The following is a 144179-nucleotide window of genomic DNA, read 5'->3' on the forward strand; positions in this document are numbered from 1 at the left end:
CATCTTAACACAAAATGAGCAAGGAATTAACAACAATGAAATCCATATTAAGACCAACCTACTGTATGTAACAACATAAAGAACAAAACAAATAGGTCTAACAATAATAGCCTACTCAACTAGGATACACACATTCACTATCTGAGTTACAGTGATAGCAAATGCAGGGTCTGCTCACTCTAACTAAGCAGAGATGGTGTGCCCACTGGTTGCACATACAACACTTCTCCCTTACCTCCCCTGAACGGGTGCTGGAGAACGTTTCCATACAAACCAAACACAAACTATCCTCTTCATCTGATGAAGATTCCTCCTCCTGTCTCTTTCTCTTCTGTTTCTTCTTCCCCAGTTGGGGTGGAGTGCACTGGGGTGCAATAGCCTTGGCAACTGGTCTAGTTTGGTATGCACTGGGTCGTTTTGATTTTGTTGCCCTTTTTCTGTTTTGCATGCTAGCTGCCTTTCCTGCTCAATTCTCTCCTTCTCTGGGGTGTCAGTGAGGATACAGCTTGACATTTTCGTTTGTTATTGGGTTCCTTTCCTGGCTGTGACAACCAACCCCCCAAAAAATGTGACGACCAACCCCAACTGGAATTTATTGCTAGCATCAAGGCCAACAACCATCTGACAACTAATTAGCTTGCTAAAAACAATCTAAACTATAGCTTACCCTTCACACTTTTTTAGGGTAACAAGTGTTTTGTTATAAACCCATTGTGTGAAAGCCTAGAAGAAAAATACTGAGGAGCTAAATATTTTCAATTTGACATGAAAAACACTAACAGTCCTCTCACCTCAAATGCAGCAGTCTAACTCCAAGGAAGACTATGTAGGTGACCTCTGATCCCAGTTGTGGATATTTACATACCAAAATTTAACAGACAGCACCTTCTGGTTCCGAGATATAACGATTGTGACAACCGTGTAACAAATTACCCCGTTCTCCCCTAAGTACTGTACCAGTTGAGATATCAGGTGCCCCTGGTAACACCTAAGTAGTGCCACCTAAATTCTGTTAATCTGCAAATAAGGTTATTGTGTACCCAGCAAACCAGACCCTATGATTGGCTTATTTAACCGTATTACCTTTTAGCCTCACATAAGTAAAATGACTTCACATGTATTTAACAAAGTGGTAAAAAAAGGAACTTTTCTCGGAAGTGATTATCCTATATGCAGAGTGTATTTGAAAGCTATCTTAAAAAATGCTTTTTTACCCCTATATTCTTTAATTCCTTAAATAGACATCAGAGGGTCTCTTCTTTATAGCAATGGCAGCTTCATTGAACACATAGTGGTAAAAATGAACCTTACATTATTCACAAAACGACCACCCGAGTGCACTGTCCACAATGACTTCTCTCAATCTATCCCAGGAGGACTAGGATTGATGCCTAATATCATCAAATTCACATGTGTTTGGCTATGGTTTGAAAAAACAACCATGTTACGGGTTTTAATGCTTTCAAATTGGGCCATTTATTCCATACAAGTTTGAGTGTGTGAAGTTTAGCTCTGTGTACACACACACACACACACACACACACACACACACACACACACACCATCATTTCTTAATACACACAGATGCATCACACACTGGCATCCCTTCCAACACACCCACACCATTTAGGTTGAAAAAAAATGTCATTGCACTGTGGGGGGCAACAATATGGCAGGACAGACAACCAGGAAAATTGCCTGTAATTCAATCCTATGCCAAATATAGGGAAATGGCTCTAAATGTTGATGCTTTATGTCGAGGATGAAAGCATAACATCACAGAAATAAATAGTTTATGCTGTAAAAACAGCAGGACCAAATTGGTTAAAAAAAGGACGTTTTGAATGGAAGTCAATGGGGGACAAAAACGTCCTTAGCAACATGAGTGTAACAAAAAAGTGTCCTGCCTTTATTATAGATGGTACAAAGTTGCTGAGAAGAAATTCACAAAATATTTAAAAAATGTAAATATCATTAACCGTTCTATCATTGTTGTATCACTTATGTATTATACTTCTTCAATGTTTTTGGTTCCTTTGTTGTTTTTCTGAGGATATCTCACTGTATCAGCAGTGGGAGTCCTAAGAAGACACTCAATGTGGGTTAGGTACTGTATCTACATCTTTTCATCTTCGTATACTGCAGACCAAATTATATTTCGAGATGTCTTAGAGTATCCAACACTTTAAAATTAAGAGGGTTGCCACTCAAAGTCACTGCTGGCATATTACATTAATATTATAGATAGAAAATAACTCCCTCAAAACCAAACAATAAAGCAAATAGCAAGGGATGAAATACAGTACAGGTCCCTACAGCATGTCACTGGTTAAGAAATTTAATCATTATTTGTATAGAAGTCTAAATACACTGTGCAAAGACAACTAGGTAACTGCACATTTACTTTTGAAAGTGATATTTTGTTCACATTAGTGGAGGCAGCAAACCAAACCGCAAGTAACATCCATGCAACATATCATGCACTCAATCATCCATCTACCAGAGTTGATGCAATGTCTTTGCTTTGGTGCTGTCCATGCACTTTATTGTACAGTTAGAGTAGGATGTCTGTGTGCATGCACCTTTAATGCTTCTGATGACACTATAGCTAGTTTTACAGCTATTTACTTTGAATGATTTACACAACATTTTATACAGCATATTTATAATACATTTTCTATCAAGGTTGTTCTGTTTAAGTTTAGATATCGCGCCATTATGGACAAGCAGGCCAATATAGTCTAAATTGAAAATCAAAAAATGCATGATTAGACTATTATCATAGGTAAAAGAGAGGGGAGGCCTCTCTAACCCTAACCCTGTATGTGCCTTAACGTGGGTCTGCTGCTACATCTTCTGGTGAGATCATTGGCCACCAGTTTAGAAATCCCAAAGTTGGGGCGCTCTGGTGGCGTAGTGGATAGAGCGCGTACCATATTGGCTCCGGCCTTCGTTGCAGTTGTCGCGGGTTCGGGTCCGACCCCGTGGACCTTTACTGCAGAACATCCCCCCTCTCTATCGGTCTCCCCATTTCAACTCTGTACTGTCAAATAAAGCTTGAAAATGCAAAAAAATAAATCCCAAAGTTGTAAATGATATGTCCCCCGGCAGAACTCAGTAAAATCCAGCAAACATTATACAATAAAAAAAAATAACAATATGTCAAAGTTTATTCATCGTTAAACCATTCAATGAAAAGTCCCCCTTTATTGTGTTGATTTTGGAACTTGATTGTCAAGGTGGAGAGTACTGAATGTCTTTCATTTTATTCCAATTATTATTTTATTTTTGTTGCTGTTGCCTAATACAGTTTTTAGTCACATGTAGTCTAAAGAATGCTTCAATCACCCTGACTATTGTTTTGTAATGTGGTACATGCAATAGCCTGAAGATACATGAGTCACCATCCTGCTGAGGTGATAAACAAGATGGAACCTGAGGAAGAGTCATCGAGAGGGTAAGATTAGAGAAGCCTACACACTGTCAAGTACTTGCAAATAAGGTTTCATGTGGAACAATCTATTTTTCATCCTCTGTAGCAAGTAATTGCCAGCACCCATAAAAGCAAGACATTTATGACATTGGCCAAATCTTTGCTCATAACTGATGTATTGTGCTTACATGTATCAAACAAAATGTACATATCGTTAGCAGGCCCGGATGTGAAAGATTACACTAGGCATACCGCATTTTTTCGGGCCCCCTCCAAACGGATAGGCCTAGGGGGTCTTTTGGTTAGCGTAATAGCATAATAGCCTAAGTCATATTTTAAGGGTTATAGAGTAGGGTAAAGTAAATGTAGAGTAGAGTAGATGTAGAATAGAGTAGATGTAGAGTAAATGTAGAGTAGAGTCAATATGATTTAGGCAATTATGCTATGAGTTATGTCAAAAATTACAAAAGGGAAAAGTTGGCATGCTACAATGGTTTTGGTGACTTAAGCTTCTTAGCAATCACAGGCCAAAAACAAAAAAAAAAAAAATTCTGAAATTCAAGTGTGTTTGTAGCAAAAATACAATCATTAGCAGCCACTGTCTGTTACTGTCATTTTCTTTAAAAGCACAGATGCTTCAGCCTAATCCAGGGCTATTACCTAATGAGATAATATAGCCAGTTCAGCTGACTTTGCCCTATAGAGACAAAGAAACATGGGTTAAAGTCGATTACAGGATTACTGTATAGGTTCAGATAAGCAGCTTCGTTAAGCCCATATGGTTCCACAGGAATGAATCATGCCTTAATGTACAGTAATTATCTCTGCATATGTATATGCTAAATTATTTTTCCCTCACAGATAATATTCCATTCTCTCAAAAACCAGGGGCATCTGAGCTTAACCGCCCATCCGTCAATTCTCTGTTCTCAACGTCAATATTATGTACTGTATACATTTGCATTTGTTCCAGCTGTGGAGTGTTGTGGGCGAAACAACAATGTGTTAACTGACAAGAACAAGAGAACACGGGCATCATCCCAGTACAAATCCATCCGATCAACAGAGTAGGTTTTTTGTTACAAGTATATTACTTTTAATTATTTACTTAATTAATTTCTTTTAAACAGGTGACATCATGTTCAGCAACTGGCATTTAAAGGGTTAAAATATTTTAAAATAAATATGAATATGGTGTGTATGGTGAGAACTGAAGTTGAAAAATAAATGTTTTAAATACAGTCATGTTATTTTTATAGTCATATCAATCCTTAATGTCCATAAAATGCCCTTAGGAGCCTATTAAGGAGTAGGATGCACCAAAAAGTATTCACATTGCCTGTGCAACTTCCACACATCTTGCAGACCAGTTGCGCTTAATGGCAGTCTGATGTTTATACTAAGGTTGCGTTCCGAATCGCATACTTTCTACTAACATCGACGAAGTGACGTAACATCGACGAAGCCTCCATATGAAAACAAACGGGGATGCGACGGATATAAAAGCAAGAGGCAAGATCAAGGCGCAATGTTATGATGAAATAAGAGAGTAAAGTATGTCCCAATAGTATGCCTACTGCATCCTAACTAGATTATTTTTATCGTCGGATGTAGTATGTAGAATAGAAAAAAGAAAGAGTATGCGATTCGGAATGCAACCCAAGTGTACAGGTGTAAAATCTTTATGATACGATTTGTCATTTTGCGCCTTTTCATCGTGCTTTCTGGCAGGGCGTTGAGTCCCAAGAAATTAGCGATGATAATGATTCAAATAAATAATCTTTTTGAGCAATTCAGCTGCTGAACCCTATGCAGATTTAATAGATAGTTGCTCAAAAATACATTTCTACAAAAAAATATGTGTGAATATCCTGGCATTCTTTGCTCCCTTACTGCAAAACAAGAACAAATGTAAAGAATGTTGCCTTTTTCTGGTGGTAAATAGTACTGCATTCAAGAGTTAGGTTGCATGTTCAACCTATAATGTGGACATGACCCCAAGGAACTGTGTCCACACACATTGAGAAACAGACAAATACTGTATTATTGCATACAATAATACAGACAGTGGCAAAAGTTCTGTATTAGTTTTATTGGATCTCAGTGCTGCGTTCGACACAGTTGACCACAGCATATTGCTAGATCGACTTGCAAACTGGGTTGGACTTTCTGGAACTGTGCTAAACTGGTTTGAATCATACTTAAAGGCCTACTTCACTGGTTTGAATATGAAGGTGTATTGAATTCTGAGATCCTATGTAGTATAAATGTGCAAAAAAAATTAAAATCGGGTCATCTTAGCCTGAGAAAAGGCAGAAAGAGTGTTTTTTTTAACCCTATATTTCTCTTTCTCGTGACATCACAGAAAGAGAAATATAGGGTTAAAAAAAACTTTCTTAGTAAATATTACTGTGACGTCACAGTAAAAGACATGTGTCAATAGGCAATTTCACATCCGAGCGAACAAATATTACATGCGGGGTCCCCCAAGGTTCCATTCTTGGGCCTCTTCTCTTTAACATATACATGCTACCGCTAGCTCAGATTATGAACAAAAACAAATTATGCTACCATAATTATGCAGACGACACACACATTTACATAACCATATCACCAGGAGACTATAGTCTGATTCAAGCACTAAGTAAATGCATTGAACAAATCAATGACTGGATGTGCCAAAACTTTCTTCAATTAAACAGCGACAAAACTGAAGTAATTGTCTTTGGTGCCAGGGATGAACAATCAAAAGTCAGCGCACAGCTTAAATCTGTTATGTTAGAAAGCACACACCAAGCTAGAAATCTTGGAGTAGAGATAGATTCCGACTTGAATTTCAAAAAACACATTAAATCAATTACTAAGTCAGCCTACTACTACCACCTTAAAAATATATTGAGAATTAAAGGGCTAATATCTCAGCAGGACTTAGAAAAACTTGTCCATGCATTTATTTTTAGTAGACTTGACTACTGTAATAGTGTCTTTGCAGGCCTTCCTAAAAAATCAATCAGACAGCTTCAGCTAATTCAGAACGCTGCTGCTCGAGTCCTCACTAGGACCAAAAAAGTAGATCACATTACCCCAGTTCTGAGGTCTTTACACTGGCTTCCTGTCACTCAAAGAATTGATTTTAAAATATTGATGATGGTCTACAAAGCCTTAAATGGTTTAGGGCCAAAATACATTACTGATCTGCTGATACGTTATGAGCCGCCCAGAGCCCTTAGGTCGTCTGGGACAGGTCTTTTAAAAGTCCCCAGAGCTAGGACTAAACAGGGAGAGGCGGCATTCAGCGTTTATGCGCCCAATGTCTGGAACGGACTGCCAGAGAGTCTGAGGTCCGCTGAGACTCTCAGCTCTTTTAAATCGGGTCTCAAAACTTTCTTGTTTCCCTTTTAACCTGTAATTTTTTTTTTTTTTTAGTAAAATTTTTTAATTATTTTATTTAAATGTTGTATTTTTATCCATGTTTTAAATCTGTTCCTTTTTTGTATTTGTATTCTTTATTTGATTTTAACCCTGTGAAGCACCTTGAGTGGCCCTGTGCCTGAAATGTGCTTTATAAATTGTCTTGCCTTGCCTTGCCTTGCCTTGCCTTGCCTTGCCTACAAAAACAAGGATTGACAAACATCTTCCAGTACAACGTTCCAATGCATACAGTATATTGCTTGTTTTAACATTATATATATTTTCTTTTTCTTGGTGTTTTTAATGCCATATTTCACGTTGTTGCCCTAAGGCAACAGAGAAACGTCTAGGTGAGGGGTTACATTTTATTGCATAATACCATTTTCATGTAGGATCAGTTGAGCTAAAATACTAGTCAAAAATCTGACTCAAACCGCTGCATTTCAACAGGATATGTGATCTTACGCAACTGAAACCATGGCAGCTTTGTCACACCTTCGCTTGTGTTTACTCGTGAATGGTTTACCACTGTTCTGGAAACAGGAACACAGCTCACCACAAACTGCTCCTTGTGTTTTAGATATTACGATAGTGTCTGATTCTGCAGCATCTACACAGTATGCACTTTGCAGAGATGTTTCAAATAGTCTAATTTGTGTCACTAAAGTCAAAGTCAAAATGTCTATAGCACATTTAAAAACAACATCAGTCGACCAAAGTGCTGTACAAGGTACAATACAAAATAACATACAAGACACATGAAAAAAAAGTTAGGAGTGTCAAAGTCTCAACTTGTGTTAAAGGCAAATGCAACAAAAGTGAGTCTTCAGCAACGTATTAAACTGTTCAACTTTACAGGGACCCAGGTTCTATTCATTCGCACACAGTCATACTGGCGGTGATAAACTACGGTATTAGCCACAGCTGCCCTGGTTGCAAAGGTGATTCTCCACCACTTCATTGATTACTCTAATAGCTACCACTGTTAAAAACATGAATTGTAGGATGAGTACAATGGTGATTGATGGCATGCCTATTTAAGCATGTTATCGCTCTTTTTTAAATGGGCACTTCCAGAAGTGGGCCAGCAAGCTGTGATGGATTAATATATGAATGATTTTTTTATGATCCGGTGCAGTTCTTAACGTCAATCGGGATATAATTGCAGAGGAGGAATGCAGAAGTTACATTAAATCAACTAGGGGAATAAAGGCCAATTTCAGTGACAAACTGATAGAGACATCAGGCTAGTTTAAATAGGTTTAATGGGTAGAAGATCAAGTCTTGATGTTATCAGTTATGGCTATACATTAAAAAAAAACATTTAGAAGAAGATTCACCTATGCCATCTGGGGTTAAACATGTAAACCATTCTATCCTTGGGTGTTATTTTCACATATACCAGACTATGCAAAATGAGCGTGGAGAACATATTGGCTTCCTTTCGCAGTCTCCTTTAAATACAATCTGTTATCTATAACCTTTATCTTGTTTTTTGCACGACTCTCTTTCGGTAATACAGTATATAGATGTGAAAGATATAAACATAGGACATTTGAGGATAGATTATTTAACCACTAGATCATTGCTCTTACACGCTAACCTCACTTCAATACGTTTTGTTAACTCCTGCAAATTTAAATGAACAACTGTTATGCTACCTCGCACATAATTTATTGCGCTGGGTATAGGCAGTGCGTGACAAATCATTTTCCTGTACATAATTATCTGTTCTTCTGACACTGCAAAGAAGAGTAAAATGAGTTTATTTTATCCCCGAAAAGTTTACGTAGGGCACACAACTCCATTTTCATATGAAGGGAGTCAAGGGGATTCTGTAGAACGCATGTCATTACAACAACTAATACTCAATGTTCCTCAGATTTAAAATGCATGTCACCATTCCAATGTCAGTAAAGAATCCACCTGAACCCTACGTACATGACCCACAGACAAAGACACGCACCTCCTGTATGTCATAGTTACTCACGTGACCTTTAAAGTTAAGATCGGAAAATAACTCAGAGGTTTCAGAATATCTCAATGTATTTCAGAGGATGTCTCAAAGCATCAACCCGTTTCCTGTCTTTGTTTTTAGAGACCTACAGCAGGTATGTAAGTCGTAATCTTTATTTCAATGTAAAATAAAATCCTCTAAACATTCCTTAACATTTTACCAAGATGAAATGTGTATAATCTAAAAAAAAAAAGCAGTGTTCCTACAATTGACCCTTGTGGAACTCCAACAGATTTAAATCTACAGATGGAAAGTGGTTCCTTTCCTACAAAGAACTTGCAAACTATTTATTAATTCTGTATATGATAATACAGATTCACTGTCAAATGTAAATAAATCCTAGTTTGGAAATAACAGTCTATTTTTTTAAGAGTTTACCACTCAAAAACTCACATGTGAGTGTGTTGTGGTCAGATTTGTTTTTACAGTCGCCAAACAACATTGCAAGTGTCATCATATTTTGATTCAAATATAGGGCAAAATCCTGATTGGTCCTAAACAATGCGTAACAGCATTTAATACCTACTTTAACCAGTGTGAAGAGAAACACAAACACAAAATAATCTGAAATAACCTCAGCTGTGACTTTAGCAGAATAAATTATGGTCATTTGAGACCTTAACTTTCTTAGCCTAAATTAAAACACTGAACAGCAGAGTCTCTCAATGAGAGATCTATCTATCTATCTATCTATCTATCTATCTATCTATCTATCTATCTATCTATCTATCTATCTATCTATCTATCTATCTATCTATCTATCTATCTATCTATCTATCTATCTATCTATCTATCTATCTATCTATCTATCTATCCATCCATCCATCCATCCATCCATCCATCCATCCATCCATCCATCCATCCATCCATCCATCCATCTATCTATCTATCTATCTATCTATCTATCTATCCATCCATCCATCCATCCATCCATCCATCCATCCATCCATCCATCCATCCATCCATCCATCCATCCATCCATCCATCCATCCATCCATCCATCCATCCATCCATCATGTTTCTCTCTCGCTCATTGGATCGTGACTGCAGCGTCACTCCTTGTGCCATACGCTCTTCCCGCTGTCTGTCACGCGCCGGTCTTTCACCTTTCTCTCGCCGTAGAGCGTCTCCAGCACTCAGGCTGGCTCCTTTGCCATTGGTCGCTTTGGCTATCTAGCAGGCGCGCTGCTGTGGGATTGGTTCTCCCCAGTGCTGAGTCCCCCTTGGCCGTACCTGTCTCGCTGTGAGAGGCTGACAGCTCTTCCTGGTCCCGCCCCCTTTCATCCAGCTCCAAGGAAGGAAGGAAGGAGGAAACTGCTCGAGCCGCATGTGTCACTGCCAGTATGCTGCAAAACCGAGCTGCTATGTGACTCCCTGGGATTCATTTAGCTGGTTTCGCGGTCGCTGGGAAGCACGGTTAGAAAGTTTGGATTTACAGCCGCTGTGTTGGAGGGTGCGGGGCCCATAGGGACGTTGGTGCAAGTGGTTTTCGGAAGTGGAGCGTGGCAGCGAAAAGGAAGAAAAGGGGGGGTGGGGGGGTATTCTTTCCTGTTTGATAGAAGATACACCGCTTCGCTTGCTTTGCCCCGACGGGGACTGACGTAGAATATGGCGGAGCATCACCCGGTGTCCGATAGCAAACACAAATCGTCGCTGAACTCCGGAGCGTCGTACTCGGGGAACGGTCGCAGCACGGCGGCGGAGGTGGTAGCAGCAGAGAGGAGCAGCAATGCTGAAGGAGGAGCAGCGGGAGGAGGAGGTTTGTCCGGCGGCCTGACGCAGCCGGCCGGCTGGCAGTCCCTGCTCTCCTTTACCATCCTGTTCCTGGCCTGGGTGGCCGGTTTCAGCTCAAGGCTCTTCGCTGTCATTCGCTTCGAGAGCATCATTCACGAGTTTGACCCCTGGTGAGTTTGTATTTCCACCCCCCCCCCCCCACACACACACACACACACACCGAAGTGGTTTGACCTGTCTGTCAAGATAGTCTGCTGCTACACATGGACAGTAGGCTATGCTATAGCATAGTGAGCCCTGGCTGCGCTGTGAGGAAGTTTCTCTTACACCATGCCAAGTAACCGTTTGTATCTTCTTGTCACGCGCTACACATTAACGACGTGGCCTAGACTAGCCTGTAACATTATGAGGACATATTGGTCCAAATCTTATATTTAGCTGCTTCATTGTGATTCGACATGAGCCCCCAAGCCAGCAGACAATCATCATCTCTTATCGAAGAAGAATTGGCATTGCGCTTTTCTTGATCTTTCCTTGGCCTATGACACATGTTTCGTTGATTTCAAACTCATCACTTATGTTAGCCTAATTGTGCCCCACCTTTTCAGTAGCCTACCAAACCTGAGCGGATGCATACATATTGTAGATCAAATAGAAAAGTGCAACATTGTAACAAGCAGTGATGTTGGTGGTAGTGGAGGAGGGGGTCGGTGTCTCAGTAGAATGAGGACAATGGGTGACAGCTTCATCTGATGACGCGGCTGGTTGAACCCGGAAAGAAGCAGGCGCGAGGTCATAACAATAGGCACAAGTCAGACACAGATTACTCCTTTTAGTGAGCATTAGGCCTATTGGAAGGTCTCCTCTGCATTTTGTTTTTATGGTCGGTATGGTTTATTTGCCGTATGCACAACAATTACAGCATATTGTAGCTATTCAATTCTTAAGACCCGGGCTACTCTCTCAACAATGCAATATAGAAGAAGAAACTGTACAACACACAAGTGAAGAGAGCAACACCTAGAGACACACATACACACAAAAGTAGTGCAAGGACACAGTGCAGATAAGAAAGTGGCATTGATGCGTTGATCACAGGGTATAATATAGTCTGTTTGTGCCAACCATGGGCCTCACATATATTTCAATAAGTCCTAAAGTGACTCATATTTTAGGCTACATATCCTACACAGCTCATTCTTACAGGCTTTGCTGTGACATTGTTGAAGTATATGAAACCATTGGTTGTCCTTTTGTCCCGATTTGAGATGTATAGCCCTACCTAATCAGGCATACTCTTTATGACAATATTCAGAATGGGGTTGCATTGACGTTCCATTTGACCCATGCAACAGCAGGCACACTTCAGTTGGGCTTACTGTGATCGCTCTGGCAGAGGTGTGGTGGTAGGCTACACGCTGCTGCTTTCACTTCCAAGAGTGTAAAAAAAGCGTTTCCCAACACACTGTCTCAGACGTCAGTACAGCGGCTGGGCCGCAGCTGGCAAGCTGGACAGTGTTGTGTTCCATCCCAATACTCATTATTTCCAAGGCTTGGACACCTCGCAGATATAGAGAGGCACCTTCATATTATAAAGGCCAGTGCTTTGCCTCACCGAAGATGATGCTCTTTTTTCTTTCTTGTTTGTGTTGAATTTCAAAAACCTCTTTCACCCGCTTGCCTTCTGCCAGAAATTGTCCAAGGGATTTTATTTGTACTTCCAAGGGAGGAAGGAAGGGGACTGTTGCCTGGCCCCGAGGTTGCGTTGCATCACCGAAAAGTGCTTAATGATTATTCAGAGCGCTGTGGACTAGACTACAAACACACACACAGACACACACACTGCCAGCTTCATGTCTGTCTGTCTGTCTGTCTGTATGTCTGTCTGTCTGTCTGTCTGTCTGTCTGTCTGTCTGTCGGTCTGTGCTGAATAACAAAGGAGGGCTTGAGAGCTTTGGGCTGGGCGACAATCCCTCAACTTTCTATGTGTCTACGCTGTCTCAGAGTCTTAATATGGCATGGCACGGAGTGAAATTTATTCATACACACCGCTTCATTGTTCTATAATTCTCCCTTTGCTATCAGACTGGCTGGCAGCATTATGGAAATCTAGATGCTTGGATGGCTGAGGAGATGTGTGTGTGTGTGTGTGTGTTTCAGTGTGTCAGTTTATAAAGGAAATTATCAGTTGCAATATAAGGTACTAGTTGTCTCCATTTATCACCTGACCCCACAAATATATTAAATGTCACACATTTTTTAAATTGTATTGCAATATGGATGGAATTATAGTGGTGATAACCATATTCTAAGCCTCGTCTTGTGTATCAAAGGGAAAATCCCTGGTGTGTGTGCTTGTGTGTGAGCGCACATTCGGTTAGGGCAAGTAGCTTATCTTTGACTAGCAGTTGTGAATGTACAAGCGGCTGGAGTTTGAACCTGCCGTTTTCTGCTGGTCATGTCAGACAGACATTTTAAATGTGTGGCAGGAGTCTTGATTTGTCTTAGGTTTTACTAAAGAAAACTTCAAGATTGTCAAGGATGAAAGCAAAGCAGTGGGGTTTCCAGCATTTTCCCTTGTGTACACAATAGTACACACCCCCACGACAACACTGCAAAGGTGTTGTCATTCTGTAAGCTTATCCTGAGAAAAAAGCATTGCAGCAGCAGAGTCAACAGTCATATCAACCCTGTGCTACTCTCTGTGTTCTGTTTTTTTTCTCTCTCTCTCCCCCCTACCTACCTCACACACTCTTCGATGCATTCAAAAGTCCTAGATTGTGCTGTTAGATCTAATGGCAAAGGCGGGCCTACACTTGGCCACAGCAGCAGGCAAATAGATGGGTTAGTTATTTTGCTTTTGGCTGTGTTAATTATGCATGGAAGCATTTCAGAAGGAAACAAAGCAGCCTCCTTTTTATATGTCTTGATCTGATGCTCTAAAAGCTGTTTGCCTGGCTGTGAGGGTCCGTAGACGACATCCGATCCACCTCGTCATCTTGTGCCCAAAACTCCAGCTCTATGAATAGTGGTTCATTTCAGTGCCAGTTCTCTTATGCAGAATAGAAAAACATTGGTAATATCAATGCAGACACAAACCCATTACACCATTCAAAGAGAGTTGGTGCGCACACAAATTCATTGTAATGTCAAAATTGGAATCACTTTGGTGGTGAACCCCTCAGGTCAAAACTTAAATGTTCCAATGCTTTGATTTGTGCTATGACTAAACATGGTGAGCACATTTTACCTGTTGCACATACGCATGCTAGCAGCATTGTGATTGTGAGCTTGATAAGATAAGCCACTATTAGCATTTAAGTCAAAGCACCTAGCTTAAGGGGCAGGGTCACTCAGCCTCTAGTTTGGCTGTAGACTTATTGCTCTAACCAGCACATTTCTGCAGAGGACAGTACTCCGAGTGGTCCTCGAAGTCTAATGCCTCGTTTCCACCCAGTAGAGCGGGTCGGATCGGAGCGGTTCGGTCCGGGTAGTTTGGCTTTTCATTTGCCAAAAGTTGGGAAGGGTACGGTTTAAGCGCACCTAACCGCTCTGAGCCGCTCCAAATCTCAGTACTCCTCCGTAGGGGTACTAGCCGCCTGAAAGGGTGCCTAAAAGGCGGAGCTACACACTGCTGTCATTTGATTGGTCGAAAGAATCATTTCCGCCATGTGTAGTCATCTCGGCAAGAGTGAAGATAGTCTTGTGTTTTGGCGAAAATGTGAGCACAGCTCTGTTTATTGTGTGGTGTTTTTCCTCGTCATTAAATGAATCAGTTGGCTACACTGTGTCCCACTGCTACGATGTCACGTAGCTGCCGCAGCCAGCGCTGTTCGCTCACTGTCTATCAGTTGCACCGAGCCGTCTGTGCTCACAACACGGGGGGAATAAATAAAGAAGCGGCTGGTTTGACCAAGCAAAAACAAGAGACCGCTGGCTTGACCACAGTTGTTCCACAGCCCAATAGTTTGACCCACATTCTGGCGGCTATCGCAGTCCAGCCTAAACCCCGCCCTACCAGTAAGGGTAGGGTCGGCGGTGGAAACAACACCGAGATTCTTAAAAGTGAGCTGTCCCGCTCCGATCCGACTCGCTCTACTCGGTGGAAACAAGGCATAAGGTACAGGGTGAACAGGAAAGGTGAGGGTACAGCCCCCTGTGCTGCTTACCACCGACTGAGACAAGCACATCTCCCTGCATCCCTTGGAGCTTCTCACAGCAGTGTAGGCTGGATCGGGTAGTTGTTGGTGAAGGGCAGTGGAGCTTCATACATCCTTTTTATATTTGCATACAGTAAGCCCAGCATTTTATTTTCTCTAGTGGAGCAGTTAAGTTACTTTATTCGTCAATGGTTAGTTACATTGACATTTGTCTTTACGCATATCCCCTCTCAAGTTACCACACTTCGGAGGGGGTCAGAGCGCAGGGTCAGCCGTAGTACAGCACCTGCAGAGTTTTTTGGGGTTAAGTGTTTTGCTCGAGGACACAATGGTAGAGATGGTGGGCACCGTAGATGTAATACCAGACACAGCTTGTTTAACAACTAACGCCCTCTTGTCCGGTGCCGGGGATCGAACCAGCGACCTCATGGTTACTGGTCGGCCACCTTTCCTCTAGGCCGTTTTACCACAGTTGACAAATTGCTAGGTCTCTGAGTTTTTCTCAGAGACTGAACTGATGACGTTTCACACTGTGTCTGCTGATGGTGGAATGTAAACAGCAACAAGGATGGCAGGCATGTGATCTCCTTCACCAGATGATATGCACTGAGGTCTAACTTGACTTTAGCTGTCAATCACCTTTGGGCACGGTACTATTTGCTCAGTGTGTCAGTGCTCCCTAAGCCCTGTAAAGAACTGGTAGAGGTGTTAGACTTAGGCTGTTTTACGTCTACTTTAAAATATCTAGATCTTTCTTTGTGTTGTATTAAAAAGAAAAATGTGCTTTTGAAGCTTTAAATTGAAAATGGAGGAGGATGACTAGTTTTCAGAAGGGATTATTGTCTCACTTGTTTCTGCTCATCTCTTTACTGCTGTTGAAATGATGGAGTAGGTTAGAGGTTTAGTAGATTATAAAAAGTCGCCATTACAGTGTTCTGCCATTGCCGTCAGAACACAGTATAAAATAACACTGAGATCCACTGCACAGCAAGGCTCACACAGTCTGTGTAAGTCCAGTGGCGCTGTGTCCTATCAGGTGCCTGAAGCAGTGTACTGTGCTCGGTCACAAGGGGTCATGACAGTGGGTCCCTGCAGCCAGCTCTGTTGACTGACTGAGCCGCTGCACCTGAAACCTGATGCTTTAGTGGCAGTGACTCCAAGTGCTTTTGATGGGCAATGGAGGAAATGTTGTGGCCCGCCTCCAGTTACAATGCAAGGTGATGAAGGGGCCAGATAGGGCTGACTGCTGCAGCCCTGTGCAGTTTGGACTTTGCTCCACACAGTCAGTCAGTGCATGCATTTGATTTAAAGCCAATTTGATGCAGGCCTATTCCAATGTTCTGGCTGTGATTCACCTTTTTTGTTTAAGGTTCTGAGACAAATCGATCCAAAAATAGAAACCGCTGGACAATGAAATGCATTCATATTGAACGGCCCTGCAATGAATCCCCTCTGTATGAAGCTTATCATGCTGTGTTATTGACACTCAAGACTGTTGCTGCTTCACTGCTGTAATATGATGCTTACCACAGAGTGTTGAGGTCCTTACCGTCATCACTGTTACTCCATCCAGTAATTCAGCCTCTCAGTCCTCTACATTTCATGGGAATGATGCACACCATGTTCATTAAATAATGCATTATTTATGCAAATTTCTGCACATAAAAACAGGCAATGTGCCATGACAGTGTTTCCCCTACCATGGTCTTAGGGCGGCCCCCAATGGCACCCAAATGGACATGACTTTGTTTAAAAAAATATATATCAAAAGACATATCGTTGTAAAATCATTTTGAAAAGAAACTTCTTTAAAAAAAAAAAAAAAAAAGATAAGATAAGATAAGGGTGAAAAAAATGTGTTCTTTATTTGTGGAAATTGACCTGCTGGACATATTGAATATAGCTGGATATATTTGCCCCACAATCCCAGTACTGCATCCTGAGAATAGTGACAGATTGTGATGGTAAAAAACAGGTGTGCGATAAACCCCCCTGTGTTTCTGTCTTACATCTCCTGATCATGTTTGTTTGTTTGTTTTGTAGTGTTAGTTTTCTATTGTCTAATTGGTGTGTATATGATGTCAGTATAGTTTGATTTGATAAGATCTCTGCTGTAGAGAGCTCACAGCTTATAATACACTACTTAACACTTTTCCAGATACATTTACAATATCACTTTATGCTCTGCATCTTGACTTAGATTATACATGTTCCCTTTTTCTTTTTCCATATGGAAAGAACAGTGTATTGCTCCAGACTAACCTCATGCATCATCAAAAACTGAAATGGTGAAAAACAAAAACGTGCTTGGATTGGAGAAGATAAGTAGCCCTAATAGTTACTTAACGTTCTGTACAAACACATTTCCATGCTGTCTATGCTACGCTTTTAGTCCCGTGCCCCGGCTCGAACTAACAATTGTTCTAATCATTGACCTAGCTGTCCTGTCACTGATTAATCTTTCAGTATATAAAGTGTTAGTTGGTTGTTCTATCTGACCTCTGAAACCCTGCTGACATGTATGTGCATTGCAAAGTAAACCAACTGAGAAAGTGTGTCAAGATGAGGCCTAGTTACTGAGTGGTTCAACCACATACCATGTAACCGCAACGGCCTTGTTTTTTTTTCTGGGGCATTTGTTGCACGCCATCATTTCGCTCTCTGTTTTCCTAACTGTATCTTTCACATATGATTCAAATAGAAATGCAAAGAGATGATGAATTGTGAAAATAATTTGTATATAATCATCTGATGTTTTCAGTTGACACATCCCCTGTCTCTACACTTTAACATAGTTGGAGTGCCAGTTGTTGGTTGACCTTGAGCTCTATAGAACACACACACACACACACACACACACACACACACACACACACACACACACACACACACACACACACACTCTGAATGCCAGTTACCTTGTCTTGTTCTCTATTCACCGCAGCGCCTTCACCTCTTCCTCCCCTGCTGTGTTTGCCCCTGTCTGAAGCTAATTGCGTTCTCTCTACGTCTCTATGGGAATTGTCTGAGTGTGTTGCTCTCCACCTGCTGCCATCAAAGAGCCTAAAGACAGCAGTTGTTTCCCCATGAACTACTCTCTTTGACTGGAAGCAACCCCTCATCATGACCTTGTAAAGCAGAGTTGACTTTCGGCTCACACAAAAAATAGATGCTCTACTTTGTTAACAGTGCTGTCATAAAGGTTGCCGTATGTTCATAATAAAGACAGTGGATGAATCAGGAAGGAGACACAGCAACGGTGATATTTTCTGCACTTTGATGGTGCCGTTTCAAATGCGTGTGCAAGTTTGACGTGTCGCCAGCTGCATGAGCCACACTACTTTCGTCTTGTCTTTGACCCTTTTCGTAATACACCTGGAAACCGAAGTTATCCCACACTTGGTATTTGAATGACACGGGGGGGGGGGGGACTCTTCAAACCTTGGTTTGCTGTTCTCGTTGGCCATCCAGATCGCTCTCTGTCCGCTAGTCACAGGGCTTCCTGCTACTCTCACTCGCTGCTACTGCGCACCTGCTAGCCGGTGATTCGCCACTTGTCTAACCACCCAGAATTGCCTGTACGGTGACGGTTCGGTATGAATAGGTGTATTGTTACACTCCATATGTCTGACATAAAGTTAACCACAGTGTAGGTTTTCCAGGACAGCTGTATTTCTAATGAACTGTTTGCTTCTCAAATTGGGATTGCGGGGTATTAAAAGAAGTGGGCATTTATGAGGCAGGGAGGGTCACGAAATATGCTCTTTACTTGATGTGCAGTATGGGAGACATGTTATGTTCTTTAATCTAGGGTTGCACTAGACTATCCTTTTTCTCAGACTGTTGATGTAACAAAGACAGTGAATTGAGTGTCATGCTGTTTTATTTTTTCGGCAAAGATCCGTTATAATTGGCTCAAACCACGGAAACTGGTAGAAATCGGGGCTGAACACAGGTCGTCTTTGTAAATGAGAATTTGTTCTTAATGACCTGCCTGGTTAAATATAGGTAAAATAAAAACAATAGGGAGGTTTTGAATATCCATTTTTATCTTCAATAGGCTGATAACTTTCCTTTGGTGCTGGATAAAACCTTTTTGGGGGGCACCAAACATCTCTCTATGTAGGAAAATGCCCCTGCTCTCTTACTATGATCTGCTTGTATCCCCCCTCTCCTGGCTGGCTCGCCACTAGAGACCGTACATGTTAGCCCCGGCATCCACTAGATGACCAAGTGAACATATGGGGATTGGAAGGAGATAGCAGTAGTTTTGGTATTTTCCTCTCATAAGGAGATTAGAGGGGTCCACATAAGGAGATAAATGGTAGTTGCTGATTGGATGCTGCTAAACCCTAGCTTGTTACCTGAGTGACAGCAGGAGAGTATAACCTTAACTGTCTCAGTTAAGATAGCCGGTTTGTGTCCACCTATAGAAGCATTCCACCTAGATAGGAAATCATGCAGTATATTCACCTATTGAAAGCTTAAATAAAGCATTTCAGAGGAGGAAGTATCCTTTTGTGGTTGTTCAATAAAGTAAGGCCAATCTCTACATAGAAGTGTCTACATATTCAGGTATGCTACTATGGACATACAAAATACTCTGACAGTGACAGGTGTTAAAATCATACTTGACACTAGAACTGCCAGCGTTCTCTTGATACATCTAAACGCAACGTGGGTCATAAAGTCATGAAATGAGTTTTATCCTCACCTGTGTTTTGGTCCTCTTGTTTTATAAACTAAATATCTTTAAGAACACTAATAATCACGTTTTGTGGCAGGGGTCAGTAATACAACTGAAAGTAGATATAATATTGCCAATATATTAATGAAAACAGTCGTTTAAAGCAGTGTCCAAATAAGATAATAAACCGTAACATGGGAAACTTATTTTAAGTTAGCTCTAATTGGTTATTCATAAATGTTTTCATCCATTGAGACTCGCCATCACTCATTTCAGTTTGACAAGGAGATGAAAAACGAAACTGAAACTAAACTATCCTATCCTGACCTAGGTGGGCTTGGTTAAAGTGAAGCAGCCAAATGAAATTAATGTTGTTACTAGGGCTGCACGATATTGCCCAAAATGATTATCACGATTATTTTGGTCAATATTGATATCACGATATTTTACCACGATTATTCAGTAATTGTAGTGAGTAAAATATTTTTATTGGATTGTCACGTAAACATAACAGCGCTTTCATATCCATGTGATCGGCTATGCAATATTACTGATAATGTACATATATTTGCATAAATATAATAAATATTTACCTGAAGTCAATGCATTTCCACAAAGAAAATATAAATCAAAATATTGCACCAAAACTTTACTCAAAATCAAATCAACAGAGCACTGCTTTAACTTTTCCTTGTGCTACATTTCTGTTGAATAACACATCTTTGTTTCCTCACCTGACCTCATTGCATCTCCTAAAAGCAAAAATATAAAATATTTTACTCCATTCATTGTACCTGCATGATGGATGTGTATAAAACTTGATTTTGAACTAAATAAAATTGTGCCCACAATGTATAACTAAAATAAGTATATTATGAGCTGCGCCCTGTCAAAATAAATCACAACCTATATGGCTCTACTATGTCGGAATTTAATTTGAAAGGACGGAGACGGGAAGTGGCAGGTAACACTCAGCAACACGTTAGTTAAATGTTGCTGCCTCTCATGCCTTTACTCCCAACGCGAGGTTTCATCTTCGCTTCAGGTCGTGTGTACGCTGAGGCACTGACTGTATGGAGTTATTAGCAACCCTGGGAGCTTGTCTAATAACTGGAATAGTCATTGCAAACCCACTAGGTTCTTATGTAATGAAAACGTAGTTCAATACGCCAGCAAATAGGAACGACCAAGGATACGAACTAGCAACGGTGGAATAGTCTACTCGCCCAGCTAGACTGCTTCAGCTGACTGAAGGCTCCGGCTCAGCTGTTAGCCACAGAGCTACTGTTTTGCTAACACAACTCAAGACTCGCACACTGTACAAACAGTAGGCCTAAATGTAATCGGCCAACATGCTTAACCAGAGCTCCATCTAGCTAACAAAGCATTATTCCCCAAAATCTATAACAATTCACGGAGAAAATGACTGCCGAACATTTACATGGCGGGCTGCAGCCTGAAGCAAAACGTACTCACGTCGTCTTGCTGGAGTCCTGTCGGACATTAACCATGACTCCTGTGTTCCCTGCTCTCCTGATACATGCAAAGACGTGTTGAAAAAGTATTCCATTGTTTTCTGAACGAGTAGCCCTGTTTGTGGACGTCTATCCATCAAAACTATGACGTAGGTCCTTAGGTGACCCGTTCGCTATACTTTATACTCTTGACAGCGGTCTGTCTGGCTGGATAACAGACCTGGCAAAGTGTCATGTAATAATGGGTTATAAATCCGGTCCCACACAAAAAAAGAGACTAACAAGGGGATGTATGTGATTTCACAAGCGCAGATGTCTGCTCTCGCTCGCGCGATAAGCAGCAGCAGCTTGCTTCTTCGCGCGGCTCTTGGAGTGCTTTCTGTCTATGCGGGCAGAAAATTGTTCACACTTTGGGGGCGGAGCCACTGGACTTTGATTGACAGCTCTCGGGGAACCTGGGGTTGCCAGGTTGGAGCATGAACAGGCACATGATCAGCGAGTGGTTTGGGGAGGGATTGATTTGCTTCGCAGCTGAGCACACATTTAAAATATCGCACATTCATGTACACGTCATCGTGGGAAGCCAATATCGTCATCGCGATGAAAATTCGATATATTGTGCAGCCCTAGTTGTTACTAAACACAATTAATATGTTGTGTGATTTGTGTCAGTAGACCAAAGTAGCCCAGGTCTTCCGCTCTGCTCGCCACTAATTGTTCTGTTCCGTTTTACGCATGCACCGATCACGTGAACACACAGCCGGCCTTTTTTGTTTGTTTGTTTTTGGCATTTTCACCAATCCGCAGTTCAACTGTGATCCGTTGCACCACTTTTGGTTTTGCACTCTGATAACTGTGATGGCAAGCCAGTCACAAAGCAACCTTGTATTATACCGATGCTATGCTTTTCATATTGGGATACATACAGCAGCAACCTTTGTCTGCTTCTATAGCTCTGTGTCATTTCTTATTAGTAATTTGCGTGCAAGCGTGCCTGTATGTTTTTTTTTAATGTATTTTATTTGATATAACTAGAGGCTGTGTGAGTAGCCCATGCTTCCTCCGTGCGTGGTGTGTGAGTTAGTTATTGATAGTTTGCAGAGCTTAACAAGCTGTCTCTCATCTCCTATGATCTGCTCTGAAACTTTGATGTGTTGAGCAGCCGCTTGGAGAAGAAAAGCAACCTCCTCATTAAATAATCATTCAGGACTGCAATGGGCTGTTGGTGCTTCTTACTGACCAACCGGACAGGCTGAAAACTAGCCAGGACCTGTCAACCCTGTCAACTCCACTTTAAATAAGACATTCGACTCCTGTAGTCCATGTCTGTGTACGGTAGGGCTGTGTTTAAAAACCCATATGGTGATATATTGCAGTATTTAGTTTTGCTATATCTGTATCGATTTCCAGCAAAAAATAAAATAAATAAATTTTTATATTATTTTTTGGCCTGACCCTCTAGGATACTGACTATTGAAGTTTTATTAATTTTATTTATAAGAATACTTAAGATTTACTGTCTCCTTATACATTTACGTTCCTTGTATTCACTGACAATAAGGCATATATTTGTTGTGGATGCATGCACCTTATTTACATATGTTCAGAGACACAGAAGCACAATGATGCGTTTTCATTTTCAGTTAGTGCAAGAGTGAATTGCATTGTATATTTTGATGTTATGGCAGCTGCAGCAGTGTTTGATAATTTACCAAAACAAATTGGAAAGGAAGTTTTGAATGAAATTGTTTTGACTCAATATGTCCGTCGAATTATCAATATATTGTGCTGTTATTTATGACAAGGCAACTTGTATGTGGAATATCGCAATATATTGTAATAAATCACAATACGCAATATATCGTGAATCGTGATATATCGTATCGCAAAGTCCTTGACGATACCCAACCCTAGTGTGCTGTCTTAATTGAGAATTTAATTACAGATGCAAATCTAATATTCTACGTCTATATCTTAGTTACTAAATGCATGCCAACACTGGACATCTTTTGATTGATATGGGTTGGATTGGAATCAGTGCAGAGCTTTCATCTGCTCCAAATCCTCGCTGCACCAGCACAAACACCCTTCCCTCTCAGATATTCTGCTTCAAAAAGACATATTTCCTTAATGCATATTTGATAGTGCGTGCCTTTCCAGAGGAGAGGCCTTTTCACTGTGCTGCTGACGGCTCTCTAAGCTAACCAGTCTGCAATGTAAGCACTTCTGGTAGACTAATATGTTTTCTCTCTTTCAAAGATGATCTGGGCCAAACATATACCCTGTGGTACAGGCTGTCTAAGTCAATTTACTGTTTATTTTCCTGATCTGTTTATATCCATTTTATTAATATTCCAAAAGAAAAAAGAAAAACTCCTCCTGGTCTGTCAGTGAAATGCAACCCCATGTTAAACTCTCTGTTAAACAACAGAGGCAGCCACACACATGCTGAGATCTCTGAAAGTGAGCAAATGCCCAAAGAGGAGAGAAGGTTAAAATAAAGAGAGCAGGGCTAACACCACAGGGGTCATACTGGTGTGTGGCTCTTCTCTCCAGGAACTCTGTTTGCAAGGGCTTAACTCACTTTTCAGACAGTAAGAGAGAAAAAGCACCTGCTCAAGTCATGAGACTATAGCTCTGCTGTGCACATTAATCCTCACTCAGATGCTCAAGCTCTTACACGTGTGTGTGTGTGTGTGTGTGTGTACACTATATTCTCTATTAAAGGATAATGCTTGTGGTCAAATAGTTTCCTTTTCTGTCGACTCATCTTTTTTGAAAATGTTTTTGTAATTAAAGCGAAGTGCTAATAAGGGACACATCTTCGCCAGCAATTCCAAGTCAGCCTGCAAAGTCCTGATTATTTTAATTATCAAATAACCTTTCAGCTAATAACATTTTTCAGTTGAATGATTTATGTTGTTCTGCCTAAATCATATTTACTCCGCTCTACTTTTACTCTACATCTACTATATTCTTCATCTACTGTACATCTACTTTTCGTTAGCCTAATAGCATAAATGCCTAAGCCGCGGGCCAATAAAAATCGGGTTGCGGGCCGCAGATGGATACCCCTGGAGTAGATGTAGAGTAGAGTAAATATAATTTAGGCAATTATGCTATGAGGCTAACAAAATGTTTTAATGATATCAACTTTATAAGGCAAACTTTCCTCAGCACCATTGGTCTGCCAAAGGACTCCGTTGCTTCTCGAAGAAGTTAAAACCCTGATGCAAAAGTGAGCAACGCCATAAGGGCTGAACAGGCTAACAGTACAGAGTAATGGGAGGACTCACAATAGCACTATGCCATGAGGGAAAGGTATAACCGCACTCCCTGTTTTTAAGCTTTTTCTTCTATTTCTCATCAGTTTGCGAAATAGTCTCGAGGTGCAAGACAATCAGACCATGAAATAGGCTACTAACTCAAAGGACGTTCTTTCTATAGGGCTTTTTAGGTTTGCCTGGATTTAGACCTAAAAAATATAGGGGTCGTTTGAGCTCACCAGCTGCTCTCATGAAAATAAATTCACTGGGCTACAATGTATTTCGGTCGGCGCTAAAGCTAACCTGTTACCTGCCAAATACAGGCCTGGATTCTCTTGTAGTCTGATTGAACAAACCTATAGGATGATATTGAAAAGATTTGACCATTTTGTGAGTGCTCCTCCCCAGGCAGCAGCAGGTAGTTTACAAAAAAAAAAGCTTAAAGCACGTATTCTAAATCAACGACACTTGTGTGTGTAAGCCCCTTGTTCAAGGAGGGGCCTTCTTTACTGGCTAACTCAGATAACTAAAGCAAGTTGCCATTAGAGCTGGCCACTGGGGTTGAAAAATTCTAATTCTTTTAATTAGCCTCTTTTTTTCGGGCCACTGGTATGACCATGTGTGATAAAGTAGCATCTCTGTCCCCTTTGTCCTCTGCTGGAGGTTAGTATGCAGAGAATAAATGAGGGTCAACCCGCCTCCTGTGGTCAGTTCCCCAAATATGATTGAGGTCATTTTAGTCTGGGAATTGTTTGATCTGATTTTAGTATGGAAAGCGAGGTAAAAGTTATGGGCGAGTTTTGCAATTGTTTGGTACCCATAATCCACTGTGTTTTTTTAATCAGCCAGTCATACTCGGGCACAGTCATCCTGATGGTGTCTTATGCCCCCCCCCCCCCCCCTGCTTACGGCAATATAGGATTTGTGGGAATATGATGACTGGGACAGCATCAGATTTTAATAAATGCTTTTGTGTGCGCTCCCCTCCTCCTCCCCATGGCTAAAGAGGCTTAGTTTTACTCTCTCTCTGGCTCTGACTTCCACACACACACACACACACACACACCCCCCTGCTCTGAGCAAACTAAATGGTTTGCGGAAGAAGGTTAATCTTTCACACTGGTTCACTCTGTGTAACATCTCTAAGCACTCATTTTGTCATGACAGGTGGATTCAGATCAGATGCTTATGAAAACCAAACATGTTAAAGGTGCTACAAGGAACTTTTAAATATTTCTATATTTAATAGATACATACATTACATACATAATACATCCGATTTCATGATCGGATGTATTATGTAGAATAGACAAAAATAAATAGTATGAGATTTTGAGATTTCCAGAACAGTTCCAATTGTAAGTTGTTGTTTCTTTCATGATACTCAGGTGCAGACACTTTCCGCTGTAATTGACATTTTTTAATAAGCACCCAAGCAAGATTACACATTTTAATGGCATTTCCATCTTTCTCTCGCTGTGGGGAATTTGGGGCCTTGTTCTCTCCTCCCCCTATTCCACAGTCTTAAAACGCACGCACACTCACTCACTCACTCACTCACTCACTCACTCACTCACTCACTCACTCACTCACTCACTCACTCACTCACTCACTCACTCACTCACTCACTCACTCACTCGCTCATTCCTAGTATTTCTCCGTTACCAAAGTCTAACGCAGTCGCCATGTTTATTTAAATGTTATGATGGAAGTTGAAAGATGTATTAGCTTCATCAAAGCGTTTCTTTCCCTGAGGCCCCAGATCAGTCTGCAGAGCAGAAAAGGAATCGGTAAAGCTTTTTTTTTTATATAATTGATTAAGTTTTTTAAGTAAAATCCCAGCTTTGAGGAACTGCTTTGGCTTTTTGGACTGTTAATTACTACAAAATGAGCTATTTGAAGATGTAACCAGGACATTTAAATGGCCATTTTCCATTTTATGTCAACCATACAATGAGTCATTTAATGGTGAAATATTTCAGCAGCATTAATCAATAGTGAATGTACTGTATGCATTAGTTGAAGCCCTATTGCAGACCCATATGCACTGTTTGTCTTTTTCGGGGAAGTAAATTGATGAAATCCAAAAGCTTCCGTAGGAGCTGTAAACAAATTGTTTGTCTTTAGATACTAGCTCACCAGATTTATATTCTTTTCTGGAATGTATTAGATTTTGAACCATAGGAAACACTATGTCATAAAATAAGCCCACAGGGTCGACTTATAGGCTCTCAAATATTTCACATCAATCACATTACCTTCCTATTGTCTTTATTTATCATACTAGTTCTCCCTCTCTTCCTCCGTCTAACCCCTTCACCTTCTTTTTTTTCTTTAGATTATTTTTTACCAATCTCCTTTTTCCTCTTTCATGTTCTTTGTCGTCTGTCCCTCCTCCCCTGTTCTCTCACATGAGATCCCATCTCAGCCACAGGCACAATAGTTTACACACCAAAAAGAAGAGCTCCATCTCCTCTCCTCATGGGCTGTGAAATTAGTTTCTTTTTACTTGCAATGGGGCCAGTGGAGTTTAGAGATTAGAGTGATATAAGGGCTTGTTGTTTGCATTCATGTTGCCTACTTCCATCTAATCTAGCATTCAGAGAGCCATGACCAGTTACATTGCTGCCTATAAAAGGGTGCAACCGATTTAGATATTATCGGGCCGATGCGAGAGGTTTTTTAAGCAGTTTCTGCGGAAGAGGGCCTGGTTGTGTGAAGAGAAATATTCCGATATCATGCTGTTGTCTTTGCCAATTGTCTGACAGTTTTTAGGTTTCTGTAACAACCTTTGGGTCGCAGTAGGTGGATGGAGCAAGGGGTGGGGGCGGACGGCGACAATGACGTCACGGTTAACCTTGTACACGAGAAAATGTCTGTGTAACCATTTAGACTTTTCTGTAAACGTTCACACCAGTCATTTTATTCCTTTTGGTACATATTTATGTAATGTATTTGCATGCTTGTCTTTCATGTGTATGTCATCCCCTTGTGTTCACACTGTTGAGCTGTGTGTGTGTGTGTGTGTGTATGTGTGTGACGGAAGTGTGCAGTTAGTCTCTTTGATGGCGCCCTATGTTTCTCCATTCCCCCCTCCCCCCCCCCCCCCACACACACACACTCCCATGCCATCTGAAAGCAGCAGGGAGTGCGTTCAGTGCCCGTGTCCTTGGAGAAGATGGTGATACAGGTCATTAGAAGGTGACACTGACCTCAGTTTGGCCATCTGCCCCATGGCCAAAGATGCAGCAGAGCAATAGTCAGTGTGTGCACAAAGGGAAGTGAAGAGGTTGGCAAAGGCCTTGGAATCAGAAATTATACAGGAACTGCCAACATTGACATCATCCTGTCCTGAGCAGATCACCAAAGACATGGAAATGTCAATGTGAAGTGAGGGATGTTTTAGTGCAGTATGGACTGGCTATTAATCTGTACTGCTAAATGGACGCTCAAATCATTGTGTTTGTTTTTTTTGTTTTTATTTATATATTGAGAAATCACAGATCCTCCGCTACACCTCACCCCTGCACTGCAGCATTTTAAAATCACCAAAGGGTGATTGCCAAAGTGGACAGTGACACTACAGTTCCTTTCAAAATAAAATGACATGTTTGCCCAGAGGAAATTCTGCATTCCCGTAAAGGCAAGGCAGGTTTATTTATATAGCAACATTCAGACGCAAGGTAATTCAACATGTTTTAAAGGGCATACAAATACAAGAAGATTAGACATGAGAAAATATTAAAATTGCCTTTCGCGTCCGGCTCCTGTTCACCTTTTCTGTCTATTATTTATCCTTCAACCTGTTTGCTATACATAACCCTTACGTAATTTAAGTTCAGCTCAGAGACGGGTGTCTATAGATTTTCTATAAAGAGGGGCATGCTGAAAATGTTGTCAAATGATGCTTATATTGTATCTTCTCCCTCACTGCTTCAGTGTTCACCCCCTAGGGGGAAACGCAGTGAGCCCACGTGGGTTAAATAGATTTACCTCGGAGCAATCAAGCTTTCAGCTGTGTGTCTGAATTATTTACACTGTTTAATTTATAAGGCTAACATTTATTTACCTAATGACAATTAACTGCGAATGATTGGTGTGTTTTTTTCTACAGTGCTTTGCTACCCAAGGCTTGTTTATATTCAAACCAGAAATCTGCTGCTAATGGAGCTGCTGCTGGTTTTGAGGCTGGATTATTTTTTGTACCAAATTTCTCATTGCATATATGCCTTATCAGCAATTTAATTATCTGAGCACCGGCCCATTGTTTTTTTTTCTCCTAGGGGATTTTAACAAATGGCCATCTAAATATACTCTCCTCTGCATTCTAAAGCTTTTAGCTAAAGAGTGAATAATGCATCCAGCTAATTGAGGTGCCATACATCTAATATTCATTATATAAGCTTATCTTCCAACCATAGGGATATACCCAAGGCCGGATTATCCATATAAAGGAGCGGGCGAATGCCCTGGGGCACCAGCCAAATATAGCCATTAGGGGGGCACCAAATGATCAGGACAATGATTGGACCCTAAAAAATGTTTTCTTATTTTATATCGGCCATATACTGGAAGATACACAAACATGTACAAAATGAACCATTGTTAAGATTATTAATGAAAAAAAAATATTATTATTTTGACTTGTGTGTAAGCAAAGTGCCCCCCTCCCCCATCATGGACCAGTCCACAATGACACGGCGGCAGCGGCGCCAAATTTATCTAAACAAAAGTCGCAAATCAAAATGTTCCACTTCCTTCAGTCGAAATCTGAAGGAATTCTAATATACCTGTCACGTAAGTAGGACACTATCTGTATTCTGTGGTTGCCACACTCTCAGCTCCTGATTTGGTTCCGTACCATATAGGGGATGCATAAGGTTTTTTCAGGAACAAGATTAATGATGTAATGCAATAACAGTTGCCCCTTCGGTCTATCAATACTGATGTACTACTGGTCCCCCTCTACTCCAAAAACAGCCATTTTAGCATCCCTGATAAAACTTGAGTATGAAGTTCCAACTTGTACACTAATTTGTTGGATTATTGCTTCTTACCTATGAAACTCTGATACACAATGAATTCTCCTAAAGACCATTTCCAGTCAGACTTAAGGCCAGGACACACCAGTCCGACTACCCGAAAATGGAGTTTGCCGATTCAGGCAGCTCCAGTCTTCCCCTCGCGGCCAAGTGCAAAGAACACACCAAGCCGACTGCTGACTTTCCGTACGCTCTGCGCTTGCGTGGGACGTAATGTCTCCATAACAGCAGGCGGCGCTAATCTGTATTGTGGCCCGAAAAAATACAGAAGCCGGAAATGATGGGACAGCTCTCTAGACCATAAACATTGATAGAAATACGTATTTATTAGGGCTGTCAAATTAATGCGTTAATTTCGATTAATTAATCACAGAAAAATTAACGCGATTAAAAAAAAATTAACGCAGATTAATCGCACTTCTATAATGCCCTTTGACCCGGTGCAAAAGTGGTGCGGAGCTGCACCGAGCTGCACCTGTAGCTCGCCGGGCGCGCGGGTAAAAGGGAGAAAGTAAAAGTAAAGAGAAGCAGAGGAAAGGGGCCGACTCGAGGGCTCTATGGACGGTTTATGGGATGATTCGGCAAATAAGCATGAAAGTAGGAAGACATCTTACTTAATTCTCCGCAGTGTCCGTGCATTATTGATTTAGTGGGTGCAACAATGTAGGCTAGGTTCAAAACAGTAGGCCTATCTCTCAATCTTCCTCCAATTTTGTTTGCTAGCTGTCTCGCATAAACGGAGACCCGCCCCGTGTGTGTGTGTGTGTCAATATTTTTGCCTATGAGTAGGCTACGAAATGGTAGCAGTGCAGCGCTGTCTGTTGTGGGAGATGGAAAGTCGTCATTTAGTCTGCTTGTTTTTTTGAGAAAATTCGGCGCTAGTTCATGTATAAAGCTGGCTGAGGGGAGGAGACAGAAGTTACGAGAGACGGCGATTATCTGGCCGGTGTGTCCGGGCCTTTAACTGTGCAACTATATGCTTTTGGGCACTAAGGCCGAATTAAGCCCTTAATTGTTTTCTTGAATCTTGAATTCATACTTGAATGTGGCAGCCTAATGGCCCATAGAAACCACCTGCCTGCTAGACTGACTGCATCAGTAGGTGCATAGCCTATCCTGAACGGAATCTAATACGGTTTTAGGTTAATTGGTTTGCATTTAGTTTGTTGATGATCAAAATGTTCTCATCTGAAATCCTAAAAGGAAACGCCTATGGCATTTATCCTTTTTTTTTTTTTTTGCTTTGTCTGGGACCAAGACGTGTGTCCAGTACCGCTGGCTTTTGTATGACTGTGAGAGGTTGATGTAAGAAAAGAAAAGAGATACTTTCTGTCAATCCAGGCTGGAATCCGGAGAACCAAAGATGCAATGGATTGTTTGAACTACTTGTATGTCTGTGCAGGCCCCTCTTTTCTCTCCTCTTCTTTCAATGGAATGACTGGCCCTCTGGAGTGGCCACGAAACATCTGCGCACATACCCTCAATTTGGCACTTACTCCTCAAGGTGCTGAGCAAGCCATACACTTAAATCCCTCCAACAAAAGCCTGCTCTTCGTGGAGGGAGACAGTTTCTATTGAGCACTTTAATACTTGTGGAGACACTCCGGGGAGACAATCGGACTGACGTATCAGCAGCACATTCTTTTGTCTGAAGCCTCTGGGCAAGATGCAGCGTTTGTACAACAGCAAGAAGCACTCTATACCAGCCAGGCCTAGTCTAATTATAGCTCAGGCCGTAAGTTGGATTGTTCCTCTTAAAGTCTCGGTGGCTGTAATCAGCTTGAGAAATGGAAGGCCGAGGAAGAATGAGAAAGGTAAGAGTGTCGGGAGAAAAAAGGGCAAAAGGAACCACTGGAGAGTTTCTTCTCCCGTGATTTATTTTGATATCCTTTTTCCAAGACGCAACGTCAATAATAGCTTTACCGCTACTACTGCCGCTGTTATTCGAAAATCGCTGACATTTGTCGAGGTGCGGAAGAGTGGATTTAGTGCCAAGTTTCCCATCAATCTGTTAATTAATAGGGCTTTGTTTTCCCATTGATAACTGCATTTTATCTGATTCCAAGTCCATGAAAAGATCTGAAATCATTGTGATCTCCCCTTACCCCAATATGGGCCTTTCAGTCGGATACAATGCAGACCCCTCTTCAGAACTGATGGCATCTCAAGAGCCAATCTCTAATTAGGTTGAATGCTTAGCTAGTATCACTTTATTCTGTTCCATTTACCCTGCTTAGATACTCTTTGAACAATCTTGGTTCTTCTATTCAACAAGCCAAGAGCATTGCTGAACGTCTGGGTCTAATTTGCTTCTTATTCAAGTCTAGATTTCTTGTTCTTTTTACTCCATTTAGGTTCTGAACTCCAAGTGTTTAGACACTTGGATTAACTAAAGTTTTACATACAGATACAAACATCCCACTACTTTTAATCATCAATTTGAAACGTCTCTTATTGTAAAAACCTGTACTACTTCCAGCTGGCAGCTTCCTTAGCACTCCTTTATCTTGTGTATTGCTTTAGATACAGACCAAACCTTGCAATTTGCTGGTGGAAGTTCAAATAAGCTCTTTAGCTGTTTGTGTTGATATTATTTAATCAGTTTACCTCTACGGTGTTGCCACTTTTGAGATCTTCTTCCAAAGCTGTGGCTTTGTTGTGACAGTCCTAATTTTCAACCTTTTGCTCGTGGCGGGGGACTTTGAAGTTTTTCTTTTAGTTTCATCTTCTCAGTTCTGCAACTTTTATGTCTCTTAAAAGCTCTCAGTTGAAGCTTGATTTATAAGGCTACCTTCCACCATCAACACGTCAAATCAAACGTCTTTGAGGAATTTGACATCTCATTGAAACACATTTAGCAGTTCCACAAGAGTGTTGTAGTTTTGTATCCTTTTGAATTCAAGGTTAATTTAAGTGTGTGTTAGATATTCTGTTTTGCCAAATTACCAAGATCAAGTCCAACCAAAGTGACACATCCGTTGTTGAACTCTTTACACTTTCTGACGTGCCTCGCTTGCCTCTGTGGCACCATGGTTGTCTTATGCTCTGACACAACATAAGTAGATTGCCTCAACAGATTCTTAGGAGTTTTTTTTCACAGTTAAAGGTGGAGTCAGCAGATTCTGCAGAACACTTTGATGTCAAAATCGGTGAATATCTGCTACCTGTCTGTAGTGTGTGCCTTTCATTTAACCAGCTTAAATCAAGCAAATGCAACGTTGTTGAATGTTCTTGTTGGGTTTAAAGTCCTCAGTAGCTGCTCCTGTTTAACAGCCCCTCTCTCTCCCTCTGTCTCAATGTTACAGGTTCAACTACAGGTCCACTCACCATCTCACCACCAATGGCTTCTATGAGTTCCTCAACTGGTTTGACGAAAGAGCCTGGTACCCTCTGGGTAGGATAGTAGGGGGCACGGTGAGTGTTTCTCATGTGTGTGTGTGTCTGTGTGTGTGGGGGGTTTACTTGGGAAGTTGCAGAGGAGTGTACCGTCTATCTAAGCCCTCTTCTTTCTTCGTCGACATTTCTTCACCTTACTGTGACAAATATTCGATAATCACCTTAAACTAACACACACACACACACACACACACACACACACACACACACACACACACACACACACACACACACACACGAACACACGCACACACGGACACACGCACAGGGTTAGCAGGGCTGGGTGGTTAAACAGCTCTTGGGGGAGTTAGGGGGGAGCAACACCCACACGTTGGCAATGAATTAATCTGTCTTCATAAAAGAGATTCCCTCTAAAGGAGAGATGGATTGCGGTCACTTTTAACAAGTCATCTCACACTCGCTGTCATCAGAAGTGTTGGAGTTAATGGTGGAGGCTGGTTGAAAGCATTTTCTGTCCAGTGGCTCCGTAATGTGTTTTTCCCCTCTGCCGTTGAATTGCTCATTCAGCTTGTTAATGGTGGCATTCTGCAGTCACAGCACTGAAGCGCAGCATGAAGCCGCACTTTCATTTGTTCAGAGCTCACGCTGGCTGGTCAATATTGGTGCTTTTCTCATCCCCATCAAATTAGGGCTGCAACTAACGATTATTTTCATAATCGATTAATCTGTCGATTATTTTCTCGATTAATCGATTAATGTTTTGGTCCGTAAAATGGTTAAGAAAATGGTGAAAAATTGATAAATTTTCCAAAGCCCATGTTGATGTCGTCAAATGTATTGTTGTGTCCAAAACACACAGATATTTCAGTTTACTGTCATAATAGGATTAAAGAAACCAGAAAATATTCACATTTGAGAAGCTGAAATCAGAGAACTTGGAAATTTTTTATTAAAAAATTACTAGAAACGATTAATCGATTATCAAAATAGTTGGCGATAATCGATTAATATTCGATTCGTCGATTAATCGTTGCAGCTCTACATCAAATACATATTACATAGGGAATGTTGAAGGGAAAATCTGGCTATTCAGTATGGGTGTAACCCACTGGTTTCATCACAGTACAATATAAGCTAGATGTATCGGATTTGTTGGTCACGATATTTGCCGATATCACAGTCTGCATCGATATGGCTTCAATATGATTCGATTCAGGGACATACGATCGATATAGGATGATATCATGAACCATTTAACAAAACCTGTACATTTATATCAACTCACAAAAAAAACATTACAATATGATTTTACCATTTTTTTTGAGTGCTTCCAGATATTTAAATGAAAAACAATCTATACTTTTGGTGGAAATAGTGTCACATACAGAGGCACAGAGGGATTGTCAAAATAAAAGCATACATTAAGAATGGCGAAATGTGGGGCGCCCTTAGCTCAGTTGGTAGGGCGTCCCCCCATGGGCCTCGGCCAGCAGCGGACTCGGGTTCGATTCCAGCCCGCGGTCGTTCTCTGCATGTCACTCCCCTCTCTGCCCCATTTCAACTCTGTCTCTACACTATCAATAAAAGCATAAAAATGTCAAAAAATAAATATCTTAAAATAAAATAAATAAAAAAGAATGGCGAAATGCATTGATGTTTGGGCATTGCATTGATGCGGTTCGATCTTTTGTCAATACATATCTATCTCTATCGATGTATAGTTCCACTCCTACTATTCAGGCTATACTATTATTATTCTAATATCAACATGAATATTACATTTTAGTTGGATTGTCTGAGAGAGAGCCTGAATACTTCCTTACTTCATTTGTACTATTTCTAAGTCCTTTCGACATTTTTTTTTTGTTGTTGTGCATGTACTGTCTGTATTAGTGGGCTACTGCCTCGATGTCTAACACATCTGATGTTGCTATAAGTCCTAGTCTACCTTTTTTATTTCCTATTTGTCTGATGCTGACTCTTGTTTGTCCTGCATGCTTTATTTATTTCATGGCTTGAACTACCAAATACTTTTGTTTGGTTATAATTAATTTATTAGTCTTATCTATTATACATTTTTGTTTAACTCTTTCTGTTATTTGCTTGTTATTTGCTTTTTAGGGAGCCTATTGTTACAAAAAAATGACCTTGCCCTCCTCCTTCCTCCCTCCAGGTGTACCCGGGCCTGATGGTGACGGCGGGCCTCATCCACTACGTGCTGAACCTGCTCAACATCACGGTGCACATCCGGGACGTGTGTGTGTTCCTGGCCCCGGTGTTCAGCGGCCTGACCGCCATCTCCACCTTCCTGCTGACGCGCGAGCTCTGGAACCAGGGCGCGGCGCTGATGGCGGCCTGCTTCATCGCCATCGTGCCCGGATACATCTCCCGCTCCGTGGCCGGCTCCTTCGACAACGAGGGCATCGCCATCTTCGCCCTGCAGTTCACCTACTACCTCTGGGTAACTTATATGCTTATACAGTGTGTGCTTTGTTAAGTCTATACCCCATTAGGGATGTGAACCACTCATAAGTGTGAGCGTCATTATTTTACGTCGAAAGTGCACACTTCCCTTAAAGCTTTAATCTGCCGTATTTGAGTTATGTTGTTGTGACCAGTGGCCGTTAATGTAATGACGGGTAGACCAGAGTTTCTTTGAATACCGAACATTATTGACAGTATGAAGTCAGTAGATCCCCATGGTTTTAACTCATTATTTGATAGATCTTAACTAGATGAAAATCTTCCAGAGTATAACTTTAAGCAAAACACAGCTGCAGCTCCAATGTTCAGACTTCAGATTCGACTTGAGCGTGAGAATCAATCGTTGAGTCAATATATATTCTCATCCCTACTACTCGCAGTCCAGAGCACCTCCACTATGCTTCAGCAGGTTGAGTTAAATAATCAGGCTGGGATATGCTTGGTTAGGAAAACGGAAAACTTATATACACCCGCTCTCCTTCTCTCTCCGTCTATATAGGCTTTCATTCGATCCCCCTTGCCTCTCCTTTCTTCCACTACATCTTGTTTAGCCAGTGAGCAGAGCCTTCCCAGCCGTGTCTTGGTGAAGTCAGGGCTCGTTAGCCTTGTTTAGCTTCTTGTTAGCAGCTAGAGATGTGTACTACACGCTGCCCTGCCTTGTGCCGGTCATTAAAGCAGGAAACATTATGAATAATTCACGCGGTCTTGTTGGGTTAGCAGCAACAAGGCGAATCCTTTCGGGGAAAAAAAATCGTGAACAGAACGGCTAAGCTTAAAGGAAGCAGTTGATGTAGATTTCACTGTATGTGTGTATTTGTGTGTGTGTGTTTTTGATGTTTTCCTATCCAAACTGCAGGTGAAGTCAGTGAAGACGGGGTCTGTCTTCTGGGCCATTGGATGCTGCCTCTCCTATTTCTACATGGTGAGAACACGCATAACAAGCTTGGTATATACGATGTCCTAATCTGACACTAAAAAACCGACCCATTAAAAGCTAATCACAAAGCCGAGTCTAAAGTGCCTTTCACATATGCAGCCTGTTCCAGCAATTTTTTCAGTGTTTTTCCTGGAATGGGTCATGTATGAATGGAAACCAGAATTGATTTTATGTTCTATCTGCACCTGCAATTTCCCCCGCTCAGTAGAGTAAAGAAAAGGCAACATGTATATCACACACTCTGAAACAAGCGTCCTACAATGATCCTCATGAGATTCTCTGCACATTAAGCTTGACAAACTTTGCTTTTAACCGAAAAGCTCTTTCCATCATACAAAAAATATCTTGAGTAGAACATTTTCCCTCGCCCACCTGATCTTTCAGCTAGACTGTGATGAATTTGAATGAAATTGAAAGTTGTCACACCTTTTTTCCCTGGCAGCTGCTCACCGCCTAGGGCTTACATGACACTTAGGGGAAATAAGCTTAAACCTGAGGGGGAACAAAACATGAAAAGAGGTTTGTGTGTGTATGCATGAGCTCCTGTGCCTTTGGGGATCGACAACATAATCTCCATCTTAACACCATAGCTCATAATGATTTCACAGCTCCAGGTGGGCTGTTCAGCTTTGCAGCCTCGTGTGTGTGTGTGTGTGTGTGTGTGTGTGTGTGTGTGTGTGTGTGTGTGTGTGTGTGTGTGTGTGTGTGTGTGTGTGTGTGTGTGTGTGTGTGTGTGTGTGTGTGTGTGTGTGTGTGTGTGTGTGTGTGTGTGTGTGTGTGTGTGTGTGTGTGTGTGTGTGTGTGTGTGTGTGTGTGTGTGTGTGTGTGTGTGTGTGTGTGTGTGTGTGTGTGAGAGCAGAGATCAAAATCCCCTTATGATAAGGAGCATGAAACTAACTGCATACGTGACTGTATTTCTGACTGAGTGTGCAGCTATATAATACAAATAGTGAGATCCCTCTAGAACTGTTATTGCAAAAGCTCTAAATTAATAAGATGAAAGTGAACTCTTAATAAATCCATTCTGTTTTTGTCCGTTTCACAGGTTTCAGCTTGGGGCGGTTATGTCTTCATCATCAACCTTATTCCCCTTCATGTCTTTGTCCTGCTCCTCATGCAGCGCTACAGTAAAAGACTCTACATAGGTGAGACACGCACGCGCGCGCGCCCACCCACACACACACACCCCCACCCACCCACCTGCCCATGAATACTTTCATGTGTCTTCCCATTAATTCAAGGGCATGAAGTTAGAGGTTTACAGTTATGATCTTTTGACATCAAGTTTAGCACATTCATGATAAACAAACAACATGAAGGTGAAGGTAGCTGTGCAGTTAGCGGCCACACACACACACACACACACACACACACACACACACACACACACACACACACCTCTATTTCCCCTTCTTCAAAAGACTGTAAGCTGAAGCGATGCACAGAGTAGCTTGTTATTCTTTGTTGGTACGTGAACTGTGTAAACACTGTTACTGATCATTAATAGCATCCTTTTAGATGCTGATGTTGTGCCTTTTAATGAGCCCCACATATCAGGTTTGAACACCAATCCCCCCCAGAGACGGGTTACAGGGATACATGATTAAAGTCAGAGACGGTGGAAGTGGAAGCGCAGGCAGGAGAGAAAAAGATAAAAGCTTGTCTTTCCTTCAAAGAGCTCTCTCTCACTGATCCTCAATCTAGTCCTGACCCCCGGGGGCTCATGCCTAGACACATCACCATACTATTGTTTTACAAATCCAAATCAATGGCCCATACAGTACATACCGGGGTATAACAATACTGTGGAAATAATGGCTTAAAGGGGTAGTTCGGTATTTTTGATGTTGGGTTATATTAGTTTGCCTAAAGACGGCTGTTTATTTTAGTTTTCTTATGTGTCTAGAATAATCCTCAGTAGCTCTGAGTCGAGCAGCTGACTGGGGGAGTGGTACAAAAAAAATAAACGGCAAACTGAAGATGTGGAAAAAAATTAGCATTTATATTTGGAGAAAAAAAAGGTTTTTGTTCTCGCAACAATACAATGCTGATTTCTGCTACAGCGACATCTCCCCTAAACTCCTTATAGTGACTGTGCTGATCACCATCTCCATAAGGTAACAGACTAACTATGCATTAGTTAGTCTGCAACCCCACTTAAAAACTACTAAACTATCCCTTTCAAGACTTAAAACATGCACACCACTGTGTTAAATTGACAAGAAAACATTAAGAAATAGAATCAGAAAGAACGCCCATAGTGAGGACTGCTAGGGGAGATGGAGAGAAGTTGGACATGACACTGGAGGAGGAGTCTTGGATTCTCCCTCAAACAATAACCCTGCATTCCGAATCGCATCCTTTCTACTATTTAGTATGGAAGAAAAAAGATTTAGTATGTCCTATTTGGGCGATTCTGACCCATAATCCAGTGCGAACCTGAAGTGACGTCACATCAACGTAGCCTCCATATGAAAACAAACAGGGATGCGACGGACGTAAAACCAAGAGGAAAGATCAATGTGCAATGTTATAAAGAAATAAATGAGTAAAAGTATGTCCCAATTGTAGCATCCCAACTTGATTATTTTTATCGTTGGATGTAGAAAAAAGAAAGAGTATGCGATTTGGAACGCAGGGCTAGATTTGGCAAAAGTTTTTAAAAAATTTAGCACAGAGCTGACTTTCCCCTCTCTGAAGACCAGCACTGTACATTATCGCCTGAAGCACTAACATCCATTGTGTCGAGTTGAAAGTTACACTGTATTCTGTGATGCCTGCCCCTTATACTGTGATTGTGAGTCCAGTCTTTGACCTGCCGCTGTCACACACCAGCCTCCTCTCACTCCATCACAGCAGAAAAAAAACCTGCATGAAATCCAAATGGAATTTCATTGTATCTCACCACCAGCGTCTCCTCTGCAGATACAATGGGAAACTTTAGATTAGAAAAGCTCTTTTTGATGGATGCCTTTTGTTCTCTTGATATTTCCCGCCTACCGGTCCAGAGCCAGTGCCCTGTGCCACGCACACGCAGACACGGACACACACACAGTGCCGCCTTGCCTGGACACTTTACCAGGGCCACATTGGGCTTTCATCTATTACACAACTGCACTGCCAGGAGCACGGCCCAACTATTAGATTAGACCTGATGAGATGTGTTTGGAGAGGAAGGACACCGCGTATCAGCAGTTTAGATTCAGTACAACAAAAAAGTAGATGTCTTTTTATGGATGTAGGTCGATATTTTAACATATTTTAGAAATAATTTAAAACACCAACGGTATGCTGGCAGTAATAAGAACTACTTACTGTATGTGTATATACATAAACACTCACCGGCCACTTAATTAGGTACGCCTGTTCAATGGCTTATAAAAACAAAAAGCTAATCACATCACATGGCAGCAAAGTAATGCATTTAGGCATTTAGACTTGTTCAAGACAATGTATTGAAGTCAAACCGAGCATCATAATGGGGAAGAAAGGGGGTTTAGGTGACTTTGAACATGGCGTGGTTGATGGTGCACAGCAGGGTGGATCCATACTTTCACGTTTTTTACGCCAAATTCTGAACCTGCCATCTGAATGTCGCAACTGAAATCGAGACTTATCAGACCAGGCATGATTTTTTTTGATGCTGTGAGAATTGTAGCCTTAGTTTCCTGTTTTTAGCTGACAGGAGTGGCACCCGGTGGGGTCTTCTGTTGCTGTAGCCCATCTGCTTCAAAGTTGGACGTGTTTTGCGTTCAGAGATGGTATTCTGCATACCCTGGTTGTAACGAGTGGTTATTTGAGTAAATGTTGCCGTTCTATCATTTCGAACCAGTATGCCCATCCTCCACTGACCTCTGACTTCAAGCCTGCAGCCAGAAAAGGAACCCAATAACGAAATAAATTGTCAAGCTGTATCCTCACTGACACCCCAGAGAAGGAAAGAATAGAGCAGGAAAAGGCAGCTAGCATACAAAAGAAAAAAGGGCAACAAAATCAAAACAACCCAGTGCATCCCAAACTAGACCAGCTGCCAAGGCTACAGTAAGTTATGTAGGACTTTTTGTCAATTTGACAATGCAATTAAACTTTCAAATTTAGTTCTACTTTCTTGCCTTATTTTTAAGATTATTCCCATTAAGATAACATTGTGACAAACAACCCCATAGTGTTTGACAACCGACCCCTTGATGGGGTTGGTTGTCACAATGTGTAAGGGTGTCTTTGATTAATTTCTTCTTTATTACAATAAGATAGAAAAAGTGAGGGGTACACGTTTCAAGCCAACACCTTAAGCTTCAATTTAATGTAGGAATGACTATTGAAAGATGTTTAGGTGATGAGCAAGTCTCACTATAGTAAAAAGTGTGCCTACTTCCCCCGTTCTCCCCTACTCAGAACAGCCGTTCTGGCACCCTCAACATTGCCATGTTCAAAGTCACTTAAACCCCCTTTCTTCCCCATTCTGTTGCTAGGTTTTAACGGGTCAAACACTGTGTGAGCTTGTGTTTGCATTTGTCATAGGGGAGTTGGGCTACCGACAATCTATCATGTAGATTTTAAGTTCTACTTTCTTGCACTTTTTTTTCGTATAATATATATATTAGAGGTGGGCATAGATTAATTTTTTTAATCTAGATTAATCTAGATTAATTTTGGAATTAATCTAGATTAATCTAGATTAAAATGGCTCATTTGAATTCATTCATAATATGTGTGTGCTCCTAAATAATGACTCAAAGTAAGTCTTTGAGAACGTGTTTCTCAAGCCAGGTGGCGCATCAGACCAGGGGCTCATCTCCTGTTTCCAACATGCATCACAAACTGCTTGAGGAAGCTGTTCTACTATGATAATTGGTGATGAAAATAAATAATGTTCAACAAGATGTTACATAGTAACGCGTTACCGGCATCGGACCTCTTTTTTCAGTAACGAGTAATCTAACGCGTTACTATCTCCAAACCAGTAATCACATTAAAGTTACTCATCAAAGTCACTGTGCGTTACTTTTTCTGTCATTTTCCTTAGTGAAACATTTTACATAACTGCACAAGTGACTGCGATTGCGATTTTATGTAAATAAATGTGCGCGCATGTGTCTCTAAACTCTCCAACTGCTCCAACCGCTCCTCTCGTCTTTTTGGTAGCGCCCCTCGTCTCTGCCATGCAGCGTGTGTCTGTGTCTGTGTGTGTGTGTGTGTGTGTGTGTGTGTGTGTGTGTGTGCAGCAGCATTACGGCCGAGTCGAACTGTGGCGCAAAACAAAGTTTTCCCCCCGATGAAATATAGCGTCTGCTATGGGGATATTTAGGATTCGGGTACGTTGACGTTGAAGAGATAGAAGTGTTTAAAACTTGGAAACTTATAGTCACGTGGCGACCGGTGGCCACACACACCCACCCTGCGTTCCAATACCCGATTGTGTCGTGGGCAAGTGATGGAGAGAGAGAGAGCGGCGGGTGTGTGAGAGAAGCTTCGCCCCTCGTCTCTGACATGCAGCATGTGTGTCTGTGTGTGTGTGTGCGTGTGTGTGTGTGTGCGTGTGTGTGTGTGTGTGTGTGTGTGTGCAGCAGCATTACGGCCGAGTCTAAGCTGAACTGTACAAATGACTGGCTCCCTGAGCCGAACAGGAGGTGGAATAAGAGATTAACGGCGATATTTTTTTTATCGCCGATAAGAGTCTGGCGTTAACGCAGCACGTTAACGCCGATAACGGCCCACCACTAATATATATATATCTACATATATATTGTGTGTGTGATTTATTTCACCTTTACGTGTGCTTTGTACCTGCAGTGACATTGGTGGTATATTGAAATGATTTATAATATAAGGTTTTGCATTCTCTATTTATTATTTCCAAAGAATCCCAAGAATCCCAAGAGTTTTGCTACGAGCAAATGTGTTTTTATTAATGCAGCCGCAAAACTCATTTCCGCTCAGGTCTCACCTTTTCATCTATCCACCACTGGCTTTCACTATTTAGAAGTAAACATTGCACATTCTCTCCTAGTTCTTCATAGAAAATGATTTGTCAGAGTTGTTCACCCACATGAAGCTCTGTTGCACAGAGGAAAGAGTTATATTATGAGGCTTAAACGCAGAACATTACATGATGCATTCATTAGGAGTCATTATTTCAATAAATAGAACAACTACAGAGTTACCGATTAAGATATTTTTGGTCTTTTTCAACTTGTTAGTTTTTGTATTGCACAGATTTGTTTTTAAAAGTGTGATAAGTTAAAGCTAGGTGTGTGGTGGAGAAGGTATTGGGATGAATAGAGTTGAATGTCTAATGTCATGAAGTCATGGCTTGTCTTTAACTGGTTGTCTCTCTCTCTTTCTCTCCCTGTCTGTCTGTCTCTCTCTCTCTCTCTCCCCAGCCTACAGCACCTTCTACATCATAGGCCTGGTCCTGTCCATGCAGATCCCCTTTGTGGGCTTTCAGCCAATCAGGACCAGTGAGCACATGGCCGCAGCAGGTCAGTACCCAATCAGATAAGGCAGATAATGCAATTTGTATCTAGTTTTTCTTAATGCCTTTGTCATGGATCCCTCACCCTGGAACTATACCTGGCATAGTAAAAAAAACACTACCGCTTTTGTCCAGAAGTGTGAAAGAATTAACACACACTGAAACACCCCCGGAGCACCTTTTAATGTTTTATGTTCTATCACCACCTTAGTTATAATTAAAAATTAAATGTTTCTTTCCCCATCACTGTTTTTTTTACTCAAATGAATGTCATATCGTTAGCCTCATAGCATAATAGCCAAAATCATATTAACTCTACTCTACTTTTACTCTACATCTACTATACCCTACTCTATAACCCTTAAAATATGACTTAGGCAATTATGCTATTAGGCTAACGAAAAGTAAATGGAGAGTAGATGTAGAGTAAATATGATTTAGGCAATTATGCTATGAGGCTAACGATATGTACTACTTGAGCAGAGAGCGTAGTTGACAGCTTGCCCCTGGGTCTTGTGTGTGTTCCAGGAGTCTTTGCCCTGCTCCAGGCCTATGCCTTCCTGCAGTACCTGAAGGACCGACTGACCCGGCAGGAGTTCCAGACACTCTTCTTCCTGGGAGTGTCTGTGGCTGCCGGAGTGGTCTTCCTCTCTGTCATCTATCTCACGTACACAGGTCGGTTCAACGGTCAAATAACAATCTTCAGCACTTCATTTGATAGTCAAACTAAAAGCCGCCACAGCAGAGCAGCTGACACAGTCACCTTGTCCCTGCAAAACACAATGAACAAATATGAATTTGCATGTTTCAGTTTGGAGTGAAACATACAGAGCTGTGTACATAACTTCTTTACACTGGATGTTTTCTGTGTCATATTATGCGTGTGATCTTTATATTGACTGGTTGGTTGGACTTGGGGGGGAAAAGCTACGACTCAAGGAGCCCACATTTAAACAGCCCTGGATTTATTTTTAATGTTGTTTCAGGTTTTTTATTTATTCCAAGGGGCAATTCAGTTTTACCAGTCCATCTAAGACTAACATACATTTACAAGGCATGATTTTTCCAATCTTCTATTGTCCAATTTTGGTTTGGTGATCCTATGCGAATTGTAGCCTCAGTTTCCTGTTCTTAGCTGACAGGAGTGGCACCCGGTGGGGTCTTCTGCTGCTGTAGCCCATCTGCTTCAAGGTTGGGCGTGTTGTGCGTTCAGAGATGGTATTCTGCATACCCTGGTTGCAACGAGTGGTTATTTGAGATACTGTTGCCTTTTCATCATCTCAAACCAGTCTGCCCAGTCTGACTAAACACACAAACAGTAATACAAAAAGTAAACGGGGAATTAATTTCAATTAACCAATATCTAGGTTCAACAACCTGATGGCAAAAGGGATTAAATAATTTGAAATGCTGTTTTGTTTCTGCAATATGGATTGTTGTTTGAGGGCTCACAAAGCCTGATTAATTACCTGAACTTTGGTACAATCTGATTTACGTTCTGGCAGGTTGGGAATTTTTGGGTCAGTTGCCTGTAGTTTGAGCAGTTCCAAGGTCAATTTTTTTTCTTCTTAGTCTCATTTTAATAATGATGTGGGTACAGATGTATTCTTTAAATAAACTTTATTGAAAGTGTCAATGGAGAAAACTGATTGTGGTGGATTTCCCATGCTTCTGTTAAGTGTGGGGTCAATAGATCCAAACAGTGCAGTTTGTTTTGGGGGGGAAAACAAATAGAGCTCTGCTTAACATCAGTGATTAGTTTCGGTGTTTCTCATTGTACTGGGCGAGCCAGAGTAAAGCTCATTAAATCCACTCATCATGCTAGCAGCACAGTAACCCGCCAACAACGGGCACATATTAAAACAGATGATCCATACATGCTGCAGGAATGCCATAATGGGTTCCCACTGATGCGTGACAGGATCCACTGATCACGTACAGTGTGTGTACACAGATCGCCGGTGGCTATATGATTGTTTAAATGGACTCAATTCTAACGTGTGTATGTGTGTGTGATTCACTTTCAGGCTACATCGCTCCTTGGAGTGGGCGCTTCTACTCCCTCTGGGATACTGGGTAAGACATCACATTTGATGCGTTGTAAACTTCTGCACCGGGTTTTTTAAAGTCCCTGAATGCGGTGCTGGTAATGAATTAGATTAACATAACGCGCAGTAGTTCATTTAGCTATTCATCTGTTTAACTATACCAGACAGAAAGTGGCATGGTTGGGAGGAACTTTCAATAAAGATTTTCTTCCACCTAGTCCATTGGTTGATTTAAAGTCCAACTGTTAATGTATTCAGAGCTAGTCCACCTCTAGCTAAAGATCAAGGGGATAATGATTTTTTTTCGAAGGTTGTTCCCTATTTTCTCAAATGAAATTACTTTTCCTTTTGATGTTTCAATCAGTATTCTCACGCTTAAGCCAGGTTTAACAGTCAAATGAGGTGCACGCCAGGTACTGTAGCTTAGCCTTACGGCCTCCACACACATCCTACCTCTACTGAGCGTCTACTGCGCGTCTGAAAAAAAAAAAATGGCAATGGGGCGCACAGATTACTGTCCAGACTCGATATTTGACTCAATATAAATCATATGCATCATAAATTACATAAAATAACTTCCTTTTTAATGGGAATTATCTATGAAATCTCTATGTAGAAAGACAGGGCTTTTAGAAGCAGCGCTGCAGCAGCAGTTGAGACGTTGTATGTGTGTCTGAGAAAAGCGCGAGAGAGGCAGCAGTAACGGAAGGCGACGCGCTCCAGAGGTAGACGCAGGATGTGTGTGGAGGCCGTTAGCCTCTGTCGAGCTGCAACAATGTTTCAATGGTCAGACAGACAGTGAGCCGGTCAGCCCGCCATAAAAAAAAAACAATACTGCCTCCCACATCTGAAACAGTAAACTGCCCGACTGCAACATAAGCTGTAAATGTCCAGAACTCTCACTGTCTGTGTGCACATATGTTTGTGAACATGCCTGAGTTTTTTTTTCTCTTTTCTTAAAAGGAAGTTCTGTTTTACTGCAGTGCAGCAAAAGTAATGGGGTCATCCTCTGACCCAAGATAACTGACATCAGCCCAATTTAGATGTCCATAGCCATCCCACTATGAATAAGACCACACTGCTTTACTGTCAGTGGGAATTTAAGTTCAGTAGAAATGAATGGAGACTATCACGCTTCGATCTTAAAGAAAAGAGTTGTTTGACATTGATCATACCTCCAGTATTAACGCTGTCATTATAAAGACATCTATTTTCTCTTCATTTGCCTAATTCTACCTTTTTGCTTCTCTCTGTCTGTCCTGTTGTGCTCAGGTATGCAAAGATCCACATCCCCATCATAGCCTCAGTGTCTGAGCACCAGCCCACCACCTGGGTCTCCTTCTTCTTTGACCTTCACATCCTGGTCTGCACCTTCCCCGCAGGCCTCTGGTTCTGCATCAAGAACATCAATGATGAGCGGGTCTTTGGTAAGAGCCCTAACATGCTGTCTCCTTTCCATAAATATTACTAATAATAATAATAATAATAGAGGTCATAAAACGTCTCGCAAGTGTCCTTTACATACAACCTGACTGGGACCCCTGTTTAAAGATGGTCTTTGATATTATATTAAAGGAAAGCTTGACTTTTTCTCAACTTGGTTAGCAAACTTCTTAGTTCAGCTAGTTGTCATTAGGGTTGGGCAATCGGGTCTACGTTCAGATGGTCCACTCATGTTCAATAGACGATCCGATCGATTAGGGAGGGCGGGGGAGGATTAAGTCACTGCACTCAGCTCTGTCTTGGGGGAACTTTTAAATAGCTTAACCTTTTAAACCTTTGTCCTACACATAGGATTGATACATAGCACCTATGATTTGATCATTATTTATGCATGTTTATGGTTTTGAGCACATGACGGACATTTATATTTCAAAAACAGCTTGACCCCACCACACTATTTATATGATTTCTATTAGTGTATCTCATTTTAGTATACATGTGTAGGTTTAATGGCTGTGTATGTAATTATGTGAGCCACACCATTATCATTTTCTCTCATCACTTATCAAATATTACCAATATTAATATTGTTATCTCCCTCAAAAATCAGTTAAGTTGTGATACAATGTTAAAAATTAAATTAGAACCATGATGAACTCCATAGTGATTTGTGGGCATGCCTGAATTATGACCATTTATATTATTATTTTTCTGTCACTATAGAGTTCTTCAACTCTGTAGTTAAATTAATTCTTCATTTTCCAGTGGTTCTATCTCTTTGATGCAGCTACATAATCTTTTTCCAATTATGGTTTCCTTTTCTTTTTTTCTTTTTTTAACCTTTATTTCTACAGGTAAATCCCATTGAGATCGGAGTCTCTTTTGCAAGGGAGACCTGTTCCCATTTACACATTACAATTCACACACCTCATATACACCTTATACTGATCAGTCCACAAATATACACCGATATGATAAATCTACATTGAGCTGACATTGGCCTGTAATATCCGGGTGGGGGGGGGGCTCTACTTGCCAACATAAAGTGCAGTGTTGTACTGAGCCGCCCTCTGCCCTGCACTACTTTCTTGTGACTTGCCTTTTCTCCTCCATCCAACCTTTTTTTTTCTGTGTATCTGTGATTTGCCCTGTGCCTTTTGCCTCCTCCTCATTTCAGCGAGACTCTTTTGATCTGAGTTGAGCTCAAAGCACTGCATGGATACAGCCTCACACATGCACCAGCAAACACACATTAGGGTTTGTGTATGAGTAAGTGGTACTGCTTTCCCCTGCCAGTACATTTTCAGTTATCTCCCCCCCTGAGCAGTGGCCTAGTGTCAGCACATTAGGAAAGGAAAGCAAGGCAGTAGTAATGAGGCAGCGCACCTGTAATATGACTTGACAGAATTCAATTAATTAAAACCAACCGAGTTAGATGTCAAATGAAATCAAAGCTGTCAAGCTTGGATGGTAATATCTTGGCCCCCCCCTCTAACCTCTCCCTCCCTGTCTCTGTGCCCCTCTCCCCTCCTTTCCCCCAGTGGCCCTGTATGCCATCAGCGCAGTGTATTTTGCGGGCGTGATGGTGCGTCTGATGCTGACCCTGACCCCGGTGGTGTGCATGCTGTCTGCGGTGGCTTTCTCCAGTGTCTTTGAGCATTACCTGGGAGACGACCTGAAGAGACAGAGTCCGCCTGTGGAGGACAGCAGTGATGAGGACGACCGCAAGAACGCCGGCAACCTCTACGACAAGGTCAGTCTCCCAAGTCACAGAGGACCGCCTTAGTCTCACCGTGTTGTTGATGATTGCCATTCGCAATATTAGAATAAATAATAAATGTATGTTATAAAGCATTTTTCAAGGTACTCAAAGACACTCTACAATATCAACATCTTCTGTTGAGTAATTGAAAATAGTGTGTTCTGTTTTCTGTGGTGAAACAGAAAGAAATCAAGCTGTATCCTCATTACTCCCCCCCCCCTCCCTCAGGGGACACCACACAGCACTTTTTGTCCAATGTTTTTCTCATCCTTTTTCTAGCTTTTCTTCCAAATCAATACAGTGGGAATAATACATTACCGACCTATCACGGGTCTTTGGGAAAGGCCGCCATAAAACTGGCTACAACAGTTAATGGTCTGTCGGAGTATTCTCTCAGCGGGGGCAATTAACAGGCTTCTCTAGTATATTATGGGCTCATTTTTAACAGCGCTCCTGTCTTGTTTGAGTAACCTTCTAACAAATGGTACGCCGTCCATTCTGCAGGCCGGTAAGGTGCGTAAACACGTCTCGGAGCAGGAGAAGGCCGAGGAAGGCCTGGGACCGAACATCAAGTCCATAGTCACCATGCTGATGTTGATGCTGCTCATGATGTTTGCTGTCCACTGCACCTGGGTCACCAGCAACGCCTACTCCAGCCCCAGTGTGGTGCTGGCTTCATACAACAACGATGGGTGAGAAGAACAACACAACACCATGCACATTTATTAGGGGCGGTGCAAAAAAAACCCATTCATGTACAAAGCACGATTCCTATCTCCTGCGATTTTAGATCGATTCATGAATTGCAAAAAAAACGAGCCCCCAATATGTTACGACCCCTTGCTCAACGGAAGCAACATAAAGGGACTCAAACAACATTCTTATTGCAAATAAGGGTACACAAAGAAATCAAAAATGTCTGGTAGCAATGCAGCTGTTCCTGGCTACACTGACAGACAGAGAGAGAGAGAGAGTGAGTGGGTGGAGCCTCACAGGGCTTTTAAAGGCTGACTGCAAAACATGGCACAGAACATGTTTGGGACATAACACAGCAAATCAACAGTAAGACCGTCTGAGGACAGTGAAGCCACTGACAACTATACTAATGAGATTCTTATCCAGTCAGCAGCTCTGTACAGGGTCACTTCACCCAAAATGACTACCATTACTCCCCCTCGCCTTGGGGCCTGTAGCCAAGCGGATAGTTTTAGGTTCCTTTAGCTGGGTTTTGACACATATTCCTGCCTCTGAGATTTCTCCACCAGCATCTTTACAGGAAATGTGTTCTCATGAATCACCAAGCCACACTGTCAGCACTTTTCAGTGGAATTACCCTCTTCTGTGAGGCTTTTGGGCACCGCGACACAGATGTGTGAAAGGCCCCCCTCCTACATAGCAGTTGGTTATTCATCCTCTACCATGTTATATAGCAGTTTAAAGCTAAAGTTCTGTTGATGGTTGAAAACAGTTTTTCTGAAAAAATTTCAGAAACACCTAATTTAATTCACACATGTATAGTCTTAATTCGGAAAAGGAAATTCTTATTAAAAATCACTTCAAATGGAGGCAGTCCATCCATCTCTACTGTTTCGGTAAAGCAGGTAGAATTCTCAGAGAGATCTGTGTGCATGAATCAGACTCTATGTGAATGGGTAGAAGCCATCAGTGGTAAGTGTCCATGTGTTTATTTTGTAATATAAATAAACTGACCCTTTTAAGGCGATGTCATTACAGGTTTCATTGAGGGCTTTCACCTTCTGTAATAAAGGCCAAAGCACTTGTCTAACATTAAAAGCAAAAAAGCATATTTGTGACTTACCCTCCATGTACCACTGTGTCTGTCTTCTTTCTCCGACAGGTCCCGTAACATCCTGGATGATTTCAGGGAGGCGTACTATTGGCTGAGGCAGAACACAGACGAGCACGCCAGAGTGATGTCATGGTGGGACTACGGCTACCAGATAGCAGGCATGGCTAACAGAACCACGCTGGTCGACAACAACACCTGGAACAACAGCCACATAGCACTGGTGAGAGCTGCTTCAACACTGCAGAACACATGCCAACCACTATTTCTTTGAGATTTTATTCATCTTTATTGAAAAATCTGTGTGCTTTCTGGCCAAATGCTGTTAACAACATAATTCTAAGCAGATAGTGTATACCGTATTTTCCGCACTATAAGCCGCACTGGACTATAAGCCGCAGGTGTTATAATGTTTAATTACCATATGTAAGAGTTTGTGCACAGAGGGGATTGTCGGGAAAGAGATGGCTGCTTGAGGAAGCTCCCATTTATTAACATTTCAACAAACAAGTTGCATATTTGCATAACGTATTCAAGTGTTACCATTTAGAGCAATAGTAGCTAACATATACTGTGCTGTGTAATAACGGGGTCGAAAAATGGGGAAAAAGTCGCAGCTTATAGTCCGAAAATGACGGTACATAATTACATACAGAATGAGCTGAAATGTCGTACATTTAGTCTCTTACTACCGTTTACCTCCCCTCTCCCTGATGAAATAATTGAACAGTTCCTAGTTGAGTTTTTTGTAATCCCCTGTAGAACTCTGAGTATTGATTATTTTCCTCTGTGTGATGCACAACCAGGTGGCCATAATGTTGCACTTAACATGAGCAATCAAGTACCAGTTGACACAATATTCAAGTTTTGAGTAAGAAACATCCTTAAATGCTTGCAAGCAGAGTCCTCAAACTACATTGTCAATGGGACTATAGTTATGACTGAAGAGAGACACTTTCTTTACATCAGTTGTAGTATTCAGGATTAACACACAAACATTTGCATCTGTCATATGGTCTAGACATAGTAAATCACAACATACCTACTTTGACGCAATCTTAGTCTCCAGTATTCTCACACACACCCACACACACACACACACACACACACACACACTCTCAGTTCCACCTTAAATTCCGAAGGTCGAAATCGCAATGATCGACTTACGAGCAGCAATGGAGAACCTGACACCCACATCAACTAAATCTTGAAACTGCCATGTTCCTCCAGGTGGGCAAAGCCATGTCATCCAATGAGAGTGCAGCCTATGAGATCATGAGGTCACTGGATGTAGACTATGTGCTGATCATCTTTGGAGGAGTCATCGGCTACTCGGGGGATGACATCAACAAGTTCCTGTGGATGGTGCGCATTGCAGAGGGGGAGCACCCACGAGATATTAGGGTGAGACACACACACACACACACACACATACTGTATTTCAATCAGTTTAAAAGGTAACTCCTATCAGGAGAACGCAATGGGGAGGTGAGCTTTACTGCAGTTATTAAATATTTAATGCAGAGATAGGTAGATGCCTGCAAAGTGGAATTGATATGAATGTTTGATGTGCTCTCTGGGGAGAATCAGGGGTATAAGTACCCAAGAGTGCTTTAAGTTGTTTCACTGCAATGAAAAATACATCTGGATCAAAGTGTGTGAAAATTCACTTATTTCTCTTTCTCCGTCTCCCCGTCAAACCCAGGAAAGTGACTACTTCACCCCACAGGGAGAGTTCAGAGTGGACAAAGCCGGTTCCCCCGTCCTACTCAACTGCCTCATGTACAAAATGTCTTACTACCGCTTTGGAGAAATGCAGGTATGTCATCAATAATAATAATCAATCATTAGCTAACTGTTACAATGAGCTTGACGAAAAGTCCTTTCAAGTGAACCAATAGGATTTAGGCTTAAACCTTACTCATTTGTCTTTAAAGTTGGACTTCCGGACGCCGCCGGGCTTCGACCGAACCCGTAACGCTGAGATCGGGAACAAGGACATCAAGCTGAGGCACCTGGAGGAGGCCTTCACCTCGGAGCACTGGCTGGTCCGCATCTACAAGGTCAAGAAGCTGGAGAACAGAGACCGAGTGGAGCACAAGATACGAGCCACAGACACCACCAGGCAGAAGTACACCTCCAAAAAGGTAAGCAGGGGATCCTCAGCAAGCACGCCATGTTTAGTATACATTAGTTCAGATGTTTTGTGACAATCATACAGATCCAGGCTTTTTATAGTCTATGGCTCTCTTGCAGTCTGAACACCACTTTTTTACTCTATATTTATTGTGTTCTTGTCCACGTTTCCCCCTCCACAGACAGCCAAAAGGAAGCGTGGATACATCAGGAACAAGCTCTCCCTCAAGAAGGGCAAGAAACTGACCAAGAGATCTTTATAGAGAGTCCACCACCAAACAGAGGCACATAGTGGGAGAGAGAGAGAGGAAAAACCTTAAAACCTAACACCAAACTTTCAACAAAAACAAAGCAGCAGCAACAACAGCTAAAAAAAAACAAAAAAAAAAAAAAAAAAACAATCAAGATGAAGAAGGAGCTCCAGAGAGTTCTCCAGAGCGTGTCCTCACTCAAGCCTGCCCTCAGACCTGTCCAGTGGGGTCAGAGAATGGAGGGGATGTGTGTGGGGCTTAAAGTCTGAGATCCTCCCCCCCACCACCATACCAGTTTGAAACCTGAGGAACTGTGACCTTTTTGAGCTCGCTTCTTTTATTTCTTTCTTTGTACTTGAACGTGATAGGCGAGGGTGAAAGAGATTAGCTGTCCTTATTCAGGGACTCTGTTTTTGGGTGGACCGCTCTATGCATTTTGCATCATTCACATAGAAATAAATAGCCTGTAAAAAGGGCCGTGAGGATTACTTGAATGGTGTTTTTCCCCCCTTGGTACAGTTAATCCAACTTGATTCATATTAAAACAGGAAATGTCTCTGTCCCACCACTCTGCTTTTTCAGTCTTAACCAGCGTTCACTAACAGCACCTTCCAGAAAGGTCTGTTCTAATGTTTCATTTCCTTAACATTCCCCTTTAGAACCCACTATGAACAGGAGCATGCATGTACACCATGTGCCAACATAGGAGAAGCCACCAACTCATTCAAACAAACCTCATACGTGCTGCACAGGCTATTCGATGGAGACATTTTGTTTTTCCCCTTTAGTTCCTATCAGTTGAAAAATCCCATTGTGCTCACCATGGTAACTGCTGAGACCTCAGAGCACAGTGACATCAGTGTTTGAACGAATCTCCAGGTTAGTCAAACATAATGGAAGAAGCCGATAGTAAACTGATTACCCAACTGCCCATTGTAGTAGACGCAACGTCCTGCTTTCACCTTTGATCTATAGTACCTAGACGTAGTTGTACGTGCACAGCCCTCCAATACAGTGAAGGAATATCTGTACCTCACTTCCATAAATTAGGGAGCATTTAGACGGATTACAAAATTAATATTCCTAACTTGAGCAGCTGACACTTTCAGTTAAGTTTGGGTCAAACTACACAAAATGCTGGATTCTACATGTCCCATAACAGTGGATAAAATGGATAGCATCGTTCATCAGATCCGGTTGGCCCTGTGAATGCAAACTACACACCTCCAGTTTGTAACACCAGGCCCTCTGGTAATGTTGTAAAGAAACTGAACAAAAGCAGTGTTAAAGTGGTGTTAATCTGGCCAGTGTTGGCTTGTTTGCTCATGTGCCCTTTCACACTCAGTTGTAGGGATGTCACTGTGTTCCCCGATGTCAGCATGGACCAACACGAGCACTGTATTGTCTTGGAATTAAAGCTAATGGTACAACGATAATGAACTAGAGCTAGTATTCAAGCCGTGTTCTCCACAGTGAACTCGGAGCATAGCAGGCCATCAGTTTTCAGCAGCATTTTACTGGTTATAACATATGAACATATCTTTGTTTAAGAGGCTTAATATTGATTAATTTTGCTCTTGTGTGTGTGTGTGTGTTTGCTGACCCTGTGTACCACTGGATGAGACTAATTGAAGTGCAAATCATTTGGGAGTCACTACCACTTGAAAATACTTAACAAATGCTTTTTCGTTGCTTTTTGTAGCATTCCGCTAACAGGGAGATCCAACATGTCTGCCATTGTGATCATTAAAAGGCTATTTGTACTGTAGAGCTCTCATTTGCTTTAAATATGAAAGCCTCTGTGCTTGGGAGCATTAAAACATCTACTCCAGTGATTCTCTTTTAATTGGCTGAATTTCTGCTATCTTTCCATCTACAGTCCTGTGGCGTGAACAGTCTCCTCATGACATGTGTTTGTATTCTGATTTGAGAGCGTGGTTAGTTTCCTCTGTAAAAACCTTAACTTTCCCCCATTATCTCATCTGCCTTATTGTTTTCTCCCAAGATATTCCAGGAAACATGCCCGAGCTGCGTGAGCAGACATTGAAATCTGTGATGAGGTTTTTTTTTTTTTTTTTTTTTAATAAAGAACACCAACCTTAAACCAAATCCAGGTGGACAAGGGATAGCATTGGCCTTAACAGAAAATTTTAAAAAAACAAACAAAAAAAAGGCCGCACCATATCGTTTTCCAGAGCCCCGCAGAGTTGATGAGTGTATTTATTACATGGACGATGGAGGCTACGATTGCGTCCTATCACGAAATGCAATGATTTTTATTTTTCGTTTTGATTTTTTTTTTCTAAGTCAAGGTTTCTTCCGTCAATTGTAATGATCTGGATGCAGGTGTGGGAATGAAACCTTTTTGAATAAAGAGGTTGAAATAACATTGTTTTTATTTATTTCAGTCTATATGCACAATGTTTGTTATTAAAACTTACTCACTCACTGTATATTAATATACAAATATTAGAATATTTGATAAGCACATGTTGGCTTTCGGTGCCTGTTTAGACGTACTGTTTACGTCTGTCCTCAACAAAAGCAGCCGGCTAGCTTAGCATTAAGACTGGGAACGGTGGGAAATGGCTAGCCTGGCATTTGTCCAAGGGTAACCAAATCTGCCTAGCAACCCTTTCAATGGTCACTGATTAATAACACAGTGGTATCTATTAACTTCTGAGAGTAAAGTATTTCCTAAAATATTGAACACCCAACTGCAGTTAGGTGAAAACAATGAGCTTACAATACAGGATATAGTATGGTCGATTTAATGTTTTATATTTCAAATGTTACACAGCCACAACCATTCTCTAAAAATGCACAATAAAAACAAATTCACATTTATAAAAAAAAAATAAAAATCATACAACTGCATTGACAAGAACGCATCGTTACTACATCAACAGCTCCTTTTCCGAAGCTAGAATATATCCATACTTTCACCACATCATTGAATGTATTAAACAAATTCTACAATAAGCACTTTCACACTTAATAGTTCTGATGACACCATAGATAGATACGAACAGGAGTTGGAAGAGTCAAACACAAAGCAACAAAATTATCTTTACACGTATGAGGCAAATGACAAGCGTCTTTTAGATGAAATTTTGAGTCCATATGTCTGGTGAAGAAGACGGCAGCTATTGAGACTAGGGGATAAAATGACTTGTTTCTCTCTTGATGGACGGAGATGGAAGGCACCAAGAACACAGGAAGAATCGTCCATATATAGCGGTTTAGATCCCACCGAAAGAGGTTTCGATATTAAAGTAAAAAAGTCAAATCAAATCAATAAATGTTTTTCTTTTAATTTACTTATTAAAACAAAGATAGTAATTCCAATCATCTGACTGGTCTTTAAAAAAAAAAAAAAAAAAGCAAAATAAATCACCAATTACTTCCTTAGAAATGATCAAATCAACTTGTATTTCTTGCGTTGCCTGATTCCCATTGATCAGATGAAGAAGTTGCATAGTTTGCGTTGAACTGAAGTTTCTACCTAATGTTTTGAGGAGCACCAGCTTCAAACAGTGAAAAAGCACAGCGTGGTTCACTGCACAATGACAACTCTTGACTTCTTTACTCAGTAACTAATGCTGAAGTTCTATTCGCCATTATGTTTTAATGAACAAGGACAGACTACGCACACAAATGGTTTCCCATTTTTAAACCCATTGCCTACAAATCGCCTACATCACTGACCACTTCTTAAAATGTTCAACTGTTAAAAAGGTATCTGTTAAAAATCAAGTCCGCTTTAAAAAGGTGCTCACATATCAAAAAGGTCTCGGCGTGCTATTTGCCGATACTTGTAATTTATTTGAGGTAGGTCGACAATCAAAGTGAACGTTGCTTCACCTTTTTCAGATGGGTCCATTGTATCGCACTGTTGAAGCTGAAATACTCACAGCTGGTGCATTCAAGAGCGCTGGCCTTTTTTTACATATTGAAAAAAGGCCATATCAGAGTGTCAGAGCTCATGAATGCAATGCCCAGTGTTTTATTGACTGAAATAGTGATTTAGAAAGAGCTGCCCTTTAAGTTCTAATTTAAGAAAAGCTTTGAGTCAAGTGACTTTCAGGCCAATCTGCTCAGCTGCAGTATATTAGCAATAATGCCTGGGGACAACCATATTTACTTTGGTATTGTGAAAAGCACATATACAGGTCGGATTTAAAATTATTGCTGTTCAGCAGACTATTGTCTGAGGATATTTGTTTGTCCTTGAATGCATCACATGGAGCTCAGACTCATCCCACCTTAATGGAACTTTGAAAAAGCAAAAAAGATGATTTTTTTTTTAACAGTGTACTTAAACTAATCGGACCATCGCCAGTAATATCCAAGTGTAGACGCTGTGTAGTCAGTGGGCTTAGACGTGCACAAACACTGTCCTTTGAAATTAAAAAAAAAAGAGGGTGGATGAGCTCCAGACAGTATCTGTATAGAGTGTCTGATCCTATTTGACAATATTATGAAACGTTTTACCATTAATGTTCACATGTCACTGTGATCCCTGTCCGTCACACAGCCTGAAACCAGCAGAAACATTTAGTCATCTTCCTCATCATCTTCCTCCTCCTCGTCATCCTCATCATCATCATCCCCTCCGAATGACAGCAGGCTGGTGTTCTTCACTTTCTTTCCAGACTTCACCTCCTTTTTCTCCTCTTTCTCTTTCTCCTTTTCCTCCTTTTCCTCCTTTTCCTCCTCTTCCTCCTCCTCCTCCTCATCGTCGTCGTCGTCGTCCTTCACCTCCACCACCTTCTTCTTCTCTGCTCCCTCGCTCCTCTTCTTCTTGCTGGAGGTGGCCGTGATGCCCTGGAACTTGTCAGAGGAGGAGCGCTTGGCAGGTTTCTTGAAGAGGATTTTACCGTCAGAGGCCGGTTCATCGCCTGTGGTTGGATGGGTGGGAAAGGATGAACCAAAACACATCATGAACAAAGTCAGTGCAAAGTCGGTGCAACGGCGGGGCTTTACATTGTAGGTTCTGCTTTTGCCTTGAAATTCAACTCATTTTAAAAAGGTCTCCTTTTATGCAAAATGCACTTTTTCCACATTTATATCTGAGAGTACAAAAAAGGTATGAGAAAAAAAAACCCTCTCTTTTTCTCCACCTCCACTTTTCTGAAAACCAGTCAGATTTCTCTCCGCTTAATGACATGGGGATAAACCACGCCCCCTCATTACCAAACTAACTTAGCACTACCTCCAGTAGGAGGTAGTTTCGCCTTTTATTTTTCTTCTTTTTATTTATTTTTTATTTTTTTTACATCATGAAAACAGTTTCCAGTAGTAACCCAAATTACACATTTGAGCCTGGAAATTAGCATAATATGTGACCTTTAAAAAATTGTGAGCTGTATTATTATAGCTCACCTTTTTCTGCGCCCCCTCCGGAGCGCTTGTTGCCCTTCATCTTCTTGACGTCGTCCTCGGTCAGGTCTCCACCCTTCAGCAACACCACCTGGGGCAGCTCGTCATCTCGATCACTGCCGCTGTCATCGTCCATTGTCGGCATCGCCTGGCGCTGGATGGGGAACATTACACCCGGACAAAGAGACTGTGAGCACATAATATCCCCATTCAAAGCGCTGTATGAGCACTGGTCAGGAGGAGGCATCAGCGCGGCAGTTTGAATGAACGAGGCTGGTGGTAGCAAGCTGTGTTATCAACAGACCGCCATTGAAACCATTACAATATAACGAAAGGCTGGCGAAATAGATAGCTGATGTTCTGAATACATGCACGCCAATGAGCTAGCGTTAGCCCAGGCTGCTAGCATAAGCACACGGCCACTCACCTTAGTATCAACATTCGGTCCTTCTTTGTAACCGACGTCATTTTTAAACTTCTTCAAAAAGGACGGCTCCGCTGGTTTCACCCATGACACGCCGCTGACCTTTCCTTTCTTGTTCATTGCTAAAGAGTAACGATGCAAACACACACAAACTGAATCAGAGGGAGAATGAGAATCACAGGCCCGTGCAGGAGATTTTCACCAAAACACAACGCACGTCATTGAGATGTGCCGCCGCGAGTCACGCGACACGAGGAACCTCCTGTGATTGGCGGAGAGTAAAGTGACGTCAAGTTGGCGGAATGTGACCGATAAAAATGACTTTTTGTTTTCAAAATAAAATTGTAGAATTAGTTGAAGGCAAAAGCAAGTTCCCCCTCGTTCACCTATAATATTTTCCCACAACCGAAAAGGCAAGAAAAATTGTTAAAGAATGTGGCAGCATGGTGTGTGTCAGGCGCATAGATAGGTCAGGCGGCGATTTCCGATATAAACTGCACTGAAAAGGCTACGATAGCAGCGCATAATATGACGGAACATTTTTTTTCCAGGCTAACACAAATAACTTTAAAAAATAAATTAAAGGCTTCTATCATTCTTTTTCTCCTTCAGTAAAAATGTTTATGAACCGAGTTCGCCAAGCGGGCTTTTGTTTTCAAGTTTCCTACCGGAAGCTAACTCCTTTCACTTGACACGGATGTCAGTGGGGGACTAATGTCATATAGTATTAGGTCTATGGACTAATATATCACTGTAATGCGTGTTATTCTCTTTAAACAAGATGTCGGGCTCTCTTTATGCGTTACTGGCGGGCTTCTTGGGAGCCGCTGCCTCGCTGTCTGCCAAGCTGTCCCTCGGTGCCGACTATGTGAGGGACATGTGTGAGACGGGACTCAGTAGCTGGACGGAGACGCAGGGTGGAACCTCAGCCTGTTACTGGGTGAGACCTGTTTGCCTGTCTTTTTCTCTGAACTCTGTTGTTTGTTTTACCCCTACTGACATGATGAAAGGGTTTTGGACATATCTGTCTGTCCTGCTTACACATTGTTAGTGATATACTTTCAATGAGAGACGGTGTTTAAAGTGGCTCACGTCAAAAGTTCTTAGCGTATGCATCAGGAAGAGTTTTTACCATTCTTTTGACTAAAAGCATATTCCACCACCATGTATCATTCCAGATGAGCTGTGAGGATATTGGTTTGAGTCGACACAATCTAGCCTGGCACCGCCCGCCTACTACTTCCACTCAATTTTAATTTCCCTTCAGTACAAATGAAATGAAGTACGATGGTCTGGTAGAACCTCTTTATATGTCCATGGGTAGAACCGGGCTAGACACAATCTACAGGTAGCGTTAAATAAAGGACCTCACGTGCTCCACCTCGTGGCCAATACGCGTCATTGGTAAATAGAGGGTGTGACATGTTCTTGTTACCATCTTCACATTATATTCATTCAACAAAGTTGTTTCACCAAACCAGTTTATGAGCTCTGTAACGTCTAAATACATCTGTGCACACACCCTTGTATTATACAGGTGTTCAGTCACTGCTTAGTGTTAGGCTGGCATCCCCGACCCTATCTTGGACCTGTAATGTAAATCGTGTGTGTGTGTGTGTGTGTGTGTGTGTGTGTGTGTGTGTGTGTGTGTGTGTGTGTGTGTGTGTGTGTGTGTGTGTGTGTGTGTGTGTGTGTGTGTGTGTGTGTGTGTGTGTGTGTGTGTGTGTGTGTGTGTGTGTGTGTGTGTGTGTGTGTGTGTGTGTGTGTGTGTGTGTGTGTGTGTGTGTGTGTGTGTGTGTGTGTGTGTGTGTGTGTGTGTGTGTGTGTAGCTCCACGTCCCCCTGCGGCTGCTGTGTGGAGTCCTGCTGTTCTCCTGTAATGCTGTCATGTGGACCTTCTTCTCCAAAGCTCTTCGGCTGTGCTCCTCTTCGGCCAGGGTCACAGTCACCTCCACGGCATCCAACTTCATCTCCTCGGTGAGCTGCTACAATATTCATCTTTACCAACAATAATAATAATTCTCTGATTTTTTACTAGTGTACCTTTCATAACATTCAAGGTACAGTTAAAACAAGCAAAAATATAGTTAAACATATAGTATCAAGTAAAACACAGGTAGCCAAACATATATAAATAAACAATTAAATTGAAACAAAAGTCCCTCATGTGAGGGATGAGAATAGCTGTTGGGTGTGAGGGATGGATGACAAAGACGTTTAATGAAAGTAAGCAGACCCAGTGAGATTATTGATATGTTTCTGAAATGAAAGGGTGCTGTTGTGGATGACACCCAGACTCTTGACCTGAAGGGAGGTAGGGACTAAGGAATGGTCTATATGGAGAGTGAAATATTGGACATTTTAGATTAGGGTGGACTTGGAGCCAACAAGAAGTATTTCAGTTGTGTCACAGTTGAGTTTGAGGAAGTGACACGAGCGAACCAGGTTTTAATTTCCTCTAAGCAGTCAGACAGCGAAGAGGGAGGAAGCATGGACGTGTGTTTGGGAGATGGGTAGAGCTAAAGGTGTCAAATTGATTGTTGGATTTTTTTTTTAAATACCACCAAAGGGAAGTAAATGAATTATGAAAAGCAGGGGGCCTCAGTAATGATCCCTGGGGAACACCTCTGGTGACTGGGGAGTGGAGAGGGTTGTGATTGGAAATGGTTAGGTAAAAAAGTATTATTTTAAAGGTTCAGTAAGTGATATGTTCCTAATAGCTAACTTCCTGTCAGTGACTACAGTCAGAAGTCCCCTCACTTGTCCCTATACGTCACAACCACATGAACACACAGCTGTCTTTGTCAGATAGTGCCTCGATGGAGAGCAGCGAGTCATCGTTCACAGGCACAGAGACCCGCCTCTTTATAACGCTCTGTCTCCTGATTGGATAAAAAAACGAGCGGGATACTCAAAATGTTATCTGGCAATTACTACTAAGTTGAATGACTGTGAAACCTGTGTTATGAACTGCACATACTTTTTAAGTGACTGCTGTATGAATATAGAGTGATAGAGTTTATAGAGATATCAGCAAACAAATATGGCTTACTTCTCCTAAAAGTATTTGTGCAAGGATTGAGACTGATATTGCGTATCTGTTTCTGTCTGTCTGGGTGTCCAGGCGGTGCTGGGGAGGGTGATCTTTGGAGAGAGCCATGCAGCTCTCTGGTGGGTGGGCATCTCTCTCACTATGTGTGGCCTGCTGCTACTTCACCATGGATCCACACAGCACACACTCACACAGGAGGAGGAGCAGGGCAAGAAGGAGCAGTGATGGAGCCAGACTGTGGAGCACATCATGGAACTTCTCAGGGCCCTTTACAGTGGAGATGTTTCTTTATAGGAAGAGAGAACTCAGTGACAATTAGTTCCATTAAAACAGCAGCACGGAGCCAGTGGAACTTTCAGCACTATCAGCCCTAGCTATTGATACAAAGTCATCTCTGAATGTGTATGCTTTTTATATTGGCAGCATACAGTGCTGTTTGAAAGTATGTGAACCCCTTGAGCCTTTTGGAATTTTATTTATTTTAACCAATAATCATTCATTTTTATCAATACCGGTATTTTGTATATGAAATAACAGATGTTTGTTTATCTATTCAACATTTTTCTTTTCTGGAAATCAATTGTTAAAACAAATAAAACAAATTATTTACCAACTTTTCTATGTGCAAAAGTTTGTGAACCCTGAGCTGCATTACTTAAATCGAGCAAGGTAAACACAATCAGATGGGCCAAATTGAGTGATAAAATGGACCAATGTTATGAGAGATCTTTAGGGAAGAAATTGGGCGCCACTAGATAAAACAGAGATAAAACCAGGTCAGTTTAGGCCCACCAAAGTGAACCCATACAGGTCAGACATGCCATAAGGGAAAGAAAATATCAGAAATCAATAAAAAAGGGATTTTAAATACAGAAATGTCGGCCCTATATAAAGTATAATCATCGATATGTACTCAGTACTTGGTTTGGGCCCCTTTTGCATGAATTCTTGCCTCAATTCCAATTTATTTTCCATGATATTCTAATAATATGAGTATCACCTGTGTAGTCCTCTGTGTGGACGCAACTCAAACTCCTTTTATCCCAAGCTAAGGTCAAGTTCAACGTTTATGTTAAACAACAGTTAGGCTACTTGTTGCAACTGAGCGCAAATAGAGATGTTTCATACATTATAATTATTTATTTATTTATTTAGCCTTTTGCACAATCTGTACTTGGGTAGCGACATTGTTAGACAACAGTGGGGAACAAATCAGGCAAACAAATGCCACTTCATTGCATGATGATCTTTCTGTCATGATTTTTTTTAAATCATCAGAATAAAGCTAGTTATTACACGGCAGTGATAAATGTGTTCTGATTGGTCAATCAAGACCTACCACCACTAACAGATATTCCTGAAAGTATAACAAGATAATGCTTCTTAATAAAAATGAATCGACAAGTGATTACAGGAAACATTTCTTAAATGGCTTGATGACAATCATAACGAAATCCCTCGATATGTGTCCCGCTAAAGTCCGTCTACGCACAAATATTTAGGACCCTCTTTCCATAGACAGCAGCGTACATGCTCAAACAGCGCCACCATCCCATTGACTCAGTGTTGTGGCTGAAAATGGTACTGCAGCCAATCCCCTGTGCAGTTTTAATGAGAGTTCCATTCTGTGTGATGAGAGGTGAAATTAAAAAATAACAGAATGATCAAACAGTCTGATGGCTCATGTTTCCAGTAGACAAAACAACTAAACAGTAGTGAAATGACAGCTGTGGATAGGAGATATGTGTTTAGGCTCATCAGACACCTCACCAATCAGCAAACTTTTTTATAAAAGGGACTATTTTATGGATATGCAATACCAATAATCAATAAATTCATATTTCACGGCAGTAGCTGCTACCCACAATGCAATGGGGCAGTCTCGGACGTATAAAAAAGCCAATAATTTGAAAAGTACAGCAGTTTACAATGTGGAAAGAGGGTCTGGGAAGTGAGTGAGAGAGGGAGAGTGTGTGAGAACTGAAGATGAGCAGTGAACACACGGAAACACCATGAGTGAGACGAGGTGCACCACGGGAGGCATTTAAATACACCATAGAATACCGTTCTTTATCTGGGCAGTAGATTTGGCTGCATTTCTGGTGGTCGGGTGTCCGTTGTCGGGGAGGTTACTGCGATCCTATCGACCATCATCACGGTACCGGAGTTCAGTGAAATCGTGACGGGGTAGATTTGGTTGCGGCTCTGGTGTTACGGTGTCTGTGCTCTCAAGGAGTTTAGCGATGAGTCCCATTGACTGCAACCGTGACATGGCCAGAGCTCAGAGAGATCTTGACGCTGCCGCTTTTTTGGGCACTCCGACACTGTACTTTTTTTTTATTTACATTTTTTGTATAGCCTACAGCACGGCACTTTGATCTGTGTGCTGTAGCCTATTAGGACTATGTCCTTTTTCTTTCTCTTTTAGCATCCTTAAAATTATATGTTTTAACAACGTAGCCTACCTAGTTGTATGCAAAACAGCTGAACACTTCAAAAGGTTGATTTACCCTTCAGTGATTTTTTCGTCCCTAACCATTTCCTACCCCATATTATTGAATGTGAATTATATTATTGAATTACAAGACAATGCTTCCTAAAAAATCCCCCTACATGTCCCGCTGAAGTCCATTCACAAACACATAGGACCCTCTCTCTACAAATAGGCTAATAATTCTGATACTCAGGCTAATTATCAGCATTTTCTATCCCATCCTGGCATTTAAGCTTTTTGACTAATCTTGCAACTATAACTAGCGTTACATGACATAGAATAATGTTAAGTTGATTCTGTTTGACTAAAATACGGTAAAATACGAGGAGATAAATGGTGCAGCTGATTTCTCTCTTATTGAATCTAAATCTAACGGAATAGAAATGTCGGCAGTCTAGGTACAGATTAGTCTATTTTATCCTGTGAGTCTGCAATCTGCACATTTAATTGTATGTTACTTTTAAACTCGTCATCAATGCAATTGAGGGGAACCTGTGTGTCCTTTGAGTATAAATAAAGGTTGAAAAAAAGTCAAATTCAGTGCTGTCTCTGATTATTAACAGCAAACATCTTAAAAGACAACAATACAGTTTGTAATGTACACATATGAAACATGGCCATTTATTTGAGTTTAAAAAAATGGAACCCACACAATGAAAAAAGTGTGTTAGAATAATGTAAAACACGGTTTAAAAAAACCCATTATGGTCCCAGGATATCCAGCACCTCTTTAACAGTTAGAGCCCTTATCCAGCAGCACAACCAATCATACAATAACCTCTCCTCCACATCAAGACAATTACCGTCTATTTTCTATACCAGAGGAATGAAAAAGGAAAAAGGCAACCGCAGCCACATACAATAGACAGATGAGTACATGAAAAATGAATTATACATAGTCCCTGCATTCCAATCACCATACTTCCCTATACTATTTAGTATGTAGAAAAAGATTTAGGATGTCCCAATACATGCATGCAATTGTAGTATGCCTAAAATACATAAATGCCCAACTAACTCCAATTGCATTTTGGAGCATTCGTCTTTATTCTTGACATTTCTCGACATAATGAAAAAAAAATCTTCCTTATCTGATTTTTTTTCCCCCTCATGTGGCCCTAAAACTCTTCTGTACTTTAGTATGTAGTGTATTAAAAAAAGAAAAGGTAAGTGATTTGGAACGCAGGGAGTGTTTATCCACAGATAAAAAGGCACAAGGTGATTTTCTAATCCCACAGTAAAGGCCTCAGAGACAGAAGAGTGGTTAATAGAGAATGGCTCGTACTTCAAGTGTTACATTAGTTCTCCTGAGACTCTGTGGACTGTCACAAACACACTTTGGTCGCGCTAACAGGAGGTCCTTCACTTCACCTGTTAAGTTATTTATTATTACACAATGCTCTCAGGAAGATACTGCATTGTAGGCAGCATGACTTATAAAGGTGCAGTCAGCGGATTTTTGGAGAATGCTTTTTTTTGTCACTAGCAGTGAATATCTCCTCAGGATCCGCTACCTTTGAGTACCCTCTGTGAGCTGAAACGAAAATCCAGTGTTAATGCGCAGCCTAGGCTCTGTAAATGCTCCTTTGTTTACATACCAGTTTACAGAGCCTAGGCTGGTATAGACTCTTTTTTTTTTTTTTACACAGTTTGTATAGGTAGCGGATCGTAAGAGATATTCACTCATTTTGGCTTTGGCTAAGATTTGCTGACTCCCCCTTTAAAGTTGCTACGAGGAACTTTCAGTGTTAAATCAAGCGGGCCCCCTTTGGACAAATGCAGTTAGTGTATTTACCATGCCAGCTGTTGTTCCTGGGTGAGCGTTCCCATGACAAAGGCATTAAGAAAAACTATATCAAAAAAGCATTCTTTGCACTGATGGTCTCGTTTACATTTAATCTATCATCAGAGGATAAATGAGACTGTTTCCAAAATATTTAAAAGTTCCTCGTACCTACTTAGAATCGTCAAAAGATCATTTCTATAGGCTTTAAGATTGCCACCTATTTATATTAAAACAGGTCCAATATGCTGTGTGTTTGGTAAATGCATTAACAGAATCTTTGTTCACTTGGTACTCTCTGCGTAGAGGCTGCATCGACGCTGGGAAGAGAGAATGGACGTGTCACGTAGATAAAGTCTCTGAGATTTTAAAATAATAATAATAATAGATCAATATAAATTCCAGTTGTTTTTTTTCTGGATATTATTTAGCCATGCTGGTAGTCTTGTGTTCAGTCCTCGTAGTCCAAAGAGGTCTTGGCTTGCTGCTGATGGCTACTCCAGTGGGATCTCTATGACGTCCTCCTCTATGATGTCTCCCTGTGGCACTGCTATGTGCTGCATGGGGCTCCGTGTGCAGCTCAGGCCAGCGAAGGGGCTGCACCAGGACAGAGAGAAGGGCCCGCCAAACGCCACCTCCATGGCCTCCCAGCACGCCACCTTCCCCCACCGGCCCGTCTCCCCCTTCAGACGCTCGATCCCCTGGGGAAGGAAAGACAACAGTGAGGGGGGGGGGGTCTGAGCTGTGACAGGGGTGGACAAGGGCTGGATGTGTGTGTCATTCTCTGCATGCACTATCAACCACTATGGTATAAAAGGTGATGACTTCAAAAACTGCAGCAACACCATGATTGAGCTATTTGGGCTAAACAAACAGCCCTTCAGATTTAAAAAGGTGGAGTCAGTGATTCTGGAGAAAGCTTGTGGTCAAAATTACTTTGTCAAAATCAGTGAATAACTACTCAGAATTTGCTTACTGTCCGTACTGTGTGAGTGGCAGTGCTGAAAAATAAATCTTGTGTTGATACACCACCTAGGTTCAGTAAAAGCGCATGTTGCTAGCTACAGTAGGCCCCTTTGTTAGCATACCCTTCGTTTACATGCCAGTTTACAGAGCCCTGGGCAGTGATTCAACACCAGATTTTTTTTTGGCGCACATAGTACGGACATGTAGTGGATCATGAGGACATATACACTGATTTGGACAAAAAATTATTCTGACCAGAAGCGTTCTCCAGAATCACTGAGTCCACCTTTATTATAATACTCATTCGCCGTGTGTATATCAAAGCAGTTACTGGTCGCTGTAGTTATTCCTCCGGTCAATATCGACCATTCACTATGGAACAACGAGGGACAAATCTATAGTCCATGTCCGGGGTCAACCAGTCAAAAAGCATACAGCCATGCTAGCAGCTCAGACTGTTACTAATCAGCACACAACACAAAGTACAGCTGAGGCTCAGCAGTTCTTGCTGGTATTTGTCTTTTTTAATCAAAGACCTGGACTAACAAAGATGGGGACCTGAAGATAGCAAGATAATCATCAAAGTTGTTTGCAATACCTCTTGAGGGGAGCACAGACGTTTGAAGCATTTTAAATGGCAATCCATTCAAAAGTCAGGTTGTTTTACACAGATTGCATCTCAATCATTTGAATTAATCACTTTGTTCTTTGTGCGATAAATGATTTTGTCCTCCTTTAACAGTGTAGATCAGTGTAGGCTATGGAGGCATTGGGGGAGGGATTTCAGCGACCAGTAACTCTTTCGATGCACAAAAGGCACGCAAGCTTTTGTATCCTTTTTTTCAGTTGTTGTTTTTTTTTAAATACACATGCCATGCACAATATAATACTACACTGTACTGAGGGACAAGCAAAACATGAAGAAATGTGTGGGACAAATGCTCAGTGGCAGTGCATGCAATGTGTTCCACACGGAGCTCACTCATTCATTCATCATGTTTGGTTGTCTCTGAACAAAGCAAAAAAAAAAGAAAAAATAAAGACATGGAGCGCATTTTGGCCTTCAGTTAGAAACGGGCATGCTAGTTGTGATGCGGTACTGTACACTCAAATGGGACGGCTAACATGACCCAACGTTAGCTTAGCTTACCTCTCCTCACCATTACTAAGAGTTGTCTGCTTGAGAACAGCTTTTGGCACAATCAGTTATCAACCAAAGCAAAATGCACGAGTATTACAGACAGTAGGGTAAAGTAGGGAATAGAATGAAAGACAGAGGACAGAGTCAACAATCCAGGGTTGTGTGAAGGGGACTGTATGCAGGTGGGAGGAGGAAACTTATTGTCTTGAACATGATTTGAAGAATAATTGAGAGGTAGGAAAATACATTTGGGCATAGTATACAGTCGAAAGGGAAATACAGAAATCTGCATTCAAAAAACAAGTACACACAGTCTTCTGAATTGCAACTGAGAAGTATTTATTTTCTCTGCGCATGTGCTGAAATATCTTCAGAATATTTAGAAATAATAAAAATTTCCAGAAAAAGAAAGAAAGAGATCCTCGTCTCTACCGAACACTCTCACCAATGAGACTTGGCATCATCATCATCATCATCATCATCATCATCATCATCATACCAGCAGTGTTTCACTTGTACATTACTAAACTAAGCCTTCATCTGAAACCATGCATTCACATAACAAAAGAATACATATAATATCATGTCAAACAAAAGAATAATAATAGAAGAATATAATGCACAACAGAGCACTGGAGAAAAAATCTGGAAATTAAAATGACAAAGTGCAAATTAGCCTTTTTTAGTATACTGGTGTAAATGTGAAGGATGAGAGTTAATACTGCGTTAAATAAGAGTTTATCTTTAGAGTTATCTGACATAGTCCCGCTGCTGCATAATATAATACTGTATAATAGTCCTACATTTTGATAAGCTGAATACACACACTCTCTCCACCAATGATTATCTTGAAGCATAAAGCCAGCGTCCTTTTTTTGAGGAAAATGTTCACGTTGAAGCTTTACCCAAATAGAACCATGTCATTGTGGGAGTTCAATGGACTTGGCACACGCTCACAGCATCAAAGACAACCACAGGGAGTGTAGCACACGGCACACACACACACACACACACACACGTTGGCGTTACTGTGGGTGGACAAGCCTTTCCTCAGAAAAAGGACTGCTGTCGGCAGCCTGATAAACTCCACTGACGACATTCCAACAAACGTGTTCTACATCTGTTCCCATCAAACCATTTGCATTTCTTCATTAAAGGTGCGCTATGTAACTTTGGGTGTGTCAGAGAAGTGAACATTTTCAGAGATTACATTCTCATAGGAAAATTGGTTCCCTGGAACACCGTTCAAAAGGTGTTGTTTACAGCAGCAGGGCCTGCAGTTTCGTTTACAACAATATTCTAGACTTAGGTTTGGGTTCCAGGGGCCTCATTTATAACGGTGTGCGTAGAAACCTTCCCAAAACATTGCGTTCGCACAAAGCCAAGAATGTGCTGCGCAAAAAAAAAGTTGAGATTTATAAAACTGTGCTGCGCACAGTTGCACGCAATCTTCCCTTTATAATTACCCACCTGCGGTGATTTGTGCGCGGACGATCTCCGCCCGGTGTCATCCCACTTCACCTCCCAGTTTCATCCCACAATCTACCATACATGGCGAATGCTAAATAGCTCCTGAATATGATGACGCACTTAATAAGCACGGAATTTTGACTGACATGAGGAAAAAAGGGAGGTAACCGGCCACAAAGAAAGCGACTGGGAAGGAAGAAAGCCCGTGCCATGCGTCGCTGTAACTGCCTCAAAAACACAAACACACACGCGCGCGCTGATCACATATCATGATTGGCACAGTCGTTATAGTCTTTGTTAAGATGTTTTGCCCAACTTTGTACTGTATGAAATATCACGTATTAGCGAAACTGTAGGACTAGCCTATATGTAGGACTATATAAAATGTGTTGTGAGAAGTGAAATAATGCATTAGCCTATAGTATATTCCAAAGCATTGCTTCCCTTCCATAGATCAACACATTTCCAACAACGTCAGATTATAGGCTAGTTTAAACTTCGAGGGTTAGTTGTTATGGGAAAGAGATGCATAAAATAATTTGCTAAATTCATAACATGATTTTATCTAACGAAATATATAGTTTTAATTAATATAGTTGGCCTTAACTTTGTACAAAACTACTTTTTACACACAGCCTAAAATATAGACTATTTGCTCTCCCGCTGGCCACTCAGGGACACACCTCCCGACGTATATGATATTATTATAGAGTAGAACTATAAGATTCAATTTCAAAATATAATCAAAATATGTATAGACCTACTTGATAAGTAAATCAACCTACATCATTACTGCATGCCATAGACAACAGTAGCCTATATTCGCAACAATAGGTACGCACATAATTGATGAAATATATTGGGTGCCAAGGATATGTGTGTTTTTCCGATGACAGAGCTTTATTTCGTGGTGTTGCCATTGAGTGTCGCTGATTCCCCGAGTCAGCAAAACCTTGCGTGAGCTCTACGCATGGTCAAAAGTTTGCGTGGGAATACGCACACTTCTACGCAAAGAATTCTTTTATAAATACCACCGTTTTGCCACCGCACATTTGACCGCACATTTCTGCCGTCTACGCAAGGTTTTTGTGCGTAGAAAGCTTTATAAATGAGGCCCCAGGTCCCTCAAAAAAAATAGTTTTGATTTATGATGTTAGAATGATTAAATACTAAGAATAACATGTAGAGTTATTATGTTTGTTTTTTTTAAACTAACTGCAGGCTCTACAAATGTAAACAAATCCCCCCTCCCCTGAAACTGCATATTGCACCACTTCCTGCGCCCAAAACTAGCTGGCATTTTGATACTGGTTTGATCCTGTATATTGGAACAACCAGACATTTCCCAGCTTATTTTGGTTCAAAATAAATAAATACTGTAATTCACCTTCTGCCCTCCAACAAAGGCATTGTTCATGTCAAGCATGTATCAGAGAGGAATCAGGGAAGATGTTAAAGTCATTGAAAAACACATGATTTTTTACAGTGCAGGGCAGGCGGACTTCTCTGGCCTTGCATGTAGTTTTACTAACAGGGAAACTTTAGTCTGCCGTGCACAGGCTCAAATACAACACTTTAAAAAGGAGCACTTTGCTTATTTTCTGGTGAGATATTGTGTTACTTTAGCCGTTTCCCACCGTTTAAACACTACCCAGCCAAACCTTATCAAAGTACCTTGCAGTTTTGTACTTCAGGGATTCTTCACTGGGTTGGAGGGTCTCAAAACTCTCAGTTTGAACAATATATAGAGTTTTGTACCCAAATGGGTGTAGTAGAAGTCATAATTAACCAAACACCCACATTTATAATGGCAAACTGTTCCTTTCGGTGCTGTATTTGGCACCATTTCATCCAACCCCTTCTTATAGGTGTCTGACAAAAGGAAGATTTAAAGGGTCAATGCACATAGAACATTTTCTGTATTCTAGTATGTAGCAATTTAAAATGGCATCTGGCTGCTCTCACCTTCGTACAATGGAGGTGATTGGTAACAAAATAATGTTACACATTGCATTGCATTCTGGGAACTTGATGCACAGTTTTCTTTACTATTCTGACATTTAGCAGATCTATCAATAGTTGTCAGGGGCATCACTTCCATTGTACTGGAGTGGCAGTTTCAGGGGTGGATATATCGCAAAACCTCCACACATAAAACTAAAAGCAGCAGCATGGCCAAACGCCACCACGGATAGGTTGGGAATGTATTCTGAACTCCCCCTTTAAGAACACACACATGGCAAGAAAAGAGAAGGCCTCTGATACAACAACAGAAATAGAAGAAAACAAACAAAGAGATTTTATCACAGTGTTTGCAAACAGGATTCACAAACAGAAATAGTTTTTCTTTTTCTCTGCAACTCAACTTAACCCAAGAAAAAAAAAGGTACACATAAAAACGCTAGCAGTTTGGCAACACAAGAAGCCGATGGAGAGCGGTCCATGTCTTAGCGTGGGGTGTGGGCGATACAGTGTTAATTCATGTTCAGCATTTTGGGGAGCAGCACCACACAGTGCCATGTGTGTGTGTGTGAAGCTGCTTTTCTCTTGCTGTGTTGTCACACAACATACTGGTAGGTCTCAGCCTTGCCGTGGTCGGGCGTGGAGAAGGGACTAAACCACAACACGGAGAAAGGGTGTCCAAACACCGCCCGCAAGTTCATCCACTTAGTTTTTTTAGCCCATCTTCTCTCTTCCTTTTTCAACTGCTCTATGCCCTGGGAAAACGAGACATACAACCACACTTCAGTCGGGTGGGCTTCTTTGTGACACAAATGTAGTAAATCACAAATACCGATTTTTTTTTTTGAAAATCAATAAATCATAAACGCAGTATTTTCAGTGGTGTTTTTACAAGCTGCTTGTGTCCTGTTGCCTTTCCCTGTGTGTGTGTGTGTGTTGCACAGTCGACTACACTTTAAAGCTTTCCTTGCTCAACTGATCCTATGCCTCCCATATATCTGACTTAGAGTTGCAGACAAAAAGAAGTTCAAAGCAGGAAAAAAGGGGGTTTGGTTTGGTTTGGTTTGGTTTGGTGAGGTCCAACACACAGGCAGACACACACCAGCAGGCTGAAGGATTTTAAGGATAGGACCAAACTGCATAGCGGGGACACTGATTCCTCCGTGCACTGATACATGGACATATGTACCTTCCTGTGTTAGGGTTAGGCGGTAATAGCGTATCCCCGGGTATTTAAAAAATAGCAACAGTATTTCCTCTCATTACATTCATATTGCAAGACTACAACTAGATTCCCTTTGAGATTATTATTATTTCCAATCCTGCTACCGGGGATTAAAAGTTAATTCAGTCAAATATATATATTTATTTTTTTATTTTTTATTTTTTAGGGGGTGCCCTTAGCTCAGTTGGTAGAGCGTCCCCCCCCTGGGCCGGGCCCAGCAGCAGACCCGGGTTCGATTCCCGCCCGCGGTCGTCCTCTGCATGTCACTCCCCTCTCTGCCCCATTTCACCTCTGTCTCTCTGCACTGTCAATAAAGCATAAAAATGCCAAAAAAATATCTTGAAAAAAATAATAATAAAAAAAAAATTGCAGTTTAAATGGACTGTGTGTAAAGTAAATATAAACAACTATATGCCCTTAACACGTAGGCTAAATGTCATGTATGATCATGTTAAAAACTGCAAACGCGATTGTCATTATTTAATCTTTAAAAAGTGAATTCAATATTCCGAGCGGGGGGAATCCTTTAGTTATTTGACCAGCTTTATTTGCTGTTCTCGTCCCCCAGTAACTCTAACTCCTAACTCTAAATGTGATGGTAAAGTTTTAAGGTTGCACAGCTGTCAGCTGGTTCTCCAGCCGAGGCTGCTATGTTAAAGTGTCCGAAAAAAGTGCCTCACAGACAGGTCGCGTCTAATGCCGCTCCTCCTGCGTTGTGTTTGGTGCTGGAAAGAGTGCGACAGTGTTCACGTCATTTGGCTTGAGCCAACCCCTTAAGACTAACGATCATATCAAACCTCACCACTGAGATTACGGGCGCGCCACAACTCCAGCAAGACTCCTGTGATTTCAGTCCGACATTGGAAGATTGTCTGCGACTGTCAAATCGCGTGAAAAGTGGTGTAGTGTAAGCCCAGTATAACTTGAGTAGTTCAATGTAATCCTGTAAAGAGTCTAGAGTTGAAGTAGAAATAGCCATTACCCAACGGTAATACAAAGGACCGGGGGAGAATTTGGGGAAGGTTTAAAAAGGGATCAAAAATTGGATACCGTCCAACCCTATTCTGTGAAAATTCATATGTATATTTCCACACTAAGCCCTACCTCTGTCGATGCAGCAAAAAGTGATTTAGAGCCTACTAGCACCAGGTAACCGCTGTGTGTTCTACAACAGTGATAACACCAGCATGCAACATTAGATTACAATACAGACAAGACAGTTCTTTGGTATGTTACAACGAGTCAATCATTATGTTGCACCTCAACTGAAACCTGTCATTAACAGATGCAAACAAGACATAAACAAGATAAAAAAAAAAACTCTAATAACTACGGATGATTTAGTCATTGTTTCCATTTTTCATTGAAGACCGGGGGATTTTAGAATGAAACACATACCGGAAGTAAAACCGCGCAGTTAGCATGCGCATACCACCGCGGATGTGCTTGTTAGTACAGGTCGACGGTATGTATTGGATTCTTAAAATCACATGAAATGAAAAAATAGCGTGCAACATAACGTGGTAAATAAACAAGTCCCAACAACAAGCACACAGGACCATTTGGGTGATGTTGTAAAGTGTATCTTCATGACTTTTGGCAGAGGAAAGCTAATACTTCCCATTGATTACCAGTATTTGTGCTAAGCTTACTAGCCACGAGCGACCTTTGATCATTTCTTCTTACAAGAAATGCATGCCGAGTTAAAGGAATGGTTCCTGTTGCCTTGTCATGAACCGACAAGCTAAACAATTGGTCTATTCCTTTGACAACTGCTGTGCTGCTACTACCATCCACACAGGTCACACTTTCTTTGGTATTTACCATCAGGCACTGTGAACGCTGCTTACATAGTCACAGACAACACAAATATTCACACTTCTTTTTGGCATGAATTCCCTTTTCTAGACAGTGTTCTTAATCAAACTGATGACCTGCAGGGAATGTACCGCACCTCATTCTACATCAGGTTTGCAGAATGGGCAGCGGTAAACCTAGCTTCAGTTAAAAGTTAGTATTAGAAGTAGAAAAATGTCAAAGATGCTAGTGCTAACGTTAGAGAAGCAAAGAGGTGTAGGCAGCCTGGGAGGAGGAGGTATTGAGAATAGGAAAAGGAGTACTGAGGGAAAGGGGGGGGGTGACACTATTAGAGGACTTACGGTCTCGTCGGTACAGATGGAGTGGACCTGGGTGCCGAACATCACAGAGGTGAAGATGAGGAAGAGGAGGCCCTCAAAGCACAGGAGGATGAGGAGGATGACTGTGGCTGGAGGAGAGAAGGAACTGCACTCTGGAGGGGCATGGAGGGACGTATGAGGAATTAACTGCTACACACACACACACACACACAATACAATACAATGAAAGAAGCTAACCCGCTAACTCGTCCGCTAACTCTCTACAGGGAGGATCGCGGAAGCCATTCTGTCCACAAGCATTCTGGAGAGTGCTTGTTTTCAAAATCAGTGAAAGAAAATGTAGCTACACAGTACGTGTGTGCGCGCTGAAAATGAATCCATTGTTAATACGCAGCCCAGGCTCTGTAAAGGGGCATGTTGCTAGCTACAGTGGGACCCCATCATTTATAATTTCAGACCCGTTTACAGAGCCTGGGCTGTGTATTAACCTGTCACCTGCTGGGGACGCTTCAGTAAAAGAGGAGGTCTAGTGAGTGTAATGAATCGGGAGGTTTAGGTTAGATTGTGAAGCAGGGTAACAGGAAAAAACACATCTACTGCTATACAAAAGGGCAGATGCTGTCTGCAGAGTGTGTGCCTCTGTCTGCAGATGTGCTGCGACAAAATGCAACTCCTCACAGTGTGTTTCTCAGTGTGGTATGTAACCCGTTTGCTTCAAGGTAAAGCAGGAAAAGAAAGCACCACTGCAGCTGGCAAAAGAATGGTAAATGTAAAGGTATGTCCATTCATATCTATTATGTAACTATGTTAATGGCTTTGGAGAAGGCCTGCAGAGTACTGGGAGTAAGGCCTTCATTTTTTAAGAGTGAGGGGAATTGAAGTTTTTTTTAAAAGAGAAAAACACTCACTTGTCCAATCGTCTTCAAAGCAGTTGAGGAAATGGAACACCACCATAACCAGAGTGTGGAGAGAGACGAGTGCAATGTACATCTAGGTAAAAAAAAAGGCCATTGATTCAACACATTCACTAATTGTCATATTCACTGAGGAATCCCCTACAGGGCTTACACAGTATAACAGAGATCTGGTAGGGGGGAGAAAAAAACACTACAATATCATGGCAACTTTGTTATTGTCAAAAGAAGAAATATTAGTATTTTGGGCATGATCTTTCTTTCACTTTATATAAATGTAATAACGCAATTTCTCTTATGGTTAGACTTACTGTGAAAAGCACAAAATACTTCTGGTTGTTCTCTCCGACACAGTTGTTGACCCAGGGGCAGTGGTGGTCCATCTTGCGTATGCAGCGCTTGCAAACACTGTTGAGAGAGGCAGCGAGTTTTACCAGTGTGAGGGGAAAAAAGAAATGGGTTCAAATAAAACAAAAGAAAAACTCTATGAACCCTCCCAGGCCGCACCAGATACGACAACATTAGTGGAAAATAAAAGCCAGTACAATCCTCAGACTCAAATCTATTTCACTAATTAAAGGTGAAGTAAGCGATTTATTTATGTTAATTTAAGTGTTAAATCGCTCTTTATGCATACAGTGATCACTTGTATAGTGTGCGCGTTTCATAAAGCCGATCTCTCAGTCACTCGCTCTTGCATGTAATCGGCAAATAAACTTTTCGGGGATCCCACTAATAATAACCAATCAGAAGAGAGAACGCTACAAACCGGCACCCGTCTCACTGCCGGTGCACGTGCAGAGCGACAGATGGGTGGATGTGTATGCGCCTACAATGGCGGAGCAGGTAAAACTCCTTCCCAATGTCTGTTTTGATGGTTTCATCATGTTTTATCACATCTTATGGATCTGAGATGATGCTAGATAACTCGCTGCTTGAAGACCGCAGTGCATTAATGTGGTGACATGGGGACGAGGAAGGGGACTGCTAACTGCAGTCACTGACAGGAAGTTAGCTAAACTGACCATTCCGCTTACTGAACCTTTAACCCAAGTTAGATTTTATAATGACAACAGTATGCCACCTTCCACTGCAGCAGACTACTGCAGCTATAATGCATGCAATAAGGTGTGTGAATGCCAACGCTGCAGAGAGAGAGAGCTCCATGTCCTGTTTGCCTTTACCTGCAGTGGTGTGCTCGGTCAGGCTTGATGCTGCAGCACTTGGGACATTTGTAGACCACCTGCCCCGGCTTCAGCTGAAGGCTCTCTATGTACTCCTTAGTCGCGTTCCCTTTAGGCACAGCCCCCTATCCAGACACATTACGAGGGGGAGACGTCAGTGGTGTGTGTGCACTTCATTGACCATTATTATAAAGTGTTTTTTTTCCAGCGCACAAACAGTATGGACAGGTTGAGGCTCATGAGGATATATTCACTGATTTTGTTCTCCAGAATTGCTGATTACACCTTTAAACAAGTAGACATAGGCTAAACATTTCTGATAATTCTGCTGTAATAATCACACTATTTGCAGCTGAAGACCCTTAACTTACTAATTAAGGATGACAGCCTGTCACGCAAATTGGAATGTGTGTCATACATCAAAATGAACGCCCCACTGTGTATGTGTGATTGCGTTTATATACATGTTAGGGATGTATTATTTTGTTGTTTGCCCTAGCTGGGTGCTTGTAAACGTTTACAAATGCCTCAAGCTATTCTTTAATTTGTATTATTTTATTCTTACTTATTGTCTTTTTTTTCTATACACCTGTCTGTATTTGTAATAGGCTTTCCTAAGTATCTATAGTGTATTTCTTTGTACATTATTATTGAACAAAAACGTGTCACACTTTTGCCTGTAAATTTGTATTTTGGAGAAAAAAAAATTCCCCACTCACAGGGTCGGTGCACATGGCCCTGAGGTGCGAGGCCAGGGCGAGGAAGGCCAGTGTATTGAACAGGGCTCCGTTGACCACGCTGTAGTACAGGTTGTGCGAGGGCAGCAGCATGACAAACAGCACCACGAACTCAGCGTAGAAGAGCAGCAGCCAGGTGATGGCGGCGCACACGATGCCACACGCGTCCCTGATGAACCACATGGCCCGGGCCGAGGACGAGGTGATGACGTCCCTGGAGATGGGGATCCTCTGCTCTGTGGTGGTGGTGGTGGTGGTGGTTCCCCCCCCTCCTCCTCCTCCTCCATGCCCACGGCCATGCTCCACATCCCTGCATCGGTGCACCGGGCTCCTCATCCTTCATCTAAAGCTAGAGAGATCCCTCCTGCTAAGTCTGATGCTACGTCTGCCACCCAACCCTACAGTGCCTTCAGGCCTTCAGGTCACAGTCACCGCATGCTGGAAGAGAAAGGCATGTGTCAAAAGGGGTTTGGTTCTTTAGAGCACGGGTTCCCAAAGTTGGGATGGCGAGACACAGAAGAGGGGGAAGCTAAGAATGCTTATGGAAAACGTAGTTGATGTAAGTGTTTTAGAAGTTGAGATTTTTGGTTCAAAGTATTGATTAAAAAAATTATGTTGAGATGATAATGGCAGTTTAAAGATGGTTGTATAGGATATAAAAGAAACAAACAGACCAGGTTTAGTCATTTAACCCTCCTATTGTACTGGGGTCAATTTGACCCCACAAGACATTTCTTTTTGAAGTGTTTTGATCAAATTATGGGTGTTTTATTTAATTTAATAACACCTGTTGTCCTCTGGGGTCAAAATGACCCCGCAGCACACAATGGTACAATGGGGCAAAAGGTCACACTATACTGCTTCTAACAGATGAAATACCCGCCCCCCCTTCTTCTAACGACATCCACACACACACACACACACACACACACACACACACACACACACACGCACGCACGCAAGCACACACACACGCACATACCTGTACATGAGCACACACCCACGAGCGCACACACACACACGAGCATGAGCACACACACACACGCACACATGAGCACTCCCCCCAAAAGAAAACACACAGACACACCCAACACCTGTGCCTTTGATGTGTGGGGTCAAGCAATGATTAGGAAAACAAAACACATAAACAGATCGTTTCTCGCAGACTCTGCACCATTTCAAACCTTAGTCTGAGACAGGCAGCATGATCAGTAGGCAGCAGGCTTTACCTTAGAGGCTTGTGAGCTCATTTTGAACCTAGTTCAACAAAATGCAATGAAGTGAATCAGCAAAGATCACTCCATAACTACCGGCCTCGCATTCAACTGAGGGACAAATCGAGGGTGACTCACTTCTCAAAAGTTCATTTTTGAAAAGTTTTACGTGTTGTAATGTTGTGTTGTAATGTTAATTATGCCAGGTAAAGAATGAGGATAAAGTTGAGTAAAAAGCTGAAAAACTGAAGTTAGTGATTATTTATGCTTTTTGCCTTAGAAACAGTCAAACCAGGTGAGAACTGACCCTGCCTGGTTTGACTGTCTAAATCCAAAAATGGTCTGATGGCCCTAAATTAAAAAATTAAGGGAAATATTTGTGGTAATGGGTTGGACTCAAGTCAGACTAAAGGTGTAACACAAAATTAATTGATAATTTATACTTTATAGGCTTTAGAAAACAGCCGAACCGGGCGGGGTCATTTTGACCCCAGAGGACCATGGGTGTTTGTATTTGCTCCTATTAAAAAAATCTAAGTGATTCAAAAATAGCTTTTTCACTAACCTTTGACATAAGCCACTCTCTAATGAGTCATATAGTCAAAATCATGTTAAGGAATTTAAAAATATATATATATTTAATTTTAAATCGAAAAAATTGTATATTTCTATGTAAACAAGGTCTGTTGGCCTAAAATTCCAAAACCAAGGGAAATATTTGTGATAATGGGTTGGACTCAAACTAGTTGTCAGACTAAAGGTGTAACACAAAATGTATTGACAATTTATACTTTAGGCTTTAAAAAAAACACCAAACCGTTTGGGGTCAAAATGACGCCAGAGGACCATGGGTGTAAATCAGTCGGGAGTACATTACGAGGGATAAACACCTTTATGTACATTTTGGACCTTTAAGAACGTCAATGAGTTTACTATATCTAGTTTAACACTTTGTCAGTAAATGGAAATCAAAGTGAGTTGTCAGACATACATGTAGGGGAGTCAGAAAGAGCAAGAGTCCCATGTAAACTTGTCACGACCATAGACTGTATAGATGTGTTGTCCTACCTCTGCTGTGTGTTTACACCGTGACCTGCTGTGAGCATCACTAACCTTGCGCAAAGACACTTCTTATAGACACTATCCCAATTAAAAGTCAAATATCTGACTAACTATGAGATACGATATGATTCCATTGAACCAGTGTTTCATGCAAAAATGTAAAAGGTGAACACGGAATGCCTTTGCTAGCAAGAATGTGGGTCATTGGCTTCCAGCTCAGCTTGTTACAGTGGGGGGGACTGTTTTTTATCGATCACTGCTACTAGGTAAACAAGCTAGCAGCGTTATGTTCAGCCAAGGACGGTCATATGACGGCTAATAATGTCAAATTTAGTCCATTCACGACTGCTTTTCTGTTAATTTAGACAGTATATTGCTGTACTGCTGAAATCAAACTAGTTAATTAACGTCCGTCCAAATTTTAGCTTAAGCTAACTGCCTGGCTTGCTAACGTTTCAGACTGGGCATTTACTAACCTGTTAGCATCCTGTCAATGTCCTCATCTTCAGCTGAACAGGCAGTAAAAGCGCAAGAACGTCTATCTGCCTTTTATCTAAAATAATCCTCATTATATTCCGTTGAATCTCACCTGAAATACGAGCATCCCTTCGGACGCTTTCGCCAGTGCTGCTGGTGGGTAGCTCCCCCTTCGATGCTCTGCTCACGCCCCTCCACCAACAACAAGACGTCATGACGTATAGACTGCGAGCCAATGCGATCATCGGAAATGTTTCAAGCCTTCTTCACGTCAGTGTAGCCTACATGTCAGGGCACACGCTACTTTATTATGGTAAGTTGTTAAATTACACTATCCGTAAATAAAATTACAAACAACAACATCATTTTGACTAGGCAAGTCGTAATTGTGTCAAGTTAAAAAGAGAGCTGATTTCTGGCCTAGGCTAGGCATAATTAAATTTTGACCTGTCAAAAAAATAATTACATATCCACAACATCGAAATCACTTCACGTTTACCATTCCTGTTTATGCCTATGGTATTTCTCATTACAGATATATGCAATGTTATTTCTCCAAGTCAAAACTGAGTTGTATTGTGGATATAGCCTACAACTGAATTATGACAACCCATAATTCAGGTTTGAGATACCTACAACATTTTGACTAGTCACAATTCCAGTTCAAGATATCGGGGAATATGAGGGGAATTGAAGATATCTTAAACTGCAATTATGACTAATCAGAATGAAATGTAGATAGGCCAAACCAGAATTATGGATAGTCATAATTTAGTTGTACATGCCTTTGTCATGGGTACGTACGCTCTCCTGCTTAAAAGGAGTGCAAGAATGCACAAAAACTGAAAGTTCAGAGCACCTTTAATTTACATCTAAAAGTCCCTGTGTTCTGCTCAAGGATTAGTTCATAGATCATAAGGTGTTGTGGTTTATACAGATGGAAAGAAAAAGAAAAAGGAAAGAGGGCTCCATTAGTCCATAAGTATCTCACAAAAGTGAGTACACCCCCACATTTCTTCAGATATTTCATTATATCTTTCCATGGGACAACACTGAAGAAATGACACTTTGATACAATGTAAAGTAGTCAGTGTACAGCTTGTATAACAGTGTAAATGTACTGTCCCCTCAAAATAACTCGACACACAGCCATTAATGTCTAAACTGCTGGCAACAAAAGTGAGCACACCCCTAAGTGAAAATGTCCAAATTGGTCCCAAAGTGTCAATATTTTGTGTTGCCACCATTATTTTCCAGCACTGCCTTCACCCTCTTGGGCATGGAGTTCACCAGAGCTTCACAGGTTGCCACTGGAATCCTCTTACACCCATTCACGACAGCATCACGGAGCTGGTGGATATTAGAGTCCTTGCGCTCCTCCACCTTCCGTTTGAGGATGCCCCAAAGATGCTCAATAGGGTTTAGGTCTGGAGACATGCTTGGCCAGTCCATAACCTTTACCCTCAGCTTCTTTAGCAAGGCAGTGGTCGTCTTGGAGGTGTGTTTGGGGTCGTTATCATGTTGCAATACTGCCCTGCAGCCCAGTTTACGAAGGTTGAGTGCACGTGCTCAGAGTCATATCCAGAGGTTGGCTTTGGAAAATTGACGTATAAGTGCTGTCAGCATTGCTGCAGGTCTTGAAGGGGTGGGGGGTCAGCCTATCAGTACTCAGACCATACACCGCACACTGCATCATACTGGTCTGCATGGCTGTGTTAGAAAAATATTTCATGTTCTTTTAACCGGAGTTGAAGAAGGAAAAACAAGTAGAAGATTTATTTCAAAGCTTAAATATTTATTATCTAAATTGAGTGAGCAGAAACATGTAGGCCTACATGGAGCTTACTGGTTCTCAAAAAGCGTCCCCAGTAAGACTGAAGACAAAATGGTGGGACATAGTGTTATATGGAAACAAATACATTATTTCTGATTGGTTGACTATGTGTTAGAGGCTGGCCGTAGATGTTAGGCTTGGCTTCCCGATGACGTCTTCTTCTTGCAACATACATTTCATGTTTTACTAAGAGAGTGCTCATAAGAGAGGTGAAGGGTCGTTGCTAGGCCGGTTGTCATGTGCTGGCTCATCCCACACAAATAGTTCTCCCCTGACCTTGGGCAAAGTATCTACTGAAACTGCCTGCCTCTGTATATACAGTGTTGTTATGTGCACTTACAAATGGTGAATGAATGTGAAGTTACTAAACATTTAAAAGTGTATAAGTTTAAAAAGCACAAGAGTATAAAATTAAGATTTATTCTCACAGCTGTCGTCCCAGAAAGAAGCCTATTCTAAAGATGATGCAAAAGAAACCCCACAAAAAGTTTCCTGAATACAAGCAGACTACGGACATGGATCATTACAACCATGTCCTGTGGTCTGATGAGACCAAGATAGATTTATTTGGTTCATATGGTGTTAAGAGTGTGGGGCGGCAACCAGGTGAGGAGTACAAAGACAAGTGTGTCTTGCCTAGAGTCAAGCATGGTGGTTGGAGTGTCATGGTCTGGGGCTGCATGAGTGCTGCCAGCACTGGGGATCTACAGTTCATTGAATGCCAACATGTACTGTGCCATAATGAAGCAGAGCATGATCCCCTCCCTTCATAAACTGGGCCGCAGGGCAGTACTGCAACATGATAACGACCCCAAACACACCTCCAAACGACCACTGCCTTGCTACAGAAGCTGAGGGTAGAGGTTATGCACTGGCCAAGCATGTCTCCAGACCTAAACCCTATTGAGCATCTTTTGGGCTTCTTAAAACAGGAGGTGGAGGAGTGCAAGGTATCTAATACCCACCAGCTCCGTGATGTCATCATGAATGAGTGGTAGAGGGTTCCAGTGGCAACCTGTGAAGCTCTGGTGAACTCCATGCCCAAGAGGGTTAGGCAGTGCTGGAAAATAATGGTGGCAACACAAAATATTGACACTTTGGGCCCAATTTGGACATTATCGCTTAGGGGTGTATCACTTTTGTTGCTAGTAATTTCGACATTAATGGATGTGTCACTGTGTCAAGTTATTTTGAGGGGACAGTAAATTTACACTGTTATATAAGCTGTACACTGACTACTTTACATTGTATCAAAGTGTCATTTCTTCAGTGTTGTCCCATGAATAGATATAATGAAATATTTTGAAGAAATGTGAGGGGTGTACTCACTTTTGTGAGATACTGTACATAGTCCTCACCAGAGGGCAGTGTCACACAGACAGCTCTCTGTATGAATGCACTTCAATGAGTCATTGCTTCTGGCCTGTCTGCAAGTACGCTGTACAGCATCCATTCATACATCCATGATTAATTCAAACAGATGAATGAAATTGTCACAGGAGGTGCAACACAGGATTTCTTTGACCAATCCCTGTCCCATGAAGCCGATCATGAAAATCTCCTGTTCCAAGAGACTCATTTATCTTATAGTAATTGAGTTGAGTAAAAAAAAGTGCATTGTTTTCCTTAGTGAGTTTCGTCTAAAGAAATCAGTGTTTTCAAATAACCCAGAGTAATTTGATTCACAACGTTGAGAAAGTTTCAGTGGGTTTGACACCGTGCAACTCAAATGCAATTTAGTTTAATTTTAATTTTCTAGCAACTCAAATTGTGTGAGAGTTTCACCGTGTTTAGCCAGCCTTACTATAGCGGTGTATGTAGGCCTAAACAACATATGAGAGTGGAAGATTATAGAATGAATTTAACTCTGGGAGGTTGAGGGGTAGACGATCTCTCCGCTGAAAGGAACACCCTGAAGCTGTAAAAAACTAAAATAAAATAGGACATCATGAAGGGACATTTAGTCACAGTGCAGTTACATGTGTGCAAAAATTCAGTCTGTTTTTCCTGCAACTGTCCACACTGCTGCCATTCCCATGTAGGGTATTTATGTGAAACCAAATGGTATCCCATGGATAAGGATTCTTCTTCATCATCACATTGCAGCTGAGCCTGCACCCTAAGGGGTTCAGGTCGTATATTTACAGTAGGGGAGAACGGGGGAATCTGAGGCATCGGGTAATGTGAGCCACCCCCTGTATCTAGGCAACGGAAAACATTTGTGGTCATGTGAAATATATGTTTTCAAGCCCCCTCTCATTTCCCCTGAAAGAGAGGACCTTTTTTTCACCAAAATAGGTATTTTGCATGTAAAAGTAAATTTTCTTGCTGTCAACTTAATCAACTGTTGTGCCAAAGCAAATGTATTCACGTAGAAAAACTTCTATCATACGTGTTGATGAACTACCAACATATAAAAACCATGTGATAATATTAGCTAAAGATTAGCCTGAAATGCTAAGAGAGGTAGCTTTTTCTCAAATTGTGGTGGTGGGGGAAAGTGAGCCAAATGCTGTGGGGGAAAGTGAGCCACTGTCTCACTTTCCCCCACCATGAGGCACAAGTTAAGTTTAGTCTTAAACATATTTTGATGTAATATTATATAACATATGTTTTATTTTAATGTCATACACATTGTAGAAAAGCCATCATGCCAAGGAAATACACCTGGAAGACGACCTGGGGCAACCACACAGAAAGAGCACCTTCTCATCTTTCCCTGTAACCTTCAGGGCTGGCATGTAGAGTAGGCCTAGTTGTAGAGTATGACAGGCTGATGTTATAATCCAGTTGGGTCTTCTCCTGTGTTCGGAGTCTCAGGCTGTTCTCGCTGGTTCTGATTGTCCTATGCTTTGACCCCCAGACACTAGCTGGCTCTAAGGGTCCTGTGTTCTGACCCCCAGACTGTGTTCTAATCTAACTGGTTCTATCTTTCATTTGAATCTTATTAAAACCTTTTGAATTATAATATGTTGTATTTGATTTTGTTCAGAGTTACTTTCAAGTGTTTAGAACATTTGCTTTGCTTAACTGACCAAACCCCATAATTTTTTTACTAGTCCGACATTAGTTCTGGAATGTGTGGCTAGCTTTCAGGATTCTAACTGTTACAATATGTTGTTATGGTAGTTTCAGAGTGGAAAAAGTAAGTGGATCAGTTTACCCCCTTGATTTTTCTGGTCTGTCTCAGTTTACCCCACAGCTGGGGTAAAGTGAGCCACATGACAACTTTTTTTAAAACAATCATATTTTCACTGCCCTTTGTCATGAAAAAATTCTGCTAATGCCCATTTCTAGGAAACATCCTGAATTAATGGGAAATGTGTAAATTTGAGTGATAAATATTTTTAGCTCGCTTAGAGGGGAGCAAATGTAAAAAGTGCCTCAGATTACCCCGTTCTCCCCTATATGAACTCAGCTTTCCCTCATACAGACACAGACACATACAGACACACACACACACGTTTATCTCTGTTGTCAGGCACAAGTGAGCTTTGTAGAAAACACATTTTCCATCAAAGGTAGACTTTCTTTACAATCCTGAGATATATCTCGACCTCAGGAAAGACACTCCCTCTATCATTTGACTTTAAAGGGGACATATTATGAAAAACTTACTTTTCCGGTGTTTGGGCACACTTTTTATGTTATTGGGGTTCCTACCAGCACACACAAGCTTCAAAAAGGCAAATATATCAGTTTCTTCTGGGATGCTTATTTCGAAAAAGGGGGGATTATCATTCTCTACTAGTTTACTTAGCTAGCTTTAGCCGTTTTAGCTAATTTCGGTGGTTTCTTTAAACGACCACAACTCTTCACAGGAATGGGGTAGAGACTTACTTTTTTGTTGTTGAAATTATCAGAATCTTATGACATCTTATGACATCTATGAGATGTACAGTCCCCTCCATAAGTATCGGAACAGTGAGGCCAATTCCCTTATTTTTGCTGTAGACTGGAAACATTTGGGTTTGACACCAAAAGATGAATATGAGACAATAGCTCAACATTTCAGCTTTCATTTCCAGGTATTCACATCTGGATCCGATACACAACTGAGAAGATATCATTATTTGTAAAGGAACACCACATTTTTAGGCGAGTAGAAGTATTGGAACAGATAGACTTTAAATAAATGAAAGTGAATAAAACTTACTATTTTGTCGCAAATCCTTTGCTTGCAATAACCGCATCAAGCCTGTGACCCATTGACATCACCAAACTTTTGCATTCTTCTTTTGTGATGCTTTTACAGGCTTTCACCGCAGCCTCATTCAGTTGCTGTTTGTGTTAGGGGGTTACTCTCTTAAGTCTCCTCTTTAGCAGGTAAAATGCATGATCTATAGCGTTTAAGTCTGGTGATTGACTTAGCCAGTCTAAAACCTTCCACTTCTTGCCCGTGATTAACTCCTTTGTTGTGTTTTGGGTCATTATCTTGCTGCATGATGAAGGATCTTCCAATCAGTTTGGTTGCATCTTTCCTTAAATTGTCAGACAAAATGTTTCTGTAAACTTCTGAGTTCATTTTGCTGTTGCCATCATGTGTTACATCATCAATGAAGAATAATGAGCCCGTCCCAGAAGAAGCCATGCAAGCCCAAGCCATGACATTGCCTCCACTGTGTTTCACAGATGAGCCTGTATGTTTGGGATCATGAGTAGATCCTTTCTTTCTCCAAACTTTAGCCTTTCCATAACTTTGGTAAAGGTTCATCTTGACAACAACACAGTAACACATGATGGCAACAGCAAAATGAACTTAGAAGTCTACAGAAACATTTGGTCTGCCAATTTAAAGAAAGATGCAACCAAACTGATTGGAAGATGCTCCATCATGCAGCAAGATAATGATCCAAAAAAACTTCAAAAACAACAAAGGAGTTAATCAGGGGCAAGAAATGGAAGGTTTTAGACTGCCCAAGTCAATCTTCAGACTTAAACGCTATAGAGCATGCATTTTACCTGCTAAAGAGGAGACCGAAGGGAGTAACCCCCCAACACAAACAGCAACTGAATGAGGCTGCGGTGAAAGCCTGGAAAAGCACCACAAAAGAAGAATGCAAACGTTTTATGATGTCAATGGGTCACAGGCTTGATGCAGTTATTGCAAGCAAAGTATTTACAACAAAATATTACGGTTTATTCACTTTAATTTATTTAAAGTCTATCTGTTCCAATACTTTTGCTTGCCTAAAAATGTTGTGTTCCTTTTCAAAAAATGATATCTTCTCAGTTGTGTATCAGATCCAGATGTGAATACCTGGAAATGAAAGCTGAAATGTTGAGCTATTGTCACATATTCATCTTTTGTTGTCAAACCCAAATGTTTCCAGTCTACAGCAAAAATAAAGGAATTGGCCTCACCGTTCCAATACTATTGGAGGGGACTGTATATGTCCATGTTGTTACGATCGGAAGTTGAAAAGACCGGAAGCGAACATTTAAACTGGATTTTCTAGGTAAAGAAATAGATAAAGAGAATAGTAAATGCTGCCACAGGGATATGTTTGGAGTGAGGAGTCATTATAAATAGGCCTACAATTGTATGAAGGCTGATGTGGGCCTTGAAGCGTTTCTCATGTCAGACAGATTGTACGCTAGTAAGGATAACTAAAGGCTGCACTAAACGTTGCCGTAAGGAATCAGCTACATGGACAGTTGTTACATTCAGTTTTAGAAAATGTGTAGCTAGTTACTTTGTGGCATGAACGGCCACACAAAAACGATATGTAGCTATATTGGATATCAGACGACACAATACTGAACAATACAAATGTTCTGTAATATGTAAACATAGTAGGCCTATAGCCTATATTATTAATATTTTTTTGTATAAGCCTATAGTAGCCTACTATACAGTAAATAGCTGATATTAGCTGGTAGTGTCAAACATCTAGATTCCGTTCACCTGAATGCACAATATTTCCCATTTGCAGATTTGGTTCTGATCTTATTGGGTTTGCTGTGGAGGAAAAGTTAGCGAGAAGAGAAGGCAGCAGAGGATTTGAATGGACAGTAATGAGGAGTGGAGTGGAGAGTGAAGAGGACAGAGGTGGACTGAACAAGAGAGTAGAATAGGAAAAAAGAGGAGTGAATTGACCAGGAAGGAATTCGGGAAGAGGAGAAAAGTTGAGAGGATAGGAGAGAGTAGGAGTGGAGAGGGGGGAAGAGTGAAGAGGAGAGGATTAAACAAGAGAGGAGAAGCGTGGAAGAGAAAGGAAAGGAAGAGAGGGGAGCGGAGTGATGTGAATTGGAGAAGAATAAATGATGGAGCCTGAGTTCTCAACCAAGCAGCTGGAGAGAAAGCTGCTCAGTACCAACTATACTGCTTGCATAATTTGTCAAAAAACAGACAGTGGCGCTGGTCCTCTTCAGAAACTGACAAATCAAGGCTACCCTTCCCTCCTATATGCTGTAACCAACAGAACGGATGATGCCTCATACATACTTGACGATGAGCTGCAACCTCAATGTGACTTTCTGGGGAAGAATCCTTTGTGGCACACACATTGTCATGCAAAGTACACAAATCGCAAAAGTGTTGACCAGAAGAGGAAAAAAGTTGAAAAGACAGAATTCACTTAATTTGAAGCAGAAATGAATCCAGAGCGAGAGAGCAGCAGGCCTACTAAAAAATGTCAATGCCACAGCCCATCAACTACAAGGAAGAGTGCTTCATTTGTGGAAAAGCACGCACAACCAGGGGTAATAGATTGCTCATTTCGAACGGCACTTATGATAGACGGAATACAATATGGGAAAAAAGCAAACAAACTGGAAAAGACTAGCACTGCCACCACTGCATATGATGCTGCACTGAACCAACTCATATCTCGGATAGGTGAGCCCCTTTTCAAAGAGAATGCCATATTCTTCATTACAGCTCTGAGGGAGGAATTCTGTAAATTAGCTCTTTGTGAGGCGAGCTCACGTTAGACCTGCCGTGACATCCCCTGTGTGAAAAACAGACGGTGAAACTGTATGGTGTGTTGCAAACTGAAGAGTATTTTTTTGTTGTTGACAGTGTATAGTTATGCAAGCAGTCGTGGTACATGCAGCAGTAGGCCTTTATGTATCCAGTGTTATGTACACTATAATAGACAGGAATACTGTAAGTTGCCTCTGCTGCTGTTTGTTTCCTGTCCATTATATTTCAAAAAGCACACAGTATCACTCAGAACTCGTTGCTTCTTGAGCAAGGGCTATACTGAATTTATCAGTAGCCTATCTTATTTAATAAGGGAAGAAAACATATATTTTCATTAGTTTGTAGCTTTGCCATAACTACAGATGTATGATGTATATGTCAGCTAGGCTACATGATATAACATTGAATGTGCCATGTTTTACAGATATAAGTGACCTGACGGACCACACTATCTGTTCCATCAGAGGAGGACTGTTCACTGGGTGGGACAGGTGGTCTCCTTCAGGGCCCACCAGCAACAACTGGACAGTTACATACAAGTTATGACTTTGCTTATGTTTGATAGCAGAATATATATATATATATATATGTACACTTTATATTTCCATTTCACTGTCTATGAATAAACTGCTTTATTTTTAAGAATGGTTTTGGTCTTCTTTTTAAAATGTAATGATACTGTTTTATACGAAAACATCTTCAGAGAGATAAAAAAACGTATAAGTCAATGCATGTAGATCGGTCAGAAAAATAGTCCAACTTCCTGACTATGAAAATGTGAGTTTCAAGTAATCCTTTACTACACGAAGCAAACAGTGACAGTGAGCAACACAATACATTTTTTAACAGTAAAACTTTATTATAAATGAGTGATCACAATACAAACTAGAAATCCCGCGGAGATTTTGAAAGTACGGGCCGCCCGTGTAAATCGGGGAAGAAAAAAAATCACGGCTGACCCCTGTGGTCCGAGAGGCTTTACAGTAGAGCACCGTGAGCTGTACATGTCTGACACATGATAAGTCGATCGGAGTCAGGGGGAAAGGGGCGTGGCCTGGCAAACAGTGCATTGGTGAATTACGTTTTTCGCATTTGTGGCGCCCCCTATGGGTTAACCTCGACAAGCTTAGAGGGCCACGCTAGCACATGTCTTCTGCACATATCCTGCAAGTTTTATGATGATAGGACCTACGGTCAATGAGTTATGGCCAATTTGTAATTAAGCCCCGCCCCTGCGTAAATATTTTGGTCAATGGCGGCCATGTTTTCCAAGCTATCCTAGTAATATTTTTCGGAGACGTGCGTCATAGTCCCCCGGGGCTTCGTGAGACATTTGGTGTCGATATAGTAAAACTTGAAAAAGTTGTGGTTAAAACCCTGTTTTTCAGTTTATGCTAATTAGCCGAAAATATTTCCAGGTTGACTTTTATGGTCCAAGAGGCTTTTTTGTAGAGCACCCTATCATACAGCTGTGTGAGAAATTTCAAGTCAATCGGACTTACGGTGTGCGGGGCGTGGCCTCTCAAACTTTCTTCAGTCGGGGTTTAATTACAGCGCCCCCTAGCGGAAATTAAAAAAAAATTCCTTGAGGCTATATTGTAGAGCACCATGAGCTGTACAAGTGTAATCAATTTCAAGTGAATCAGAGTCAGGTGACATTTGTGGCGCCCCCTATGGGTTAATCTCGATAAGCTTAGAGGGACATGCTACCACATGACTTCTGCACATACCCAGCAAGTTTGATGATGATAGGACCTATGGTTAAGGAGTTATGGCCAATTTGTGTATAGGCCCCGCCCCTTCGTAAACTTTTTGGGCAATGGCGGCGAAAAAAAAAAAATGGCTGACCCCTATTGTCCGAGAGGCTATATTGTAGAGCACCATGAGCTGTACATGTGTAGGAAATTGCAAGTGAATCAGAGTCAGGGGGCATTTGTGGCGCCCCCTATGGGTTAATCTCGATAAGCTTCTATGGACATGCTACCATATGTCTTCTGCACATACCCAGCAAGTTTGATGATGATAGGACCTATGGTTAAGGAGTTATGGCCAACGTGTCATTAAGACCCGCCCCTGCGTAAACTTTTTGGTCAATGGCGGCCATGTTTTTCAAGTTGTCCTACTAATCTTTTACGGGTATGTTTATTGTAGTCCCCCGGGGCTTCACGAGAAATTTGGTGTTGATACAGTCAAATTTCAGAAAGTTGTGGATAACACGCTGTTTTTCACTTTATGCTAATTAGCGGGAAATATTCCCCGAAGACTTTTTATGGTCCCAGAGGCTTTTTTGTAGAGCACCCTAACATACACCTGTGTGAGAAATTTCAAGTCAATCGGAGTTACGGCGTGCGGGGCGTGGCCTCTCAAAGTTCTTTCAGTCGGGACTTCATAACAGCGCCCCCTAGCGGAAATTCAAAAAACTGTATAATAGCACACCCCGTGGGGTGGGGACGCACGTTCTGTGAAATTTTTGCATGTCTGCGTGTAACGGTGTGGGAGGAGAAGCAGCTAGAAATTTGAGGCAGAACTAGAAATCCCGCGGAGATTTTGAAAGTACGGGCCGCCCGCGTAAATCGGGGAAGGAAAAAAATCACGGCCGACCCCCGTGGTCCGAGAGGCTTTACCGTGGAGCACCGTGAGCTGTACACGTCTGACACATGATAAGTTGATCGGAGTCAGGGGGAAAGGGGCGTGGCCTGGCAAACATTGCGTTTTTGAATGACGGTTGTCGCATTTGTGGCGCCCCCTATGGGTTAACCTCGACAAGCTTAGAGGGACACGCTACCACATGTCTTCTGCACGTATCCTGCAAGTTTTATGATGATAGGACCTATGGTCAATGAGTTATGGCCAATTTGTAGATAAGCCCCGCCTTCCAGGTTGACTTTTATGGTCCCAGAGGCTTTTTTGTAGAGCACCCTAACACACACCTGTGTGAGAAATTTCAAGTCAATCGGACTTACGGTGTGCGGGGCGTGGCCTCTCAAACTTTCTTCAGTCGTTGCTTAATAACAGCGCCCCCTAGCGGAAATTCTGAAAACTGTCCGTGAGGCTATATTGTAGAGTACCATGAGCTGTACAAGTGTAATCAATTTCAAGTCAATCGGAGTCGGGTGACATTTGTGGCGCCCCCTATGGGTTAATCTCGATAAGCTCTGAGGGACATGCTACCACATGACTTCTGCACACATCCAGCAAGTTTCATGATGATAGGACCTATGGTTAAGGAGTTATGGCCAATTTGTTATTAAGCCCCGCCCCTTCGTATACTTTTTGGGCAATGGCTGCGAAAAAAATAATCATGGCTGACCCCTATTGTCCGAGAGGCTATATTGTAGAGCACCATGAGCTGTACAAGTGTAATCAATTTCAAGTCAATCGGAGTCGGGTGACATTTGTGGCGCCCCCTATGGGTTAATCGCGATAAGCTTCGAGGGACATGCTACCACATGACTTCTGCACATACCCAGGAAGTTTGATGGTGATAGGACCTATGGTTAAGGAGTTATGGCCAACGTGTTATTAAGCCCCGCCCCTGCGTAAACTTTTTGGTCAATGGCGGCCATGTTTTTCAAGTTGTCCTACTAATCTTTTACGGGTATGTTTATTGTAGTCCCCCGGGGTTTCACGAGAAATTTGGTGTTGATACAGTCAAATTGCAGAAAGTTGTGGATAACACCCGGTTTTTCAGTTTATGCTAATTAGCGGGAAATATTCCCAGAAGACTTTTTATGGTCCCAGAGGCTTTTTTGTAGAGCACCCTAACATACACCTGTGTGAGAAATTTCAAGTCAATCGGAGTCACGGTGTGCGGGGCGTGGCCTCTCAAAGTTCTTTCAGTCGGGACTTCATTACAGCGCCCCCCAGGCGGGAATTCCAAAAACTGTATAATAGCACACGATTCGGGGTGGGGACGCACGTTGTGTGAAATTTTGGCATGTCTGCGTGCAACGGTGTGGGAGGAGTAGCAGCTCAAACTTTTGAGGCAGAATAATAATAAGAAGAAGAATAAGTATGGTGGAGAGAGTAATAATTGTATGGTGGAGAGTAATAATTACGGGCCCTCAATACATTGAGGGCCCGTACTTAATAAGAAGAAGAAGAAGTAAGATAAAGTATGGTGGAGAGTAATAATTACGGGTCCTCTGTAAACAGAGGACCCGTACTTAATTATACATTATCTACTAGATATTGAAAGGGTGTCAAATAATTTGCAGCTCTGACTGTAATTATTTCTATACTTTTTTTTTTTACAAAAGATAATGCCTTTCCAGTGAATCTTGACATGATACATTCCTTTCCTGCCTCGTTACTGTACATTTTACCTCAGCATCGCTTCACAACCAAAGATTTTTCACTCCACTGGGTTGTAATCATTCCCCAGTTTAACCTGTAGAGACATACATAAAACTTTGTATGTTACAAGTTTAGAGAGTTAATGCATAAATACTTAGCACATATTCTGTTATTGACTGTGACATATTTAAACTGTATTTACCTGAGGATAATGTCAGGGAAACCAGAAATCTTGATGCAATTTTCACAGTTTTCAGCTCAGACTCCTGCCTGACCAGGTTCAGTTGTAAAGCTTTTGGTTTAGAAGTGGTAAGTGTGCTGACATTTGCGGTAGAAATGAAGCTAAACATGGTAACATCGATCTCCATGCTGCATTGGCCAAAAGTAAACAAAATTGAAAGCTGGGCGTGTGCCATGCCTATATAGGTAGGTATAGAGTAAATGAGCAGGGCGGTGCATGCACGCCCATGTAGATCTGACCAGTCAGAGCAGACTAGGATTTTTGCGAAGGGGGGTGGATGTCAAAACCAACCTTTTGAGATAGAGAGCAGAAAAGGCTGGAAAAGGCGATGAAGAAATGGGAAATGGTAAAAAACTATTGTTTTTTTTAAAAAAGAAACCATGAAAACCAGTTGTAGTAGACCTTGGAAATACACATTTAAAATCGAGATTTAGCATAATATGTCCCCTTTAAGGTTCAGTAAGCGGAATGGTCAGTTTAGCTAACTTCCTGTCAGTGGCTGCAGTTAGCAGTCCCCTCCCTCGTCCCCGCGTCATTAATGCACTGCGGTCTTCAAGCAGCAAGTTATCTAGCATCATCCCAGATCCATAAGTGCGATAAAACATGATAAAAACAATCAAAACAGACATTGGGAAGGAGTTTTACCCTCTCCGCCATTGTAGGCGCATAAACATTCAACCCTCTGTTGCTCTCTGTGCGTGCACCGGCAGTGAGACGGTGCCGGTTTGTAGCGTTCTCTCTTCTGATTGGTTATCAGCAGTGGGATCACCGAAAAGTTTATTTGCCGATTACATGCAGAGCGAGTGACTGAGAGATCGGCTTTATGAAATGAGCACACTATATAAGTGATCACTGTATGAATAAAGAGCGATTTTAACACTTATATTAACATAAATAAATCACTTACAGTACTTAACCTTTAACAGGGCGGCATATACAGTACATAATTCAGTTGGTTAAAAAATGTCAGAAAAAACCCATTCAATGTGAATTAACAAGGTATTTTACCAACGTACTTTCTGCATCCAGTTGGATTCGGCCCATATAATGTGGCTAAGATACGAAAAAGTATTTATGTGAAACCAAATGGTATCCCATGAAAAAGGATTCTTCTTCATCATAGCATTGCAGCTGAGCCTGCACCCTAGGTTCAGGTCCTATATTCATATGAATTCAGCTTTCCCTCATACACACACACACACACACACACACACACACACACACATACACACACGTTTATCTCTGTTGTCACAAGCGAGATATGTTAAAGACACACTTTCCATCAAAGGTAGAATTTCTTTACAATTCTGAGATATATCTCCACCTCAGGAAAGACACTCCCTCTATCATTTGACTTTAACAGGGCGGCATATATACTTGACTGTTTTATTTTTATGAATTAATTTTGTTCAAAAATGTCAGAAAATAGACATACAATGCGAATTAACAACGTATTTTACCAGGAAAGGTCCATTTATTTATTTATTTTACAATTATTAATTATCAAATAATTTTCTACATCAGCTGCATCAGGCTGGATTCAGCCATGTACTGTGGTTCAGATATGAAAAACTTCAACAAAGGATGTTGTATGCCAGGAAATGAGAAAGCTATTTCCATCGCAATATGGTTCTCTGTTGGTCCTTTTTTTCCTCTCAACCAAATAGCTTTTTCTCTTTTGGAAATGCCACTGACCTATTAGAACCGGGGCTAGATTCAAACAAGTGCTCTTACAATAATGAGTTTCTTATGAGGTAGCATTAGGAAGACCTTTCAAAGTTTCTTAAGTGCAGTTCCCGAATGTTCTACCTCAGGTCCTACAAAGTACTGGCACATTCACCCTTTTAATTGCCTAATGCCTAGCAACCATGTTCAGAATTCAAAGAAATATGTCCAACAGTGGCCTAGAAGATGTCTCAGAGGCTTTTCCACAAAACGCTTTAGGTATAGGCGGAGATTATGCCAGACGGCGAAAATCTGCGGCCAGAATATGGGTCAGAGCATTGAGATGTGGAATGACTGCGGTCAAGCCAGCCGTCTCTGTTTTTCAAACAGTGTGTGGATCCACCCTTTGAGACGGCTTGGTACCCCAACCAAAGGGTTTAGTAAAATAGGAGGGGCTCGTTTTGGGACCCTGCCCAACTTTTGACTAGAGAAACGCAAATGAAAGCGAGCTAAACCGCACCGAACCGAGCCAATGGAAATTAGGTTGAAGTAAAGTATAGTGCCACTCTAATCTAGCCGATTAGTATTGCCACCGTGCTACCTAATTTATTTTCTATCTGTTGCATTGTGTGTTGATGAATTACCATACTCATTGTATTATTAATGAATTACCTGTTATCTTAAAATATCTGCACACCTCAGTAGACGACACATGCTTGGGAGGAAGGTGCATGACGGTCTTTACATTACATTTAGCGGACGCTTTTATCCGAAGCCACTTCCATTAAGTGCATTCAACAATGAAGGTACAAACTCAGAACAGCATGAATCATGTAAGTACTATAGCTTCAAATAAACTGAACTACAAGGTGCCACACGTAAGTGCTACATGGAGATGTAACAAGCGCAATTTTATTTGATTACATTTTTTTTTGTCAAAGTGCAGTCAAAGTGCAGATGTGTTTTAAGTCTTTGTGACCCAAACGTCAGTGAAAGAACGAGACATTGTACCGGGAGTTTTTCCCTATAGCTTTATCTGAAGATTAGCAAGAAGATAGAGTAGATAGTGTGAGATAAATGGATCACATTCAAAAAGGCTTTTGTAAGGGTGCTCCGGTAGCGTAATGGGTAGAGTGTGTACCATAATGGCTCTGGCGGTGGTTTCGTTGCAGTGGTTGCGTGTTCAAATCCGACTCGTGGACCTTTACTGCAGGTCATTCCCCTCTCTCTCTCTGTCTCCCCATTTCAACTCTGTACTATCTAACAAAGCTTGACAAAATGACAAAATTATCTTAAAAAAGAAATACTTTGCTAATGAAACGTAAAAAGTATTTTCTGGATAAATGAATTAATTAATTAATTAATGAATTAATATATTAATCAATTAGTGAGGTTTATTTCCGTGTCATGCCATACAAGTGGCCCATCCCACACAGGATTACAAGACACCGATATAACTACACAAAAAGAGAAGTAAAAACACAATCACAATATAGCTACTACTGTATTTTGATTGTGTTTGTATTATACAGTGTAATACAATACATCTAAACAAACTAAGTATGAATTGACACATTTCTCTAAATCCTCGTCCTTTCAATAAAGTCAGAAATCACAAATGTTCTATTCCAAAAAGCCCAGCAAACATACTGTATTTGTGTCACGCATATAATACACTTCTTTTTCAATTTCATTGAGCTCACAAAAGTTACACACTTTCTATTGTCCTAACTGGTGCCTGCCCACCTGCCTGATTATTATTATTATTATTTTGTAGAGGGAGTATCCCTGACCTAATCTGAGCATATAGAGACCTCTTTCTCTTAGACAGCTTGTAAATCTACATGCTGACCCCTCTCATAATGGGTCATCCCCATCATGGATAAAAGTTGTGATAAAATGACATACAATTATAATTTATAAATTAATTATATTAGTTACTTGTTTTATATTTCTGAGAAACCGTTTCAAAAGGTTAACAGGAATGAGTAATGATAGGATGATTCGGGTGACGTTCACCATTTTCCCTTATTTTTTCTAGCTCCATTATTTTTCTAGGAAACTATTGAATCAGTGAGCCACACTGTTGCACTGCGTGGCATTTTCCTTCTTTACAAAACACACACACACATACACTGGTTTATTCACATAACATACACCATTGCCCCATGTTGAATACTCACTAGTGCACCAAATGTGTTTCGCTCTGCAGCTTAAAATAGCCTAAATAACCTACTCCTGTTTGAATAGCGTTTTATTAAAAAACTGCACTTATAGTAATTGCTGAGCTGACAAAGTCCATCACAAGTATAAGGTCACAAGCTGTTTTTTCTCAATATACAATTATTGGTCGTTTCCAGAAATGTATTTATCTCAAGAACCACACACAGCTTTACCACATGTTGGTGCCATTAGATTCAGGAAAAACCTGAGTTTCAATAATCTATGCTTCGATGAAAAGAAGGACAAAGGCATGGTAAATATATTTTTGACATGATTGGCCACATGTCTTCTGAAATTTGTTGAAATTGTTAGAGGCCGAACAACTTTGTGTTTTTACTTCTAAAAACACAAAGTTGAATATGTGAGGCTTTTCTACAACTCTAGAAATATAATAATAGAACGAAATTAGCCGTCAGTATGTAGATTCACAGATATTTTGAAACTATTCAAACATATTACATAATTAACATAGTTTCTGAAAGTCCTTTCACAAGAAACCTATAATATACTATGGCATCTTAATGCAAAGTTATTCTTTAAGTAGCTGCAAAAATGCACACAACATGTTGCGACGCTGATAGAGCAGCTTCATTGAGTATCCTGTCTAAGTTGAAGGAGCTACAGTATAAGTACGTTTTTATCTCTAAATACATATATATCAAAAGAGAGAAACAGCTGTATCTACAAAGCCCAACTGCCACATTAATGCAGCAAAATTAAACTGACCTTTCTAGTAAACTGTGGGTTTTCCATACTCTACTCTACTCTATGTGGCCTTTTAGAATTCACCTATGATATCACATGTCTGTTGAGCTCCTTAGAGAATAATAGGGGGTTCAAGGTGAAGGGGTCCAAGGTGAGTGAGGCAGGCATGCGGGGATGGAGGAGTGTTTATGTCTAATAACCAAGGCTAATCAAAGCTCACACTAAAGCACTTTGTGATCCTGCTATACCCTCATTGTCTGTCCTCCATCTAATCCTAACACATGCCTCCATTATGACTCACTTTATATCCGTCTGCCTCCACCTTTATTGTTATTTGTCCTCGTCTATCTGTCTCTCAGTCTTTCTATCTTTCATGGGAAGATATACAGTACAGGCTCTTATGTGGTGTAATACCTTTTTTCTCTATGCACGTCAGCCCACAAAAGGTCAGGGAGCCTTTGTAAGAATGGTTTTGATTTTAATGAAGCAAAATGAAATTTCAAGAGAAGATCATTTGTCTCACTGTTTCTGAGGTCAGTGTTTGATAAGCAGTTCATATGCACTCATTGACTCACCCCTCAGCCGTCATAGAAACAAGCATAAAAGAAAAAGAGGTCTACGGAGCCCCTCTGGTGACATCCGGAAAAAAAAAAACTGTTTGCCCGATTTAGTGATCTGTTTGCATGACTTAATAATCTGTGGCCACAGTTTAATAATTCGTGGGAACGAGATACTTATTTTGTGGCCACAGTTTAATAATCAGTTCATTACTAGCCAGAACTTCCACGACTGTTAACTGCAATGGAGAGAGAGAGAGAAGTGGACGCCTTGCTAGGTTTTTTACTGGACCGTGGCAGTGAAACAGAAACCGTAAACAACTACATTCTCCGTTCCAAAATCAGTCCTGACGATCCGGGGACAGCCACCGAACTGCTCTAAGGCCTCCATAAAGTAGCCTCCAATGACATGTGGATCACTGCTGGTGTATGCCGCTTTAAGCCAAATTATTTTACGGGAAAAGCCGTCTATGCAACCATTGATGCAGATTCCATATGGTTTTAATTTATCATATGAATCGGTATGCCAGATATAATTAGGTCCTTCAGCAAAATACATCCTGCGGTTTAAACGCCTGGAACGGCGCATGGCTGAAGAGTCAGGATCAAGAGCTGCAAGAATCAAACGCACATCTTCCTTTTTTGCACGGATGCCATGTTTCATGCATTTGCTGTACATCCATCTGTATCCATGCAGGTTTCCATTTCCCTTCAGCTGTTGCATGATGAAGTCTATCACGTCACCGAGGTCATCGTATTGTCTTCGGCTGTACCCGTGCATTTTTAGCAGCCTAATTAAGTGCCTCTTACTTATAATAACTCCGTGCCTAACAGCAAGTGACTTTAGAATGTCATTGTAATTCATTCCGAGGTTAAAATAGAACGATATTTCTTCTATCTTGTCCATAGCCGACATGCGTCTAACCCCTGCTGCAACAATAGACAACCCAGCACGCACTCCTTTTATAATTGTTAATTCGTGGCCACAACATAAGTATCTCGTTCCCACGAATTATTAAACTGTGGCCACAGATTATTAAGTCATGCAAACAGATCACTAAGTCGGGCTAACAGTTTTTTTTTTTTTTTTTCGGATGTCATCAGAGGGGCTCCGTAGAGGTCTACAGTATCAGCACCATTGAAATGAATTCTTTATATTCTTCTCTGCAAATACCACCAACTGGACAGGAGTGTGGGCCAATTTCTTTAATTGTTTTAACCAGTTACATCTATTCCTAAACCACAGCATATGTCTTCTGACATGGTTGTTTAAGAAATAAGAAGCTATTCTCTGCATCAGTTAGGGTTCAATAACTTGTTGACAACTGAAACATATTAATGACTGGCAGTTTTTGACTGATCTAGGGCTCTTCCCTATTGGTTTAGTAAAATCCAGCTGGCGATTTCTTTTTTGGCTTGGTTATTTTGATTTATTTCTAGATATACTAGTAGAGCATTGTGCAATCGGTATGCTTTCCCTCCACAGTCTTAAGGGTAGACTGGGCCGGCAGAAAGGAGTGGGTGAACCAGTCAAATAGAACTGTGACATGAATGGACAGGTAGCGGAGGAGATATTCCTTGATTTTGACATCCAATCAATCCACCTTTAAAGATGTAATACATAAACAAGACTTCTGTTCACAAATTGAAAAAAGAAATGTCCTGACGTATGCTCTTGCCAAGCCATTGTTGATAAGAAGTTCAGAAATAGCACTGATAAATACAAATATTAAAAACAAGAACCCAGACCAAATGTCTCAGCTATACAGTATATAAATGTCAATGTCAAAGATTTAGATACAAGCCAATTTTTCTGCCCTGTATCCAAAACTACTCGTACAACACAATGACAGGCTATGGCCCTTTGTAGGAAATTCTGCTGCAATTGACAACAATGAACCAGGTTTATCCAGTACCAGTGTGTCAGCTCTGTCTCACATCTAATATTTCCCATAGGGCTGTGCAGCTTCTGTGAGTCAGACCAGTCAGCAAACAGAAGTTTGACTCTGCTATAACGGCTGTACTGTATACCCTGTGTTCTGTAGCTGTCATGGTGAAGGCTGCTCTCACACACACACACACACACACACACACACACACACACACACACACACACACACACACACACACACACACACACACACACACACACACACACACACACACACACACACACACACACACACACACACACACACACACACACACACACACACACACACACACACACACAGTGATTGTTAGTTATGCATGCACCAGAGCCTATTCACACCTTCATTTGAATATTTTCCACCTGCTCCTAACATGCATTCGTTGCCTTCCATCCAATTTATTATTGGCTTTGCAAAGACAATTTTCTACTTAAATAAGAAAAGCCTCTCCATATACTGTAGAATGCTTTATAAACTAACATTCATTTTGCCACACGCTAAGCAATACAATCTACTTCAAAAAGAACACCTGCCAGTAATATGCCTATTTACTCTGCATCCAGAGTGTCTAGCAGGAGTTTTTTAATTTAGTTTATGTTAATCTATGTAGCTGTACCATCCAGTTAACACAAACTGAAGTGTTTTTTTTTGTGTTTGTTTTACTATACAAGCTTTATGGAGAAGCCCATTTCCTTTTTTCAACCACTAGTATGGTTGGCTGACCATGGTATTACTGTGTTTGATTGGCCATGACAACTCTCCTGACCTGCACCCCATAGAGAATCTATGTATTGTCGAGGAAGATGAGACACACCAGACCCAACAATACAGACGAGCTGAAGGCTGCTATCAGACCTCAGCAGGGCCACAGACTGATCGTCACCATGCCGCATTAATGCAATGATTTGTGCAAAATAAGATCCCAGACCAAGTATTGAGTGGATGAATGGACATACTTCAAAAGGTCGACATTTCCGTTTTATAAAACCTTTTTATGATTGGCCTTATGGAATATTCTAATATTTAACAGAAAACATGCCTGAAATATATCACTTTATTTCTAATACATCTAGAATATATGGAACTTTGACTTTTTAAATACAATGACATATTATTTTCTATTCTATTCTGATATTTGGTAACACTATACAATAGGGGTACATTAATTAACAGTTAAGGCTTAGTTTGTGCAATTAATGGTTCATTAATCTGTAGTTCATGCTTATGAGGCATCAACTAACTGTAAATGCTTGGTTATTAAGTGTAGGTTAATGCTCAGTTCAGCATTTACTATGCTCAGGTAACTAATGCTTAGTTCAGCATTAACTAAGCATTGCAGTTAGTTAATGCTTAATTAATGCTCATTAAGCATCACATAAGCAGTTATTTATGGTTAGTTAATGCTTAGGTAATACTTATTGAGCATTAACTAACAGTTAATTAATGTACCCATATTGCAAAGTCTTAACTGATATTCTAATAATATGAGATGCACCTGTATATTTATCTACATTTTGCGTGATAATTATTTCAAACCTCATCGGTTTAGCCCAATACATAAAAAAGTGTCAATCATGTGCATCAGTGTAGACGGGGAAATCGATAAGGAATACTCACACATATCAAAGGCAATCTGCTTAGCCTACTGCACAGAGAGTTTGGCTGCTTCTTGGTTGCTCGACACTTTGAAATATGCGGACAAGACGGGACCGGTAACAGACAGTCGATTCAGTGTTCACGTTAAGGCAGGCCCATCAACTTCGACGCACTCGCAATACGCTTTTGGGGTAGACTAGGGATTACCCCTACTGTAACAGACCTGGGAAATGATGCCATCTGAAAGCTGTAAATGCAATTGTTATGACTACAACTCCATATTTCATCGATGGTAATTATAATTAGGCGCCATACCTAATTTCTTACACAATGGTGGATTTGTGTATTTTCGTTCCATTGCATCCTTATATAGTCCATTTTATTTCTGACTCACCTCAGAGGTAAAGGGAGACCATGGCTGCATATATTGCTAAAACAGACGCCATACTCCTGTAATGTTTGAATGAAGGAGGTCGCATAGAATCCCTTGCCAAACATCTCCTCCTCTCACCAGACATACCGGTAATTAAGCATCTGTCAGCAGTGCCCCTTACACTCGTGTAAGCAGTGATGTTGGCATAACCAATTACATCTCTCCTTCCTGAACCATGTACACCTCCAGGTGTCAAAATCTAAAGACCCTATTTAGCCTTCTATGATGGGTAGTCTCTCCATCGACACCCCTGTTGGTGAATCACATCGCATCTCTATTTTGCTTCTGCTGTCCAACCAGTCAGACTGGGTTCTTCTTGATTCTTTTTCTTGGGTTTTACACCACTGTTTTAGTACTACAGAGTTGTGTACATTAAAGGGACACTGTGTAACATTTTAAGTAATTTATCAGCTAAAATCAATATCCTCATTCATAAATATGTCCTCATTGGTGTACAATCACCTTTGCCAATAATCTGAATTATCCTCCTGAGCGGAGAATTACAAATATTAATGTTACATTTTGTCCATTGAGCAGGCAAGTCTTATGGAGGAATCCATGTTTTTGGAATGTCATCAGGTGCATTGTTCAGAATTTAGAATTGTTCTTGTCCTTGAAGGCCACTTTAGCTTCTGTTATTATTCAAAAGGGTTGGGGTTACCCAGGGAGTGTTGCATTCTAGAACTTTCTAGAACTTTCTTGATGATGTCATATTACACACTGCACCTTTAAGGGGATAATTGTGTTCCAGACATTCTATTATTAATCCCTAATAACAACAATTCTACAATTAAATATTTTTATTTTTAAACATAACAGCAGTTAGCATTGCGAGACAGTCTTTTGTCCCGCTTCTCAAGAATCACTGGTCACTCTCTCTCTCTCCCTCTCCCTCCCTCTCTTCAAGCTTCATGAGCTTTAAATTATATTAAGTTATATTATGGGGGAGAAAGTGGGTTGTGTACATATATAGGATATCCATAAAGAAAAAAGAAAATACAATGGAAAAGAAAGTTATGATGGAGCTCAGGTGTATTGAATAAGTGCTGCTTTATTAAAAACAAAGCCGCTGTATAAACCTGTGATCTGTGTGTAACAGCCGACCTGTGTGGATGTGAAGCACATTCTAGAACATTCATCACCATTACATCCTGGCTGATCTTCTTTGTGAAGCGTTGGCAGCCCCGGGCATCAAGAACTAAAAGCGCTTAAACCAACAATAATGAAAAATAGATAAAGACATTGTGAATGTTAAAATGGCCTGTTTGTTTTTCAATGCAAAACAATTCTCCCAACCCCTCCCATTAGGGTGGTTCTATTGATGGAGTCCATACGAATAGGGGGTTGGTGTCTGCTCTCTCATTCCTTATAGCTCCAGTGTTGTGCAGCACAACAACATCTATACTAACCTGCTCTGAAGCCAGTCTGAGCGACAGAAGCAGGCTTTTACTGGGCCAAAGTCACTTCTATCATGACCCTTATCTTGGTTTAGGGGCCATGTTGAATGTATTTTGTTTTCCCTGGTTCAGGGTCGCTTCTGTTATAGTTAGCACATAAAAAATAAACATTGAACATTACTATGATCCATCAATGACAGGATTGCCTTATATACTGTAGTTGATGATAATAAAAAAACTAAACTACTAATTCGCAATGATCCAAATCCAATCAGCAAAAAAATGGTTCAACGCAAACAACACAATATATAACTGTGCATAAAACTGGAAAATCTAAAAAACAAGTATGTGACTCACTACAGCAGTCAAAAGATCAAGGAAGCCTAGACACACAATGTTCCATGATATTCATAGAAAACCGATTGCCATATCTTACCAAAAAGGACCCATGCATTCCTTCAATACCATCACATACAAATCCCTACTAAGTGAATCTATTCAAAAAACACAATTTTAACAAGAATATTTTAATTGCGACGACTCTGAGTCAACAAAATAAAACACGTAGCACAACATCACCCATCTGGCAAAATTACTCTACTCTCAACTTCTATCTAACAACTCTCGGGAACCAAAAAAAAACATGTAACAACATCTTCAGCATGTCGATAAATACTCATACTTAATTCAATACAAGATCATTCACAGCACAAGATGCACAGAATGGGATTTACCTGGTCAGGTACTGTATATGAATTCTGCTATTACATTGGCTATTACATTAGCATTGGACCGCCTCAGGTCCTTCATACATATCATATATCATAACCATATGTCCATAAATAGTGCTTGACTGATATTAATGTTTATTCTAAGTACATTTGACAATCCATGCTGTGTCTCATGATTGTGGTTTCTCATTTTGAACTTCTTGTTTTTTTCTATAAAGGCTTCTCCTTCCACACAAGATCTCATTCATTCAAAAGCCTTAGGGTTATCCATGGACATATAAAGAGGGGTTATCTCACTAATGAGTGTGTGTATGAATGGGTGAATGTGGTAAGATATGTAAAGCGCTTTGGGACTGAGAAAATCGGCTAGAAGGCGCTATATAAGTCAAGTCCATTTACCATTTAAACCATACCCATGAGCCATTGACTGGCTCAGAAGTGCTCATCCCGATTCAACTCCACACAAATTAAAAAATAGGAGTGTGTGACCAGCCTGGCACATCCTTATATCATTCAGGCCCACACTGTGCGATATCATTCCAAGTCCACTTTCAAAGTGTTCACTGATTTATTTTCTTACATCAGCCCCCACTAATGCAGTGCAGTCTGAAAGTACATAGACAGTGAGAGATGGAGCAGAACCTTGGAGCTCATCTGGAAGTTTGTGTGCTGTAGTCGACGGCTTCTCAAAGGGTTGGTTTTGTCCCTGGGGCGCGCAGTCAGACGACAAACCGTGACAAACTGCAGTGATGTGCTTCAACTGGTTCTTCAGTGAGGACTTTGTTTGAATTGTTTTTAGCAGCTTAAAAAAAACGTATTATTTTTTTTTTTCATGAAGGATTTTAATTCAGAAAAGAAGCTGCTACATCCAATCCCTTCTGGCAAAATGCACTGACTGTACCAATTGATTTCATGGCACGCACAGCCTTGGCAACAGCATCACCAAACCAACATATACTTATAGCACATTGAATTTAACGTCACCAAGCACTTTGAGGACTATGTTTAAAATAAGGTACCGTGACATTCATTTACATTACGCAATTCAATTTAGAACCTTCTGGTGGATAAGGTTAATGACATTTTCAGGTTGTTACCTTATGATTATTATGACAGCAGCACTGCTTTAACGCTGGCATGCATTTTCAAAGGTAAAACCACATTGAATCCAACACATTCCCATGGTGCTATATACAGGTATATATATACAGTGTCGTGCGAAAGTTTGTGAACCCCTTGAGCCTTTTGGAATTGTATTTATTTTAACCATTATTAATTCATTGTTTTCAATACCAGTATTTTTTATATGAAATAACAGATGTTTGTTTATCAATTCAACATTTTTCTTTTCCAGAAATCAATTGTTAAAACAGTTAAAACAAATTATTTGACAAATGTTGTATGTGCAAAAGTTTGTGAACCCTGAGCTGCATTGCTTAAATCGAGCAAGGTAAACACAATCAGGTGGGCCAAATTGATTGATGAAATAGACCAATGTAATGAGAGATCTTTAGGGAAGAAATTGGGCGCCACTAGATAAAACAAAGATAAAACCGGGTCAGTTTAGGCCCACCAAACTGAACCCATACAGGTCAGAGATGCTAAAAGGGAAATAAATCTCAGAAGATCTCAGGAATAGAGTTGTGATGCTGCACATTTGTCTGGGGACAGCTATAAATTAATTAAAAAAAAGTTTGAGCTCCATCGGTCCACCGTGAGGCAAATCATCTACAAATGGAGAGCTTTACGAGTGACTAAACATCTGCCTAGAAGTGGACTTCCTTCAAAAATATCTTCAAGCACCACAAGAAAAGTATTTTTTTAGTTAAAAGCCAACCCACACATTACATCTAGTGATTTGCAGACCTCTCTTGCAACATCTGGGACAGATGTGCATGGTTCCACAATAAGAAGAAAACTCAGTCAACATGGCTTTCATGGGAGGGTTGCTGAAGAAGCCTCTGCTCTCAAAAAAGAACAAAACTGCTTGTCACAACTTTGCCAGAGAGCACCTGGAGATACCTGAAGTCTTATTCTGTGGACAGATTAGTCCAAAATTTATCTGTTTGGTCATAACCAAAACCGCCATGTTTGGGCAGAAACGCAACTCTGCCTACCACCAAGAGAACCTTCTCCCAAGTGAAGAATGGTGGTGGCAAATGGTCTGCAAATCTCCAGATGTAAGGTGTGGGTTGGCTTTTACCTGAAAAATCCCTTTTCTTGTGGCGCTTGAGGATATTTTTGAAGGAAGTCCACTTCTAGGCAGATGTTAAGTCACTCTTAAAGCTCTCCATTTGTAGATGATTTGCCTCACGGTGGGCCGATGGAGCTCAAACTTTTTTATACGAATGTATAGCTGTCCCCAGACAAATGTGCAACATCAAAACTCTATTCCTGAGATCCTCTGAGATTTTTTCCCCTTTGAGCATGTCTGACCTGTATGGGTTCAGTTTGGTGGGCCTAAACTGACCTGGTTTTATCTTTGTTTTATCTAGTGCCGCCCAATTTCTTTCCTCAAGATCTCTCATTACATTGGTCTATTTCGTCAATCAGTTTGGCCCACCTGATTGTATTTACCTTGCTCGATTTAAGCAATGCAGCTTAGGGTTCACAAACTTTTGCACATACAACATTTGTCAAATAATTTGTTTTATCTATTTTAACAATTGATTTCTGGAAAAGAAAAATGTTGAATTGATAAACAAACATCTGTTATTTCATATAAAAAATACTGGTATTGAAAAAAATTAATTAATAATGGTTAAAATAAATACAATTCCAAAAGGCTCAAGGGGTTCACAAACTTTCGCACGACACTGTATATATAATATATATATATATACACATATACAGTATATATGTTTTTGTTATTTTTAAATCAAGTTTGGCATATATCATCATTTATTTAAATTTTGTTTTTAAATGTGTTTATTTTTTAATGATATCATGGTGCTATATAATCATGGAGTTGCCTACGGTTGTTTATTTAATAATAATTTAATATGCATGCAGGCCAACTCAAATAATGAACTATCAATTATATTACATTACATTTCTTTACACAACAACGTCTGGTAAATGAAGCTCTGCCGTCTTAGTTGATGCCTGTTGAGTTTACTTCACGGAAACACATTTCCCGGCATTACTTTGAAGTATTTCTCCCCCCATGCCGCGAGCCTCTGTATCTGTATTCTCTGTACTTGTCTCTGTAGCCTATTCTTTATGCATGCAGGCTGTCTGTGCAGCGGTGCTTCCCGCCTCCTGCTTGCACTAGACATTTAACATTCAGTCATCCTTACACTCGAGTCTAGTCCCTTGCATGGACTATCAATCAAGGCAGCCACTCCCTTACATACTATACCTTTTTGAAAACCATTTATATGTTTATGTTAAGACATTATGTGTGCTCAAGAATTTAATTAAATTAGCATAAGGAAACTGTCTACTACCAATAAGGTAAGCTCCTTACTCTATATAGCTTCAAATTTAAAGTAGCTACGAGGAACTTTTAGATATTTCTGAAACAGTCTAATTTTTCCTCTGATGATCATAAATGACATGTAACAGCAAACAAGACCATCAGTGCAAAGAACGCTATTTTGAGATAGTTTTTCTTTATGCCTTTGTCCGGGTACACTCAGCCAGGAACAACAGCTGGTGTGGTAAAAACAGTACCGCTTTTGTCTAAAGGGGCCAGTGCAATTAACAGAAACTGAACGTTTCTTGTCAACACTTTAAAGCAATACTTGTTTTACTATTATAGTATTACTATTTCCCATAAATGACTATTATGGGAAATAGTCATTTGTTCTGCCGGGAATAACATAGAGAGGGTGCTGGTAGATGGAGTTTTGTTTTTCCTTTGGACAGAGCCAGGCTAGCTAGTCCACCATGTATCCAATTTTTTATTCCCCTAAGCTTTTTAGAAATATTCTTTCAAGCATCAAGCAATCTTCTGCAATCTTCAAAGGTTCAATTTCAAACTCTTTCAAACTTTGTTTCTTCACAGAAGTCTGTGAACTCTGACTTCAATAGAGTTGAATTTGTACAGAAAATGTGAATATCATTTTCTCATCTAGTCCCTAGTAGCGTGACAGTTCCCAAAAGCAGTTGCAACTAACACAATGCTTTCATGTGCTTTGAACGTGACAGCGAGGGCACCAGCACCAACGTGGATTGTATGGCAAAAAGTCATTCCAAACGTGATAATTGAAATGTGTGTACAATGTATGGCTGCGTTCCAATACCCGTACTTATTTAGTAGAGAATATTTAGGATGCCCCAATGTATGTGGTCGGATGCAGCATGCTTAAAAATAGATCAGCATGCTTTTGGTGATCCCACAATCTACTGCGCACCGGAGGTTAAGTCACATCGACGGAGCGTCTGTGTGAAAACAAATAGCAATGTGATGCATATACTGTATAAGCTATAAGCAAGAGGCAAGTTCAAGGTGCAAAATACATACTTTTTATGGTCAGGTGGAGTATGTAGAATAGAAAAGAAGAAAGAGTATGTGATTTGGAACGCAGGGTATTTGTCGTGGTCTGACTCTGTTCCACACTATTCAGTCTGCCTTTGGGTCCTTCTCCCGCCGTCTGCATCAACGACAATAGCTTATGTCAAGTATCACATTGTGATTTGATTTTTGATTTGATTTTATTTGTGTATGGACATGACAATGACATTGGACGAACCAGATGCAATGTTTTCAGTGTATTAGCATAAATGCTAGTTTACAACACCTGTCCACAGGAGGCTTTTAAAAACAACAAAATAAACAAGTCAAAACAAAAACAAGATCAAATACTGATAAAACAATGATAATTAAAAGAGTAAAAATGCAGTATACAATGGAGTACAGAGCAGCAATATAATAAGTCAAATATATATAGGATACGTAGAGTAAAACAAAGGCAGCATGATCAAACAATACACCAGTTGTAAATTATTTGTGTGAGCACTGTTGATTTGATTTGAGCCGTTGTTTAAGTTCTCTGTTAAAAGTGCTGCTATTAGTCTCTAGTTTTAGACTAGTGGGCAAGAGGTTCCACAGTTTTGCCCCCTTTGCAGAGAAAACAGACTGACCGAAAGATGTCTTGTGCATTGGAACAAGAAAATCACCATTGATGGAAGCTCGTGTATTTGCCCGACGAGAGCTCTGACGTCTGGGGCCTGTTTCAGGTAGCTGGTTTTGAGGCAATCCAGAGTTTGTTCGCTCTGAGTTAGTGGAAACTCTGGGTTATCCATTTCAGGTAGCAGGTTCAGCGCAACCGAGAGTCAGTTACTGCGGCAACATACGCCGTGGGTCTAACCTGCTCGGGACGTGGTTAGACCTACCCTGAGTTTGTTTTCACTTTACGCTGCACCCTGTACAGTTTAAAGCAAAGTCACTCCATAGAAATCTCCATCGGGATGTTTTTATCATTTCCTGATGATTTTACGTTTGACCGATCATTTATCTGATCAGTAGCCTTGTTCTCAGCCCTCGGTCCGTTCACATAGGCGGCCACCTTACACATCGTGACATGCTCTACATTCAGATTAATAAACCTATTTGTATTGTATGTTTTTTAACGTCTGTGCCACTGAACAGATTTATGTCAGGTAGATTCATGTAACGCTGCGGCTGCACGCGATCGTTACTTGTGCGATCCTAAAGTCACAGACGAGCCTCGTTAAATAGCCTAATGTGAATATAACAATGATATAATCATTTAAACTGTGATCACTTGAGGAAAATGGATCTGGTAATAAATCAATCAAGCTCTTCAATGGAAACTGTCACCTAATGTGTCTGATGTTAATGTCTTTCACTCCCCATTTAAAAGAAGCGACAGTCTGTTCTGTTTACTGCACAGTAGGCTATTAGGCTATAGCTTGCCAACATAGGCCTATTATACAGTGAATATAAAACACTGTCAGCAATGCTGTGCCGCGCCAGCTTTATTACTTTACAGCTGATATGAGTAACTTTTTAAAATAGACAATGGCTTCTTATACGGAAGCGAAATGATTATCTTGACAAAAAATGTTTGCTCTGTTTTTTTTTCTGAATTGCCGAGGAGATTAGATCAGAGTTATGAGACAATATCCCGTTAATTCTTCTCCATAGGCTACCATAAACTCATTCGTTAATATTTCTAACTCAGTGGGAGGAGCGGAGATTTCTTTTTTTCTTTTTTGAGAAGTGGAGAAGTGGGAGGATCAAGCATTTGTTTCTTCTGTTTCCATGGTGAATCATGTTATCAGCGATCCATTGACGATGGCTTTTACGCACACGCTCCACCCAGAGTGAACACGCTCAGAGTTGATAAACCCAACGCTGATCCACTGTTCTGAAACCGAAAACCCAGAGTTGCTCGTCAACCCTGCGCTCTCCAACTCAGAGCGCAGGATTAAACTCAGAGTATGTAAAACCAGCTACCTGAAACAGGCCCCTGATGGCCAATTCAGACAGTGGTGACACATGGTTATTTACACACTTGAAAAACAATTTAAGATTACTCAAATTAATAAAGTTATCAAAGGTGAAAAGGTTGTGTTTTTTTAGAGTGAATGTGCTGTTGAATCTCTTACGTTGTATATGTCCTGTGTTGGTGAATTGGTGTCCTCATGACTTTGTTTTGTCACACAGCTGAGGCAAATAAAACATTTCTATCATTCTATGAGAGGACCGGAAATACATTTGAAGGACAGAAGAGAAGTAAAGAACTAAAGGGGACACGTTAAGATCAAGCATTTTATTACTGCTAGACTGCACCACATGACATGGGCTTTGTTGCTGCGATGCGAAATGCAAAACCATGGCTTAGTTTGGATGACTCACTCACTCACTCACTGGAAAGCCAGAGAAAAAAATAAAAAGCATGAACGTGTGTCCTGTGCAATTAGATGATTGCATTGCCCAAGTGGTTGTTTAGTAGGCCTATTGTGTTTAAAAAAAAGAGAGTGCATTCACATCTGTTAGATAGGCTATAATTGCCACAGAGGATGCTTAAATGTGGTTAATGTAGCCCCTAAGGAATCTCTTAAATGGAGGCATAATGAACGTGTTGGTATTTGTGTTTAAAAACACAATGTGCTAACCCCCTAAACTCTTATAAAACATCATTTGCTTTGTTGCTGGAGGCCTCTCGTCTTTAGCCTAACCCACCATGGACATTCACTCTACATTTCCTTCTAACTATGTCATTTGGGTAGCCTGGCATTCCCAGACCTGCCACTAGGCGCTGGCAAATTAAATTTGCTGCGCGTGTTAGTCTGGACACGCTCCATTGAAGCTTTATCAAGAAGACCAGAAATCTGGCTGGTGGTTTCAATTGGTTCTATCTAATATGGGCGCGCCAGAGCCCTTTATATGGTGCTCTGGGGCGGACGTAACCGGATGACGACAGTGACGTGCATGCGACGTCGAAGCCGTGATAGTAAACATCAAATATGGCTGCGGATATGTTGTGTGAGTTTGAGACTGCTTTGGCCTCGACCCTTAACGATTTGGAAGACGGCACTCAAATCTTTCATTAGCAAGTAAGTGGAATGTTCTATTTTGCCGACCGACAACGGCAAACGTTTAATTTAACAGTTTAACAGCTGTTCGCTAAACGAAAGGGGCTTACGTCGCCTTGTGCATCGCTCTGATTGGTTGTAGTGCTATCCAACTGCGTGCAGTGGCATTTGAAATGCACGAGTAGGAGCCGCCCCTTGAGTTGGAAATTACTAATGATCGTGGCCAGACCCTCTATCGTTCAAGATATCATGGGTCTGGATTTCCAGGCTACCATTTGGGTGAATTAGTTGCCTAATAGTAAGCATCTGAAAACAGTTTTTTTTCTGTCAATCTAAATTAAAGATATAATCATTTAAGTTTGATAAAGTTGACAGAAATTCGATTTAGCAGGCTATGCTCTGATTCCTGTGACACGATAAATATTTTGAACCAATCCTGGCAGTTCTATAAACTTCCTAAACGTTCTATAGAAAATTCTGGGATAACATATAACTATATTGTTCTTTTTTATTTCTATTTTTTAGACCAAATGAATGTGATGGGAGAGCGGGTGGGGAGGATGCGCCCACTGTTTTTCCAATAGAAAACAAACTTGTTATTCAGCAGGGCTTTGTTGATGAGGAGAGGACCATTGAATGTTGACGTATCCAAGTCTCAAAAACAAGATTCTTGGAAAACAAGAGTCCTATAATTAGAATGAGTGTGTATAGAAATATATGTAAACTTTAAAAAAAAAATCAGTATTTGTTCAGTTCACTATATGACTACACTGTATAGGTACAGTATGTATTCAGTGAAATAGATTGAAGCAACCGGTGTGTCACCATAGTCAATACTATGGGGGAAGTAATTATGACTTAAATGTCCAATCGATCCAAGAGATTTAGCGGCACACAGTGAATGTCGTCCTTTGTGTTCCCATGGGCACGGCTTATCACGCAGCTCACCAGGAACGGCTTCTTCTGGGTATTTTCCTCTCTCACGGACATTTATGATTCTTCAAAGGAGGCTTATTTTCCTGCAGAAAGAGACAAGGCTCCGTATTCTGACCAAAAATACAACCTCAGGCTGTGATAGCCATCCCTTTAAAAACAGATTTGCTTGTGTGTAGGAGCTGCATGCACTCTGAAAGAAAGAGAGCATTTTCATCTTGCCCAAATGCTTGCATTATGTAACTCGGTCTGATATGTTCAATGGAACTCCACTATAGAAATAAAGGATCTTTTGAACTTCTGATAGCACTCTGTGTTCTGAATAGATATGGGATCAAACACAAACACACATGCACACACGCAGACACACACCTAAGAAAAAGACAGATATAAACAATTGTCTCTCAATTTTTGCTCCACTGCTTAAAGTCGGAGTATAAGGGAGCTGTGCATACATACACTGTAACCTATTTGAAAAGATTAAGCAGCAGAGAAAATGCGCCTGTGTGGAATAGAACAGTATTTGTGCTGACTTCAATAATAATTCCAGACTCCTGGTGCTGTTATTTGAAGCCTCCTTTGCTGCACACAGGCGATAAAAAGCCCAAGCAGCCTGTTTGGGGAATGTGGAGGGTAAACAAATGCCAATTTGCGTCGGAGGCGTTACTTTGAACTGTCAGTTTTTTTGGTTTGTTTGTGTATTGAGCAGAACACTGCAAAGAGCTATTACATGTTTTCTACGTGTAACCTTCCTTTGACTGCCGTACTGAGTGTATATCAGCAGAAGTGGTGTTTTGTGTTTTTTTTAGATAAGGAACATAGGGTAGAAGATCCACTAACAGATTGAGCTGCTTTTACGGCCGCTAAACTGGTGCAAATGAGAGAAAAGTGAGTGAGCTATCCACAGAGCACGCGCCAAAGAGGGGAAATGCAGACTAACTACACTTGCTGAATTGCTCCCTTGCTATGCAAATAAGCCTCGTAGCACTCATTCCTCAAAAGACCAGCGCTATTTGCCACCGTCCGCTTTAATGGTGCAATTACCACGTCACAAGGGCGTGTACTAAATCAGCGCTATTTCTCTATAGGCAAATCCCTTTCTCCCTCTCTCTCCTCAAAGCTTGTGAGCTATAAATTATATTGACGTGAAGTTGAGTTACATTATGGGGGAAATCTCCAGACAGGGTTGTGTGTACTTTTATTGGATTGCATTTTGAACTGTTCGATTGCGCCTCTTCAAAGTCGGAAATGACAACATTGATTCCAGACCAATGTTCTATAAGGTTGAGCTGCTTTCTGATAGCAATAGACAGGCTAACAAAGTACTGTACCCTTTAAAAACTACATGATTTAAAAAAAATTATTTGCCAGCGCCTAGCAGCAAGTCTGGACTTCCAGGCTAGTTATCTTTCCCTATTCATGTGAATAGTTAGTTTTATGGTAAAGGTTTGCATGTGTGTTTAAAGACACACACACACACCGTATTGAGGGGCCCTTTACACGGTGAAAACATGTCAGTTTTCCGGTTTAAAAAGTTGACCCGTTCAGACGCAATTTATTTGAAATCTTCACTCGTACACATGTTTTCAGAGGAAACGGGACGAAATCGCTGTAGTAGGCATGCCAAGTCAATAGTCAGCGGTGACACTTAGCCTAGTACCCTTCCGGTACAATTCGATGCATAAAACCTTACTGTAACCGAAAATTAATGCCACTAGCGTTCATAAAGCGGTTGGTGTAAGTTTAGGGTTACAAGTATTGTAAATGACAAGCTTTCTGTCCTCTTATTCCACCGCATTGAACTCGTGAAAACAGAAGACATGCTGATAGTGAAGGGGCTTCGTGAGCGGCTACTTTCCTGTTAGGCATACTTCAAAATAAGAGTCAACTTTCAGGATAAAGACAGACAAGAACCCAATTGCAAGACACAAAACAGTTCAGGTGCAGCAACAAAGTTTGATTGGAAGTGGATGACAAACCAGGTAGTAAAACAGCGTGGCAACAAGTCCAGTTGGGGCAGGCAAAAGGGTAATCCAAAACAAAAGTCCAAAGACAGGTCGAAACACGAACAGGCAGGATCGGAACACAGGATGAAATCTGAATGCTGGAAAGCTGGGTGAACACACTAGGACATCTGACAATCTGCCAACTGACTGAGGGAACTGAACTGAGATATATACTGGGGCTGATTAACTGATGAGGAGCAGGTGAGTGTGGGGCAGACCAGGTGAATGTAATTAACAGGGAGTGCAGAGCAGGAGGGAGTGGCCGGGTCTGAAATGACATGAAAGTTAGAAAGGAAACCAGGAAAACAGACATATGAAAACAAACTAAATACTGGCTGGAGTTCTGACAGAAATGCTATTAATGTTTAGCTGGCCGCTGATCTATAGATAGTGTTTTTTAATGTAGAGAGAGCCGTGTCCCTGGCACATACAGGTCCTTCTCATATAATTAGCATATTGTGATAAAGTTGATTATTTTCCATAATGTAATGATAATAATTGAACTTTCATATATTTTAGATTCAATGCACACCAACTGAAATATTTCAGGTCTTTTGTTGTTTTAATACTGATGATGTTGTCATACAGCTCATGAAAACCCCAAATTCCTATCTCAAAAAATTAGCATATTTCATCCGACCAAAAAAAGAAAAGTGTTTTTAATACAAAAAAGTCAACCTTCAAATAATTATGTTCAGTTATGCACTCAATACTTGGTCGGGAATCCTTTCGCAGAAATGACTGCTTCAATGCGGCGTGGCATGGAGGCAATCAGCCTGTGGCACTGCTGAGGTGTTATGGAGGCCCAGGATGCTTCGATAGCGGCCTTAAGCTCATCCACAGTGTTGGGTCTGGTGTCTCTCAACTTCCTCTTCACAATATCCCACAGATTCTCTATGGGGTTCAGGTCAGGAGAGTTGGCAGCAGGCCCGGTTCTAGACAGTCAGATTAGGGTGGGCCTGTAGAAATTTTGGGTGGGCACACTGGGCAGAGAAATTTTTTGCCCTTGTAAGATCTCTGCGTCTGATTTTTGGCACATTTACTGTGAATTGTGTAGAACACAATATGCAAATAAACTTTGAGTGTTGCTGTGTGGGAGATTTGATTCTTGCATGTTTTTTTTCTCCAAAATGTTTATGAATAACATATAATATACATGATATACAACATAATGTATCTTTTTTTTATCGCAGTATTAACTGTAGGCAGCCTGAACTGATTGAAGATAAAGCTTTGGGACTGGGCAACCTGGATGGTGGTAGTCCAGAGCTATATATTATACACATAGATATATAGTATTTCCACTATTGGCTCCAATGTCCAGCTGGGTGAAAATAGTAGCCAGCCGAGGTCACAACTCTGCTAGGGGGTCCGGGGGTATGCCCCCCCCCCCGTGACAGTGACACTCTTTCTTCAGTCGGAGCTGCAGCGTAAAGTGAAAACAAACTCAGGGTAGGTCTAACCATCTCCCGAGCAGGTTAGACCCATGGCGTATGTTGCCGCAGTAACAGACTCTCGGTTGCGCAGAACCTGCTACCTGAAACGGAAAACCCAGAGTTTCCACTAACTCAATGATATAGTGCATCCGCGAAAGTATTTTCGCGGATGCACCGTTTCGTGTTTTCATATAAACAGCACATGAGGGGGAGCTTATAACGGAAGAGGTAGGGGAGGCTTATCTCAACTAGATACTGTATGTTTAGTACATCCGGTCACATACATTCACACGCAGGCATGCACCCAAACACACACGCACACACGCACACACACACACACACACACACACACACACACACACACACACACACACACACTCCACTACGGCTCCATCAAATTAGCATATTTCCACTGTACAGCAGGATGGATTTTGTGTATTGGATCACATCCAAGAGTCACAGGACATTCTTCTGAGGTGGTGCTTCTCACCGACCATATCTGGGCGTTTCACTCTGCACTCCGCTGCCTTCGTCAGATTTTTGGCAAGAAAGGTGCTGTCAGTACTGGATGACGTGTCCACACTGTCAGATCAGATAGGGGGGATCCTCTCCCTCCCTCCCTCTCCCTCCTCCCTCCCTCCCTCCCTCTCCCTCCTCCCTCCCCTCCTTAATCTCTCAAATTCAAAGGGGCTTTATCGGCATGCACAAGTTTCAAGATCAATGTTGCTTCAAATAATAACTTGTCCATATATCTGGAAAGTACACAATAAAGAGTAACATGGACATTAACACAACACAAACCTCTCTCTCTCTCTTTCTTACTCTCTCCCTCCCTCCATCTCTCTCTCTCTCTCCCTCTCTCTCCGTCCTTCCTTATCCCTCTTTCTCCCTCTCCCCCCTCTCTTTCTCCCTCCCTCTCTCTCTCAGCTTCCCTTTCCCTCCTTTCACTCTCTCTCTCTCCTATCTTCTCTCTCCGTCTCTCTCTCCCTTCTCACGATGTGTACACCCTGCTGCTCCACACAGAGGCAGCATCCAGTCCATCTGAATCACTTTGTGGATAGGATTTGATCCGGAGCTCCTGGGCGAAGGGGGGTGAGTCATTCGTTATCTCTGTCTTACCACCCGTGAAGCATTTTCTCTCCACCGCATTTGTGTTTGTCAAAGCTGTCACCTCGTGGAACAGCTGGAATCACATTGGCTAGATTTGAGGAATAGACTTGTGTGTGTTTGATTTCTAAGCGGCATTATCATCATACTTATAAGGTGTGTCTATATCACTAGATGGTATTTGTATGGAGAAGTGCAGAGTTTTGGGTATTCTGAGGATGCATGTTTTGCAATGTTTGCTCAATATTTCTTATTCTTCTTAATGAAACACAAACTGAAAATAGAGAACCATGCTGTCCAATTTCCAGATTTTTCATTCCTAAATTCAATCATTTCTGATCCATTGGTGAATTAGTACACATGATATTAATACATCCAAATATCGATGAGGTGACCTGTGCTCTTCGTCTATATTGAGAGAAAGTTTATTTTTGATAAATATCTTTTTTTAGTTGTCTTTTACTTTTAGAAATATTTTAAATGCATAAATGGAACCTGACACAAACCAATCTTAGCATATAAGCAAAGAAAAGAAAAGCTACCAATGGCTTCAAAATAAACTATAAATCACATGAGAATGAAATATATCTTATTCTAAAATTGTATATCATCAAGTCATCTGTTGTTGTAAACTAAACAAACCATGTGACGTAAACACCTGTAAATAGCTTGTTTGAAACTCCCCATCCTAACCAAAGCTGTCCACATTCTCTCTCTCTCTCTCTCTCTCTCTCTCTCTCTCTCTCTCTCTCTCTCCGTGCAGAGGTATACAACTGTTTCAATAGCTTTGAAGTCCAACAGACAACACCCCGCGTTGTCTGTTGACAGATAACACAGCGTTCATTCTATTTGTCGGAGCTTGAATTTGCCTCGAAATGCGCCGGTAGTGATTTTCACAACACACATGCACACACAAACACAAACACACACACACACACAGAGCCTCAATCAGATGGAGCTTTCTACTTCCTATGGAAACACCAACGCATAATCCAGATGCTGCACATTCTCATGGCACCCTGCCAGATGTGATGTTTGCTTTGGCCAAAGTCACCAAAACAGCCCTGGGATAATCAGAATGAAAAATCATTCGTCAAATATGGTGGAAGACATACTGTAAATGAGCTGCCCTTCAGCTCAGCACATCCCTGCCAGTTAACTGGTGGCAGCCAAATCATTGATCTTTTATGCCAGCGCAGTGTCACACTATGTAGTACACTAACGGAGCATATGCACAGCACTCAGTAAAAAACAGTGATCCTGAATTAGCCTGATGGGGGTGGCGTCCAAGAGTTGTTAAAGGAATAGTTCAACGTTTCAATTGGTTAAGCTTTTCCTCCTCACTCTCCGGCTCAAGAAAACGGCGACAGAAAGCGTTCCTGTGTGAGTAAGCTTACCTGGATGAGCGTCCTTTGCCCATTCATGAGGGGGGCGTGGCTTATCCCCTTATGATGTCATATCATAAGGGAGTGAATTATTTATTTTTCAACACATGATCTTAGAAAGGAGGAGGAGGACAAAAAAAGAGAGAGGGTTGTTTTTTTCCCACATATTTTGGGAGTCTCTATTAACACCATGCAGGGACCCATGCATGTTAATGTTGAATGTTTGCCAAAAACGCACTGTGACAGGAACGTTCTCTGTCGCCTTTTCTTGGCAAGGCAAAAAGCTAAAACATTTTGAATGTTGTAATATTCCTTTAACGCTTATTGAATAATTACCCCCATTCACCCCCACCAGTCTTAATGTTCACTGTAATAGCTAATAGATTTGGTTCTCTCAAAGATTACTCACCACTATGTCAAACTAAGCAGCGGCGGTGGTTAGCATCCCTCACTGTGAGACTGTGAGGTAGATGCTCTCTTTTCACTGTCTGACCTCAATCTTCTTCATGATGAACAACGTGTCCTGCTGCCCGAACAAAGAGCGCTCACTCCCCACTTTATTTCAGTTCACTTTAGGTTTGATTAACGGCCATTTTTCTTTTCATGTTCCTATCTGACGTCTGCAGAGGGAGAGAGATGTGTGTTGAGGCACTTTATCAAAGCTCTTGTTAGGCTGGCTCAACAGTCTCCAATTACTTAATACAGAGCATCTTCGGGAAAACAACTGCACAATATAACATGCATGTAGCAAACAGAAGTCATTATCAGTTGGGTCCCTTGCAGGGCAGAGTGATGATATATACACTAGGATTCAGTCAACTGTCAAAGATTTTTTTCATGTGCTGTTTTTATACTGAGGTAGTCTCGCACAACCAGACCAATTTTACAGGTCGCAGTATGTAGTAGTAGTTACTGAGGTCACACTGCCGTCAATATCTGCCGGTGCGAGGCCATTTTGGGGCAATTTTGAAAATCAATGTGAAGGTTTGCACCGGGATCTTTTCAATCAATTCTGCAATCAATACGATGGAGTACCAAGGTTCTCCACATATTCTATTCAGCGGGTTAGCCAAGAACAGATACCAACTTCTAGTCATCTATAAACACAATTGGTTAAAGAAAAATGTACTGTATCTATCAAAATATTTATATCAATAACATGATTTTAAGATCACATTAATTGTATACAAGTGTTCTCCTATAGTCCCTGGTGGATCTGTTTATGATATGCTAGAGGCAAATTAATTTGAAATAGAAATAGACTCTGATTGCATCTTTACACAGCACTATATCCAGCCAAAAATAAATAATGTGACAATCATACGTATATAGTATACATTAAGAGATAAAATATGAATTATAAATTGTTTTATTTTCCATGCATGCTTCTATGATTTATTTTCCTGTTCAAGCCCACACGTTAAAAAAATATCTCCGACATACATATTGATTTTTCTAGTAGCTACTAATATTGCCGACTATCTCGCTACCACAATTATTAAATCCTTCAAGTGGATGTGTCGTTGGCGACCACCTACGAGTTGATTCTCATTGGAGTTTTCTGAGAGAGAGAGAGAGAGAGAGAGAGAGAGAGAGAGACACAGAGAGAGAGAGAGAGAGAGAGAGAGAGAGAGAGAGAGAGAGAAAAGAGAAAGATTTAACAACTGTGTTTGTGAGAGTGTGTAGCCATGGAGACCTTTTCAAAGAAAAGGCTGCTCATGGCTTATGCTGTGCTTTGCCATCGTCCGTGTCATTGTGATTGTAGTCGGTCGCATCATGAGATCAGATCCAGATATTGATATGAAGGTCTGTGGTGCTCAGGATCAGTCTCCCACTTGTTCTGCCCACACACACCAGGGAGAGGATGGTGTCTCTCTCTGATCTGCTGTCAGCTCTCACATCCTGACACATGAAAGGCCTTTCTTTCAAACGACTTCAATGTTTATCTTGTGCATGTTTGCGAATATCACAGTAAATCTGAATCTGAAAATGATATACAGGTTTATACAGATATGACAAAATATGGCATCAGACGACTAGAACAAAACTTATCTGGATATGCCAATAATACTGAAATGTTCCAACTGAGAAGCACAGTTTGGTTACTGCACAACAAGGTTTGGTTAGGGAACTGTAACCTAATCTGGCTTGTGTTTCCACTGCCTATACAGTACCTGTATACTTGCTAGGGGGGTTTCTACTAGAAACTGTTTTCATGGTGTACTTTCCAAGAAAACCCTTCCTATTTCTCTGAATCAAATGCAAATGCTGGTTTGAATTTAGATGCAGCAGTATCTGGTGCGTGTGTGCTTATCACAGATGGATGTAGTGCTAAGCTAGGTTGGTAATGAGGGGGGCGTGGCTTCTCCTCTTATGACGTCATAAGGGGAGAGTAATCTGGCTGGGGTTTTTGAACACAGGTTTTCAGGTGTAGAGAAAAGAGAGAGGGTTGTTCTTTTTCTCATACTTTGGGAGTCCCTTGTAACACCAAAGACCCATATTGATGTTGAATTCATATGAAAAAGTTAATTTAGCATAATAGGTGACCTTTGAGGCAACTAGTAGCACCTTCCTCTAAAACACATGGATACTCACTGGAGCCATACAGCACATGGTCACGCACATCTCGGCATGATGCAACATTTAAATGTGGAGTGGAATATGGGATCAACTTGACATTTAAAAGTTAATTAGGAAACATTCAAGAAGACTTTTAGCGTTTTCTTTGATTGATTTGACTTTAACCCTAACACAAAGTTAGAGTGTATTATTTTTTTCTTACACTCCACTACATGTTTTACCTTATCCTTCCTCTCGTGTTAGGGTCACCACCGACCCGCTTTGGATTTCAAATGCGTAAAAGAACCACTTACATTTTGTTTATTGCATTTGTCAGGAACCTCTATTTCAACAAAATGAAAAAAAAAAAATGTTTCACTTAATTATAAAATGCTTTGGTGGAAATTATAACACTTATGGTGTTAGGGTCGTTTTCGACCCGGTTATAGAATAAGAAATCATAAGTGCACTGTCAGCCAACACAATGACAGTCAGCTCCTCTCCCAATCATGTGAGCTCTGGGGAGGTTCTCATTCTGACTTTTTTTGCCCTTATACCTGCATAAAAGCGAAACAAACAGACGGGCATATCCAGACATGTGAGGTCAATTCAGTATAGAGTTGGTGACTTGCAGAGTGCACATCTCCTATTTGCAGTATTCAGAAATAAGGAGATATACAGTGAGCCAAGTTCTGGATGATGTTTTTGGTGAAAATGGCCACCTGATTCTAAAAATAAGAGGTGTCAGGTCTGCCGAAGCACCAAGGACAGACAGATAAAAGTATTGTGCTTTACCTGCAATAAATATTTCTGCAAAGAACACTGAAAGTGTTGCTCTTTGCCACACATCTGAACACACAACCATATGCACACAGAGACTTTTACTCAGTTTTTTTACTAGTTTTGGAACTAGTAATTGATTTCGATTGGTTTGATTTGTTAATTGGTTGTTGTTTATTTGACCTTACAAATCTATATGTTGTGTTGTGACTTGTTCTGGTTTTCATTGTGTGTTTGTATAATGCTGAAATAAAAGTTGTTTTGCTCTATTCTGAAATAAATATATATGGGTCGTAATTGACCAGTAACACCATAGATGTTAAAAAGGTCAATAATATTAATATGAAAAAATAAATAAAACAAATTTAGTTAAGAATTGTGTTCTCATACCCCTCAGTAATAATCAGGTAACACAAAAACCAAATATTTATTTATATGATTCTCTTGAGGTTCATTTTACCATTGAAATTGAGGCGCATACTGACAAAAAAAAGGCCCAGCCGCCTACACCAAAAATATTAAAAGCAATATTTTCATGGATAAGGAAGCCTAACAAGGTAACCAATAGATAAGAACAAACTGGATGATAGATAATTGTTTTTAGTGTTTTTTACAGCTGATTTCAGACACGGGTCGACACCGACCCGCTTACACCATGGATGGTAGCAGAAAGTTAACACAGGACGAAGGTTAACCTTGTATAACATTCAATTAAGTGTCATTTGGGACCGCAGGTGACAGGGGATGGCTGCTGTTTATTCATCAGAACACTGTGGGCTCATTGGGTGGTTGTTTTGAAGTGATTTCAATTGATTAGATATAATTGCATTCGTAAGCACTGTGCATAAATTGAAGTTGTTCTGCTGCCCCCTCTTAAATGAATACTACAGAACACAGTCAATGATAAACTTCCACTTGGTACAAGACCATTCTCTGTTGTTTTAAAAAAAAGCATATATTTCATTTTCTACATGAATATTGGAATAACCTTCAACCCCCCCAAAAAAAGATGCTGTATTAATAACCTTTTGTGTATTCTGCTTTCTCCCACAATGAATGAATTAACTTTATGTAAAGTAGATTAGCGCTTATTTGAGTTCTTTCATCCTGGTAGACCTTAGGAGGTCTCACATTAACCGTCTACATTTGTCCTTAGGGCCTAGTGGGCATCTAACGTGGGATCAGAGCTGGCCCGAGGCATACACGAACTAAGCGGTCGCTTAGGGCCCCCGACCGCCAGGGGGGCCCCCTCAAATTTTTTTTCTTTTTCTTTTTTTTTGTGTTTCATATTAACACCATATTATGCAAATGTAAGTTATCATTCAAAAAAAGGAATAAAATGTTTTGGTCTAGATAATTGATAGCCTAAAAATGTAATCAGTTCATCTGGGAGGTAATCCGAAATGATCTGATCATGTCACGTTCACATCCATGCACAGTGTGTATTGAGTTTATTTAAAAACAATTGGAAATGGGGCTGCCCTCAGTTGCCCATGCACTGTGTATAGTCTATAGCCTATTTCAGCCTCGTCTGTGGAAAAAAAGATACAGTAGCTGGAAAACAGAGTTCTTCTGCTTCGTTCCTCTCACTGCATTTAAATGCATTCATTATATTACAGAGAAATATGTCCCGTAAAAGAAAAAGAGGACCCTCCATAATATTTAATTTTATATTAATATTTTTATGGAAAATCCATGTGTCCTTCTTCAATAGCTTCTAATTCATCTGACCCAGTTTCTCCAAATTATTTGTTCACACAAAATTTCTCAGATTTAGCCTCTTAATTTTCCTCTCAAACTGCACCAGATTCATGCATTTCACTTTAAAAAGGTTAAAAAAATCTCCGGGGGGGGGGGCATACCCCCGGACCCCCCTAGGAGGGTCTGAATCTCGGCTGTCTAATATTCTCGCACAGCTGCACAGTGGAGGCACTAGCTGAAAACACTGGGTGTGCAAATGCTATTTAACAAAGATCTATAGTTTCAGCAGCGCTAACATTGGAGAGGTGCCCCCTAATCATATTTCGCTTAGGGCCCCATGAAGGCTTGGGCCGGCTCTGCGTGGGATGATAAAGTCAGAAGTTCATAGGCTGTCAGCAGGCACACTGTTGGATGCCTGCTCTGTCCATGTTGTGATCAAGGCCCAGTATGTGGTCCCTCTTTCTGTTTTGTGACCGGGGCACAAGATGCCGTCCAATACTCGACCCCCTGCTTCTGTCGCTACAAAGATGGAGTGGTAGGAGGGCATGAATCAGAGAGGAGGAAAGAGAGGGAGAGAGAGACAGACAGCGAGCAAAGGTTTACAACAGCGGATTTCAGGGAGGTGAGGATATATCTCTAACCCCCCACCCCTCCAGTCTTTATATTTGATCAAATAGAATAAATCTTTGTATGTTTTTTATTGAGGGCACTTTTGACTCTAGGGGACACAGGGGCTGGGTTCCAACCCCCCTAGGACCCCCTACACGTGTCTGTGCCTGTTGATCATTAATGACTGTATATAGAAACGTGGCTTACATTTTCACATCACAGCTGCCACACGTCAGCCTCCATCTCTGATTCCACAGTCTTCAAACAGCAACAAGTCAAGTCAGATCAGAGCAGCGGTAGATAGACATTTGCATGTGAATGCACCATTGAGGTAGCCTGGAAATCCAGACCCATGTATAGAACGATAAAGGGTCTAGGGCCACGATCAATAGACCTTTCCCAACTCAAGTGGCGGCACCTATGCGTGCATTTCAAATACCACTGCACGCAATTGAATAGTACTACGACCAATCAGAGCAATGAACAAGGTAACGTACGTATTCAGTCCTGCTTGTTTAGCGAGCAGCGGGGGTTAACTGGTAAACTTTCACAGAACAGAACATTCCTCTTACTTGCTAATGAGGCACTCTGGGGCCGTGGCTGTTGACTCTTGATCAACTTATGCACGCTAATGTTCAAGTGGTCTGATGATGTTTTTCCACTATGACTGAGAGGCCCTTTGTTATGCAGTGTGATGATGCAAAATATTTGGAACAAGACATTCTCTGAAAAACATTAGTCAAAGTTATTTTTCATGCATCGAAACGTTTGATCTTGAAATGAATTGCTGTGGAAGGACAATTTTAAATTGAAAAAAGGACATAGCAAAGCATAGTCTGTTAAGTCAAATAAGAGTGTGATATTTTAGAAAATTCATGGTTTTACTAGCAAGAAAAACAAAGCAGCCAATTCAGAGATAATTGGGTTATCTACAGTTAGTTCTTCAGGGAGCTGGCTTGATAGTGTCCCTGTGGCTTGTAGCTTCTGCTCCTATACACTACTTTATATATGTTATATACTATGCCGTCATTAATGCATAACGCATGATGCAGCAAAGGGCCCCCTACAGGCGCAGTGCTCCTGGTCAGTTACTGTCTTCATTAGTGAGGTTCTTCCAAGGATTTCTCAGAATTTCTTCTTTCTTGAGATGGTGAAGAGGAGCTGGCCAAGAAAATAATTCTCTTCTACACCTCTCCCACCCTGCCCGTAATCTAAGGTCCAGTGCTTTCATCAACCTCTCCATCCCCACTGTCCGCACTGTCTTTGGACGCAGTGCCTTCCGGTTCGCTGCAGCCTTTGACTGGTACACCCTTCAAAACACCCTTAAACTTTCTGTCTTCACCTCTCTCTCTGTTTTCAAACTAAATCTGCATAAAATCTTAGTTGACTCCTGCACCTGCTAGTTGCCCTTCTTGTCATACACTATTGATTAACTGTTTATTTTATTGTATTGTATTATATTGAATTTTTTAAAGTGTATTTTATATATTTTTGTAAAAGTGTAATATATATATAACCTTGTTTTCACTTTTAGCACTCCCCTCCCCCTTCCCCTTCAGGCTGCACTTGAAAATAAGAATTTTGTTCTTAATTTGCTTGCCTGGGTAAATAAAGGTTAAAAAAAAAAAAAAATACGTAATTTGTTCTCGTCCTCTTGTTCAGCTGTTCTCCCAGCTTGTTCTCGACACATTGCCCAGGCCAAACTGTGCCGCGGTGAGGAGTTCGGCACTTGAGTTCTCGTGAAGTATAAAATGTCCAGACCAGAAAGAACTTCTCGCAGCTCTGCCAGCGAGTACTTAGTTCTTTCTTCTCGCGGAGTATGTAACAGCCTTAAGTCAAGTTAAGTTAAGCTGCTATTGCACCCTTACTTGGTAGGCGGGTTTTAAGCATGACGTCGATAGCCGCTTTCAGAGTATATAAAGTCTGGGGGTCAGAACTGTTAAAGGCCCCGGCCTCGGCAGACAGAACTGTAGGGAAATGGAAGAGCAGCGTCAGGCAATGGAGAAGCAGAAACAAATCTAGAGTAAACCTTTGCATTGAATCTCCAAGTCTCTTGAAGAACACCATTCTTTCATAAGACGTGCCTTCATTTGGTGTTTGGTTGATGGTGGTTCAGCACGTTGGCCAAACATCTCCCATTGGTGTTCAATGGGGTTTTGATGTGGTGACAACAGAAGCCATAGCATTCATATTTCATATTCATCAAACCATCCAGTGAGCCCTCATGCTTTATGGACCGGGGGATTGTCAGTATGGAAGAAGGGAGGGACCACTCCAATCAGGACAGAAGTGTTTGATCATAAGCTGATCACTTTGTATCCATTTGCAGTGCCCCTGGACTCTGAAGGGGACACGTGGTCCCAGATCATGCCAGCAAAATGCCCCTGACAGCACAATAGAGATACTGGAGCCCTTCATGCAAGGGTCAAGCATTCAAGCATATACTGTTCTGTTGGTTGATAGCACACATGTACTACTCACAGATGTCTTTCTCATAGGTCTATATGTAGATGTCATTTAGGCACAGTTCCAATGGAAACACAGGCAAGTTTAGCAGTCTTTGTGACTGAAGCTCCTGGCATCACTGTGTCATTATTTGTGTAGGCCTACTGTATCTGCCACAGAGCATGACGGGATGTCCATGGCTTAAATCTACCATGCAGTGTACCTGTGTGGAAGCATTCATAATGTTTCTCCCATCATTTATTAAGGGTTTTTCTTTTTATTTGTCAGCTGTCTGTATACAATATATAATCCTTATTGTGAGTTTATTTTCTTCCTAAACATGTTATGGTTGTGGTAATATATCAACCCTAGAGTATCCTCAGTAAACCTCATTTCTCACTGGACCTTTTTTTCAAGACAAGTCCAGTTTTATTCATAAAGCCCAGTATTTGAAATACCAATTTGACCTCAAGAGGCTTTACAGTGTGTTCGGCATACGGACAACCTCCCTCCTGACTCAACAGTTGTACCATAACCATAAACACAGAGAGTGGGGTGGTGGCTTCACTGTGACACCTGTTTACATCCTGTCCGTGGTTAGGTCATGGTTTCAGTCAAGTGAGTATTCATTTATTATGCACTGGATACTTTATTCTGTATAAAAGCAACACACATACTTACATACATACATATTTCTTAACATACCATTTATAATGCTGAGGTTAATTATGAGCAGATTTAATCAGAAGGGTTAGTATATTGTGTCCCAAAACATTTGACTGGTCCAGTGGCTTGAAAAAGTATTCATACCCCTTGAACTTATCCACAGTGTGTCACGTAACAACCACACACGTACATTTATTTGATTGGGATTTCATTTGGATGTATGTTGGTCTATCACATGGAATCCCAATAAAATAAATGTACGTGTCTGGTTGTAATGTGACAAAATGTGGAAAAGTTCAGGGGGTATGAATACTTTTTCAAGCTACTGTAAGTCCAGTATCAAGATTATGCGGCTTCTAAAAGACTTCAATTAAAAACATTGAATATTTTTAACCAGATGGGGATCGAGAGCAACAATGATGCCAGGGTTCTCTCTGACTCAACCCAGTGACTTTAGAGTCAAACATTAAAAATTAATACTGGCCTCTTTAAATAGCAAAAAAAGAAAGCTTTTTATATCCCTGTACAGAACAAGGAAACCTCTCTTCTACCACATTCTGTGATCTATGCATCTAGAATCTATCGCTGCGCTGCCATTAATGCACCAAATCCTCTGTTGTTGTGCTGTATGCAAATTCATAGTTCTAGTGTCTGTCCCACAGCTTGTTTTCGATATGATGTTATGATCTTAAAAGCTTTAAAAAGAAAATCTATTTTAAAAGTGGATGTATTCATTAAACTATTCCTGGTTAAATTAGAACCTGCGGGGCTGGCAAACAGTCTGCTGTGTCTTTTGAACAAAAGTTTGAACATTTCAACTTGTCAACCCTAATATGATTGGTCCCTGAGCACACACATTACCATTTGGTCTGATGTTGTCATGTCATATTTTGAACACGTGATTGATGTGTTTGACGACATAGGATCCCAGAGCATCCCTACTCTTGTGTAGAGCTACAGCACCTTGCATGAATCATGGTGTGGGTTTGACAGATGATCAATAATGTTGACTGCTATGAGGCAGCCAATATGGGAATCAGTAGGATACTGAATACAGGCATATTGTCAGGCATCAAAACAGGTTACACAAATCTTATGAACACCCTCTGTATATTTTTCAGGAATATTGTTCGAGACTGGTGTTAATAGAAATTAACTGACATTAATGAGTTCTGAAGAGACTCCCCATACATCCCCATGAATCCAAATGACTGAAATATAATTGTTCAAGCCACTGGGACTTGAATGATGTTAGGCATTTAATTGCAATTAAATGCTACATAGTTCCAACATAAATTATACTTTATAGTCGCAGTAATTGCTCCGGGTCTTAGAAAAAACAGCTTAATATAACTGCTGTGTCAATGAGAATGTGAAAGACAAATGGAATTCCAATTAAGATAGTATCATTCTTAATAGAATGGTTTTATTATTCGTTTTCCATCAATGCATTTGCTTCCCACTCTTCTTCCATTCAGTGTTGTTATCAGCTTTTGGCAGCCGCTCCTCTTTCTGCTAATGTCAAGGACAAGCGCGACTCTGGAGAATGGTTAAGACAGTGAAAGAGTTTATATCGAACTCGGTGCAAATTCATTAGCCAAGTCAAAAAGTGTCATTTGAGATGAGCGGAGGCTCTGAAAAACCGAGGGAGCACCTAGCCTGCTGGTGTCACAACTTCAGCCAGCATTTATTTTTTTTCATATTTCTGTTTTCCTGGTTTCCATTCTAAACTCTCATGTCGTTTCAGACCCTGCCACTCCCTCCTGCTCTGCACTAGCTCCTAATTACATTCACCTGGTCTACCCATACTCACCTGCTCCCCATCAGCTAATCAGCCCCTCAGTATATATTCCACTCCATTTCCCTCAGTCGGTTGCCAGATTGTTTAGTGTGTTCCACAAACTCTCCAGCTTCCGGACATTATTGCTGCATCTTGATCCTGCCTGCTATTTGTGTTTTGACCGGCATTCTGGACTTTGGACCTCCCCCAACTGGACTTGTTTGCCACGCTGTCTGTCTACCTGGTTTGTCATCCGCTTCCCATTAAAACTGTTTCTAAACCTGAACTGCATCCAGTGTCTTGCTATTGGGTTCTTGTCATTTTCCTGAAACCCTGACAGCTGGTACAAACATAAGCTTCTCATTCAGCTCTGGTCTCCATACATCCCATCCCTCTGAGTTCTCTTCTTTAAAATTGAGGTTTTGGAATTGGTTTTAACTTGCCATATAGGAGTGTCATGTATGAGTACTCCTTGTCTTTTCTCTTTCCAGTAATAAACAAATGGGGATGATCAAATTAAACCTCAGTGACATTTTGCTTGGTCAGCTGCTATATTTATCTCGCTCGGGTTCAACAGGATTACATTTGAATGTATTAGTCTTATGATTACTGGGACCGGTCTTTTTTTTTTTTTAAGAAATCTCTCATTTTAACCAACTGAGCACAAATGACATTTTCTCTCTAAAAAAAAAGTGCTTCATTAAATCTGATTATCGTCATGTCCCACGAGTGTCCACCCATGGCGCCTCTGATCGTTATTCAATTGCTCGTGTCTAATTAAACTACTGTGTTATGGTGTTCCCGTTTGAAAATTATGACTGATCAGACACGCACATGGACTCCTTTCCTCTACCAGACATTCATGTGTGTTTGAGCTCTGTTTAATATGACATGCAAAATATGTCAAAACAAGCATTATGTGCCCTAAATGCAGTGCATATATTTGCAAGGCACACATGTAACAACCACATTGTAATATGTTTGTAGGAGTAACAAGAATTTAAGATGATCTAACATCCAACACAACGTCAAGTGATGATACCTATTATGGATGTATAATCAGCCATTATGGGGCAGTCAAGTTGAATTGGGAACACCTAATTATTTCCATGAAACAAACACAACAGGAGGGTTAAGATGTCACTTCATGCTGTCAGTTAGGTTTCCAGGTAACCGGCATGGGAAGTTCAGGATGTTAGCAGTAGCCTGCATAAAACTGCATCATACCATTTTCACTGTTTGGTTTTTGTATGGATTAAAAGGTACATTATGTAACTTTGGGTGTGTCAGAGAAGTGAACATTTTCTAAGGTATATTATCATAACTGAATAAACAAACTTTCATCACAGGAAAATTGGATGCGTAGAACACTGTTTGAAGTTAGAAATCTCATTGGAAAGGTACTGTTTCACTGTTAACAGCAGCAGGGCCCACCGTTTGGTTTTGCAGGGATGCACGTAGCGACTAATTTCCCCAACGTTTAAACGTCAGTTTTAATTTAGACTGCACAACTTGTCTGTTAGAAAAGCAAGCACAAAACGCTTTAGGAGCCCTTCAGCCTTAACATTCTTCTTGACAATTACCAAGACGTTAATGTACATGCGGCGCGCTGTTTATTATTAATATAACAGCCCGTCATCAGACACACGTACCGGATGGATTGACACACATCGATCGCTCTGTCAAATGATCCAAGTCAGAGCCTTTTGTATTATTTTGAGTATGTCTCTAAAAGGTTTCTTGTTAGTGTAGGCTACTGTTTCCTTATCACCGGACCGCCCAGTCCCGCTGTGTGTTGTTTTGGGTTCTTCTCCACCTTCTCCAGCAGCTGACGGGAGGATTTTTTTTTTTAACGGCTGAAGAACGAAGGGTCATCACAGCGGGCCTTTGGGCAGTGGTCAAGAAACCTTTTTGCTTTGCTTTGTGCTGCTCTCCCCTTTTTATCTCCCTCTTTTATCAGCCCACACCTATGGGCCTAAACACACGTTCATTCTTGCACATTTTAAGTTCAAGTGAAAGTAATAGGCAATAAATTACTAACCGACTATATTTCTGGTGCCGACTAGTAAGGCAGCGGAAGTTTAAACGTCCATTGCATCCCTATTTACAAGCATATTCTAGTCCAAACCTTTGTTCCAGGTGCCTCAAAATAATTTAGTTTGGATTTTTGATGTTAGAATCATTCAATACCAAGAATTAAATGAAGAGTAAGTATGATTTGTAAACTAACTGCAGGCTCTGCAAATGTAAACAAATCTCCCTCTCTCTCTGAAACTACATAGTGCACCTTTAAACAAACTAAATATAACAAGTTCATTAGTAGGCTGTAGAGATGCTACTGGGCAGCTGCTTTTCACTTCATCAAGTCATTGTGCTAAGCTACGTATAAGCTAACCGACGGCTGGCGGTGGTGACACATTTCCCATACAGACATGATGTATCAATCTGAATATCTCACAACATATTTCTTAGCGGTGGACTGTTGCCTTCAGTGTGTCATGTGTTTTAGGGTTAGGGTTAGATACAACCCCAAACCTCTATAGTAATTAAATAACATATTCTACATAATGAACATAGTATTTCACTTTGGAACCTGTTTGCAGTGTGCTTGAGTGAATGGCCTCCACAAAAGAGCAGCAGTGATGTGGGCCAGGGCCACAGCAGCCGGGATGAATGTGTCTGAAGGCTCCCTCTACCAAGAGGGGGGGATGTTGGATAACTCCACCGGGACGTACTCCTACTATCACCAAAACTACACCCTGTCCCCTCCTCTGCTACCAGACAAGACCAGCACCTCCAAGCCTGCAGCATGCGAGCAGCTCCATATCGCTATAGAGGTATGGACAGTATGGATACTACTGTACAACATAATATATATGCTGTTGTGTTTTTTAAACATTTGGGTAACACTTAACAATAAGGGTACATTAATCAACTTAATACTCAATACTTAGTTAAGCATTGATTAACTGCTAATGCTTGGTTATTAACGGTTGGTAAATGCTTGCTTGAGCATTTACTATGCTTATTAAATGAATGCTTAGTTATAAGCATAACGGTTAGTTAATGCTAGGTAATGCTTATTGCTTATTAAGCATAACAAAGCAGTTATTATTGGTAAGTTACTGCATTAACTAAGCATTTACTAACTGTTAATGTACCCTTATTGTAAAGTGTCACCAACATTTGAACTATATCCAACCTCATTGTTTTTAAATACTCCATTGTGTTCAATTGTATTCCATTATGTTCGACTACATCCAATTAACCTCAACTCCTATAGCGTAACACTTTCCTGCTTTGGCATGAGAGTGACATATCCCTCTCACACTGATTCCTTTGAACAGTTTTAGTAGAGAAAGACCATACTTACATTCTACTGATCATCTCTGCTGTACTGTATGCTCCTCTCGTCAGGTCTTTCTGATCCTCGGTATCATCTCCCTGCTGGAGAACATCTTGGTCATCACAGCCATAGTAAAGAACAAGAACCTCCACTCACCCATGTACTTCTTTGTCTGCAGGTGAATGCTTCCAGTCCATGCTTGTTCAATTTCCCGCATATTTTATACAAGGGCTGTAGGATAACAAAAGTTAGTCTTTTCAACTTAAAAAGCCAGTGTTGATCCTTAGACACACACGCACACAGTAAAAGCTTTCCAGAATTGCTGACACCTTTAAGATGAAATATCAGTCCCCTTGGGTCTCTTATCATTTCAATAACTGTATGTTGTGGGACATATACTGTACATGTAGTTTCACAGGGCTGCTAGTATGGCTGTGGTATCTTCATAATCAAGAAGAAAAAAACGGAATACTCAAAGTGGGGCTTTAATGATGAAATTGTTATTTGTCACTGTGACATGAACATATGGGCATGCAGGAGGAAGGCTACTGGATTCATTGATAGAAAGCACATACAGTGGCTTGAAAAAGTATTCATACCCCTTGAACTTTACCAAATCTTTGTCACATTACAAGCACACACATACATTTATTTTATTGGGATTTCAGTTGATGGACCAACACAAAGTGGAGCATAATTTTGAAGTGGAATGTAAGTGAAACATGGTTTTAAATTTATTTTTATAAATAAAAGACTGAAAATGTGGTGTGCATAAGTATTCAGCCCCCCTGAGACAATACGTTGTTGAACCACCTGTCACTGCAATTACAGCTCCAAGTCTATTTGGGTATGTCTCTACCAGCTTTTGCACATACAGACTGACATTTTTGCCCATTCTCTTTTGAAAAATAGCTTGAACTTCAGAATCAGAGTCAGATTGGATGGAAAGTGTCTGTGAACAGCAATTTTCAAGTATTTCCACATATTCTCAATTGTATTTGGATCTGGACCTTGACTGGGCCATTCTAACACATGCCTATGCTTTGATCTAAACCATTCCATTGTAGATCTGGCTGTATGTTTATGGTAGTTGTCCTTCTGGAAGGTGAACCTCCGCCCCAGTCTCAACACTGTTGCAGACTCTAACAGGTTATCTGCCCTGTATTTGGCTCCATACATACATCTTCCTATCAACTCTAACCAGCTTCCCTGTCCCTGCAGAAGAAAAGCACCTCCACAGCATGATGCTGCCACCACCATGTTTCACGGTAGGGATGGTGTGTTCAGGGTGATGTGCAGAGTTCGTTTTCCACCAAACATTGCGATTTGCATTTAGGCTAAAAACTTCAAGTTTGGTCTCGTCTGAATATGCTGTGTCCCCCGAATGGCTTGTGGCAAGGGCTGGAGGAAGGTGCTCTGGTCAGATGAGAACAAAATCGAAGTTTTTGGCCTTAATACAAAATGCAATGTGTGGTGGAAAACTGACACTGCACATCACCCTATACACACCATCCCCACCGTGAAACAAGGTGGTGGCAGCATCATGCTGTGGGGGTGATTTTCTTCTGCAGGGACAGGGAAGCTGGTCAGACTTGATAGGGCACACAACCTGTGACCCCGGAATTCCACTGGCTGCGCGTGCGTTGTCCAACGGTTTTGCTCCGTGCGCCCACGTCCGTCAACACCCACCGGCTCCGTTTTCAAAGCAGGCACGGCCAGCTCCACTGAACAGCTGGAGTCGCGAGACCAAGGAGTTCCCGCGGTAATAAAAGTGACGGCTGATCGCTCTTGATAATATGATTCTCCTATATGGTATTTACACAACAACGAACGCACGGAAGGTTATTGTTCCCATCCGAACGAGTAAAAGAACAGTGGACATGCTTGTACAGGTCCTTCTCATATAATTAGCATATTGTGATAAAGTTGATTATTTTCCATAATGTAATGATAATAATTGAACTTTCATATATTTTAGATTCATTGCACACCAACTGAAATATTTCAGGTCTTTTGTTGTTTTAATACTGATGATTTTGGCATACAGCTCATGAAAACCCAAAATTCCTATCTCAAAAAATTAGTGTGGCAAGAAAACGCTGCACAACCAGAAGAGGTGACCGGACCCTGAGGAGGATTGTGGAGAAGGGCCGATTCCAGACATTGGGGGACATGCGGAAGCAGTGGACTGAGTCTGGAGTAGAAACATCCAGAGCCACCGTGCACAGGCGTGTGCAGGAAATGGGCTACAGGTGCCGCATTCCCCAGGTCAAGCCACTTTTGAACCAGAAACAGCGGCAGAAGCGCCTGACCTGGGCTACAGAGAAGCAGCACTGGACTGTTGCTCAGTGGTCCAAAGTACTTTTTTCGGATGAAAGCAAATTTTGCATGTCATTCGGAAATCAAGGTGCCAGAGTCTGGAGGAAGACTGGGGAGAAGGAAATGCCAAAATGCCTGAAGTCCAGTGTCAAGTACCCACAGTCAGTGATGGTCTGTGGTGCCATGTCAGCTGCTGGTGTTGGTCCACTGTGTTTTATCAAAGGCAGGGTCAATGCAGCTAGCTATCACGAGATTTTGGAGCATTTCATGCTTCCATCTGCTGAAAAGCTTTATGGAGATGAAGATTTCATTTTTCAACAAGACCTGGCACCTGCTCACAGTGCCAAAACCACTGGTAAATGGTTTACTGACCATGGTATTACTGTGCTCAATTGGCCTGCCAACTCTCCTGACCTGAACCCCATAGAGAATCTGTGGGATATTGTGAAGAGGAAGTTGAGAGACACCAGACCCAACACTGTGGATGAGCTTAAGGCCGCTATCGAAGCATCCTGGGCCTCCATAACACCTCAGCAGTGCCACAGGCTGATTGCCTCCATGCCACGCCGCATTGAAGCAGTCATTTCTGCGAAAGGATTCCCGACCAAGTATTGAGTGCATAACTGAACATAATTATTTGAAGGTTGACTTTTTTGTATTAAAAACACTTTTCTTTTATTGGTAGGGATTTTTGAGATAGGGATTTTTGGTTTTTCTTAACTTTTTTGCCAAAATCATCAATATTAAAACAATAAAAGGCTTGAACTACTTCAGTTGTGTGTAATGAATCTAAAATATATGAAAGTCTAATGTTTATCAGTACATTACAGAAAATATTGAACTTTATCACAATATGCTAATTATATGAAAAGGACCTGTATATGTCTCTGTTTTGAGATTGTTACCTGCAGTGAACACCGAGTGTCTTATTTTGAAAATTATCCGAAGGTTTTATTGTTTTGTCGGCGCTTGTGTTCCTGTCTATCTCGATGTGTTCTGTGCTAAATTGAGCTCCGGCATCCAGCAAAAATAGAAGCAGTGCGTATTTTACTGGACAGCTGGAGCAGCAGCAGAGCAGAGAGACGGTGCAGCGGAGCTTGTGGACGCTCGCTCACGCACTGACTAAAGTAAAAACCTGACAGCTCCGCTGCCGTGCGGGAGCGGAGAAGGACCGGATAGGCAGCCAGTGGAATTAGGCTTTTGGAGTCTGCAACAGACTTGAGACTGGGGCGGAGTTTCACCTTCAAGGAAGACAACTACCCTAAACATACAGTCATATTTACAATGGAATGGTTTAGATCAAAGCATAGTCATGTGTTAAGGCCAGGACACACCGGTCCGACTACCGACCGTCACCCGAAAATGGAGTCTGCCGTTTTAGGCAGCTCCAGTCTGCCCGTCGCGGCCAAAAAAATGCCAAGAACACACCGAGCCGACTACTGACTTTCCGTACGCTCTGCGCTTGCACGGGACGTAATGTCTCCATAACGGCAGGTGGCGCTAATCTGTATTGTGGCCCAAAAAAATACGGAAGCCGGAAATGATGGGACAGCTCTCTAGACCATAAACATAGATATAAATACGTATTTATATTTATGGACCATAAAGAGCACCATTTTTAGCAGAGAGTGTCGAGCATGGTGTCTAGCAGTCAAAAAGGGTTGATGCATGTGAGTACTCGCTGAACGAAACAAACAAACACATTAAAACAATGGCTAGCGATGCGATACTGTTGTCAGCTGTTTGTGCTACCCGCCTCACTTCCGGGCTTCACTGATTCGCTAGCCCTCCACCAATCAAATTGCTCCGTCTGAAAGAAGCCCGACGACATCTACGCCGGCCGACATCACCGAACACACCAAACAGATTTGTGTCCCCGCCCCCTCCAGACTCTCCGACTATGTCCGATGGCCGATTATCGGGCCGGTGTGTCCTGGCCTTTAGAATAGCCCAGTCAAAGTCCAGACCTAAATACAATTAAGAATATCTGGAAAGACTTGAAAATTGCTGTTCGTAGCAATTTCCATCCAATCTGACGCAGAATCTGAAGCTCAAGCTATTTTGCAAAGAAGAATGGGCAAACATGTCAGTCTGTAGATGTACAAAGCTGGTAGAGACATACCCCAATAGACTCGGAGCTGTAATTGCAGCGATAGGTGGTTCAACAACGTATTGACTCAGGGGGCTGAATACTTTTGCACGCCACAGTTTTCAGTTTTTTATTTATAAAAAAAATCGTAAATCATATTTCATTTTCATTCCACTTCACAATTATGCGCCACTTTGTGTGGTCTATCACATGAAATCCCAATAAAATAAATGCACGTGTGGTTTTAACATGACAAAATGTGGAAAAATTCAAGGGGGATGATTACTTTTTCAAGCAACTGTAGCACATGTAGAGATGTGTTAACAATCTATGCCCATGATAAGAGCTTAACCAGCTCACTGCTTTGGTTGTTGCAGTCTGGCAGTGGCCGACATGCTGGTGAGCGTGTCCAATGCCTGGGAGACCATCATCATTTACCTGCTGAACAACAGGCAGCTGGTAGTGGAGGACCACTTCATCAGGCAGATGGACAATGTCTTTGACTCCATGATCTGCATCTCCGTGGTGGCATCCATGTGTAGCCTGCTGGCCATAGCCGTGGACAGGTAATGAGCTTGTACAATTTCCCCTATTTCCCCCTATATTCTACTGCAGGATTACGACTGAGTCTATTAAACTTAAAGTGCCATTGTTCAGTGTTGATCCTCAATCTTTGTCTGATACAACCACGGACGGATTGGGGCCCCTAGTGAACCCACTGTCACAAACACTCCCTACAAACACATACATCTCCTCAAGTTTATGTAGATACTGTACATTGCAGCACACAGAAAAACACTCTTATACAGTACTTGTGTCTTGTTAAGTCTTGAGGACACTAGAAAACAAATATGAGTGATCATGAAACCGATGACGCCATGCCATTCACCGTGGACAGTGTTGAAAAACTATTTTTCCGCTGGCCCCCTCTGCAACGGTACAAAACTGACTTCCACTACGTTAACGTCCCTTCCAAACTCCTTATAGTTCCCTTGTGATTGCCATCTCCATGAGGTAACAGGCTAACTATGCATAGGTACCTCATACAACCCCACTTCAAAAAAATTAACTGTCCCTTTAAAGCTATAGTGTGTAACTTTTTCATATGAATGAAGCCATCGCTAAATGAAGTGACACAAAGTTGATCAAGCCTTATCAGCGCCACAAAACTCTCTTTGTATTTCGCAAGGGGCAGCGTTGACAAACTGGTATCACTCCCTAACACTTGTGCAGGAGGTCAAGAAGTGCCCTTGAAATTATTCAGTTGTTGATTCTACTGCTAAGAAAAAAACTGGACGTATATCAGAAAGGATTCAAAGCCACGCTCGACCACCGAAGGCTTACCTCATGTAGATGCGCCGATGGTGTTGTTGTAATAATTAAGAATTCCTCATGGGGTGACAGAAGTTACGCACTTTAAGGTTACTTGAAATAAATAGATCGCATATAGGCCACGTCTGACATGAACAAATGCTATCATCCACAGGTACGTGACTATCTTCTACGCGCTGAGGTACCACAACATCATGACGGTGCGGAGAGCCGGCTGCATCATCGGTGGGATCTGGACCTTCTGCACGGGCTGCGGCATCGTCTTCATCGTCTACTCTGACACCACGCCCGTCATCATCTGCCTGGTCTCCATGTTCTTCGCCATGCTCCTCATCATGGCCTCGCTCTACAGCCACATGTTCATGCTGGCCCGCTCGCACGTCAAGCGCATCGCCGCCCTGCCCGGCTACAACTCCATCCACCAGCGGGCCAGCATGAAGGGGGCCATCACCCTCACCATCCTGCTGGGCATCTTCATCGTCTGCTGGGCGCCCTTCTTCCTCCACCTGATCCTCATGATCTCCTGCCCGCGCAACCTCTACTGCGTCTGCTTCATGTCCCACTTCAACATGTACCTCATCCTCATCATGTGCAACTCGGTGATCGACCCGCTCATCTACGCCTTCAGGAGCCAGGAGATGAGGAAGACCTTCAAGGAGATCATCTGCTGCTATAGTCTGAGGAACGCCTGCACCAACATCTGCGCTATGACGGGTAAGTATTGAGAGACGCAGGGTAGGTAGGGGTAGGGGAACGAGGATGAACTGACTGGATGCAACACTGGAGCATAACCATGAGATATTCTATTCAAAAACATTCTTTGAGAACTGGTTCATTGCACCTTTCAGTGTATTAGTCATGCACAATGTTGTCGTCTGTCCAGTATGAACTACAAAAGGGGGAACTCAGTACGTAGGAAGGTTAAACTACTGTGTCCTGATATAGCCTATCCACCATGTACACAATGTGGCTAGTTTATTAGGTGTATTATTTGAAAACTAAGCCAGGTCCATTTGAAATCATGACTCATTTGGAAGTGCGTCACAGAAAAACGTTTGTGGCCTTCCTTTCAACTAGTAGAAGTGAATTTAGTCCTTTAGTCTTTTTTTTTAATCAGTGAACTTTTTTTATACCATTCCATACCAAATACAGTATTTCTTTTTGCCTTCTATCATCTGTAAACCTTAAATCAAGGGAATCAAATACCCGTTTTCCACCAAGGCAGTTTGAGCACTGGTTGGGAGCAGGAGGCCAATTGCAGACCAGTTATTTGTGTTTCCACAGCAGGGAAACTGGTTCCAGAGCAGCACAGACTCTTTGCTGGTCTAGAACCAAGAATTGCTTACGGTAGGAGGAACTGACTGAATGCAACACTGGAGCATAACCATGAGGTATTAACTCTTAACTCTCTCTTTGAGAACTGGTTTATTCCAACTTTCAGTGTATAGTCCTCTGTCCATTATGAACAATAAAATAATGACTCATGTGGAAGTGGGTCACAGGGTACTCATTTGTAGCCTTCCTTTCAGACACTGAGGTTGTCCTAATTTACAGTGACGACGAGCATTTCAACTACTGTAGCTGACATTAATTGTATCCTTCTGCTTTGGCCTACTACCCAATATTTTATTCAAGCCTTCTATCATAAGTAAGCCTTAAGTCCTGTGGGGCCTGAGGGTTCTGCACGTCATCGGAGGAGACAACTCTTAAAGAGGACATATTATACTTTTTTGACTTTTATGACCTATAAACATTGTTATTATGATTTATAGTCATATTTAACCATACTTGAGTATCAAAGAATGACTTACATGCATTTAGACGTATTCCCTGCTGACCGTCTGGGCTGGCTGTGCAGAGCGCTAAACACTAGGGCAGCCGGTCGAGAATTTACTTACGGGATTTTTCCATGTATCGTAATGCCTGCCTGCTCAAATCTGCCCATGCACTGCTGAAAGTGTTCCGGAAGGAAGGTAACCAATCACAACGGAGTGGGGTTTGCAGGAGGGGGGCGAGGGGGCGGAGAACCACAAAGCCGAGTGTGGACAGAGACTGCTGAATGCACCCAGATGAGAGGAAGAGTTTCCCAAAAATCTACATGTTTTTTTTTGTGCTGTGATTCGTGTCAGGTTGCTCTAGAGGAGTAATTAATGAGAAATTAAGACCAGAAAAGTAGTATAATAGGAGATCTTTAAACAACACCTTCAAAACAAATATGAAGATGTCTACAGTTGTTTTGCTCAAAGTTATCACTAGCGTTAGCTGGGAGAGCAGAGACGTATGGATGTATACAGTGACTTCATGACTTCAAAGCAAACTGGTTGTTAAAAATATTTTTTAATTACCCATGTTTACCTAATTGTACTGTAATTGTATTACTCTTTCATGTCAGATGTAGTGCAGTGTTGTTATTAATGTTCTTAAAGAAGAGGTTGGAATGTAGAACAAGGTCGGCATTTGAACCATGACCACTATCAAACACTTGTAAAAAGCAAGTATAGTATAAGTGCTCCAGAAAAACAGCCTATTTTCAGGAAATTAATTTGGGGAAAGAGAGCACAACACCAAGTTCTGTCAGAGGTATTGGACATGAAGATTTAATCCAGCTACATAAAGCTTTTAAGATTCACTGCAGGGAAGGGAATGCTATTGTTTAAAGTAGCCTACCTACTGTCCCCTTTAGGGATGATGCATTTAATACATCTAGCAACCTGAGAAACCACCACAGACTTGTGTTATTATTGAGTGTGGGGTAAAGTAGGTTGCTGATGAACCTTTGTACTGCAACAGCTTATTTAAATCTTTGTTCTATGCTCTGGACCCGACACTGCATTTATGCTGCAGTGATGCTGCATTATTGCTGCAGTTAACGATACAGTTTCTTCAAATCTGCCAGCCCTGTGAGGATCCCATAGCACTTTCCTATTTCTTATTAAGAATGCTGTATTCTGTATGTATGACCCACTCCCATGACCTCTCCATACCCCCTCCCTGCCCAACAGTCTCTATTATGTAAAGGTGAGATAAGGTTACACTTGAAATGTTAAAAAATGAATGTACAAAAAATAGCCTCACATTGCCTCTCTGGAAGAGTGTAAGTGGCACCTACCTCAGGAATAAGAAGCTTAACAGCCTTATCATGAGATGTGGTTACCATCAGCTGAAACTGCTTTTAACAAGGAATGTGAATATCTTGGTAAATACACAACACATTTGTTCTACAGTGTTACATGGTAATATTTATTGTTGAAAAGAGTATAAGCCATTTGTATCATTTGTATCTTCAGACTCATCCGTGGAATTTGTTTATGCATAATAGAAAAAAAACATTCTGTATTGATTTGTGTTTGCCTTGCTGTAGTTTCCACTGGTGTTTATTGTAAGTGCTTTGCAATTTGGAGTGAAGAACATAACACAAACACAAACATATGTATATGCACACATGTACGGAACATCGTTTTCCTACATTGAGAAGTTATGTTTTGAAATAACAAAAACCAAAAAACTATTGTATTTATTTTTCTGCTCTCTATAGGTTTATTTTTAGGAACAAAAAAACACTGATTCATGACTCATTTGACATTCACATGGGACATGACATTTCTGTCCATTAGGCAATATTATTCATTGTTATTGTTGACTGTGAAATAATCAGTTCTCGTTCCCACGGAAACAGCAGCGAAAAGCACCTAATGTGATGTGACACAGGGGTGAAGCCGGCATGCTGATTGCATGCTCGGTGGGCACAGCACATAATTTATGTTATTTAATAGTAAAGTGATGGCATGCTAAACATATAAATGTGAGCTTCTGTTTGAAATGACTTGATGTCGCTGTTAGCCATGTTGTGTGAAATTAAATATTTGATTTATATGTGCCTGAATAAAAACAAAAGGTAAAATGGTGAGCTGTTGTCATACTTATATATAATGTATGTATAACTCTGTTGTACACTGTGGTCCTATAAATAATGGGAATCACGATGTCATGATCCATGTTAAAAAAAAAGATGTCCTTTGAGTAAAAAAATACGTTCTGGAAAATATGTGTTTCACATCAATGAGGTACAGATCGAGGACAAAAAGGATGACGGAGGAATTGGATGGTTGGATGACCAAGGAAGGCACACAGGAGATGAACATGAAGCTAGATTAGATACTTATCAAATGGAAAAAAAAACGTACACTGAGTTTTCAGAGGTACAAACTTGCTCATGCAAAGACAAAGTCAAAAGATTAACTGACGACGGTAGCCTTGATGTAGCTGACTTCAAACAGCATGTGAAAATGGGACTGAACAAAGAGAATTAATCTCCGCATAATGCCCCTGACCACCCATTGCAGAACAGGTCCATGCATTGTTGACTCCTAGGTGTAAACATACTGCAATCCAATGAATGTCAAGGAGTATGCAATGGCTCTTTTCCACTAAATGGTTCTGTCTCTACTCTACTCTCTACCCTACTAGTTGTGGGACCAGGTACTTTTCTGGAGGTGGTTTTCCATTACAAGAGACTGATGGTCCCACAGCCCTATGTTCCTTAAATTGGCGATTAGGTTCAGGCATCACAACTGGGTGGTTAGGGTAAGGGGACAGAGATAGAATAGAATATGAGTGACACACACACACACACACACACACACACACACACACACACACACACACACACACACACACACACACACACAGACATACTATTCTCTATTATAGTAAGATTACTTAGAAATGTGGCATCATAGGGCTGTGGGAACATAGACACAATCTCATCATTGTGCACATTTTTTAAAGAAAGCAGAACAAAAAAGGACAGACAGCAAGCTCAAACACTGAAACCGCTGAAGTGGAATCAGGTGGTGGCCGAGAGGGCCTTTACAGATTCCATCAACATCTAAACCTAGAAGGAGACGTCATGCAAAGGGAGACGCGGAGAGGATGGTATTTCTGGTCTCAACAGGTTTACTTTATTCTTCAGTCACAAGTGAAGTGGAGCCGAAAGCCACAACCATGTCCATTTCCTCAGGCCTCCTCCGATGGTAGAGAGCAGTCAAACTGCCTCGGGAGCGCAGCCAAGCTCCCTAAAGAGCGCGCTTAGTGGCAAGGCACTCTGCCTTATAACAGATCATCCAGTGTCTGTGTGTGTGTGGGTGCACTCCTGTGTGTGTGTCTGTGTCTGTGCATGTGAGTGCATGTGTGTGTGAGAGTGTGCATGTGAGTGCATGTGTGTGTATGTGTAGCAGAGATGTCATAATAGTGTTTCCTGTTTTCTGCTGTGATACCTGCTGTTGTTGCAACCTGTAAGGTCATTATGACCTGTGACTTTCTGCTTGACTCAAGAGTTCTGTAACTCCTTTCAAATGTGGCATATTATGTTGAAATAATCCTACACCGCAACAGTAGCTTGGCTGTTTGTTGTGCAGGATAAGGTTCCGCCCACTGATGACTCTCTGACCAATCAGTGGTCTGCAGTGTTTCACTTAAACATTTAGTACCTGGTCCATCGAACTTCGATGGAGTAGAGACCAAAAAATGTAGGTATCAGGTAGCAGTTACTTTTGCATAAGGGTATAGGAGTAGAGTAGGGTAAGGTAGTGTAGAGTAGAGTAGGGTAGGGTAGAGGAGATTAGAGTAGGGCAGGGTAAGGTGGAGTAGAGCAGAGCTGGTACCATGTAGTGGAAATACACCACAAGTTTCCCAGGCTTAATAAAAAGGTCGTAATATAGATCTCTTCTTACGAGCACCGCCTCCAGTCCAAACAGAAGAGAAACATCTTCCTGAAGGTGTGCCTGAGCTCGGCGCTGCGGAAGGCGTAGATGGCCGGGTCCACCAGGGCGTGGCTCATCAGCAGCACCACGTGGAGCTGGAACAGCGAGCGGTAACACTCGCAGTACGGGTCCAGGGGGCACACCATGATGATGACCAAGTGCGTGAAGAAGGGCGCCCAACATACCACCAAAGCCCCAAACAGGATGGTCAGAGTCAGGGCCCCTCTCATGCTGCTTCCCCTCCAACGCTGGCGCCGAATTTTACCTCCGCCATAGGTAGGAAGGGCGGCTATTTTCCTTGCATGGATGCGTGCCAGCATGAACATGTA

At 41.2% G+C, this 144179-nt stretch overlaps 6 protein-coding genes across 8 annotated transcripts in view; 3 read left to right on the forward strand and 3 right to left on the reverse strand.

Annotated features, from left to right (window-relative positions):
* Positions 1-10169: 10169 nt before the first annotated feature.
* Positions 10170-54003, forward strand: LOC307259332 (dolichyl-diphosphooligosaccharide--protein glycosyltransferase subunit STT3B-like). The gene is made up of 16 exons (XM_080039136.1): positions 10170-10765; positions 32531-32639; positions 34756-35043; positions 35923-35988; positions 37049-37148; positions 42387-42485; positions 43007-43153; positions 44506-44554; positions 45799-45953; positions 47511-47722; positions 48236-48423; positions 49590-49761; positions 50769-50942; positions 51244-51357; positions 51476-51685; positions 51857-54003. Exons 1-16 carry the CDS (start codon positions 10470-10472, stop codon positions 51935-51937), a joined length of 2460 nt encoding a protein of 819 aa, XP_079895262.1. The 5' UTR covers positions 10170-10469; the 3' UTR covers positions 51938-54003.
* Positions 54004-54687: 684 nt separating this feature from the next.
* Positions 54688-57927, reverse strand: kiaa1143 (KIAA1143 ortholog). The gene is made up of 3 exons (XM_080039693.1): positions 57735-57927; positions 57311-57461; positions 54688-56826 (listed from the first exon to the last, which is right to left on the reverse strand). Exons 1-3 carry the CDS (start codon positions 57849-57851, stop codon positions 56483-56485), a joined length of 612 nt encoding a protein of 203 aa, XP_079895819.1. The 5' UTR covers positions 57852-57927; the 3' UTR covers positions 54688-56482.
* A 504-nt stretch (positions 57928-58431) lies between these two features.
* Positions 58432-61378, forward strand: LOC307260171 (transmembrane protein 42-like). The gene is made up of 3 exons (XM_080040328.1): positions 58432-58671; positions 59561-59707; positions 60855-61378. The coding sequence occupies exons 1-3, from the start codon at positions 58513-58515 to the stop codon at positions 61005-61007; spliced, it is 459 nt and encodes a 152-aa protein (XP_079896454.1). The 5' UTR covers positions 58432-58512; the 3' UTR covers positions 61008-61378.
* Positions 61379-63594: 2216 nt separating this feature from the next.
* Positions 63595-79724, reverse strand: LOC307259223 (palmitoyltransferase ZDHHC3-like). 3 transcript variants are annotated; one of them, XM_080038986.1, is made up of 7 exons: positions 79662-79724; positions 76779-77234; positions 76060-76184; positions 75187-75283; positions 74870-74951; positions 73983-74113; positions 63595-65760 (listed from the first exon to the last, which is right to left on the reverse strand). In XM_080038986.1, exons 2-7 carry the CDS (start codon positions 77130-77132, stop codon positions 65554-65556), a joined length of 996 nt encoding a protein of 331 aa, XP_079895112.1. In that variant the 5' UTR covers positions 77133-77234; positions 79662-79724; the 3' UTR covers positions 63595-65553. The 3 variants fall into 3 exon arrangements, with proteins under 3 accessions (XP_079895112.1, XP_079895111.1, XP_079895113.1); XM_080038985.1 differs by having other exon boundaries at positions 79549-79690; XM_080038987.1 differs by lacking the exon at positions 63595-65760 and adding an exon at positions 71066-71353 and having other exon boundaries at positions 79549-79690.
* A 51947-nt stretch (positions 79725-131671) lies between these two features.
* Positions 131672-138813, forward strand: mc5ra (melanocortin 5a receptor; the record flags this gene model as incomplete). The annotated part of the gene is made up of 4 exons (XM_080038878.1): positions 131672-131839; positions 132420-132526; positions 137134-137322; positions 138243-138813. 4 exons carry the CDS (start codon positions 131672-131674, stop codon positions 138811-138813), a joined length of 1035 nt encoding a protein of 344 aa, XP_079895004.1.
* Positions 138814-143816: 5003 nt separating this feature from the next.
* mc2r (melanocortin 2 receptor) overlaps positions 143817-144179 on the reverse strand; it is a gene marked incomplete at both ends in the record, with an annotated part of 10507 nt that continues 10144 nt past the window's right edge. Inside the window, one exon of the mRNA XM_080039202.1 lies at positions 143817-144179. This exon is cut by the window's right edge and continues 199 nt beyond it. Within this exon, the coding sequence (XP_079895328.1) occupies positions 143817-144179 (363 nt within the window).

The sequence above is a fragment of the Ammodytes marinus genome, assembly GCF_949987685.1.
Source record: "Ammodytes marinus genome assembly, chromosome: 13".
NCBI lineage: Eukaryota > Metazoa > Chordata > Actinopteri > Uranoscopiformes > Ammodytidae > Ammodytes > Ammodytes marinus.

Excerpts from the sequence above, each read along its gene's own strand:
- LOC307259332 (XM_080039136.1), top strand. The coding sequence starts at position 10,470 with ATGGCGGAGCATCACCCGGTGTCCGATAGCAAACACAAATCGTCGCTG. Across the intron at positions 49,762-50,768 it reads ACAACAGCCACATAGCACTG|GTGGGCAAAGCCATGTCATC; the intron begins GTGAGAGCTGCT and ends ATGTTCCTCCAG. Across the intron at positions 50,943-51,243 it reads AGCACCCACGAGATATTAGG|GAAAGTGACTACTTCACCCC; the intron begins GTGAGACACACA and ends CGTCAAACCCAG.
- LOC307260171 (XM_080040328.1), top strand. The coding sequence starts at position 58,513 with ATGTCGGGCTCTCTTTATGCGTTACTGGCGGGCTTCTTGGGAGCCGCT. Across the intron at positions 58,672-59,560 it reads GAACCTCAGCCTGTTACTGG|CTCCACGTCCCCCTGCGGCT; the intron begins GTGAGACCTGTT and ends GTGTGTGTGTAG. Across the intron at positions 59,708-60,854 it reads CATCCAACTTCATCTCCTCG|GCGGTGCTGGGGAGGGTGAT; the intron begins GTGAGCTGCTAC and ends CTGGGTGTCCAG.
- kiaa1143 (XM_080039693.1), bottom strand. The coding sequence starts at position 57,851 with ATGAACAAGAAAGGAAAGGTCAGCGGCGTGTCATGGGTGAAACCAGCG. Across the intron at positions 57,462-57,734 it reads GACCGAATGTTGATACTAAG|CGCCAGGCGATGCCGACAAT; the intron begins GTGAGTGGCCGT and ends TTCCCCATCCAG. Across the intron at positions 56,827-57,310 it reads CGGAGGGGGCGCAGAAAAAG|GCGATGAACCGGCCTCTGAC; the intron begins GTGAGCTATAAT and ends ATCCAACCACAG.
- LOC307259223 (XM_080038986.1), bottom strand. The coding sequence starts at position 77,132 with ATGAGGAGCCCGGTGCACCGATGCAGGGATGTGGAGCATGGCCGTGGG. Across the intron at positions 76,185-76,778 it reads GGGCCATGTGCACCGACCCT|GGGGCTGTGCCTAAAGGGAA; the intron begins GTGAGTGGGGAA and ends GTGTCTGGATAG. Across the intron at positions 74,952-75,186 it reads AGTATTTTGTGCTTTTCACA|ATGTACATTGCACTCGTCTC; the intron begins GTAAGTCTAACC and ends TTTTTTACCTAG.